Source organism: Solanum dulcamara, chromosome 7 (assembly GCF_947179165.1).
Source record: "Solanum dulcamara chromosome 7, daSolDulc1.2, whole genome shotgun sequence".
In the NCBI taxonomy this organism is placed as follows: domain Eukaryota; kingdom Viridiplantae; phylum Streptophyta; class Magnoliopsida; order Solanales; family Solanaceae; genus Solanum; species Solanum dulcamara.
Window position 1 is genome coordinate 40,071,942 of NC_077243.1, and position 144,179 is coordinate 40,216,120.

The 144,179-nt window shown below is 36.7% G+C and overlaps 2 long non-coding RNA genes across 5 annotated transcripts in view; both read left to right on the forward strand.

Annotated features, from left to right (window-relative positions):
* The window catches only part of LOC129896451 (uncharacterized), a 12,594-nt gene extending 3,842 nt beyond the window's left edge, over positions 1 to 8,752 (forward strand). For 2 of the 4 annotated variants that reach the window (XR_008767976.1, XR_008767977.1), the window contains exons 4-5: positions 889 to 2,054; positions 3,622 to 3,819. This is a non-coding gene — a long non-coding RNA (uncharacterized LOC129896451). Of the gene's footprint in view, positions 1 to 888; positions 2,055 to 3,621; positions 3,820 to 7,411 lie in introns of those variants that run through there. The other 2 variants (XR_008767979.1, XR_008767978.1) reach the window with 2 other exon arrangements.
* A 44,285-nt stretch (positions 8,753 to 53,037) lies between these two features.
* Positions 53,038 to 104,166, forward strand: LOC129893765 (uncharacterized). The gene is made up of 3 exons (XR_008767588.1): positions 53,038 to 53,094; positions 93,558 to 93,612; positions 103,895 to 104,166. It is a non-coding gene; the product is annotated as an uncharacterized LOC129893765 (long non-coding RNA).
* Positions 104,167 to 144,179: the final 40,013 nt, after the last annotated feature.

Below are 144,179 nucleotides of genomic sequence, written 5' to 3' on the forward strand. Positions count from 1 at the left end.
CTTGTCTGCTTTAGCAGATGGTAAAAGTATTACTGCACCTTGACTATTCTGTCTTAGTTGCTGCTAACAATTGTTGGTTCTGTTAGCTTACAAATGATTAGGCGTTGTTCTAGGGTCCTTAATTGTTTAGTTGTTGCCCTATTGATGTGTTTTATATGAAGTGTTCTATCATTCCTCTTGAAGTAATCTATCATTCGTAAAGCACATATATATAAGTTTTTTCTGATGAAGTAATGTGTTTCATAGAAAGGCATCAAGGAGATGCATAGTTAAAATGAAAGAGTAAAACAATTTTAAGATACATATAAAGATAAATTGTCTTATGATTGTAGGTCTTCCTTATGTGATGGATAGAGATTTTATTGACCAGTCATCTTATGTAGCTAGTTTATCAGTCACAAAAATGATGAATATTCATTGTACTTACAAAAGGATAGTGATGTATACCTCTTAAATCTCTTAGCTTTTTGTTAAATAAGTGCATCATCTAAGAATCACACTTGTCTTCACTGTACTTCTAAGAAACATACATTACTATTCAATATAGTATCCATATATATTTCAATCATCTATCTAAAAAATCTTCTATAATTGAAACATCATTCTAATGTTAAATGTCTCCAGATTATATTTTACTTCTCAATAAGACATAATAGTTAATAACTTCTATAAATATACATTAACAAAGTGTATAGTTATAATTAGAATAATCACCAAACAAATAACCAATTAAAAATCATTTTATGAACAAAATTAATTAGTTTGCTAAACTTACCTAGAATCTTTTCAGAAAGAGGTCTTCTTCATCTTCTAAATAATAAATGGTTAGTTCTTACTTCTGTTGGTTGTTATACAAAAATATTAATTGTGTCTTTTGCCTAAATGAAGATGAACCTAATAAGAAGTGGATGCAACTTGTTCAAGATAGACTTGATAATGCTTACATCATTGGGGTAGAGAACTTTTTGGATTATACTTTTACAAGATTGAGAGAAACACAAGAAATACGTTGTCCATGTGTCAAGTGTTGTAATGCATCTTCAAAAACTCATGAGATGGTTAGGTCACATCTATTAGTTTATGGAATAATCCAAAGTTATACTTTTTGGTATCATCATGGGGAGAGGTTAGGTGAGCCAGAGTCAGATTCTGAATTTGTAGAGGACAATGACATTGAAAAGGATGATGATGAGGATGAAATACGTGAGATCTTAAGAGATCTAAATCCCACTTTTAATGGAGACAATATGAACACTGGTGGTAATGATTTTGTTGAGGTGGAACCAAATCCTGAAGCAAAACGATTCTACAGCCTATTAAATGATTATGAACAACCATTATACGAAAGTTCAAAAGCAAGAAATTTTTTTACTTTGGTTAAGTTGCTTCATATTAAAAGTATTGACAAGTGGAGTAATGCTTCATTCACAATGTTTTTGAAGATGCTAAAGGAAGATTTATTGCCTGATGGATCAAACTTGCCAGTTTCATATTACGAGGCAAAGAAGATAATTCGAAACCTTGGGCTTTCTTACCAGAAGATAGATGCATGTAAGAATAATTGCATGTAATATTGGAAGGATGATAAGATTCTCGAGTTTTTCAGTGTGTGTGGCACATCTAAATTGAAAGAGAATAAATGCAACGGGGAAACACAAACTAAACGTGGTAAAAAAGTACCATGCAAGATTTTATGTTATTTTCCTCTAAAGCCAAGATTTCAGAGATTGTTTATGTCTTCAAAAACATCTTCTTTGATGAGATGGTATCATGATGAAAGAGTTGATGATGGAATAATGAGGCACCCTGTTGATTCAGTAGCATGGAAGACACTTGATGAAAGGTGGGAACTCTTCAAAGGCTGCGTTGTTAGATAAGTTGAATGCACGTAAAAAAGAAAATGAATCACTAAAGAGACGCATGGATGAGTTAGACAATAAATGTGAATGCATGGATGAGCTAGAGAGTAAATATGAACATCTTGCAAGAGTAGTGCTTGGTCAACCTCCAACACCAACGTCTTCAAGTGATCAATAGATGGTACCATTTAACAGGTTAGTAAATTGATTTTTGTTTCTCTTTGTGATGTACTCAAGAGACATGGAAGGACTTTGTCTGCTCAATTTATTTTCTTAGTTTTCTACTATAACCTGCTTGTTATTACCAAGTATAATTGATTGCAAGCATCAACATCCTAATTGCCTCTGGTTTAGAGCAGAATCAAGTGCCATTACTTGGTGAATGTTGTATTATTATTTTTTTAAGAAAGTAACAATTTGTATTTTATTTCCAAAAAATCAGAAAATGCCACAACAAGTTGCAGGTTTCCTATTTACAATTGAGGTAGAGTATCCTGAAGATCTTCAACCCTTTACCAAAAAATTACAAAGAGCTTAAGACATCTATCACTGATTCTAGATCTTTCATATACTCCTGTTTACACCAAGAATGAAACAACACTAAACAATTCATCTTCATCTTCTGGATGTTGTTGGTCTTTTTCCGGAAGCACCTAAGGTTTCTTTCTCTCCAAACTGACCACCAGATGCAAGCTGGTATAATTTTCCATCTATCCTTATGGTCAGAGATGTTAGCATAGCTGCTCCAGATCTTCAGGGTCTGAGCTATTCTTCTTAGCATCACCCAGCTAAGACTCTTCATATTTATGAAGATTTTCCACAGTAGATAGGTAATCCTGCAGTGTAGAAATAGGTGAGTAATTGTCTTAGCCTTTTCTTCACATAAGAAGCATCCAGGGCTTAGATGGATCCCCCTCTTCATGAGATTTTCTTGAGTTAACACAGCTTGTTTAGCCACAAGCCAAGTAAAACAGGATACTTTGTAAGGAATTTTAAGTTTCCATATAAGCTTCCAAGGCCAGTCATCAATCTGATTATCATAAAGATTAAGCTTGTTGTAGGCCCCTTCCACACTGAATCTGCCTTGACTGTGACCCTGCCATTCCAATCTATCTTGGTCGTTAGAAGTTCCTTTGAATTGATGCAACTTGCTGTAGAACTCATCTAAGCTCAAAATCTCCCAGTCATTAAAAGGTCTTCTAAAACTCAAGTTCCATCCCTGTTCAGACCAAATTTCAGCCGCAGTGGCCCGGTGTAATTTATTGATATTAATGCTAATAGAGCTCAAGTAGCTACAGGTTGGAATTCTATTATGAAGGCATTTCAAAAGGAAGAATTTTATTTTATTGGGGCATTTGAGATTCCATAATCAGTTGGAACTTTTTGTACAGTGGCTATCAAGCGTAGTTTTGTTTAGGATTTTATAAACTAGCTAGTTGTCAGGATGTCGTTTGAGCTTGGTTTCCATATAGCTGAGTCTATGCTATCATGAGTCTCCCCCTTGTCATCCAAAGTAGCAAAGAGTTATTAGTCTCATGTTAGAATCCTTTGCTTTTTGGCCTTATGAACTGATTGCTGATCATTGCAGAGAATCGTTAAATAGTTAATAGGTGTTGGGAAGAGACTATAAGTTATTGTTCACATGTCTTTTATTTTGAAACTTTAATGTTTTGCATCCTTTTTAGTATATGTTTGAGGTTTTATGGTTCTTCTTTAAGAGTTTATTTTTTGTTTCTAAATTGACGTAAAATTTTTCTTACAGCTCAAGAATTTGAATATGAAGAATATATCGTTCAAGAAAGTACGGAGCAAGTTGAAGTTCAAGCGAGATTTTACTTTAGTTATGGGGGGTTTTAATTAAAGACGATATCTTATTATTTATATATGTTGAATTTTTTTTCTTTTTAGGATTTGATAAAGATATTTTATGCAACTTGAATATGATATATCTTTCTTTAATCAGTTCTTTATATAACAATGAAGTTTTATATGAAGAATTTAATTATTTAGTATATTTTTGAGTGTTTCTGTATATTCAACAACTAATATTATTCACTGTATAATTTTTTGTATAATACCAAATGAAAATGGGGTCTTTGAAACTCTATTATGATTGGCTTCTTATAAAATATTGAAACAACCATTAGCGATGGAAAATGTGGTCGTTAATGGTATTGAAACTAACATACAATTAACGAAAGAAATTTTGGTCGTTAAAAGTACTAAAACTAAGGGAAAATCTGGTTGCTAAAAGGGGCATATAACGCCGGAATTTATGTTGTCGTTAAATATACTTTTAACGACCGAATTTGGGTTCGATCATTACTTTTAACATCAGAACGATCGATGACGATCAAATTTGTTATGGTCGTTACTGACATTTAGCGATCGAATTTAGACTTTTAACGATCTAATTTTTCTTCGCTAAAAACCATTTTTCTTGTAGTGCACTTTATGATGTCTTTTATTTCATGATTTCTAGTCTCAGATTGTTGGGTGAGCTTGGAATTTTCCTATGCACCCGTCTATGATAGTTAGAGACTATGTTAGACTAGAATAAAAGGCTTAAAATAGTCCACTATCTTTGAGTTTAGACTCAAAAATAATCCTATTTCTTTCTAGTGGAGCATTAATAATCCGGATTCTTTAATAAAATGGCGTTCTTTTAGTCTATATTCTGACCACCATGAGTTTTTTAACAGAGCAATTGGCTATGCACGTGACTTTTTCTTCCAAGCAAACTAACTCCTAAAATATCATTCTCTTCCCAATTTTCTCTCTCCTTAGACAAAACATATCTTTCTCTTCCCCATTTCTTTACCAAAGTAATTTTTTCTCTCTCTTTAAATAAACCATGTCATAGTGTTCCCAATTATTTTTCCCAAAGTTTCATAACCCTAATTTACAGATTGTTGTGGCCAAGTGAAATTTTAGGTGCTTCAGATTAGTTGTGTTGAAGAAAGATGAAAAATAGCTAATTTTGTGTCTAAAATTGTAACTATGGAGCATTAATTAAAAATTTTATTTTGCTCTATTACAACTTCCTATTTTGTGTTATAGTTTAAATATGGTTCATCTTCTATTGGACATGCCTAAAAGAAAGAACCTTTGGATTTTTTATTTTATTTTTGCTATTCATTAAAATTTTTAAATTTGTGGAGTGTGAAATACCTGCTAGCTTCACGATGAAGTACTCATGCTTTGTTGGTGAGGGTTTGATTTCCTACCTTATAATTCCCTCCCTCTCTATCTTTGAAGATCATGAGATAATGAATCACCCTTTTACAGTATCTAGTTCCTTTCATATGTAGAATAATTCCTACAGTTTAGATGTTGCATTTACTAAATGTCATGAGCCTTTTCATGGCTATTATATCTCTCTAGGATAAATTTATGTCAATGGGGAAGCAAGACTCTTATTTCCACCATTATATGTACATTTATAGGCAAATCTTAACTCCATAAATTGGAGGTGATTCTCTGCCATTGTTGCTCCTTAAAAGCATTGTAATTTCCAAACTTTGATTATGCTATTGAAGAAATTATGATGGAGATTTCAGTTTTTTTTTTTTTTTTTGGAGATCAAAGATAAAGAGGGGAAAAACTAAGAAAGAAGTCTCTAATGTTTCAAAAGGAGAAGCCCAAACATATTGCAGTAGCAAGTCTTTCAGTTTGGAGGGAAACATATGAGGAGCACGTGCATAACCTATTACTCTGTTAAAAATTCATAGTGGTTAGGATAGAGACTGAAAGTACATGACTTTATTAAAGAGTCTGGATTATTAATGCTCCAGTAGAAAGAAATAGGACTATTTTGAGTCTAAACTCAAAGATAGTAAAACTCTTAGACTAGTACAATTATTTTCATTTTAGGTCCTATTTTCAAATGGCCAAATTCATAGGTGGCCACCTAAAGTTGGCATCAATTTTCACTTAGACACCTCGAGAATGCTTTTTTCATTCTAAACACCTATAGTAAGGCTCTGTTGTGTCATTTTGACACTTTGTGTTGAGTTGGCATATTGTGTGTGTTGCACTCACTTTGAGCGCGTGAAAAATTTATATTTTACTACTTTTTTATTTAACTAAAAGAAATACTTAAAAATACACTCCCATCTTCTTTATCTTTCCAAGCAAAAATTGGTGAGCTTCATCACCACCAATCGCCGAAAAATTCTTTGCACCATTTTTTGCCACAAAATTTGACAACCTCTCCATTATCAACAATCAAAGCAAAAAAACACACAAAAAAACCTTTAATCATTACTTAGAAACACCAAATTCATAATCCAAACAACTCAACTCAACCAGAAAAAATCATTTCACAAAGAAGTATAAATCTTTAACATAAAAAGTTGACAAAATTATTAAAATCAAACTATTGGTGTTTTAAGCTAACAAAATTGGATAAAATGGAGCCTTTGACATTATCAAAGAATGAATTTGTCATCTTTCTTCTTTTTTACATCTTTTTCTCATTCCTACTTTAAATTTGTATTTTTTTCTTTTGAATTTTTTTTTTGTAATCGTTTCAGATCTATGATTTCGCCATTACTTTTCTTCACAATTTCAAACTCTATCCAATCACCTTTAACAACCTTTTTCTCTTTATATATGCCAACATTAATTTGAAAAAGGACATGGGGAAAAGGGTTGTGAGTGTGACAAAGAGAAAAGATAGGAAGGAGAGAGGTGGAGGCGTTTCAATAAAAACAAAGATGGATACGGGGATTGTTGCACTGGGAAATGAAGGCGATACCATTAATGGTGGTTAAGAGAGGAGGAGATGCGGAGATGGTGAGAAGAAATAGGAAATGGTTGCGGCAAACTTTTTTTTGTTTTCTTTCAATTATTGAAATGTATAGTTTTTTAAAGTAATTAATTAAATAGTTTTAAAAATAGGTTTTTAAAACTCACAATATTCTTTGAATGATTATTTTTGGTATATATGTCACATGTCTTCATTTGATTCGTTACTTTGACACATCATCGGTGAGTGTGTTACACTCTACTTAATATTTTTACTGATTATCAAAAGAGTATCAAAATGACACAGCGAAACTCTACTATAGGTGTTTAAAATGAACAAAGTTTAGGTAAAATGTCTAAATAAAAGTTGGTGCCAACTTTAGGGAGCCAATGATGGGTTTAGCCTTCTCAGATTCTTTTATTTGAGTTACTATAATAAGATTGTTTTTAAGACTTATCTTTCACATTTCTCTTATGTTAAATTCTTATGTTATCTTAAGTCATGCTATGTTATGCTAAGAGGCTTCTTTAGAGTCTCTTGAGAACCTATTTGTCGTGTCACATCTAGGGTCTAGCTTGGGTTATGACAAATTTGGTATCAGAGCATCTGGTTCAAGTGTCCTACGTTGTCTGACAAAGTCGCATTGAGTAGAGTCTTTTTCATAGGTATGAAGCGCGCCACAATTATGAATGAGAGGCTATGAGGCGTTTAAGAAACTTTACTTCTTTCATCACTCATAACTTGTGCGATAAAATTAAACTCTATAAGTTTTTCCTTCTAACTCTTCTTTTATGCATTGCAGAATCATGCCTCCATGAAAAGCTCCATTGTGAACCAATGTGGACCTTGATGAGAAGCATAAGAACCTTTGGATTCAATTAATCTTTTGGCCGAGCAAATTACTCAAGCTGAATTTAGGGTCACTTTTCAAGTGCTTGCTCAAGCTATGGTGTCACAAGCCAACCGAGATATGGTAGCTCCCATGAACTCAAATATGGGTATAATAGTGACAAGATTTCACGACTTCACAAGAATAAATCCACCAAAATTTTATGGTTCAAAGGTGGACGAAGATCCACGAGAGTTTATAGAGGGTATCCCAAAAATTATTAGTATCATGGGTGTGACTCCAGTAGAGAAGGTGGATTTGGATGCTTATCAATTGAAGGTAATGAATCAAGTTTGATTTAACCAATGGAAGAAGGAGAGAGCTATGTGAGGGTATCTTGTATTGGGGCAAGTTTAAGGATGATTTTCTAGACCACTTTTCTTCCCTAGAGTTGAGGGAGGCGAAAGTGCAAGAGTTGATAAATTTGAGACAAGACAACATAAGTGTGAGGGAGTATACTTTGAAGTTCACACAATTGTTTCAGGTATTTTGTACATGATTGTTAATGAATGTAAGACCGCAATTTTGATCATAGAGATGGATATATTGAGTTTGATGACTCATGCCAAAAACATCGAGAAGTAAAAGCTTAAGAAGAGGGCTTGAGAGTCCAAGATGGCTCTGATGGATAGTGGTGACTTCTCTCATTCGATGTCCGAAAATAGAGGTTGTTCACAATTTTGACAAAAGTACTTCGGTCAAAACTTTTCTAGTTCTCTAATTCAAAAGTCTAACAAAGATAGGGTATCTAACCCTAGGACTCAAAGTAAAGTTCCAAGTGGTCAGACTATCCTCGCATGCATGAAGTTAAGGAGACAATATAGACGTGATTGCTTAGCAGGTTCTGATGCATGTTTTGGCTGTGATAAGATAGGCACAAGGTGAGATATTGTCATTCGATTGCTCGCAAGGGTGGAGATGGTAGACGTCAGACTCAGAGTAGTTCTTCTGGTCATTCGGCTTGGCAAGGCATTTCATCTAGTTTTGGTGGTTAGTGTCAGAATAGGTTTTATGCTCTTTAGACTCGATAGGATTTGGAGGATTCCCCTGATGTGGTCACCGGTATGTATAAGTCCTTTAGTTTGATGTTTATGCTTTAGATCCTAGAGAGAATATTTTTTTGTGACTCCCTACCTTACGATGAAATTTGATGTAAATACTGAAGTCTTACTAGAACCTTTCTTAGTCTATACTCATGTTGGTGATTCAGTTTTAGCTAAATGGGTTAATAGAAATCTTTTGATCTCAATTCTTCATAAAATGACCTTAGTTGATCTTAAAGAGCTTGATATGACTGACTATGATATTTTTCTTGATATGGATAGATTTTATGTTTGTTATGCCACTGTTGACTATAGAACCTGATGAATCAGTCATATAGTGGAACAGTAGAAATTTTATATTTCAAGTTCAATTTATCTCGTGCCTTAAGCTCGAAAGATGATTTTCAAATTATGTGTCTATCATATGATATGGTTAGGGATACGAATTCTAAAACCCCTACTTTTGAGTCTGTCTCTATTATGAATGAGTTTCTGGAAGTATTTCCTGATGATCTTCCTAGTATTAGTCCACAAAGGGAATTTGACTTTGGAATCGGTCTTTTCGCAGATACCCAACCCATCTCTATTCCTCTTAATAAAATGGTTCTGGCAGAGCTTCAAGAGATCAATTAAATGACCTTTTGGATAAGAGTTTTAGTAGATCGAGTATCTCTCCATGGGGTGCCCTGGTTCTCTTTGTTTTAACGAAAGATGGTTTTCTCCATATGTACATTCACTATCGACAGTTGAACAAGGTCACAATTAAGAATAAGTATTCCATACCAAGGATTGATGACTTGAACGATAAGATTCAAGGTGCTAGCTACTTTTCCAAGATTGATCTTCAATCGGGTTATCATCAACTTATAGAGTGAGGGAATATGACATTCTGAAGATGGCCTACAGAACTTGGTATAGTCACTATAAATTTTTGGTTATATTTTTTTGGACTAATAAATTTTCCTAGAGGTTTTATGAGTTTGATGAGCAGGGTGTTCAAGCAATATTTGGATATGTTCATCGTTATGTTCATTGATGATATTTTGATCTATTCTCAGATTAAGGATGAGCATGCTAGTCATTTGAGGATTTCCTTGTAGATTCTTAAGGATCATCAATTGTTTACTAAGTTTAACAAGCGTATGTTTTAGTTGAGGTCGGTTGCGTTCCTTGGCCATATTGCTTTCAGTGATGCTATTTGAATTGATTCTAAGAAGACCGAGGCGGTTAAGAATTGGCCTAGACCTCGTTCTACCTCATATATTCGGAGTTTTTTGTGTTTAGTGGATTACTAAAGATGGTTTGTGAAAGGATATTCCTACATTGATTCACCTTTGACTACGTTTACTCGAAAAAAGATGTAATTCCAATGGTTTGAAGCATATGAGAAGAGTTTTCCAGAGTTGAAAGATAGAATTACTTCAGCCCCATTTTTGACTTTACCGGAAAGATCTGATAGTTTTATTGTGCATTGTAATGCCTCGAGGATTGGTGTTGGTTGTGCGTTGATGCAAAATAATAAGGTGATAGCCTATACTTCTAGGCAACTTAAGGCTCATAAAAATGACTACTCGACTCATGATTTGGAGTTAGCGGTGGTGGTATTTGCTTTGAATATTTGGAGGCACTATCTTTATGATGTTCATGTGGACGTATTCATTGATCATAAGAGTTTGTAATATGTGTTTAAGAAAAAGGATTTGAATTTTCTCCAAAGAAGGTGGCTGAGTTATTTAAGGATAATGATATTTTTGTGTTGTATCATCCGAGAAAGGCCAATATGGTTGCCGACACTCTTAGTAGATTGTCCATGAATATTTTTGCCCATGTTAAGGATGAGGAAAATGAGTTGGATCATGATGTGAATAGACTAGCTCATTTGGGTGTTCTTTTGATTGATTCGACTGATGGTGGTGTTACTGTACAAAATGCTTAAGAATCATCTCTTTTGTCGGATGTTTAGGTAAAATTAAGCTAGTGATCCAACTTTGGTTGAATTGAAGAAAGCGATTTTCGAAAAGGCCATTGAGGCTTTCTCCCAAGGGGAGATGGCGTGCTTCATTACCAAGATCAATTATGTGATCCCAATGTTGATGGTTTGAGGGAAATAATATTGTCTAAAGCCCATAGTTCTCGATATTCCATTGACTGAGATCCACCAAGATGTATAGTGATTTGAGAGAAGTGTATTGGTAGAAGTGAATGAAAATGGATATTGCAGAGTTTGTGGCTAAGTTTCTTAATTATCAACAAGAGAATGTTGAGCATAAAAAACTGAGAGGTTTATCTCAAGACATTGAGATTCCTACTTAGAAGTGGAAGGATTTGAATATGGACGTCATTACGGGTTTACCTCATCCACGTTGTCAACATGATTCGAATAGGTTGTTTTAGATAGAATGACTAAGTCTGTGCATTTTCTTCCCATTAAGACTTCTTATTCAGCAGAGGATTACGCTAAGCTTTACATGTGAGAGTTGGTTAAGTTGCATGGTATTCCATTGTCTATCATTTCAGACAGAGGTACTCAGTTCACTTTTCAATTTTGGAGATTGTTTCAAAAAGGTCTTGGTACTCAAGTTAAGCTTAGTACAATTTATCACCCTCAGACCGATGGTCTAGCTGAGCGAACGATTCAGACTTTGAAAGATATGTTGAGAGCTTTTGTGATTGACTTCAAGGGTAATTGGGATGACCATTTGCCTTTAATTGAATTTGCCTATAATAATAGCTATCATTTAAGTGTTAAAATGACTCAGTTTGAAGATCTTTATAGTAGGAGGTGTAGATATTCTATTAGGTGGTTCGAGGTTGGTGGGTCGCTTTGATAGGACTCGAGTTAATTTGTGAAGCTATTGAGAAAGTTAGACTCATTAGAGACCGATTGAGGACTTTCCAAAGTCGATAGAAATCATATTCGGATGTGAAAAGAAGAGAGTAAGTTTGAAGTTAATGGTTGAGTTTACTTGAACATATCACCTATGAAAGGTCTGATTGATACGGCCAAATTATACTTCCAAAAGAAATATAAAGCGGTCGTTGTGCAAATAAGGAACCTAGAAGACGTTAGGGTCGATCCCACGAGAAATGAGGTGTAGACTTAGATTAATTGTTCATTATTCGTACTCAGAGTCGTATTATTTCTGTAAAAAGGTTTTTTTATGTAAAAATAGTTAATGGCAATGATCGCAAGTAGAAAGTATCAAAGTAACAACTTAATGTGTTTGAATTAATAAAAGACGAAATTAGGTATATGTGTTCCCCATGAATCCACAACTCACTAGAAACTTATAGTAGCAATTCTTGTCTAGTGGATAATATGCAAGATCGGTAAGTTAATTTCACCTAAGTTGTTGGTCCCCTAAAAAGTGATTATCACCAAGGAACTTCGTTCGTCTACGGGTGTATTCTTTACTAACCCTTACCAGTGATCCCAAATTATCTATCCCTTGGTTAGTCCAAGCTATAAGATAAGGGTTGATAGCCTCAAATCTTTGTTCTATAATTTCTTTTTCCATTTGTACCTCCTTTGTTCGACAAGTAATAATAAAGTGAGTTCTAACATGTGCACTCGTTAAAAAATAATCAAAGTGAAAGGAATAACAATACATGCATGCACACTATTCAAGAATTATTATTTATTAGGTGTACATCAATAAATCTTCATGGTTACAACAACCCTAGTTATGGAATTAGCTACTCATAATTAGTTGATCACAACTCATAATAATTTGGTTAAAATAAATCATGCACTTACAATGATGAGTACGAAAATCCAAAAGCAACAATTGAATTTCAAAGTAAAAGTTGATGATAAAATTTCATGAATTTAAGAATTAAAGCCAAAAGTAGCTTACGCTTCAATCTCAAACTCAAAAACTTGAGTAACTTAATAAACAAAATCCAAAAATGTACTTATAGACTTCTAATCCTAAATTTTTTAAAAAGGAAAAAAGTAGGAAACGTAGGCTGGCAAGCGTTTATGACTCGTCACCTACGGATTGTAAGTCTTTGGATTGTTGTAAAGTTCCTTCATAGAAACAACTGTAAGTTATTATTCTATGTCTTTTCTATGGATGGGACCTATGGTCCATATACCAATGCACAATCAGTCTTATTCACTTGTAGGCCAAGTACTGAGATATTTTGCTTATTTTCTACAGCTTGTCCTATGATTTGTAGACATCCCTTGTAGCTCCAGACTTGTCCTCAGCAATTATCATTCAATTTATGAATGCCACCTGTGACTCATAGGTTAGCTCATATAAGGACAACTTTCAGCTACAACACTATCCTTTTCCTTCTCCGCTGCTAAACCTATTTTCCTACAAATAAAAGAAAAAATATAATTAAATCTACTAACAAATACCTAAAAGACATGCAAAATCTTAAGTTTAAAATAATACAAGTACCATAAATCCACGGTACTTCAACGCCCTCAACTTAAAATAGTTTCATGTCCTCAAGCGACACTACTATCACAAAATGACACTATGCAAAAAAATATCAAGAAACTATTGCAATCACATAATTTTTCAACTCACAATGCCCTCCAACTTTTCTTTCAAACATCAGTGCAATCATTATCTCTTAATCAAGCTAATTCACACGGATCAATTTATGATATCAGTATACCAATGGACACATTTACATACACAAACAACAATCACCAAAAAAAGTCCCATTTAAACACTGATATCAAGATATTTTTTAAGAATGAGGACTCGGTACACGCCCACTCTCACAAAAAAAATTAAACATTCATGCACAATATCATAACTTGCCCTTACTTTTAGTATTTAGACTCTCGAACAATTTAATTAGGATCACAATAGAACTTTCTCGGCTTGTAACATAGGCTCGGGGATGGGTGTGGTATATTTGGATTACAGTGACTTTTTGCCTTCCTTGACACTACATTAGCTTAATTCCACATTTTACAACCAATGACTTGTTTCACCCCTATTTTGTTTTTTAATGCTAGGCTGTGGCTTTCACCCATCTTTTCTAAATGATTTCTTCTATTTGGCAACTTCATTATTTTTACTCATTTACTCTATTCTTTATCGTGGCCACACCCTATTATTCTCTTTTTTCTCATTATATATTTCTTTTCATAACCCTACATTTGTTGCTTTCCTTTATAGTAGCCACTCCCAACTTAGGCTTTTAGCCTAATTTGAGGTACACATTTTCCATAGAAGGACCAGGGCAAAACCAAAGGTTTAACAGTCAATGACGGGAAAGGTGAATTGTGTATGTTCAATAAAAAGGTATATTTAAGGCTAAAGCTTTGGATCGAGGGGTACAATTTCATTTGGTTGGTTGTTTTTAGACTAAGTGGACTATTTTCAACAATGGCCTATGATCCTTTCCTAATCAATAGTTCAATTGTCATAGTACGACTAATGTGGAAAGTTCTGGATTGACATAATCAATAAGAATGAACATTAACCTCACCGCACCTATGACATCAAGTTTTTTTATCAATTATCAATCTCTGATTTATCTTTCATCTTAAGTCATGTATATCCTATCAGTTTATGTCATGTCCTACAAAGATCCCACACAAGTTAACATATCAAAGAAATATATACAACACTTCAATTTTTTTGGAAGGGTCTGTTTATCAATTAACATTATAAACATCATGCCATACTTCCTGTTATTCTTTCACATTTACATCCTAAACATGCCAGTTCAACATACACTAAAAAGTCCTCAAGGAAAGAACACAAGCAAGGAAACTCCAAGGACTCATCTGAGTATCTAGGCTACTCAGACTTTTGCTACATACTCACTATGATAATAACCATCCCACCCCCTTTTTAGAAGTTGTGCATTGTTCCCAATGCACTATATATAAGGGGAGAGAGGGTTTAAGGGAAACATCGTAATAAGAATCATAATAGTCAAGCTTCAAGTTACATATGTCCAACAATACCTCAAACTTTTAGATTTGGTGGGAGCTAAGATAAGTCCCCACCTCACCCACAATCAAAATAGAATGAAATGTAATAATAAATGTCTAAAGGTATCGACATATCATAAGATAGAAAGATAAATGAGTATTGTTCCCGAAATATTAGAACTCACCAAAAGTAGCCTTCAAGTGAAATCTCAACTAGCCACGAGGAGGAGAGCAAGGAAGAACGCCGATAGTTACATGGTGATAATATGTAGGCAAACGTATGCGTTAGTACTTTGAATGTACTAAGTATGTACGAATAAAATACAATGAAAAGAATTAAGAAATTATAAAATAAAGTACAGAGAGAGTGCATGCCAGAGTAATCAAGTGAAGAGCATTTGAAACATTCATTTGTGGAAAGATGACTGTAACCGACATTAAGACTATGTGAGCTATAACATGGAATCCAACGTAACCTCCTACATTGGAAGGGGAGACTACTTGCCAAGTAGAACTCCATCAATATTCATTACTTTAACATTAAATGACCATTTATGGATCTACTAGCCTAGCCTACAAGGGCTCCTATGTTAACACATAGTTAATGAAATAAGAGATTGCAACTAGGATTTCCTTATAGAACCAACCTCAAGCCTCCTTCGGTGCTATGTCAAATCCCATGGAGCAGTATATCATAATAACATAAACATAATATTTGAGACATCAATTCATCATTCGGTAAAATAGGTCCTTAAAACCATTAGTGATTCAAGTATGCAAGAATTGTCCTTTCACATAAAAAATCTTTTAGCTTACGTTTGAAAGCCTCTCACCAACATTCATTTTTTCATTTAAAAGACTCCCATAACCTTAATCATTAGATTTCACAAACATTGAGTTGGAGTCCATTACCTTTAAAATCATACTTTCATGAAATAGAGTGAAACTAGGTGGGTTCAATCAAATCAACTTTCCAACATATATGTAGTTAAAATAAATCATAAACACCATGAAATTCGCCCACCATAAATCTCAAGAACCTTTAAGGAACTAAGTATAGAAAATACTTTTAATCGATCAATTTAGGCATTTAAAACCACATTGCATCAAAATAGACAAATAACCAAAGGTTAAATCATGATTCAAGCTATTATATAGAAAGTAGAGTAAACCCTAAGAAATTCTTACTTGAAATCAAAGACTTAGTTTGAAAGTGGTTTTAGGATATATGGGATAAAGAATTCATGAATATAGACCCACATACCTTGATAAATTTCGACCTTGAGATTTGAAGAGGAGACTTGATCTTTCTTGAGGAAACTCTAGAATTTTGCTTGGGAATGAAAGAAACCTTGAGGAGGGAAGGAATTTGTGTGGGGCAGTTAATGTGAGAATGAGGGTTTGTGAAGGTTTAGGGTCATTAGATAGAGTAGATTCAGTCCCAAAATGACCACACTTTACTGATAAAATGTAGGAGAGAATAAAAATGCCCTTCTTAAAAATTTCTAGAACTTACCCTAGATCTACGATTTGTAGAAAGGAATCGTCCTGAAGGGTATGAGAAAGCCATGAGGACTGAGTCTCTGAAGTTTCTCTACGACTCAATCTTGTAAGTCATCAACTCTCTTATGAGTCATAGACTTGAGTCGTCCCGCAAGCTTGAGATTTCCTATAGACCGTGAGTAATGAAGTTCTTTGACGAGAGTTTTCTACGACTCGTCTTACCTTTTAAGAGTCGTAACCTGGACTCTGGACTCATTCCTCCACTTGATCAATTTTTCATCCTCAAAATAAGTCCTACAAGTCACTCCTATGAGTCGTATAACTCAAATCTAGCCAATTCTCCAAAGTTTTCCTTTATTTTGACTTTTTGACTTATGAGGTCTTACAATGTTTCCTCCTTGGGAGCATTCATCGTCGAATGAGATACAACTAGCATAGAAATAACATGGTACAAGGACTAGCAACTCAATCATGAAAGCAATGACACATAAAATGCATATACCAGAAGGTTCTCATACTTAACATAAAATGTGACTTTAAAACCAACTTTATGAATGTGCATGTATATGAAGACAAAGAAAAACTGAAACGTAGGAGACTTAAACAATTTGAGCATGAATAACTTAGTACCTTAGGATTGAGTAGAGTGAAAGAGATGAGGGTATTGCTTCATCATGTCTTTTTTCAGTTCCCATGTAACACATTATACTTGTTGATTCCTCCAAAGGACTTTGGTGGATGCAACCTCCTTTTCCCTCAATCTCTTGACCTGCCAGTCTAAAATTTCAACCGGGACCTCTTCATAAGTCAAGTTTTCTTCAACTTTCACTACTTCTAAAGGCATAATGGAACCTAGATCACCTACATACTTCCTTAACATAGACACATGGAATATAGGATGAACCATAGTCATTTCTGAAGGCAATTCCAACTCATAAGCAACCTTGCCAACCCATCTCAAGATCCTATAAGGACCCACATAACTAGGGCTCAACTTTATCCTTTTAGTAAATCGCAATACACCCTTCATGGGTGAAACCTTCAAGTATACCCAATCATCCACACTAAACTCAAGATCCCTTCTCCTAATATTGGAATAGGACTTTTGACGACTTTGAGCCATTCTTCAACCTTACCTTAATGACTCGCACCTTTTCAAAAGCATCAAGAACCAAATCGGAACCCAACAAGGTTATCTATCCCACTTCAAACCAACCAACCTGTCACGACCCAACCCCGTAGGCCGTGACTAGTGCCCGAACTGGACACTCACATATACCCTGGCCAATTATGCATAACCTGTCTCCTGTTTACACTCAACATATATTAAAAGGGAAAGTAACATACAGGCTGGCAAGGCTATAGTAAGACATAAGGACGTTTGTAGTACAAATACACGCGAGCCGACAAGGCCGCCACGACACCGGAAACGCCCTAAATTATAAGTCATACCGATACAGTCATACATACCCATATATACAGCTCATATGCCACTCATGCATAGCTTATATAAAGCTTAGATACTGTCCATATACAACTTATATACAGCTTATATACACATACGTTCTACACATATATAACCCACATTTATTTCCACAGACCTCTAAGAGTAAGAAGAACAGTAACATAAGGCGGGACAGGGCACCGCTGTACCCATGAACGAACTAATATATACATCAGAACTTAGTACCCAAAATTTAGCTCCAGCACAATGGAGCGCTCTTAGATCGCTGAGTGGGATCCCTACGCTAGCAGATCCTCAACCTGTGTACCTATACCTGCGGGCATGAAACGCAGCCCCCCTAAGAAAGGGGGGTCAGTACGACATATGTACTGAGTATGTAAAGTATAACATAGTATAACAGGAGGTATATCCGAAACAGAGGCATAAGAGAACAATTTGTCAAGTCAAAAACATGTATCAGTATTCTGTATATTATAAAGACATGCATGCTCAGATTTTCAATATAGCCGGCCCCATCAGGGGTCCGGTGAATCATATCTGCAGTATCAGTATCAGGCCCCGTGCCATCACCACCTTATTACAACACATCATCATCATATATATACATACGTACCCGGCCTTCTAGTGAAGGGCTCGGTGGACAATGCAGTGAATTGCACGAATCTGATAACCGGCCCGAGACTCGGAGAAGAAGTATTACAGTATACACGAGTAGAGTAGTGAGAAACCAAACACAGTTTAAATCATTATCCGAGACTCAACTATATAAGAGGACTAAGTTATTGTTTAAGAATCAGGATTGTAATGTAATCACCTTAAATGCCCTTTAAATGCCATTAGGGGCTATACTAGTTAGTGTTTCGGGGTTCTTAGACACGTACTAAGATAATGCTAACTGCTTAAGGACTCCAGAATACATGTTTTCATATAGTCCTTACAACTAGGAGCCCGTATATTCATTAAGTCCTTAGTATAGGTAAGACTCAAGGAAAGTAGCTTAACTGTTATAAAAGTTCATTACCCAGAAGTGAATAAAAGACACTTAGAAATGGAATTACTTCAGAGATCACATTATTGTCTACTTACCTCTACGACATGCCAAAAGAAGAGAAAGAATAGGCTTTACCTACCTCTTATGGATTCCCCGTAATCGTGTCCACGTCGTTGTCCTCGAAACCTATTTAACACAGAAGTAAGGCAAGTATTAACAACCTTAGACTTTTCAGAAACTTAGACTACCTACGAGTACTCATCGAGCTCGTCCCCTCGCTCGCATCCTCGACTAGTTCCTTAACCAGTTAAGAAGTTAACGAAAATCGGACAGCACCTCCCCTATAACGTGCCCTGTCCGAATACACAACCATGTCCTTAGCACCTGCAGCTAACCAAAAATACAACCATCAGCCCAAAAATATACATATTACGACAACATTACACAATATAAACCCTCAACAATTCACTCGAAACTAAGATACCAAAACTAGAGTTTTTAATCTTTCTTTCGCGAATTCTTTAATTGCAAAGCGGAGGGTCGTATGGCTACAACCAGCATCCAACCACGCCATTAGAAACACACATTCCATCACCCTAACAACTCACCACACGACCAGCAGTCACATACCACAAGCACGAGGCATTATTCGATTACAATTAACTATAGCGATTCCAATTTCGCTTATTTCGAACGTCGAACTTTTGAAGCCTTTTCCCCAACTTCTAGCAGCTCCTAAGGTGTATAATACACTCTAATTTAACATCATAAACTTCAAATTAGAGGGGAAGAACTTACCTTTCCCGAAATTGGCTAAAACTAGCCGAAATTGTGCCTCGGAACTTCTTCAACGTGCTGAAATTGAGCGGGCTGCTTGTGGTACTTCCTCGCTGCCCCAAATTGAATTTTTAGGTTATAAAACACCAATATACAACTTAGGAACACGTCAAATAATTAATTCACAGAACGAAACCCGAAAGCTTACTCACAAAGGGTCAAATCCGTAGCCCTCTCCCTTGCCCCTTTTTACGTTTTCTCTCCTTTTTCCCTTCCAAATTTCAGTTGCAACGCTGGAGTTTTAGTTCCATGAGCGTCTTAAAACACATATAGACGTATCCACGTACTTAATATACACCGTATATAATTAATTCACGGAAGAAAGTTAAGAAACTCACCTTTAATCTTCAAGAAACAAGGCTGCCTCTCTTTTCTCTCTTCTCACGTTTTTTTTCTCTAAGTTTAGCTACTGTTTTGGATAAATTAACAACTGAAGTATTACATATTCATATATATATGAGGTGACATGTGTCAATCCCTAAGGGTGACACGTGTCAGGCCCTCATTGGTCCACCTCAACCATGCGACCAATGGGGTGCTGCCACGTGGCAGCGGGGTCCACCTCCCCAAGCAGGTGGGTCACCTACTTGCCCCCAAGTAGGTGGGTCACCTGCTTCCTTAGGTCTGCCACATGTCACCCTCCTATTGGCTGCCCCGCGAAATTTTTTTCTCTTCCTCGTGGGTTCGTAATCTCGTCTTAGCTTAAGAGCCTATGTCATTCATGCTATGAAAGCTTGGTATGTACTCAAATAGCTTAGGTAAGTAAAACTTCTAAGTTAGAGGCGTACGTAATTAAATCAAGTCCTACGACTCATCACTTGGCCTCCAACTTCCTCCGACGTCTCTTGACCTTATCTCCAATCTTCCCTACTGTGGGGTGTCACACTCTCCCTTCTTGGAGTTGTTTAATAGCATCGTAACTTAGGCAGCTTACATAATAGCTTCTAAGTAACTGTAGGAACCTTTCGAGTTCAAGAATGTGGGGTGTAACACAACCGAAGACTTAGATCATCTTTCATACAAAGCCTCAAAAGGCACTATCCCAATACTTGAGTGGTAGCTATTATTGTAAGCGAACTCAATAAGCGGTAGATGGTTATCCCAACTCCCTTTGAACTCCAACACATAAGGCCTTAGCATATTCTCTAGTGTTTGAATTGCCCGTTTATCTTGCCCATTGGTATGAGGATAAAATGCCATAGTTAGCTTTACCTTAATGCCAAGTAGCCTTTGAAATAATTTCCAAAAAAGAGAAGTGAATTGGGTACCACAATCCAAAATAATAGATAAAGGCACACCATGCAACCTAACCAATTCTAGAATATATAATGTAGCATATTCTTGGATGCTATAAGATGTCTTGACGGATAGAAAGTGAGCCGACTTTGTCATTCTGTCAACAATCACCCAAATCGAGCCATGATGTTTCCGAGAATGAGGCAAACACACTACGAAGTCCATATTCACAACTTTCCACTTTCAAGTGGGGTTTTCAATGTCTTGTGCTAGGCCACCGACCTTTGGTGTTCAGAGTTAACTTGTTGGCAATTTGGGCATTCGGCCACAAACCTTGCTATAACACCCCCTAAATATATTGTATATGGTATTCCAATTCTCAACAAAAATAATACTGCTTCAATATTTTAGGAATAACATTTTATAAAATGGTCTAAATTAGGTGATTCAATTTTTTACATAACTCCAACATCATTACCTAGAACTTTTGTGAAGACCATAGCATATGAATCAGAGGCTAAGTAGGTTAATTAAATGAATCTTTGCAAGACCTGGTGCTGTGACAAAATAGAGTATTTGTAGAAGAAAAATCATATCTCGCTGTAGGATGATCCTATTTAGGTGATTCTTGAATTAAATAAAAGAAGAATTCTATAGATTCAATTCATATGAGACATTAAATCCTAATTAGGAAGTTATCTTGTTCAAACGTATCTCCGAAAAAAGGTATTCCATAAAAGAAGAAGACTCATCTCACCAACCATGGAAGATCTAGATCCATTTGACATCACCCATGACATCAATAGTACTCCTTTTGAAATCACCCATGATATCACAATCGTCCATTAAATGTTTAGATTTTTTTTATAATTATTTTAATTATTATTAGGTCCCTCCTTCAGACCTATTAATACTAACCTTATTTCATCATTTTGTTCATCATCTTTCTCAAGCAACTCTTTTCTCTATACACTTCTTTACTCATTCTCAAAATATAGTTTTAGTTCTTAGTAGTGTATAAATACTATTCTGGTGATTCATATACTCCGGGTAGTAAAAAAATGCTCGAACGAGGAAAAAAAGGCTAGGATTCAAGAGTGTTCATTAAGTCCTTCAATTTTGAGTATAACTTCAGATTTAGGTATGTAAGGCTTCAACGAGAGTATTCTTTCCACTCTCATGCCTAAAGTATTTTGATTATATGATAAATTATGTTTATTTACCCAATTCATTTTAAGCTTTACTTTAAGGTATGTGGGTGTTTATCCATGGATTTTTTCAACCCATGTAGTTCAAAATTCCTTCAACTAAATATCTTGATTTCAAGTAAGATTTTTTTATTGCTAATTATTATTTCTACTTAATAGCATGAATCATAGTTAAACTAATTATTATTGGTCTATTTTGATGCAAAATGATTTCATATGTATGAATTAATGGTTTGCAAGTAATTTCTCTATTTATCTCTTTAAAGGTTATTAAAATTCATGGTGGGTTGTTTAAAGTATGATTTTTAATTAATGGATTTTAAAGTATTTATGCATAATTTATTTTACATATATGTTTGAAAGTTGAAGTGATTTAAACCCACCTAGTTTTACTATATTTTCAATGAAGTTTGACTTTAAAGATTTGACTCCAAATAAATATAAGTGAAAGCAATGTTTATGATAAAAAGTAAGTCTTATAAAATAAAAGAATGATGAAATGCTATGAATGATAGATTCTTTATGATTTAAAGATAATTCTTGCATATTTGAATTACTAAAGATTTTAATGAGCTATTACACCGAATGTGATGTTTTGGATTCTCAAGCATATGCTGTGACTATTTTGAATTATTAAACTACAAAATGGGATTGACTTAGCACCGAATGGGGGCATTGAGATGGGATTCGGTAAGAGAATCTTATAGCAACCCCTTGTCTCAATAACTATGTGCCAATATAGGAGCCCTTGTAGGCTTAGACTAATGGATCCATGAAAGCCCTTAAAATTAAAGTTAAAAGAATAAATGTAAAGTTGATAGAGTTCTACCCTAGGCAAATATACTTCCTGGCCAATATAGGGAGTTATGTTGGATTCCATATAATAACTTATATGGTCTTAATATCGATTATAGTCAACTCCCCACGAATGATCATTTCAAATGCTATTTACATGATTAATCATGCATGTATATATCCACTTATGTATGATTTAAATGCTACCTACTTGATTTCTTATTCATGCACTCATTTACGTACTTTACCTAATAAATTTGCTAAATGTTTTACTTCTTAATGCATGCCTACATACTTAGTACATTCAAAGTACTAACATATACTCTTTTGCCTACATTATATCACCATGTAGGGACCGGTGTTCCTCCTCATTCTTCTCCATGTGTCTAGTTGAGATTTTATGTGAAGGCTACTTTTGGTGAGTTCTCCTGTTCAGAGAACAATACTCCTTTATCTTTCTAGCTTATAATATGTTGCAATCTTTAGACACTTGCTATGACATTTCTTTCTATTATGATTGAGCGTGAGCTTGGGATTTGTCTTATCCCCGTTAAATCTAAAAGTTAAAGGTATTGTTGGATGTATGTAAGCTGAAGATTTAGTATTATTATTTCCGCTTGCTTATTTATTATCATTACCAATGAAAGGCTAAAAGAAATGCTAAAAGGCTTGTTTGAGGTACTTTCAGGTTCCTCATTCTTCATTTCATGTCTAGGCCCTATGATTGGGTCGTGACAAACTTGGTATAGAGCCTAAGATTTTGAATGGTTCTCGGAGTTTAACATACCGCGTCAAATAGGAATTTTGTTCATGGTTGTGAAGCACGCCTTATTTATGAATATGAGATTATGGAACATTTAGGAAAGTTCACTTTTTTTAAAATTTATGTCGTGCCTTAGAGTCTCCTAAGATTTTCTCTAACTAACAACCTATTTTGTGTTCTCTAGATAATGATTCATAGAAGAGCTCCTCCAAGAGCAAGGGTTGACGATAAGGACTAAGCTCCTTCAGTTCTCGATGCCCCACATTATGAGAAAGGGGTAACACATGCCGAGTTTTGCAATATCATTACATTTTTGGGTTAAGTCATAGCCAACTAATGGCATCAAGGTGTTATTCTTCCCCAAATGCAAAGTCCATCCTCTAGGATTCAAGATTTCCAAAGGATGAATCTGCCCGAGTTCGATGGTTCTAAACTAGATAAGGACCCTATGGAATTCATTAATGAGGTGTACCAGATTATGACTATCATGGGTGTGACACCGAATGAGAAAGCTGAGCTAGTGTCCTATTAACTTAAAGGTGTGGGTTGAGTGTGGTACAAACAATGGGTTATTGAGAGGGATGAAGAAATGGGGCTGATAGGATGGGAAGAGCTCAAAGGTGCCTTCCTAGAATACTTCTTTCCATTGGATCTAAGAGAGGCCAAAATCCAAGAATTTATTAACCTCTGTCAAGGGAGCATGAGCATGAGTGAGTATGCCCTCAAATTCACTAAGTTATCAAAGTATGCTCTCTTTATGGTCTCTGACTCAAGAGCTAGGATGAGCAAGTTTATTTTCGGTGTCTCAAGCTTGGTGTTTAAGGAGTGAAAAACAATAATGTTGGTCAAGAAGATGGACATCTCTCAGTTAATGACTTACGCAGAACAAATTGAAGAAGAGAAGTTGAAAGAGAGATCAAGGGGGTTGAAAAAGGCTAGAGTGGATGGTGGAGGGTTTAACCCTCAAAGGTTTGATTATGGTAACAATCGCAAAAGCCAAGGTGGGAAACAGTTTGTGGTACAAGGTTACCAATACTCCTCCTACAAGTTTCAACAAGGACAAGGGTACTAACCCAATGGTTCCAAAAGAGAATGTTGGTGCTCAAACTTTCTCCACTCGTGAGAAGTGTGGAAGGACTCACAAAGAGGAATTCTTAGCCGACTCCAATGCATGCTTCAAGTGTGGCAAGTTGGGCCACCATTCTAGGAATTGTAGAGGTGGTGGTGGTAGGCCTCAAGGCCAAATTTCTCATGGTCAACAGGCCTAAGGAGGTGGCCAATGCACCAACTGCTTTTATGCCTTGCATGGGAGACAAGAGGTTGAAGACGTACCCAATTTTTTATCGGTATGTCAAAGGTATTTTTTTATGTGTATGTATTATAAGATCTGGGTATAAATTTATCATTTGTTACTCCATTCCTTTCTAATAGGTTTGATGTGTCACCCAAAATATTATTAGAGCCTTATTTGGTATCTACCCCCATTGCTGAGTCAGTTGTTGCTAGAAAGGTCTATAGGGGTTGTCCCATGTTGATTTTGCATAAAGTTATTCTTCATGATCTCATTGAGCTTGAAATGGTAGATTTCGATATCATTCTTGGGATGGATTGGTTACATGCACCTTATGCTTTCATAGATTGTAGGACTCGTCAAGTCAATTTCCAATTTCCAAATGAGTTTGTTATTGAATAGGAGGGTCATGATTCAGTAGTGAAGAGTAAGTTAATTTCTTGTATTAAGGCCCAAAAATTAATTTCTAAGGGTTGTATTTACTACATTGTGAGGGTTAGGGATGTCGAATCCAAAAGTCCTCCCCTTGAGTTAGTTTCCATAGTCAATTTCCCCGATATCTTTCCAAATGACCTTCTCGATGTCCCTCCAAAAAGGGAAGTTGATTTTGGTATCGATCTCCTTTTTGATACCCAACCTATCTCTATTCATCCTTATCAGATAGCTCCAACGGAATTAAAAGAGTTGAAGGAACAATTAAAGGACTTGTTAGAAAAGGGGTTCATAAGGTCAAGTATTTCGCCATGGGGTGCTCCCTGTGTTATTTGTGAGAAAGACGGATGGGTCGCTTCAAATGTGCATAGACTACCGGTAATTAAATAAGATGACTATTAAGAACAAGTACCCAATCCCTAGAATAGATGACTTGTTTGATCAATTGCAAAGAGTAAGTCACTTCTCCTAGATCAACCTTCGGTTCAGCTATTACCAACTAAGGGTAAGGGAGTGTGACATTCCCAAAATGGCTTTTTAAACAAGGTATGGTCAGTTCGAGTTTGTGGTGATTAGTTTTAGGTTGACAAATGCGCCAGCTGTGTTCATGGACTTAATGAATAGGGTGTTCAAATCTTACCTTGATACTTTTTTGGTGGTCTTTATTGGTGATATTTTGATTTACTCTCGGGCTGAGGAATAACATAAAAATCACTTGAGAGTTGTGTTTCAAACGTTGAGGGATAGGAAATTGTTTGCAAAATTTATCAAGTGTGAATTTTGGTTAAAGGAGGTGGCATTTGTTAGTCACGTAGTGTCCGGTGATGAGATCAAGGTTGATCCTAAGAAAATGGAGGTTGTCAAGAATTGTCCTAGACCATTGTCTCCTTCAGACATTAGGAGTTTCTTGGGTCTAGCCGGGTACTATAGAAGGTTCATTGAAGGGTTTTCTTCCATCTCATATCCTATGATGAAATTGACCCAAAAAAAGACAAATTCATATGGACAGATGAATGTGATAAGAGTTTCCAGACCTTGAAAGATCGACTTACCTCCACTCTTATTTTGACTCTACCGAAAGGATTAGAAGGGTTTGTCATTCATTGTGATGCTTCAAAGATTGTTTTAGGTTGTGTCTTAATTCAAAATGTAAAGGTTATAGCCTATGCTTCTAGGCAATTAAAAATGCATGAGCGTAACTACCCTACTCATGACCTTGAATTTGCCGTCGTTGTTTTTGCTTTGAAGATTTGACGACATTACCTCTATGGGGTGCATGTGGATATGTATACCGATCATAGAAGTATTCAATATATGTTCACCTAAAAGGATCTTAATCTAAGGCAAAGTAGGTTAGTAACCTTCTCAAGGACTATGACATGAGTGTGCACTATCATCCAAGTAAAGACGATGTGGTTACCGATGTGCTTAGTAAAGTTTCTATGGAAAGTGTGATCCATGTTGATGAAGGGAAGAGGGAGTTGGTGAAAGAAGTTCACCCATTAGCTAGATTAGGGGTAAAGTTGTGTGGTACTGATGATGGTGGTATGGTTGTTCAAAATGGTTCCGAATCCTTTTTGGTGGGATGTTAAGTCAAAGCAAGATCTTAATTTGACGTTTATTGAGTTAAAGAAGTTGGTGAAGGAAAATAAGGTAGAGGTCTTTTCCTAAGGGGGAGATGGGGTGCTATACTATCAAGGTCGGCTATGTATTTTGAATGTGGATGGTCTAAGGAGTTTGTTATTGATGGAGGCTCATAATTCTACATACTCTATTCATCCTAATTCGATGAATATGTACCGAGACTTAAAAGAGTTCTATTGGTGGGGTGGCATACAAAAGGACATAGCAAGGTTCATGTCCGAATGTTTGAATTGACAACAAGTGAAGGACGAACATTAAAGGCCGGGTGGCCTAGCCCAAGACATTGAAATCCCTACTTGAAAGTGGGAAGATATGAATATGGATTTTGTAGTGGGTTTGCCACATACCCGGAAGCGTCATGATTCTATTTGGGTAATTATTGATAGAATGACTAAGCCGGCTCAGTTTCTACTGGTTAAGACTTTTTATAGTTCCAAAGACTATGCCAAGTTATATATTCGGGAGTTGATGAGGTTTCATGGTGTGCCGTTATCCATTATTTCGGATCATGGTACCCAATTCACTTCTCACTTTTGGAGATCATTTCAAAAGGGCCTCCGTACTAAGGTAAAATTGAGTACTGCATTCCATCCTCAAACCGATTGGCAAGCCAAAAGGATGATTCAAACACTAGAGAATATGTTAAGGGCTTGTGTGTTTGATTTTAGGCAAAATTTGGATGATCATGTACTGCTCATCGAGTTTGCCTATAATAATAGTTACCACTCAAATACTGAGATGTCGCCATTTGAGGCTTTGTATGGGAGATGATGTAGATCCCCGGTTGGTTGGTTTGAAGTAGGTGAGATGACCTTTTTGGACCCTAATTTGGTACTTGATGCTTTAGAGTAGGTGAAGATCTTTAGAGAAAGGTTGAAGATGGCTCAAATTCATCAAAAGTCCTAATCTGACACTAGAAGAAGGGATCTTGAGTTTAATGTGGATGATTGGGTGTATCTGAAGGTTTCACCCATGAAGGGTATGGTTTGGTTTAATAAGAAAGGGAAATTGAGCCCTAGGTATGTAGGGCCTTATAGTATCGTGAGATGTGTTGGCAAGGTTGCGTATGAGTTGGAGTTGCCATTGGAAATGACCATGGTTCACCTGGTGTTCCATGTGTCTATGTTGAGAAAATATGTGGGTGATCCTAGTTCCATTATTCCTTTAGGAGTAGTGAATGTTGAAGAAAACTAGACCTATGAAGAAGTCCAGTTGAAATTTTGGATAGCAAGTTAAGAGATTGAGGAACAAAGAAGTTGCATCTGTTAAAGTTCTTTGGAGGAATTAACAAGTGTAAAGTTACATGGAAAGAGGAAGCAAATATGATTAAGTGATACCCTCATCTTTTTCCCTCTACCCAAACCTAAGGTATTAATTTGTCCTTGCTCAATTACTTGAAATCCTTGCATTTCAACTTATCTTGTCATATGGTTGCAAAATTATGAAATATGTTTCGAATGATGTTTTAAATTACATTATTGCATTAATGATGGGTTGTTGGTTTACACTCTACTCTACTCAAGATAAGTCTTACCTCATTCGAGGATGAATGTTCCCAAGGGGGAGATAATGTAACACCCCCTAAAAACGTATATAGTGTTCCAATTCTCGATGAAAATGATATTGTTTCTATATTTTGGGCATATCTTTTCATAGGATGGTCTAAATTAGGTGATTCAAATTTTTAATAACCCCAACATCATTAACTACAACTTTTGTAATGACCATATCTTAAGAATCAAAGGTTAAGTAGGTCAAATAAATTAATCATTGTAAGACCTGGTGCTATGGAAAAATGAAGTATTTGTAGAACAAAAATCATATATCACTGTAGGATGATCCTATTCAGTTGATTCTTGAATGACATAAAAGAAGAATTCTAGAGCTACAATTCATATAAAGACACCAAATCCTAATTAGGAAGTTATCTTCTTCAAACGTAGCTCCGTAAAAAGGTACTCAGTAAAAAAGAAGACTCATCTCACCAACCATGGAAGATCTAAATCCATTTGAAATGACCAACGCCATCAATAGTCCTCCATTTGACATCACCCATGACATCACAATCGTCCATTAAATTTTTAGATTTTTTTAATAATTATTTTAATTATTGTTAGGTTCTTCCTTCACACCTATAAATACCAACCTTATTTCATCATTTTGTTCATCAAGTTTTCTCAAGCAACTCTTCTCTCTATACACTTCTTTACTCATTCTCAAAATATAGTTTTAGTTCTTAGTTGTGTATAAATACTATTCCGGTGATTCATATACTCCAGGTAGTAAACAAAACACTCCAGTGAGGAGAAAAGGCTAGGATTCAAGAGTGTTCATTAAGTCCTTCGATCTGAGTAATTCTTTGAATTCCAGGTATTTAAAACTTTAATGAGAGTACTCCTTCCACTCCCATGCCTAAAGTATTTTGATTATATGATAAATTATGTTTATCTACCCAATTCTTGTCAAGCTTTACCCTAAGATATGTGGATGTTTATCCATTAGTTTTTTCAACCCATGTAGTTCAAAACTCTTTCACTTAAATCTCTTGATTTCAACTAAGAATTTCTTATGGGTAATTCTTATTTCTACTTATTAGCATGAATCATGGTTAAACTAATGATTATTGATCTATTTTGATGCAAAATGATTTCATATGTATGAACTGATGGTTTTCAAATAATTTCTCTGTTTATCTCTTTAAAGGTTCTTGAAATTTATGGTGGGTTATTTAAACCATGGTTTTTAATTATTGGATTTTAAAGTATTTATGCATAATTTAATTTACATATATGTTTGAAAGTTGAAGTGATTTAAACCTACCTAGTTTTACTATATTTTCAATGAAGTTTGACTTTAAAGATTTGACTCCAAATAAATATAAGTGAAAGCAATGTTTATGATAAAAAGTAAGTCTTATAAAATAAAAGAATGATGAAATGCTATGAATGATAGATTCTTTATGATTTAAAGATAATTCTTGCATATTTGAATCACTAAAGGTTTTAATGAGCTATTACACCAAATGTGATATTTTGAATTCTCAAGCTATATGCTATGACTATTTTGAAGTATTAAACAATTCCATGGGATTGACTTAGCACCGAATGGGGCATTGAGGTGGGATTCAGTAAGGGAATCCTAGTAGCAACCCCTTGTCTCATTAACTATGTGCCAACATAGGAGTACTTGTAGGCTTAGGCTAATAGATCCATGAAATCCCTTAAAGTTAAAGTTAAAGAATGAATGTAAAGTTGACAGAGTTCTACCCTAGGAAAGTACACTTTTTGGCAAACATATGGGGTTATGTTGGATTCCATGTAATAGCTTATATGGTCTTAATGTCGGTTATAGTCAACTCCCCACGAACGAATGTTTCAAATGGTAATTACATGATTAATCATGAATGTATATATCCACATATGTATGATTTAAATACTATCTACTTCATTTATGTACTTTACCTTATAAATGTCCTACATGTTTTACTTTGTAATGTATGCCTAGATACTTAGTACATTCAAAGTACTAACACATACTCTTTTGCCTATATGATATCAGCATGTAGGGACTAGTGTTCCTCCTCGTTCTCCTCTACGTGTCTAGTTAAGATTTCATTTGAAGGCTACTTTTGGTGAGTTCCCATGTTTCGGAAACAATACTCCTTTATCTTTCTAACTTATGATATGTTGAGATCTTTAGACACTTACTATGACATTTCTTTCTATTATGATTGAGGATGAGCTAGGGACTTGTCTTAGCCCTATTAAATCTAAAAGTTAGAGGTATTATTGGACATTTGTAAGATAAAGATTTACTATTATATTTTTGCTTGTTTATTTATTGTCATTACCTATGAAATGCGAAAAGAAATGCTAAGAGACTTGTTTGAGGTACTTTCAGGTTCCTCATTCTCTATGTCACGTCTAGGACCTAGTCTTGGGTCTTGACACTTGTTATGTACCTTTTCATGCCTCCCCACTAATAAATCTCTTTTAAGTCTTTGTACATTTTAGTCGAATCAGGGTGAATAGAATATGATGAATTATGTGCCTCCTTCAAGATTAAACCCCTTAGGCAATCCACATCTAGAACACATAGCTGACCATGGTAGTAAAGTACCCCATGTCCCCCTTATGAAAAGACTTCTACTTTCTTTTCTTTCACCAATTTCTTTAACTCCACCAATGACGGATCAAGGTCTTGTTTTGACCTAACATCTACCACTAAAGATGATTTAGACCCATTTTGCACTAATATGCCACCATCATTGGAACCACCAACTTCACCCCTAATCTAGAAAATCGGTGAACATCCTTTACCAACTCCATTTTCCCTTTGTCAACATGATCCACACTCCCCATAGACACCCTATTAAGTGCATCAACAAGAATAATGGCCTTACTCGGATGATAATACATACTCATGTCATAATATTTAAGGAGCTAAAGCCACCTTCTTTGCCTTAGGTTGAGGTCTTTTTGGGTGAACATATATTGGAGACTTTTATGATTGGTAAACACATCCACATGTACCCTATAGAGGTAATTTCGCCAAATCTTTAGAGAAAACACAACGACCTCCAACTCAAGATCATGGGTATGGTAGTTACGCTTATGCACCTTCGAATTCCTAGAAGCATAGGCTATAACCTTGTCATTTTTTATCAAGACACAACTCAAACCAAAACTTAAAGCATTAGAATACACCACGAACCCTTCTAGTCCTTTTGATAGAGTCAAAATAGGAGCGGAGGTAAGTCGATCCTTAAAGGTTTAGAAGCTACCTTCACACTCATCCCTCCATAGGAACTTTGCCTTCTTTTGGGTCAATTTTGTCATGGGAGATAAAATTGAGGAGAATACTTCGATCAACCTTCTATAATACCCGTCTAGACCCAAAGAGCTCCTAATATCTGAAGGAGACAATGGTTTAGGACAATTCCTCACCACTTCCGTCTTCTTAGGATCAACCTTGATCCTATCACCTAACACTATGTGACCAAGGAATGCCACTCTTTCAACCAAAACTCACATTTACTAAACTTGGAAAACAATTGCCTATATCTCAAGGTTTGAAGCACAAATATCAAATGACTCTTATGTTCTTCCTCACTATGAGAGTAGATCCAAATATCTTCAATGATGACCACAAAAAAGTATCTGTACGATGCGATAACTCAGAAATTGGAACCAAGGAGAAAAGTCTCAAAAGTTTGAACCTATCCAGGTGAACGAGTCCCTCTATAGCTTGTTAAGATCTATATGGCTCATAGATTTAAGTTATAGAGTGACCCTTTGAGAAAGGTTTGTTGTTTCCACTAGGAGAGGTTCTATGACTTGTCAGGATGAGTTGTCGTCAATTTAACGGGTCATAGAAACCACTCATCACAAAACTTTAGAGACTTGTATTTTATAGGTTTTTAAGACATATAGGACGAGCCAACATGACAACCTATATTCAAGAAGACAGGCCGTAAATTGTGCCCAATCCAAACTTCAGTGACTCGAATTTCAAACCTTTTCTTAGGCCTACAAGATGAGTCATCTACTACTCATCGTTAAAAAATAACTCATTGATAGGGGTCCATAAGGACAAATTTCCAAATTTTATAAAGGGCAATTGTGTCTTTTCTTAAATTCAGTTCAATGAATCTAGACACTTTTATGGCCCTGTTCAAAGTCTATAAGTATTCAATTCTTCAAATACCCTTCCTATTCAATTCATTCCTCTAAAATTTCTAAGGCAAGAGCTCTCAAATTCTCTCAAGGTTTCTACCCAAATTCAAGCTAGAGTTTCCATATTCTCACAAGGTTTCTCCCCAAATTCAAGTTAGAGTTTCCATATTTTTTCAAGGTTTCTTCTCAAGTCTAAGTGATTTTAAGAAACATATGTAGGTATTGATTCATAGAACCTTTTCACCCATGAAGTTCGAAAGATTTCTCAAGTTTTCATTCAACTTACAATTGATTATGAGCCCTAGTTTTGATGAATTGCATTAGGCTGATTTGATTTTATTTTTAGATGTTATCAATGATCTTTATATGCATGTTCTTATATGACTTGCATAATTTCAAGTTGAATTATAGATGCACATGCATAAAGCTTTATTTTTAAGCTATGATTATAAATTAAAGATGATTTTATCAGTTAATTATTAGTTAAATGATTTATAAAGATAGTTTTCAATGAGTTACAACTGAGATTATGATTTTAAAGTTAAAGATAGAGATGATGATTAGAGTTAAGATCATTAGATATTTTGAGATGGTGATAAGGACAATCCTCACTGAAGTTATGTATTCTTATGAATCACCAAATTAGATTAGCTAATCCTAATATATTTTAAAAAATGGATTGATAGGCAGTTACTATCTTTACCTACTATGTTATAATCATGATTATGCATTTTCATTGGGATATTGACTAAGCACCAAGAGGATTTCTAGGTGGGGTTTGGTTCGGTAATGCACTTAGTTACCCAAGAGAATCCTAGTAGCATCCTAAAGTCTCAAACTATGTTGCCCACGTAGGTTGCCTTCATGACCTAGCTAGTAGATCCACATAGCCCAGTTGAGTTGAGTTGAGTTATCTTGGAGTTTGCCCTCGCAAGGCAGCCTCCGCTATTTTATTGCAGGAGTCATTATCCTATCTCGATACAGGAGGCTTCAGATTTTGTGTAATATCTTGTATGGTCTTAGTTGTCGGTTAAAGGTCTTATCCCATACAAGTTCAAGTTTTAGTTAAGCTATCAGGTGTCAAGTTATGAGTTGAAAGTTGAAGTTTTATAATATGTATTGACCAAGAGTTTCTTATGTTTTAAATTGCTTTTAAGCTATACTCATGTTCACTATGATTGGTCATGCATCTTATGACATATTGATACGTTCTTTTACTTGTTCATTCATACCTCACCTACTTAGTACATTCAAACATACTAACACATATTTTGCCTACATAATCTCATAATATAGGAACTGACAACACTTATGACTACCCCGCTCGTGGCTAGAGTTTTTGTTAGATTTCAAAGAAGTTAGTGAGTCCTCATTCTACCAAGTCCAAGAATTTTATTCATATTACTATTGTTTTTACTTTATTCTATTATCAGGGTGAGCTAGGAGCTTATCCTAAGCCCTCGACAAAGATTAGACTAGAGGTATGTTTAGACGATATTCATTGGTGCAGGCCAAATTGGATGTTGATAAAGTTGATTTTCCTTGGTCCCATTCCCCACTTAATGATTACTTCTACTCACCTTTATTTTGTTCTTTACCTTACCAATGAGATATGTGCTAATATGGCTTATGGTTAGGTTCCCTCACATTTTTATCGTCGTGTTATGACTAGGCCCTAGGTCGGGTTGTGACAAATTTGATATCAAATTATAAGGTTTAGAAGATCCCTAGGGAGTCTAACATGCAGCGTAAAGTAGAATCTTATTCATTGGTGTGAAGTGTGCCATATCCATAAAAAAGAGGCTATAAAACATCTTAGGAAAAGTCTAACTTCTTTCATGATCTATGTCGTGCAGTAGAGTGGTTAAGTCTTTTCCCTCTAACACTTTTTCTTTGCAATTTTTAGAATATGCCTCCACGACTCTAGAAGGAATGTGGTTGTAGATGAGCAACATGATCTGAATGACCCTATGAATGATCTAGTTTCCATTGTCGAGTTCTGAGTGGCTTTCCAAATACTTGCTCAAGCCATTACAACTTAAGTAACTCATGAGGTGGCTGCTCTAGTGAATCCAAATTCTAGTACGAAGGCAACAAGAGTTTGTAACTTCATAAGGATGAATTCTCTAGAGTTTTGGGGTTCTAAAATTAATGAGGATCCCTAAGATTTTATCGATAGCATCTATTAGATTGTTGAGATCATGATGATTAGCCTTGTTGAAAGGGAGGAGTTGGCTACATACCAATTAATGGGTATTTCTCAAATTAAGTTTGATCAATGGAAAAGAGAGAGGCCTAGAGAGGTAGAGCCTGTGACTTGGGATGAGTTTAAAGGGCAAGGTGGTATGAGTGTAGGGGAGTATACCCTCAAGTTTTCTCAATTGTCAAAATATGATCCATTCATGGTTGCTGACTTAAGAGCTCGTATGAGCAAGTTTGTATCAGGTGTGTCAGACATGGTTGCAATAAAATCCAAAACAATGATGTTGATTTGTGAGATGGATATATCTAGACTCATGACCTATTCAGAGCAAGTGGAAAGTTAGAAGATAAAGGTGAAGAATAGGGAGTCTAAGAGGCCAAGGACAGGTGATAGTGAATTCTCTCATGCTAAGTCCAAAAATGATGGGTGTCCTCATTTTCGCCAAAAGTACTTCAGCCAAGGGTCTTCTAATTCTACTACTCCAAGGTTTGACAAAGATAGGGTGCCCAACCCTAAACCTCAAGGAGGTGCTCCTATATTCCAAGTTACTCCCGCGTGCAATAAGTGTGGTAGGAACTACAAGGGTGAATATCTAACTGGGTCCAATGTGTGCTACCAGTGTGGTAAGCCGGGTCATCATGCTAAGGAATTTAAGGTTAAAGATGGTCATCCTCAAGGTCAAGTTTCTCAAGGTGGCCAAGGGAAACCAAAGGATGGTCAATGCAATAATAGGTTTTATGCCCTCCATGATAGACAAGTGGTCGAGGAGACACCCTATGTTGGTACCGATATGTTAGGGTATTTCACTATGATGTTTATGCTTTGTTTGATCTAGGTGCAAATTTATCTTTTGTTTCCCCTTATATGGCCATGAGATTTGATGCTAGTCCCGATATATTGCTAGAACCTTTCTCCATTTATACTCCTATTGGTGAGTCAATTATAGCTAAAAGAGTCTATAGAAGTTGTCTGATTACGGTTTTTCATAAAGTTACCCTATGTGACCTAGTTGAGCTTGAGATGACTGATTTTAATATTATCCTTTGTATGGATTGGCTATATTCATGTTATGCTTCTATTGATTATAGAACCCGAGTGGTTAAGTTCCAATTCCCGAATAAGCCAGTCTTAGAATAGATGGGTAGTAGCTCCATGTTTAAAGGTTAATTTATTTCATGCCTTAAAGTTCGAAAGATGATTTTCAAGGGTTATATATATACCATCTTATGAGGGTTTGGGATAAGAATTCTGAAGTCCCTATCCTAAAGTCTGTTCCTATTGTAAACGAGTTTCTAGATGTGTTTCCCAATGATTTACCTGGTGTACCTCCCAAAAGAGAGATTGATTTCGGTATAAACCTTCTTCTGGATACTCAACCTATTTCTATTCCTCCTAACCGGATGGCTCTGGCAGAGTTAAATGAGTTGAAGGATAAATTGAAGGACTTGTTAGATAAGGGTTTCATTAGGCCAACTATTTCCCCATGGGGTGCTCCCATATTATTTGTTAGAAAGAAGGATAGTTCAGTACGTATGTGTATTGATTATCGAAAATTGAATAAGGTAACCATCAAGAACAAGTATCCAATTCTGAGGATATATGACTTGTTTGATCAATTGCAAGGGGAAAGTTACTTCTCCAAAACAGCCCTTTATTCTGGTCATCACCAATTAAGGGTGAGAGAGTGTGACATTTCCGAAATGACATTCTAGACAAGGTATGACCATTATGAATTTCTAGTCATGTCATTAGGTTTGACCAATCCTTCTGCGGCTTTCATGGACTTAATAAATAGGGTATTCAAGCAATACCTAGATATGTTTGTGATTGTATTCATCGACGACATTTTAGTTTACTCTCGGAATGAGGAGGAGCATGCAAGTCACTTGAGGATTGTGTTAAAAATTCTAAGAGATAAACAACTATTTGCAAAGTTCAACAAATGTGAGTTTTTGTTAGGGGAGGTGGCCTTCCTTGGTCATATTGTATCCGGTGAAGGAATTATGGTTGACCCTAAGAAAACCGAATCGGTTAAGAATTATTCTAGACCATTATTTTCTTTAGATATTAGGAGTTTCTTGGGCCTAGACGGATACTATAGAAGATTTGTGGAAGAGTTTTCATCAATTTCGTCACCTTTGACCAAGTTGACTCAAAATAAGGTAAAGTTTAAATAGTCGGAAGCATGTGAAAAAAGTTTTCAAAAATTGAAGAATCGTCTTACTACCGCTCCTATATTGACCTTGCCGGAAGGGTCTGATGGTTTCGTGGTATTTTGTGATGCCTCAAGGGTTGGTATTGGTTGTGTATTGATGTAACATGGTAAGTTAATATCCTATGCTTCTAGTAAACTTAAGGTGCATGAATGAAACTATCCAACTCATGATCTTAAACTAGTGGCGGTTGTGTTTGCCTTAAACATTTAGAGACACTATATTTCTAGTGTCCATGTGGATATGTTCACTGACCACAAGAGTTTACAATATGTGTTTAAGCAAAAAGTACTTGAAGTAAAAAAGATGGCTTGAATTGTTGAAGGATTATGATATGATTGTGTTGTGTCATTCGGGTAAGGCAAATATGGTTGCCGATGCACTAAGTAGATTGTCCATGAGTATCATGACATATGTCGATGAAGATAAGAAAGAATTGATTAAAGATGTTCATAGGTTGGCACATTTAGGTGTGCATTTGGTTGATTGCAATGATGGAGGTATTCTTGTTCATAATGGTTTGAAATCATCTCTTTTAGCGGATGTCAAGGATGAGCAAGACCAAGATCCAATGTTGGTTGAGTTAAACAAGTTTTCAAGAATTGAAGAATCGTCTTACTACCGCTCCTATATTGACCTTGCCGGAAGGGTCCGATGGTTTCATGGTATTTTGTGATGCCTCAAGGGTTGGTATTGGTTGTGTATTGATGTAACATGGTAAGTTAATATCCTATGCTTCTAGTCAACTTAAGGTGCATGAATGAAACTATCCAACTCATGATCTTAAACTAGTGGCGATTGTGTTTGCCTTAAAGATTTAGAGACACTATATTTCTAGTGTCCATGTGGATATGTTCACTGACCACAAGAGTTTACAATATATGTTTAAACAAAAAGTACTTGAACCTTCGGTAAAAAAGATGGCTTGAATTGTTGAAGGATTATGATATGATTGTGTTGTGTCATTCGGGTAAGGCAAATGTGGTTGCCAATGCACTAAGTAGATTGTCCATGAGTAGCATGACACATGTCGATGAAGATAAGAAAGAATTGATTAAAGATGTTCATAGGTTGGCACATTTAGGTGTGCATTTGGTTGATTGCAATGATGGAGGTATTCTTGTTCATAATGGTTTGAAATCATCTCTTTTAGCGGATGTCAAGGATGAGCAAGACCAAGATCCAATGTTGGTTGAGTTAAACAAGTTTTCAAGAATTGAAGAATCATCTTACTACCGCTCCTATATTGACCTTGCCGGAAGGGTCCGATGGTTTCATGGTATTTTGTGATGCCTCAAGGGTTGGTATTGGTTGTGTATTGATGTAACATGGTAAGTTAATATCCTATGCTTCTAGTCAACTTAAGGTGCATGAATGAAACTATCCAACTCATGATCTTAAACTAGTGGCGATTGTGTTTGCCTTAAAGATTTAGAGACACTATATTTCTAGTGTCCATGTGGATATGTTCACTGACCACAAGAGTTTACAATATATGTTTAAACAAAAAGTACTTGAACCTTCGGTAAAAAAGATGGCTTGAATTGTTGAAGGATTATGATATGATTGTGTTGTGTCATTCGGGTAAGGCAAATGTGGTTGCCAATGCACTAAGTAGATTGTCCATGAGTAGCATGACACATGTCGATGAAGATAAGAAAGAATTGATTAAAGATGTTCATAGGTTGGCACATTTAGGTGTGCATTTGGTTGATTGCAATGATGGAGGTATTCTTGTTCATAATGGTTTGAAATCATCTCTTTTAGCGGATGTCAAGGATGAGCAAGACCAAGATCCAATGTTGGTTGAGTTAAAGAAGTCGGTTTTTGAAAAAGCCATAAAGGCTTTCTCCCAAGAGGGAGATGGTGTGCTACATTACAAAGGCTGTTTGTGTGTACCTAACATTGATGGGTTGAGAGAGTTGATATTAAATTAGGCCCATAGTTTCCAATACTCGATTCATCTGGGTTCTACCAAGATGTATCGTGACTTGAGAGAAGTGTATTGGTGGAATGGTATGAAGAAGGACATAGCAGAGTTTGTAGCTACGTGTCTAAATTGCCAACAAGTTAAATTTGGGGCTCAAAGACCAGAAGGTATAGCCCAAGATATTGAAATTCTTACTTGGAAATAAGAAGATGTAAATGTTGATTTTGTAACGGCTTTACCTCATACTAAGAAGAAACATGATTCCATTTGGGTTGTTGTAGATCAGATGACTAGGTCAGCTTATTTTCTATTGGTTAAGATATCATAAGGTTATGAAGATTATGCTAAGTTGTATGTTCGTGAGTTAGTATGACTTGTGCCCTTGTTCATCATATCGAATTAAGATACATAATTCACTTCACACTTTTGGAGGTCATTTCAAAAGGGTCATAGTACAAAGGTCAATCTAAGTACTGATTTTCATTCTCAAACCGACGGTCAAGCTGAAAGAATGATCCAAACTTTAGAAGATATGTTAAGGGCATGTGTTATTGATTTCAAAGGAAGTTGGGATGAAAACTTTCCATTTATTGAGTTTGCCTATAATAAAAGCTATCATTATAACTTCCAAATGTCTCCTTTTGAAGCATTGTATAGGAGGAGATGTAGATCCCTAGTGGGATGGTTTGAAATTGGTGAGATGTACTTGATTGGTCCAGATTTGGTGATGGATGCTATAGAGAAGGTAAGATTCATTAGAAAGAGGATAAGGATAGCTCAAAGTCATCAAAAGTCCTATTCCAATGTTTGGAAAAGAGATCTTGAATTTGAGGTGGATGATTGAGTCTATTTGAAGGTTTTACCCATGAACGGTGTAATGCGTGTTGGTAAGATAGGGAAATTATGACCTAGATATTTTGGACCTTATAAGATATTGAGACGTATTGAAAAAGTGGCTTATGAGTTAGATTTTCCCCTTGAGTTAGATATGGTTCACTTAGTGTTTCATGTGTCTATATTTAGGAGGTTCGTGGGTGATCCAAACTCCATTATGCCATTAAAAGATTTAAGTGTTGAGGAAAATTTGACTTATGAAGAAGTTCCGATGAAAATGTTAGAACGACAAGTTAAGAAGTTGAGGAACAAAGAAGTTGTGTCCGTAAAGGTGCTATGGAGGAATTAATAAGTAGAATGTGCTACTTGGGAGGCAGAGGCGGATATGATGAAACGATACCCATACCTGTTTTCCGCTACTCAAGCCTAAAGTAGTAATTTGTTCTTATTTAAGCTAGTTGAACTCTTACGTATTTAGTTCCTCCTAAGTCATTCATATGCATGCATGTTCATGAAAAAAAGAAGTTGATTTTTAAAGTCCTGATTTTTGTGTTAAGTTGAAGTTTCCATGTTCCATGCATTTTAAGATGTCATCATGTTCATGTTGGGTTTCTAGTCCTCTTTCTATTTCCTTCCTATGATAAGTTAATCTCATTCGAGGATGAATATTTTTAAGGGAGAGATATTGTAAGAACCTGTAATTCAGAAAGTTAGAACCAAGGAGAAAAGTCTCAAAATTTTGAACCTATCTAGGTGAATGAGTCCCTCTACGGCTCGTAGAGTTGAGTCATAGAGTGACCCTTCGAGCAAAGTTTGATGTTTCCATGAGGAGAGGTTCTACAACTTGTTAGGATGAGTCGTCTCAAAATTAACGGGTCGTAGAAACCCCTTGTCACAAAACTTTAGAGACTTATATTTTGAAGGTTTTTGAGACCTGCAGGATGAGCCAATAGGACGACACGTAGAAAAGAAGACGAGTTGTAAACCTTGCCCATTCCCAAACTTCAGTGACTCAAATTTCAGACCTTTTCTCAGGCCTACAAGAGGAGTCATTTAGGTGACTCGTCCTTATTAAAAATACCCATAGAAAGTGGTCTGTAGGGCCAAATTCCAAATTTAATGAAGGAAAATTGTGTCTTTTTCCAAGTTTGGTTCAATGAATCTAGACACTTTTATGGACAAGTTCAAAGTCTATAAATATTTAATTATTCAAATTACCATCCTATTCAATTCATTCCTCCAAATTTCTAAGGCAAGAGCTCTCAAATTCTCTCAAGGTTTCTCCCCAAATTCAAGTTAGGGCTTCCAGAGTTCTTCAAGGTTTCTTCTCAATTCTAGCTGATTTCAAGCAAGGTATGTGGAGATTGATTCATGTTTCCTTTTTGACCCTTGAAGTTCCAAAGATTTCTCAAGTTTTCATTAAATTTACAATTGATTATGAATCCTAGTTTTGATGAATTGCATTGGGCTAATTTGATTTCATTTTTAGATGTTATCAATGATCTTTATATGCATGTTCTTATATGAATTTCATGATTTCAAGTAAAATTATAGATGCCCATGCATAAATCTATATTTTCAAGCTATGATTATGAAGTAAAGATGATTTTATGAGTTAATCATGAGTTAAATGATTTATAAAGATAGTTTTCAATGAGTTACAACTGAGATTATGATTTTAAAGATAAAGATTGAAATGATGATCAGAGTTAAGATCATTAGATGTTTTGAGATGGTTATCAGGACAATTCTCACTAAATTTATGGATTCTTATGAATTACTAGGTTAGATGAGCTATTCCTAAATGTTTTAAAGATTGAATGATAGGAAGTTTCTATCTTTCCCTACTATGTTATGATCATATTTTTATGAGTTTTCATTGGGATATGGACTAAGCCCCTAGAGTACTTTTAGGTGAGGTTCGGTCCGATAACGCATTTAGTTACCCAAGAGAATCCTACTAGCAACCTAAAATCCTAAACTACGTTGCCCACGTAGGTTCCCTTCATAGCCTAGCTAGTGGATCCCTGAGTTGAGTTGAGTTCTCTTGGGGTATTCCCTGGAAAGGTAGCCTCCCTATTTTGATGCAGGAATCATCAGATTCCATGTAATATGTCTTATGGTCTTAGTTGTCACTTAAAGGTCTTGTCCCATACAAGTTCAAGTTTAAGTTAATCTATGAGGTGTCAAGTTATGAGTTGAAAGTTGAAGTTTTATGATATGCATTGACGAAGAGTTTCTTATATTTTAAATTGGGTTTAAGATATACTCATGTTCACTATGATTGGTCATGCATCTTATGACATATTGGTATGATCTTTTACTTGTTCATGCATACCTCACATACTTAGTACATTCAAACATACTAATGCATATTTTGCCTACATTATCTCATAATGTAGGGTCGGACAACACTCACGACTACTCTGCTCGTGGCTAGAGTTTTTGTTAGATTCAAAAAAAGTTGGTGTGTCCTCATTCTACGGAGGACAAGAATTTTATTCATGTTGCTATTGTTTACACTTTCTTCTATTGTTAGGGTGAACTAGGACTTTATCCTAAGCCTCTGTCAAAGATTAGACTAGAGGCATGTTTAGACGATATTCATTGGTGTAGTCCGTATTGGACGTTGATAGAGTTGATTTTCCTTAGTCCCATTCCCCACTTAATGATTACTTCTGCTCTCCTTTATATTGTTCTTTACCTTACATATGCGATTTATGCTAAGATGGCTTATGGTTGTGGTCTCTCCCATCCCTATCGCCGTGTTACAACTAGGCCCTAAGTCGGGTCGTGATAGTATCAAGGTAGGATTTAAACATCCTTGTTCATTAGATCCATGAACACCACTGGTGCATTCTTCAATCCAAACAACATCACTAAAAACTCAAAGTGACCATACCTTGTTCAAAATGTCATCTTGGGAATGTTATATTCCCTTACTCTCAATTGGTGATAGCCAGATCGTAGATCAATCTTTGAGAAATGACTTACCCTTGAAATTGGTCAAATAGGTCATATATCCTAGGAATCAACTAATTGTTCTTAACGCTCACCTTGTACAATTGACGGTAGTCTATGCACATCTGAAGGAATCCATTCGTATTTCTCAAAAATAACACGGGAGCACCCCATGGTGAAATTCTTGGCCTTATACATCCCTTTTCCAGTAAGTCCTTTAATTATTCCTTCAACTCTTTTAATTTTGTCGGGGCCATTCGGTAGGGAGGAATAGAGATAGTTTGGGTATTTGGGAGGAGATCGATATGGAAACTACTTCCCTTTTGGGATGGACACCAGGGAGGTCATAGAGAAATACATCAGGAAACTCATTAACCATGGGAACCAACTTAAGAGAAGGACTTTCGGAGTTGACATCCCTAACCTTCACAATGTTATAGTTGCAACCCTTAGAAATAAAATTTCGAATCTTATGAAAAGAAATATATATACCCTTCACTAACGAATCATGACCCTTCCATTCAAGAATAGGCTCTCTTGAGAATTGGAACTTGACTCTACGAGTTCTACAATCTGTAGAAGCATAAGACACGTGAAACCAATCCATCCTAAGAATGACATTGAAATCTATCATATCAAGCTCAATAAGATCACAAGGAATAACTTTGTACAAGATAGACATGGGAAAACCCTTATCGACCTTTCTAGCAACAACTAACTCACCCCGGGAGTAGACACTAAATAGGGTTCTAATAACATTTCAGGGAACACATCAAACCTATTAGCAAGGAATGGAGTAACAAACAACAAATTGGTACTCGGGTCCAATAATGCGTACACATCAAAATAAAAGACCTTTAACATACCGGTAACAACATCAGGTGCTTCCTCTACTTCTTGTCTCCCATGCATGGCATAAAATTGCTTGGTGTGTTGGGCACCCCCTTGAGTTTGTTGACCATGAGAAATTTAGCCTTAAGGCCGACCACCACCACCTCTACAATCTCTAGCTTGATGAACTGGTTTACCCTACTTAAATCATGCATTAGAGCCAGCTAAGCATTCTCCTTTGTGAGTTTTCCCATATTTCTTACAAACGCAGGAATATTGGTCACCCACATTCTCCATTGGCGAGGGCTAAGATAAGTCCCTAGATCACCTTCAATAAAAATAGAATAAAATATCATAATAAATATCTAAAGGTCTCGACGTATCACAATATAAAAAGATAAAGGAGAATTGTTCTCAAAACATAGGAACTCTCCAAAAGTAACCTTCAAGAAAAATCTCAACTAGCCATATAGAGGAGAGCGAGGAGGAACACAGGTCCCTACATAGTGATAATATGTAGGCAAAAGTTTGCGTTAGTACTTTGAATGTACTAAGTATGTAGGCATGCAATACAATAAAAAACATTAAGTGATTATAAAGTAAAGTACATGAGAAAGTGCATGCTAGAGTAATCAAGTAAAGAGCATTTGAAACATTCATTTGTGGGAAGATGACTATAACCGATATTAGGACCATGTGAGCTATAACATGGATCCAATGTAACCCCCTACATTGGAATGAGAGACTACTTGCCAAGTAGAACTCAGTCGATATTTATTACTTTAATATTAAATGGCCATTTATGGATCTACTAGCCTAGTCTACAAGGGCTCCTATGTTGGCACATAATTAATGAAACAAGAGGTTGCTACTAGGATTTCCTTACCGAACCCCACCTCAAGCCTCATTCATTGCTAAGTCAAATCCCATAGAATAGTATATCATAATAACATAAACATTCGTAATATTTGAGACATCAATTCATCATTAGGTAGAATAGCTCCTTAAAACCATTAGTGATTCAAGTATGCAAAAACTTTCCTTTCGCATAAAGAATCTTTTAGCTTAGGTGAGAAAGACTCTCACCAACATTCATTCTTTCATTTAAAAGACTCCCATTACCTTAATCATTAGCTTTCACAAACATTGTGTTGGAGTCCATAACCTTTAAAACCACACTTTCATAAAAATAGAGTGAAACTAGGTGGGTTCAATCAAATCAAATTTCCAACATGTATGTATTTAAAATCATGCATAAACACCATGAAATTCATCAATTAAAATCATGCTCTAACAACCCACCTTAAATCTCAAGAACCTTTAAGGAACTAAGTAGGGAAAATACTTATAATCGATTAATCCATGCATTTGAAATCACTTTGCATAAAAATAGACAAATAATCAATGGTTAAATCACGATTCATGCTATTACATTGATAGAGTAAACCCTAAGAAATTCTTCCTTAAAATCAAAGAATTAGTTTGAAAGGGGTTTCAGGCTCCGTCAGTAGAAGAACCCATGAAAATAGACCTACATACCTTGATAAATTTAGACCTTGAGATTTGAAGAGGAGACTTGGTCTTTTTTGAGGAAACCCTAGAATTTTTCTTGGGAATGGAGGACACCTTGAAAGAATCCATGAGGAGGGAAGGGTTATGTGTGGGGGAGTTAATATGATAATGAAGGGTTTGGGAAGGTTTAGGGTCATTAGATAGAGTAAATTCAGTTCCAAAATGATCACACTTTATTGATAAAACATAGGAAAGGACAAAAACTCCCTTTTTGAATGAATCGTAGGCCCTTCTATGATTTGTAAAAAGGACTCGTCCTGTAGGGTCTGATAAAACCTTGAGGATAGAGTCCTTAAATTTTCTCTACAACTCGTTCTTACGAGTTGTCAACTCGCTTATGATTCATTAACTCTAGTTGTCCTGCAGGACCTGGGATTTCCTGTAGACCCTAAGTTCTGAAGTTCTTTGATGAGTCATTTCTATGACTCATCTTACTTTATATAAGTCATAACATCGACTCATGGAATCGTTCCTCTATTTAATCTATTTTCCAGCCTCAACATAAGTTTTAGGAATCACTCCTACAACTTGTAGGAACTTCTACGATTCATAGGTTGAGTCGTAGAACTCAAATCCAGCCTATTCTCCAAAGTTTTCCTTCATTTTGACTTTTCGACTTATGGGGTCTTACAACTAAACAAGAGATAACACAAAGTAGAATAGGAAATGAAATTGAAGAGATGAGATACATAGAGAAAAGAACCATAGTCAAGGAACATACGTGAAAGTGCAAGACAACAACCTATTTAAAACAATGAAGCACTATAGGAGTCAACTAATCAAAATTAGCATGTCGACTTGTACCCCTAATCATATAGCACCAACTAAGGACCAATCCAACTCAGCCTAGCAGGGAGTACCAATAATAAATCTAGACTAAGACTCCCCATTGACCAACTACAAATGCAACATAAGATAAGCAAAGTTATAATCAAACAATAATCGATCGGATACCCATACCCCCGAAAGGTACAAACAATAACAAGTTTACCCTTGGCCCCCACAAAACTGGGGGGACCAAATAATAAGCAAGTATACTGGTGATAGGCAATGTGTATTAATGATAGTTTGTAGTAAAAATAAGTAACATTATTGGTCGCTATCAGAAATCATCAATAACCAAGTGTATAGATCCACCCCGACCCTTAGCCTGCCAGGTAGAACCCATGTAGATCCCTCATCCAGTTTAGTGGTACACCAGCTAGAGGGGCCCAGAGGGGACGCAGGAAGTCCGTTTACACTAATTGGGCCAGAACCAAATCTTATACATAACACATAATATACCCTTCGTGGTACCAGAGAGTGAGAAACCAAGCAGATGCAGAAAAGGGCAATGCCGCCCTAAATTATCAAGTAAAATGCTATGTGCATCCTGGATTCAGCCAATATAGAAAAAGGGTGACGCCACGCCGAATATCAATAAAAATCTTAGCGTATCCTTAATGCCTCTAATACTGCAGTAGAAAAAGAGTACGTCCTCGATGTTTCATAAATCTCCAAAACCAGTATGTCTAAGTGATTCAGGTGTTCGTTTCCCATTAAAAATAGTTTAAAATAGTAAATATGGAAGAATGCATTCAAAAATAGTAGTGAAAACCCAATCAAAGAATGGGATCGTACCACAAAACATGTGAAAATTCTCAAACAATGCAAGCATGCAATCACCAGCATCCAAATAAGTTACACACAATCATAAATGTAATACCAAATCTTACCATACTACCAAGGTGAAGGAAAATAACCTAGGATCCAATTGCTCCTTGAACATAGCCTCAAACTTAACAATATAACAATAGTTAATAAGGAATCACAAGTCTATTGCTAAACATAAAGTGAAGTAATCGAGAAATGACTCAGAATCACATAGGGGAGAAATATCTCTAGGAATGACGCCTTACCCTAAATATACCACTCTAGCTCACAACCGAGGACCGCTAAGACAACCCTATGACTACGATGAGCAATTGAGGTCTCAGGCACTAGTATAATGTACGTTATAAAAACTAAGCCCTACATGAAGCTACACCTAGCTGTCAAGGATATAAAGCACATGCTAAAGTATCTAAGGCTCAACCCTAGCCTAAGGCCATCAATATCTATCCTATAAAGGATAATAATGCTAAGTCAATACCACAAACATGACCGATAGCCTAAACTAAGAATTCCAGTAGACTATGCTAGTTTGAGGCTCAACCAGGAACTAAAAAAGTGGAATGGAAAGAGGAAAAACCTATACTTGGCAAGTACCAACCTAAATCACATGAAATTTATAATAAACAAATTCTAATAAAGATATGTCAAATTGGGAGACCGTAGCTTACTTCGAAGCCGATCACGCGCACTTTGAATCTACAAAACTAAAGCTTTCCACCTCCAAATCACTTTCAAACTCAGCCACATTAACAAAATATCAATCACAACATTATTATGGACGTCAAGGCACAAAAATCGTTCAAACCAGAGACTGACCAATTTTGAAGTCTAAAGCGGGAATGCATTACCCACACCAGGAATCCAGAAATTGACTCCATAAAAAAGTTCATTTTATCTCCCCAAACTTGTGTCCCTAAATGGAACACAAGTCAGGTCTTGATATTATCACGACCTAAACTAGGTCCAAGCCGCGACATGGTAATCGAAATGCGAGAAACCCTAACCATAAACCATCTTAGCATACATCGCATAGATAGGTAAAGAATATGATAAAGAAGAGCGGAAATAATCATCTCAAATTGGATGGGACTAAGGGATGAAATCAATCAATTAATGTTCAAATGTACTACACCACATTATCGTCTAAACATTCCTCTAGTTTAACCCTTTACCGGGGCTTAGGACAAGCTCCTAGCTCACCAAAATAATAGAAGAAAGTCAAACAATAGTAACGTTAATCAAATTCATGTCCTAGATAGAATGAGGACTCACCAACTTCTTGAGAAATCTAGGGGAATCACTAGCCACAAATAGAATGATCGCGAGGGTCGACTGTCCCTACATTATGAGATAATGTAGGCAATAGTATATTTGAATGTACAAAGTATGTAAGGTTTGTATGAGCATGTAAAGGAACATAATCAATATGCCATAATATGCATGACTAATTATAATGAATATGAGTACAGCTTAAAAGCAATTTAAAACATAAAAAACTCTTGGTCAATGTATATCATAAAAACTTTATCATAATCCCATCACTTGATGTCTCATAACTCAACTCCAATTTGTGTGTGATAGGACCATTAAACGATATCTAATACCATGCGAGCTATTATATGAAATCCGATGACTTCTACATCAAGATTGACCGATGACTCTTGCATCGAAATAGGGAAGGCTACCTTTTCTGGGCATAATCCAAAAGTAATTCAACTGGTCTATATGGATCCACTAGATAGACCATGAAGGGAACCTACATGAGAAACATAGTTTAGGACTTTAGATTGCTACTAGGATTCCCTTGGGTAACTAACTGCGTTACCGGACAAAACCCCACCTAGAATTCCACTTGGTGCTTAGTCAATATCCCAATAGAAACTCATAAACATGATCATAAAATAGTAGGGAAAGATAGCAACTTCCTATTAGTCCATATTTAAAACATATTAGGAATAGCTCATCTAACTTAGTGATTCATAAGAATCTATAACTTCGGCAAGAATTGTCCTTATCACCATCTCAAAAAATGCTTGTATCAAAATTGGACTTATCATACTATAATCACATCTTTGATCTTAACTTTGATCATCATTATAACTTCAACTTTAAAATCATAATCTCAACTGTAAATCATTAAAAAATTTCATTGTAAATTATTTAATTTATGAGCAACTCATAAACTCATATTTAACTCATAATCATACCTTAAAAATAGCTTTATGCATGGGAATATATAACTCAACTTGAAATAATGCAATTCATAAGAGAATATGCATATAATGACCATTAATAACATCTAAAATCAGAATTAACTCAGCCCAATGTAATTTATCAAAACTAGGGTTCATAATCAATTATAATTTGAATGAAAACTTGAGAAATCTTTGGGACTTCATGGGTGAAAAGGACCCATGAATCAATCCCCACATACCTTGCTTGAATTCACTTAATAATATACTTACGCTACCTTCATCCTCCTTAGCTGATATATGCTCAATCCTGAAGTGGATGCAACCTTCCATTGGGACTTACCTGGTATGACAAGACTAAAAAGGGCAAAGATGAAAAGAATTTTCCCACCCCATGCGAGATAGAAGGTTCATATACTTGTTCTTCTTTCAATTTAGCTATGTATGGTACGTAGCATAGTTGAATAGGACTAGTGTAGGTTACTTTCTTATTTTCTCATGGAAGGGGAGAGTCTCCCTCATTTATGCTTTATTAGTCGAATTGTACCGGGAGGAGTCCTCTCATAGGTTTACTGCTTTCTAGTTATAGTTAGCCCTTTTTTGTTTCGGGGATGAGTTAGCCGACCTTAATAGGTTAGCTGACTTATGAACCACCATAGGATCGGAGGTAAGGTTTATGTCCCCCTTCTTGTATTTTTACTTTTGTTATTTATGTTAAGGCTTGGGGGTGTTGCTCAACCCCTGACTGCGCACGAGAGGTGGGAGCCTCGTGTAGGGTCTGTTCCCAAAAAAAAAAAAAAAAAAATTCACTTAATAATTGAAGAAAAACCATGAAGAAATATGAAAACCCAAGCTTGAATTTGGAGAGAAACCTTGAGAGACTTTTGTTCTTGCCTTAGTCAAATTTTTGGGAGAATGAATTAAATAGGAGGGAATTTGAAGAATTGGATATTTATATACTTTAAACTTAGCCATAAATGTGTCTAGGTTCATAGAACTGAACTTTGGAAAATACATAATTACCCTTTATTAAACTTTAGATTTTGAACCTACGAACTAACTCCTACGGGTCGTCTAAGGGATGAAAAGTCATCTAAATAACTCATTCTGCAGGCCTAAAAATCAATCTCTGAAGTTTGGGAATGGGTCAGGTTTATGACCCGTCAACTTGAAAATGAGTCATTCATGAGGCTCTCCTACAGGTCCCAAAATCTCCAAATTTTAAGGTCTTTGAAGTTTTGTGATGAGTGGTTCTTACGACCCGTAAGGTCTTCTAAAACCTATCCTTTCAAGTCGTCATCTTATCCTTGGGGAAACTTTGGATAAGGCCTCTAAACTTTGGTGGACGAGGGATTTCTACGACCCATCAATAAAACGACGACTCATCCTATTGTATCATAGAACCTCTCCTAAGGGCAACATTTATTTTAGCTCAAGGGGTCACTATACAACTCTACTTTATGTGCTGTAGAGAGCTCTACGAGCCATAAAGTGACTCAAATACTAGGGTCAGATCAAGATTTTGAGACTTTTCTCCTTGGTTCCAAATCTTCGACTTTCCACGTCTTATAATATCTCGCCCTTGGAAACATTCATCCTTGAATGAGATTAACTTATCATAGGAAGTACAAAAAAAGAGGGCTAGAAACCCAACATGAACATGATGACATCTTAAAATGCATAGATCATGAAAACTTCCACTTAACGTAAAATCATGACTTAAAAATCAACTTTTTCATGAACATGCATGCATATGACTAATATAAGAGGTACTGAATATGTAAGAGTTCAATTAGCTTGAATAAGAACAACTTACTACTTTAGACTTGAGTAGAGGGAAAGAGGTACGAGCATCGTCTCATCATATCCTCCTTCACCTCCCAAGTAGCACTTCCTACCTGTTGATTCCTCCATAACATTTTGATGGATACAATTTCTTTGATCCTTAACTTCTTAACTTGCCAGTCTAAGATTTCCACCTGAACTTCTTCATAAGTCAAATCCTCCACAACACTTACATCTTTCAATGGTACAATGGAGTTTGGATCACCCACGCACTTTCTCAACATAGACACATAAAATAACGAGTGAACCATAGCTAACTCAAGTGGCAAATTTAACTCATAAGCCATTTTTCCAACACGTCTCAATATCTTATAAGGTCCAACGTATCTAGGACACAATTTCCCTTTTTTACCAAAACATATTACACCCTTCATGGGTCAAACCTTCAAATAGACCCAATCAGCCACTTCAAATTCAAGATCTCTTTTCCTAATATCAGAATATGAGTTTTGACTACTTTGAGCCATCTTCAACCTTTCCCCTATGTATCTTACCTTCTCCATAGGATCTATCAACAAATTTGGACTAATGAAGGCCATCTTACCTACTTCAAACCATCCCACCGGGGATCTACATCTCCTCCCATACAATGCTTCGAAAGGCTCCATTTGAATACTAAAGTGATAACTATTATTATCGGCAAATTCAATTAATGGCAAATGTTCATCCTAAATCCCTTTAAAATCAATAACACACACCCTTAACATATCCTCTAAAGTTTGGATAGTTGTAACATCCCTCAAAATTTGAAAAAAAAATATAAATAAAATAATTATATATATATACCCTAGGAATGCCTTAAAAATAGGTCAATGTATTATCCTTAATCTTTTTGGAAAATTTGAGTACAGAATATCGATCAGTGGGTCAAAATCTGTGGGAAAATAGTCTCGGTGGATTTTTAAGACCCGTAGAATGGAAGAAAGATTTTTGAATAAACCATAAAACAGTATGGTCCACGATAGGACCGCGTCGCAGACCTGGGAAACCGCACAAGATAGAGTAGTCCATGATAGGACTGCATTGCGGACCTAGGGACAGTCTTCTGGCCGAGTTGGTCACGACAGGTCCGTGTTGTGAACCTGGGAAGGTGTCCTGGCCAAATTTAGTTTTTTTAGGCCATTTTAGACTTTTTCCAAATTATTAGTTAATGAACCTAGACGTTTTAGGACCTAATTCAACTCTATAAATTAATCTAAACCTCTAATTTAATTCATTCTTCTACAATTCATCTATCAAATATTTCTCTCTACAAAAAGACTCTCAAGGGTTTTCATTGAACACTTCAATCAAATTCACTCAATTTATCCATCAAAACTCTCAATTTCTTCCAAATTAATTTGTGTTCTCACTCAAGGTATGTGGGTATCGATTCATGGATCCTTTCTTCCATGAAGCCCAATCAATTTCTCAAGTTTTCTATCAAATTAAAGTATAATATTTTATGGGTTTTGTGATCTCTATTCCAATTACATGAATTTTGATTTAAAGCATGATCATGAGTCTATGTAGATATAATTTGATGGTTATTGAATTAAATTGAAGAGTTTTTCCATGAATTCTCTTATTTTGATTTCTAGGGTTCATGATGTAAAATATGAATATTTTCAATTATACTTCTACATGATATTATCTATATAAATTATGTATGGGCTGATATAAAGTTTATGATCATGCATGTTTTCAAGTTAATTTCATGATTTTTAAGTCAATTGATCATGCATTCATGTCATATCCAAACTTCAAGTTCAAGCTATGGCCATGAATTTTCAATGTATGAATTATGACTATATATTTCTATTATGATCATGAATTGTAAGTATATTTCAACTTATAGTTTTTCATGCAAGTTATGAATTAAGGAGACCTAAGGCCTAACAATATGAATTATACAAATATGATTATAATGATGAAAGGACAATTCTCACATTATAAGTATGTTATGGAAATTAGCTATTCTATGATTTCAAGCCTATGATTATGAATATAATATATGAAATTATGATCTGATGTTATGTATGTATTCTGTGGGATTTGACTTAGCACCAAATGTGGACTTGAGGTGGGGGCTCGAAGGAAAAGGGTCCTTATATAAAGTCTCTTGTCTCATAACTTCGTGCCATCGTAGGATTTGCCTTTATGTCCTAGCTAGTGGATCCACAAATAGCACATGTTGATGATTAGGAGTCTACCTTGGCAAAGTAGCCTCCTCTTTCTCGATGTGGGGATCATATGATTCCATGTTATAACTCGCATGATCTTATTGTCGGTTATGATTGCTATCTCGCATATGTATGATTTCTTAAATATGTTATGATTTTGAACTTATGTTTTTAAATGCTTTGGTCAATATGATTTTATCATGACTTTATGTACTACATCTTATCATGTGATTTACTTTTCCCTTGTATTTCCATAATTTACGTTGCATGTCACGCCCTCATGCTTAGTACATTCCAACGTACTAATGCATACTTTTTGCCTACATTGTCTCATATTGTAGGAGTTGAGGTTGAAGATCCTTATCTTCCATGTAACTAGTAGGCGTTCCTATCCCAAGTTATTGTGGTGAGTCCTCATTGACCGGGGGCTAGTTTCAAGTTGATTACTATTTTCTTCCAAAAGACTTTTGTTTACGTCATATATTGAGGGCTAGCTAGGGACATGTCTTAGCCCCCACCTATACTCATATTTCGAGGCATCTAGTTGGACATATGTTTGAGTCTATGTTGTCATAAAACATTTTTGTCAGATTTTTATTAATAGTTTAGACTCTCTTATGATGTTTCCGCTTTTATATTTTACCTTATGTATGCTTATGATATGTATAAGAGGCTTGGTTGGAGACCTTCGGGGTTTCAATTGCCATGTTATGACTAGGCTCTAGGTCGGATCATGACAAACTTGGTATCAGAGCATAAGGTTTTCTAAGTTTCCTAGGGTGTCCAACTTGCCACGTCAAGTAGAGTCTTATTCATGGGTGTGAAGCACTCCACACTTATGAGTAGGAGCCTATGAGACATTTTAGGAATTCTCACTTTTTTCATTATCCATGTCGTGCTATAAAGTTTACATTAAGATTTCTTCTCCCTAATAGTCTTTCTTTGTGATTTTCAGATAAAATGGCTCCAAGAATACCACCATTACTAAAAGGAGAGAATTAATGAAGCCCAAGCTCCCCCAGCTCCTCAAGACAATGGTCCTCTATCAGACCAAGTGACTAATATGGAGTTCCGAACTGCTATCACTATGCTAGCCAGAGTAGTGACCAACCAAGGTGTCATGGCTCCTCCTAATGTTCCTACTCCATCCTCAAGAGTTAGGGACTTTGCACGAATAAATCCTCCGAAATTTCATGACTCAAAGGTCGATAAAGATTCTTAAGAGTTCATTGATAAGGTCTACAAAATGGTGAGTATTATGGGGGTGACAAAGGAAGAAAAAGCAGAGTTGGCAGCTTACCAACTCAAAGGTGTTGCTCAACTATGGTATACTCAATGAAAGTTTGAGAGGGTGGATGAATGTCCTGTCTAATGCGAAGCTTTGAAACTTGCTTTCCTTGATCACTTTTTCCCTCTTGAGTTAAGGAAGGCTAAAGTGTTGGAGTTTATAAATCTTCGATAAGGCAACATGGGGATGAGGAATTATGCCCTCAAGTTTACTAAGCTATCTAAGTATGCTCCTTCAATAGTTGCCGATCCACGTGTATGAATGAGTAAATTTATATCAGGGGTGTTCGACTTGGTTTCTAAGGAATGTCGCACAACTATGCTTGTTAAAGAGATGGACATATCTCGGCTCATGACTTTTGCCAAACAAATTGAAGGAGAAAAGCTCAAAGAAATAAGGATGAGGGATTCTAAGAGGGCATGGTATGAAGGTGGGTTCTCCAATTCTAGGACCATTGGTAGCAATGGACGCACTCATCAAGACCAAATCTCGGGGAAAAAGTTTGCTAAGGATAGGGTTCCATACCCTAAAGTTCAAAGTGAAGGAGGTATAAATACTAGTAACCCTTTTATTCCAAGGTGTGCAAAGTATGGAAAGCCTCTTGGAGGAAGGTACCTAATAGGAATGGATGCTTGCTATGGATGTGGCAAGATGGGCCATAAGTGATCTGAGTTCCCTTTTGTAGCCAACAAGGGTGGATATGGTCGTACAATAGGAGGCCAAGTATAACAAGCTCCCAAGCTCAACCTAAGGATGGCCAATGCAACAACCGGTTCTATGCTCTTCATGCTAGGCAAGAGGTCGATGAGGGTCCCGATGTGGTCACGGGTATGTTACTAGTCTTTAACTTTGATGTATATACATTGCTTGATCCGTGTGCCAACTTGTCTTTTGTTACTCCTTACATTGCTATGAGGTTTAATGTGTGCCCCGAAGTGTGAATAGAACCTTTCTCGGTTTATACTCCCGTTGGTGGTTTGGTATTAGCCAAGAGAGCTTATAGAAATTATCCCGTATGGGTCTTGCACAAATTCATTCCATGTGACCTTGTTGAACTTGATATGACTGACTTTGACATCTTTCTTGGTATAGATTGGTTACATGCCGCTTACACATCTATATGTTGTAGAACTCGTGTGGTTAAGTTTTACTTCCTTAATGAGCCTATTCTTGAATGGAAGGGAAATAATTCAGTGGTTAAGGGTCGATTCATCTCATGTATTAAGGCTCGAAGAATGATTTCCAAAGGGTGCATTTATCATATTGTGCGAGTTTGGGACATTGACTCCAAAACTCCTACTCTTGAGTCGGTCCCTATAGTCAATAAATTCTTCGATATGTTTCCTGATGATTTGCCCGGTGTTCCTCCCAAAAGGGAGATTGACTTTGGCATAGATCTCCTTCCCGATACCCAACCTATCTCTATTCCTCCTTACCTTATGTCTCCGGTGGAACTTAAGGAGTTGAAAGAACAATTGAAGGATTTATTGGATAAGGGTTTTATAAGACCAAGTATTTCACCATGGGGTGCTCCCATGTTATTTGTTAGGAAGAAAGATGGGTCACTCCGAATGTGTATAGACTACCGGCAATTGAATAAGGTCACCATAAATAACAAATATCCAATCCCAAGGATAGATGACTTGTTTGATCAATTACAAGGAGCAAGCTATTTTTCCAACATTAACCTCCATTTCAGTTATCATCAATTGAGGGTAAGGGAGTGTGATATTCCCAAGACATCCTTTCAGATAAGGTATGGTCATTTTACATTTGTAGTAATGTCATTCGGGTTGAAAAATTCTCCTGCTATATTCATGGATTTGATGAATCGCATTTTCAAGCCATATTTGGACATGTTTGTAGTGGTGTTTATTGATGATATCATGATTTACTCTCGAAATGAGGAAGATCATGTGGGTCACTTGAGGATTGTGTTGCAAACGTTGAGGGAAAAGGAACTATTTGCTAAATTTAGTAAATGCGAATTTTGGCTAAGAGAGGTTGCATTTCTTGGCCATATGGTATCCGGTGATGGGATTAAAGTAGATCCAAAGAAAATGGAGGCAGTTAAAAATTGGCCTATACCATTATCTCCTTTAGATATTATGAGGTTTTTGGGCTTAGCCGGATACTACCAAAGGTCTGTTGAAGGGTTCTCAGCTATTGCTTCGCTTTTAAACAATTTGACATAAAAGAAGGTAAAATTTCAATGGTCGGAAGAATGTAAGAAAAGCTTCCAAATATTAAAAGATCGTCTTACGTCGGCTTCTATTTTGACATTGCCCGAAGGTTGAGATGGGTTTGTTGTTTATTATGATTCTTCATGTGTTGGTTTGGGTTTTGTCTTGATGCAACATGGTAAGGTTATAGCGTATGCCTCTAGGCAACTTAAAGTACATGAAAGAAATTACCCAACCCACGATCTTGAACTTGTGGTGGTTGTGTTTGCATTAAAAATTTGGCACCACTATCTTTATGGGGTGCATGTTGATGTGTTTACGGACCAAAAAATCTTGCAATATATGTTTGGTCAAAAGGACTTAAACCTTAGGCAAACATGGTGGCTTGAACTCCTAAAATACTATAACATGAGCGTATTTTATCATCCTGGTAAGGCAACTGTTGTAGCCGATGCTCTTATCGATTGTCTATGGGTAGTGTTGCACATATTGAAGAAGGTAAAAGGGAATTGGTCAAAGAAGTCCATAGATTGGCACATTTAGGTGTGCGTTTGGCTGATTCCAATAATGTAGGCGTCCTTATACATAATGGTTCAGAATCATCTCTTGCGGCAGATGTCAAGTCCAAACAAGACAATGATCCAATTTTGGTTGAATTAAAGAAGTCGGTTGCCAAAAAGTCCATTGAGGCTTTCCCCCTAAGAGAAGATGGGGTATTATGTTACCAAGGTCGGTTATGCATTCCAAATGTTGATGGAATAAGAGAGTTGATATTGAATGAGGCCCATAGTTCTCGGTATTCAATTCATCTGGGTACACCAAGATGTATCGTGACTTGAGGGAAGTGTATTGGTGGAATGGCATAAAGAAGGACATAGCAGAATTTGTGGCTAAGTGTCCTAATTGCCAACAAGTGAAAGTTTAACATCAAAGTCCGAGAGGTTTAGCTCAAGAAATAGAAATTCCTACATGGAAGTGGAAATATGTGAACATGGACTTTATCATGGGTTTTCCTCGTACTAGAAGACAACATGATTCTATTTGGGTCATTGTGGACCGAATGACTAAATCAGCGCATTTTCTAAGGGTCAAAACTTCTTTGGTGCCGAAGACTATGCTAAGTTGTACATTCGTAAACATGTGAAACTTCATGGTGTTCCTTGTTGATTATATCGGATAGAGGTACACAATTTAGTTCACACTTTTGGAAGTTATTTCAAAAAGGTCTTGGCACTAAAGTCAAGTTAAGTACTGCTTTTCATTCTCAAACCGATGGGCAAGCCGAGAGAACAATTCAAACCTTGGAGGATATGTTAAGGGCATGTGTGATAGACCTTAGAGAAAGTTGGGATGACCATTTACTATTGATTGAGTTCGCTTACAATAATAGTTATCACTCTAGCATCCAAATGACTCCTTTTGAAGCCTTGTATGGGAGAAGATGTAGGTCTCCGGTTGGGTGGTTTGAAGTTGGTGAGATGGTGTTGATTGGTCCAGATTTTGTAATTGATGTAATGGAGAAAGTAAGGCTCATAAGGAAAAGATTGAAAATGGCTCAAAGTCATCAAAAGTCCTATTCGGACACTAGGAGGAGAAAGCTTGAATTTGATGTGGACAATATGGTGTATTTGAAAATTTCACCTATGAAAGGGGTAATGTGGTTTGGTAAGAAAGGTAAGTTAAGCCCTAGATATATAGGACCGTATAGGATATTGAAGCATATTGGCAAGGTAGCATATGAGTTAGACTTTCCACTTGAGTTGGCTTTGGTTCATCCGGTATTTCATGTGTCGATGTTGAGAAAGTTTTTGGGTGATCCAAATTCAATTGTACCAAGGGAAAACATGAGTATTGAGGACAATTTGGCTTATGAGGAGGTACCGATTGATATTTTAGACCGGTAAGTGAAGAGGCTGAGAAATAAAGACATTGCATCTGTCAAAGTGTTGTGGAGGAATCAACAAGTAAAGAGTACTACGTGGGAAGCGGAATCGGAAATGATGAAGCGATATCCTTATCTCTTTCCTTTCACTCAAGCCTAAAGGTACTAAGTTGCTTATGATCAAATCAATTAAACTTCTACGCTTCAGTTCTATATACCATTCATATGCATGCATGATTCATGAAAATGATTTTTCTCAAGGACTATGTTTCATTTTAAGTATGAAGTTTACACGTCATATGCATTTTTCAAAGTGTCCTCATGTCCATGTTGGGTTTCTAAATCCTTTTTCCATGTCTTTCCTATATTAGTTGAATCTCATTCGGGATGAATGTTCTCAAGGGGGAGATATTGTAACATCCCTCAAAATTTGAAAAAAAATTAAAAATTAACATATAAATAAAATAATTATATATATATATATATATATATATATATATATATATATATATATATATATATATATATATATATATATATATATATATATCCTAAGAATGCCTTATAAATAGGCCGCTCATGTAACGTATTATCCTTAATCTTTTTGAAAAATCCGAGTTCAGAATATCGATCAGGGGGTCAAATTTGATCTGCGGGAAAATGGTCTCGGTGGATTTTTAGGACCCGTAGAATGGAAGAAAGATTTTCGAAGAAATCACAGAACAGTGTGGTCCACGAAAACACCACATCGTGGACTTGGGAAGACGCACAAGACAGAGTAGTCCACGACAGGACCGCGTCACGGACCTGGGGACAGTCTTCTGGCTGAGTTGGTCGCGACAGGTCCGCGTCGCGGACCTGGGAAGGTGTCCTGGCCGAATTTAGTTTTTTTAGGGCGTTTTAGAATTTTCTCAAATTATTAGTTAATGAACCTAGACGTTTTTAGAACCTAATTCAACACTATAAATTAACCTAAACCTCTAATTCAATTCATTCTTCTACAATTCATCTATCAAATATTTCTCTCTCTACAAAAAGGCTCTCAAGGGTTTCCATTGAAGATTTCAAGCAAATTCACTCAATTTCTCAATCAAAACTCTCAAGTTATTCCAAATTAATTTGTGTTCTCACTCAAGGTATGTGGGTATTGATTCATGGATCCTTTCTTCCATGAAGCCCAATCAATTTTTCAAGTTTTTTATCAAATTAAAGTATGATATTTTACGAGTTTTGTGATCTCTATTCTAATTGTATGAATTTTAATTTAAAGCATGATCATGAGTCTATTTAGGTATAATTTGATGGTTATTGAATTAAATTGAAGAGTTTTTCCATGAATTCTCTTATTTTGATTTCTAGGGTTCATGATGTAAAATATGAATATTTTTAATTATACTTCTAAATGATATTATCTATATGAATTATGTATGGGCTGATATAAAGTTTATGATCATGTATATTTTTAAGTTAATTTCATGATTTTTAAGTCAATTGATCATACATTCATGTCATATCCAAATTTCAAGTTCAAGCTATGGTCATGAATTTTTAAAGTATGAATTATGACTATGTATTTTCATTATGATCATAAGTTGTAAGTATGTTTCAAATTATGGTTTTTCATGCAAGTTATGAAGTAAGGCGACCTAAGGCCTAATGATATGAATTATGAAAATATGATTGTAATGATGAAACGATAATTCTCACATTACAAGTATGTTATAAAAATAATCTATTCTATGATTTCAAGCCTATGATCATGAATATGATATATAAAATTATGATCTTATGTTATGTATGTATTCCGTGGGATTTGACTTAGAACCGAATATGGACTTGAGTTGGAGGCTCGAAGCAAGGGGTCCTTATATAAAGTCTCTTGTCTCATAACTACGTGCCACCATAGGATTTGCCTTTATGGCCTAGCTAGTGGATCCACAAATAGCACATGTTCATGATTAGGAGTCTACCTTGAAAAAGTAGCCTCTCTCTTCTCGATGTGAGGATCATCGTATTCTATGTTATAGGTCGCATGGTCATATTTTCGGTTATGGTTCCTATCCCACATATGTATGATTTCTTAAGTATGTTATGATTTTGAACTTATGCTTTTAAATGCTTTGGTCAATATAATTTTATCATGACTCCATCTTATCATATGATTTACTTGACCCTTGCATTTCCATGATTTACGTTGCATATCACACCCTCATACTTAGTATATTCCAACATACTAATGCATACCTTTTGCCTATATTGTCTCACAATGTAAGAGTTGAGGTTAAAGATCCTTATCGTCCACGTAACTAGTAGGCGTTCCTATCCCAAGGTGTTGTGGTGAGTCCTCATTGACTGGGGGTTAGTTTTAAGTTGATTGTTGTTTTCTTCCAAAAGACTTTTGTTTACGTCGTATATTGAGGGTGAGCTAGGGACATGTCTTATCCCCCTCCCATACTCATGTTTTGAGGAATGTAGTTTGACATATGTTTGAGTCTATGTTGTCATAAAACATTTTTTTCCAGATTTCTATTAATAATTTAGACTCTCTTATGATGTTTCCGCTTTTATATTTTACCTTATGTTTGCTTATGATATATACAAGAGGATTATTGGAGGCCTTCGGTGTTTCAATCGCCATTTTGTGATTAGGCCCTAGGTCGGGTCGTGAAAATAGTTCTTTCAGCTTGACCTTTGGTTTGAGGATGGAAAGCGGTACTTAGCCTAATATTTGTACTGAGACCCTTTTGAAATAACTTCCAAAAGTGTGAATTAAATTGTGTACCTTGATATGATATAATCAAACAGGTCACATTGTGAAGTCTCACCAATTCACGAACATAGAACTTTGCATAATCTTTGGCACTGTAAGAAGTTATGAGTTGAAAGTTGAAGTTTTATGATATGCATTGACCAAGAGTTTCTTATGTTTTAAATTGCTTTTAAGTTATAATCATGTTCACTATGATTGGTCATGCATCTTATGGCATATTGATACATCCTTTTACTTATTCATACACACCTCACATACTTAGTATATTCAAATGTACTAACACATATTTTGCCTACATTATCTCATAATGTAGGGACGAATGATACTCACGACTACCCTGCTCATGGCTAAAGTTTTCATTAGATTTCAAAGAAGTTGATGTGTCCTCATTCTACTGAGTACAAGACTTTTGTTCATGTTACTATTGTTTACACTTTCTTCTATTGTTAGGATGATCTAGGAGCTTGTCCTAAGCCCCCATCAAATATTAGACTATAGGCATGTTTAGACTATATTCATTGGTGTAGTCCGTATTAGACGTTGATAGAGTTGATTTCCCTTATTACCATTCCCCACTTAATGATTACTTCCTCTCACATTTATATTGTTATTTACCTTACGTATGCGATGTACGCTAAGATGGCTTATGGTTGGGGTCCCTTGCATCTTGATCACCATATTACGACTTGGCCCTAGGTTGGGTTGTGGCAGTATAAAGGTAGGATTTGAACACTCTTATTCATTAGATCCATGAACACCGCCGGTGCATTCATCAATCCAAATAACATCACCAAAATCTCAAAGTGACCATATTTGAAATGTCATCTTGGAAATGTCATACTCCCTTGCTCTCAAATGGTGATAGCCAGACCGGAGATCAATCTTTGAGAAATGACTTACCCTTGAAATTGGTCAAATAGTTCATCTATCCTAGGAATTAAATATTTGTTCTTAATGGTCACCTTTTTCAATTGATGGTAGTCTATGCATATCCAAAGCGATCCATCCTTCTTTATCATAAATAACACAGGAGCGCCCCATGGTGAAATGCTTGGCCTTATACATCCTTTTTCCAATAAGTTCTTTAATTTTTCCAGGGCCATTCAGTAGGGAGGAATAGTGATAGGTTGGGTATCGGAGAGGAGATCAATATCGAAATCAACTTTCCTTTTGGGAGGGATACAGGGGAGTTCATAGAAAAAGACATCGAGAAAATCATTAACCACAGGAACCAACTTAAGAGAAGTACTTTCGGAGTTGACATCCCTAACCTTCACAATGTTTTAGTTGCAACCCTTAGCAATCAACTTTCGGACCTTAAGGAAAGAAATCAATCTACCCTTAACTTCCAAATCATGACCCTTCCATTCAAGAATAGTCTCAATTGGGAATTGAAACTTGACTCTACGAGTTCTACAATCTATACAAGCATAAGACACATACAACCAATCCATCCTAAGAATGACATCAAAATCTACCATGTCAAGCTCAATGAGATCATAAGGAACAACTTTTTGCAAGATAGACACAGAAAAACCCTTATAGACTGTTCTAGAAAAAACCAACTCACCCATGGGAGTAGACACCAAATAGGGTTCTAATAGCATTTCCGACAAAATATTAAACCTATTAACAAGGAATGGAGTGCCAAAAAATAAATATGCACCCGGATCTAATAATATATACACATCAAAATCAAAGATCTTTAATATATCGGTAACAACTTCGAGTGCTTCCTCAACTTCTTATCTCCCATGCAAGGAATAAATCGCTTGGTTCGTTGTCTATCCCCTTGAGCTTGTTGACCATGAGAAATTTGGCCTTGAGGTACACCACCATCACCTCTATAATCTCTAGATTGATAACCTGGTTTACCACACTTGAAAAATGCATTGGAGATGGCTAAGCATTCTTCTTTGTGAGTTTTCCCACATTTCTTGCAAGAGGGGAAAGCTTGAGCACCCACGTTCTCCGTTGGATTAGAAAATTTGTCCTTTTTGAACCTTGGAGGAGGAGTGTTGGTAGGACCTTTCCCCAAGAATTATTGCCCACTTTGGCCCTTTTCATTACCATAATAATTGGAACTTTGGTGTGTGAACTCTCCACTATCAATTCTAGCCTTCTTAAGGCCTCTTGACATCTCCCTCAACTTCTCATCCTTTATTTGTTTCGCATATGTCATAAGTCGGGAGATGTCCTTCTTTTTGACCAACATGGTCGTCTTGTATTCTTGGATGCCAAACTAGAAACACCATAAATGAATTTGGTCATCCTTGCACTTGGATCGGAGATCATGAAAGGAGCATACTTAGACAATTTAGTGAATTTGAGGGCATACTCCCTCACACTCATGCTCCCTTGGCCAATATTGATGAACTATTGAATCTTTGCCTCCCTTAGCTCCTAAGAAAAGAAGCGATCTATGAAGGCACCCTTGAACTCTTCCCATTGTATGGGTTCTATATCTTCACCCCTATCCACAACCCATTTCTCATACCAAAACCTTGCTACGCCCTTGAGTTGATAGGCCACTAGATCAGCCTTTTTATTTGGAGGCACTCCCATGATAGATACAATCCGATAAACTTCCTCAATAAACTCCATAGGGTTCTTATCTACCTTGGACCCATGAAATTTGGGTGGATTCATTCTCTTGAAGTACCGAATACTAGAAGCCGGAGTAGACACTTGAGGAGGAGGAGGAGCAACAACTTGATTAGTTTGGTTGGGTACGACTTGAGCCATTAAGGTGATGATATTCCGAAACTCCGTATGTGTAACTCCTTCCTTATAGTGAGGAGCCTCGGGAATAAGATGAACTTGGTCTGTGTTAGCATTCATGGCTTAAGGTGGAGGTTCCCTTCTTGGAGGCATTATCTAGAGAAAACAAAATGATTTATTAGCTAGAGGAAGTCTTAGGACAAGTCTAGGGCATGACATGAATCATGAAAGAAGGGAAAACTTTCCTAAACTCCTTATAGTCTCCTATTCATGATTGTGGAACACTTTACAACCATGAATAAGACCTTATTTGACGTGATATGTTGGACTTTGATGACTATTTGAAACCAAAATCTCTGATACCAAGTGTGTCACTACCCAAGCCTAGGGCATAGACGTGACATGATGAATGAAGAGCCTGGAGGTATCACACCTAAGCCTCTTAGTATTCATTTAGCCTTTCATAGGTAATGACAATAGATAAACAAGCAGAAAATAAGAAGAGAGAGGGTCTAAGGGAAACATCATAATAAGAATCATAATAGTCAAGATTTAACTTACATATGTCCAATAATACTTTAAAATTTTAGATTTGGTGGGGGCTAAGACAAGTCCCTAGCTCACCTTCAATCAAAATAGAATGAAATATCTAAAGGTCTCAACATATCATAATCTAGAAAGATAAAGAAGAATTGTTCTCGAAACATATGAACTCTCCAAAAGTATCCTTCAAGCAAAATCTCAACTAGCCATATGGAGGAGAGCGAGGAGGAACACTGGTCTCCAAGATTTAACTTACATATGTCCAATAATACTTTAAAATTTTAGATTTGGTGGGGGCTAAGACAAGTCCCTAGCTCACCTTCAATCAAAATAGAATGAAATATCTAAAGGTCTCAACATATCATAATCTAGAAAGATAAAGAAGAATTGTTCTCGAAACATATGAACTCTCCAAAAGTATCCTTCAAGCAAAATCTCAACTAGCCATATGGAGGAGAGCGAGGAGGAACACTGGTCCCTACATGGTGATAACATATAGGAAAAGTATGCGCTAGTACTTTAAATGTACTAAGTATGTAGGCATGCAATATAATAAAAAGCATTAAGTCATTATAAAGTAAAGTACATGAGAAAGTGAATGCCAGAGTAATCAAGTAAAGAGCATTTGAAAATTCATTTGTGGGAAGATGACTATAACCGACATTAAGACCATGCAAGCTATAAAATGATATACAATGTAACCCCCTATATTGGAATGGAAGACTATTTTCAAAGAAGAATTCCATCAGCATTCGTTACTTTAATATTAAATGGACATTTGTGGATCCACTAGCCTAGGCTACAAGGGCTCCTATGTTGGCACATAGTTAATGAAATAAGAGGTTGCTACTAGGATTCCCTTAACGAATCCCACCTCAAGCCTCATTCAGTGTTAAGTCAAATCCCACGGAATAGTATATCATAATAACATAAACATTCATAATATTTAATATATCAATTCATCATTCGGCAGAATAGATCCTTAAAGCCATTAGTCATTTAAGTATGCAAGAATTTTTCTTTCGCATAAAGAATCTTTTAGCTTAGGTGAAAAAGACTCTCACCAACATTCATTCTTTCATTTAAAAGACTCTCATTACCTTAATTATTATCTTTCACAAACATTGTGTTAGAGTCCATAACCTTTAAAATCATACTTTCATGAAAATAGATTGAAACTAGGTGGGTTCATTCAAATCAAGTTTCCAATATGCATATATTTAAAATCATGCATAAACACCATGAAATCCGTCAATTGAAATCATGCTCTAAACAACCCACCATAAATCTTAAGAACCTTTAAGGAACCAATTAGAGAAAATACTTATAATCGATCAATCCATGCATTTGAAATCACATTGCATCAAAATAGGAAAATAATCAATGGTTAAATCATGATTCATGATATTACGTAGAAAGTAGAGTAAACCCTAAGAAATTCTTTCTTGAAATTAAAGACTTAGTTTGAAGGAGTTTTAGGCTCTGTGGGTTGAAGAACTCATGAATATAGACCCATATACCTTGATAAATTTCGACCTTGTGATTTGAAAAGGAGACTTGATATTTTTTGTGGAAACCCTAGAATTTTTCTTGGGAATGGAGGACAGCTTGAAAGGAGCCATGAGGAGGAAAGGGTTTTGTGTGGGGGAGTTAATGTGAGAATGAAGCGTTTGGGAAGGTTTAGGGTCATTAGATAGAGTATATTCAGTCCCAAAATAACCACACTTTACTAATAAAATATAGGAAAGGACAAAAATGCCCTTTTTAAAACTTGCCAAAACTGACCCTACGAATAGTCCTTACGAATCGTAGGCCCTTCTATGATTTGTAAAAAGGACTCATCCTCTAGGGTCTGATAAAACCTTAAGGAGAGAGTCTCTAAAGTTTTTCTACAACTCATTCTTATGAGTCATATCAACTTGCTTACGAGTCGTAGACCCGAGTTGTCTCCCAGGACTTGAGATTTCCTGCATACCCTAAGTTTTGAAGTTCTTTAATGAGTCATTTCTATGATTCATCTTACCTTTTATGAGTCATTACCTAAACTCATGGATTTTTTCCTCCACTTGATCAATTTTCCAGCATCAACATAAGTCCATCGAGTCACTCCTACGACTCGTAGGATCTTCTACGATTCGTAGGTTGAGTCATAGAACAAAAATCCGGCCCATTCTCCAAAGGTTTCCTTCATTTTGACTTTTCGACTTATGAGGTCTTACAACTAAACAAGAGATAACACAAAGTAGAATGGGAAATAAAAGTGAAGAGATAGGATACATAGAGAAAAAAAACATAGTCAAGAAACATACATGAAAGTGCAAGCCAACAACCTATTAAAAACAACGAAGAACTATAGGAGTCAACTAATCAAGAGCGGTATGTCGAAGTGTACCCCTAATTAAATAGCCAACTAAAGACCAATTCAACTCAGCCTAGTAGGGAGTACCAACAATAAATCCAGACTAAGACCCCCCATTGACCAACTACAAATGCAATATAAGATAAGCATAATTATAATCAAATAATATCCGATCGGACACCCATACCCCCGAAAGGTACAAATAATAACAAGCTTACCTTCGGCCCTCATAAAACTGAGGGACTAAACAATAAACATATATACTGGTGATAGGCGATGTGTATGAATGCAATTTTGTAATAAAAACATGAAACATCATTAGTGGCTATCAGAAATCCTCAATAACCAAGTGTATAGATCCACCTCGGTCCTCGAGCTGCCAAGTAGAACCCATGTAGCTCCCTCATCCAGTTCAGTGGTACACCATCCAGAGAGGCCTAAAGGGGATGCAGGAAATCCATTTACACTGCATGGGCCTGAACCAGTCTTATACATAACACATAATATACCCATTATGGTACCAAAAAGTAAGCCGACTTAGCATAATCTTCGGCACCGTAGGAAGTCTTAACTAATAGAAAATGAGCCGACTTGGTCATGTGTTCTACAACAACCCAAACGGAATCATGTTGTTTATTTGTATGAGGCAAACCTTTACAAAATCCATATTTACATCTTCCCATTTCGATGTAGGGATTTCAATATTTTTGGCTAGACCTCCTGGTCTTTGATTCTCAACTTTAACTTGTTGAAAATTTGGACACATAGCTACAAACTTTGCTATGTCCTTCTTCATGCCATTTCACCAATACACTTTTCTCAAGTCATGATACATCTTGGTGGAACCGAGATAAATCGAATATTGGGAACTGTGGGCCTCATTCAATATTGACTCTCTTAACCCATAGACATTGGGTATACACAATCGACCTTGGCAATGTAGCACACCATCTCCCTCTTGGGAGAAAGACTCAATATCTCTTTTGGCAACTGACTTCTTTAACTCAACCAGCATTGGATCTTAGTCTTGCTTGGCCTTAACATCCGCTATAAGAGATGATTCTGAATGATTATGAATAAGAACACCTCCATCATTAGAATCAACCAAATACACACCTAAATATGCCAATCTATGAACATATTTAATTAATTCCTTCTTATCTTCTTCAATATATGCAACACTACTCATAGATAACCTACTTATTGCATCGGCAACCACATTTTCCTTGCTCGGATTGTACAACACACTCATAACATAATCCTTCAACAATTCAAGCCATCTCCTTTTCCAAAGGTTCAAATCCTTTTGCTTAAACACGTAGTGTAAGCTCTTATGGTTGGTGAATACATCCACATGGATACCATAAACATAGTATCTCCAAATCTTCAAAGCAAACACAACCGCCGCTAGTTCAAGATCATATATTGGATAATTTCGATCATGCACTTTAAGTTGCCTAGAAGCATAGGCTTTACCTTACCATGTTGCATCAAAACACAACCAAGACCACTTGAAGCATCATAATATACCACGAAACCATTGGACCCTTCCAACAAGGTTAAAATAGGAGCGGTAGTGACACGATCTTTAAACTCTTGAAAACTATTTTCACATGTTTTCTACCATTGAAATTTCAAATTTTTTTGAGTCAACTTGGTCAAAGGTGAAGAGATCGATGAAAATCCTTCCACAAATCTCCTATAGTATCCATCTAGGCCCAAGAAATTCCTAATATCCGAAGGAGATAATGGTCTAGGCCAATTCTTAACCGCCTCTATTTTCTTAGGATCAACCATATTCACTTCATCGAACACAATGTGACCAAGGAAAGCCACCTCCCTTAACCAAAACTCACATTTGTTGGACTTTTCAAAATAGTTGCTTGTCTTTTTGAGTTTGCAATACAATCCTCAAGTGATTAGAGTGCTCCTCTTCATTTTGAGAGTAATCCAAAATGTCATAAATGAATAGAGTCACAAACATACCTAATTCATTAAGTTCATAAAAGCCACAGGAGCATTGGTCATACCAAACGACATGAATAAAAACTCATAAAGGCTATACCTCGTCCGAAATGCCATTTTAGGAATGTTACACTCCCTCACCCTCAATTGGTGATAACTGAAATGAAGGTCTATTTTAGAAAAGTAACTCGTCCCTTGAAATTGATCAAACAAGTCATCTATCCTCAGAATTGGATAATTATTCTTGATGGTTACCTTATTCAATTGCTAGTTGTCAATGCACATACGCAATAAACTATTCTTCTTTCTAACAAACAATACGGGGGAACCCCATGGGGATATACTTGGCCTAATAAAACTATTGTCTAACAAGTCTCTCAATTGATCCTTCAACTCTTTTAACTCCACTGGAGCCATCCGGTAAGAAGGAATATAAATAGATTGGGTATCCAAAAGAATATCTATGCAAAAGTCAATTTCCCTTGAGAGAGGAACACCGGGTAAATCATTGAAAAACACATCCGAAAATACATTTACAATAAAGACCGACTCTAAGATAGGGGCTTCATAAATTTCATCCCTAACCTACACAAGATGGTAAATACAACCCTTTGAAATCATCTTCTAAGCTTTAAGGAATGAAATGAATTGACCTTTAAACACGAAATTACTACCCTTACATTCTAGGACCGGCTCATTTGGAAATTGGAACTTAACCACTTGGGTTCTACAATCAATAGAAACATAACATGCATATAGACAATACATACCAAGGATAACATTAAACTTAGTCATCTCAAGCTCAACTAGATCACATAGGGTAAGACCGTAACCAAGCAACTTCTATTGACTCTTTTAGCCACAATCGACTCACCTACAGGAGTATAACCGGAGAAAGTCGCTAACAATGTCTCAGGACTAACATCAAATCTCATGGCCACATAAGGAGAAACTAAATATAAGTTGGAACATGGATCAAGCAAAGCATAAACAACATAGTGAAAGACCTGTAACATACTAGTGACAACATCGGGAGTCTCCTCCACCTCTTACCTACCAAGGAGAGCATAAAATCTATTGTTGCATTGAACACCCTTTGGTTATACTTGATCACCTTAATTAACTTGGCCTCCATGTGCAACTTGGCCTTGAGGATAACCATCTTTGACCTTGCATTGCTTAGCTTGATGACCTAGCTTACCACACCAGTAGCACATATTTAACCCACCTAGACATTCACCCTTGTGGTTCCTATCTTACTTCTTACTAACAGGATTAACTTTGCCTATAGGAGCACCTCCTTGAGGTTTAGGGTTGGGTACCCTATCCTTGTCAAATCCTGGAGTAGTGGCATTATAAGACCCTTGGCTGGAGTACTGTTGGCAAAAATAAGGACATCCACAACTTTCGAACTTGGCATGTGAGAATTCACTATCATCGGTCCTTGTCCTCTTGGACTCTCTATTCTTCACCTTTAGCTTCTCACTCTCTATTTTCTTTGCATAGGTCATGATTCTAGATATATCCATCTACTAAATCAACATAGCCATTTTGCACTCTATTTTTACCATAGCTGACACCCCCATTACAAACTTGCACATATGAGGTCTTGAGTGAGAAACTATGAATGGAGAATACTTTGACAATTAAGCAAAAGGAATACTTTCTCACACTCATGCCACCTTGCTTAAGGTTGATAAACCCTTGTACTTTAGCCTTCCTTAATTCTAATAGGAAAAAGCGATCAAGAAACACTCTTTTGAACTCATTCTAAGTCATAGGCTCCTCCTCTCTAGGCCTCTCACTTTTCCATTGATCAAACAAAATTTGGGCAATACACCTTAATTGGTATGTAGCCAACTCCGCCCTCTCAACTGGGCTAATCCCCATGATCTAAACAATATTATGGATGCTATAAACAAAATCTTATGGATCTTCATCAACCTTAGAGCCCTAAAACTCCGAAGGATTTATCCTTATGAAACCACGAACTCTTGTCACCACCGTACCAATATTAGGGTTTACTGGAGCAACCACCTCACAGTTAACTTGAGCCGTAACGGCTTAAGCAAGTACTTGAAAGGCTGCTCGAAACTCGATATTGGAAACTTGATCATTTATATGGTTATTCAGAGATTGTTGCTCCTCTTCAACTATGTTCCTTCTAACAGGGTATCTTATGAAGGCATATTCTGGAAATCGCAAAGAACAAGTGTTAGAGGGAAAATGCTTAACCACTCTACCGCACGACACATATCACGAAAGAAGTGAGACTTTTCCTAAGATGTTTTATAGCCTCGTATTCATAGATGTGGTGCGCTTCACACCAATGAATAATACTCTACTTAATGCGGCATGTTAGACTCCCTAGGTCTCTTGTAAACCTTGTACTCTGATACTAAGTTTGTTATGACCCAAACTTGGGCCAAGCCATAACATGGCATATAAGACCATGCGAGCTATTACATGGAATCTGATGACTCCTTCATTGGGATAGGATGATGACTCTAGTATCGAAACAAGGGAGGCTACCTTGCCAGGGCATACTCCAAAAGTAACTATTCAATTGGGCTATGTGGATCCATAGAAAGGCCATAAAGGCAACCTACGTGTACAATGTAGTTTGGGACTTTAGGTTGCTACTAGGATTCCCTAGGGTAACTAGCTGAGTTACCGGACATAACCCCACCTATGAGGCCTCTCGGTGCTTAGTCAATATCCCAATGGAAACTCATAAAAATATGATCATAACATAATAGGGAAATATAGTAACTGTCCATCAATCCATGTTTAAAACTATTAGGAATATCTCATCTTAACTTAGTGATTCATAAGAATCTATAACTTTGGTGATAATTATCCTTATCACCATCTTAAACATGCTTGTGTGAGAATTGGACTTATTATACTATAATAACATCTTCGATCTTAACTTTGATCGTCATCATAACTTTAACTTTAAAATCATAATCTCAAATGTAAATCATTGAAAACTTACATTGTAAATCATTTAACTCATGATCAACTCATAAACTCATCTTTAACTCATAATCATAGCTTGAAAATAGCTTTATGCACGGGCATTTATAACTCAACTTGAAATCATGAAATTCATTTGAAAACATGCGTATAGTGATAATTAATAACATATAAAATTAGAATTAACTCAGCCCAATCTAATTCATTAAAACTAGGGTTCATAATCAATTACAATTTGAATGAAAAATTGAGAAATCTTTGGGATTTCATGGGTGAAAAGGACCAATCAATCAATCCCCACATACCTTGTTTGAATTCACTTAAGAATTGAATAAGAACCTTGAAGAAATCTAGAAACTCTAGCTTGAATTTGGAGAGAAACCTTGAGAGACTTTTATTCTTGCCTTAGTCAAATATTAAGGAGAATGAATTGAATAGGAGGGAATTTGAAAAATTGAATATTTATAGACTTTGACTTGGCCCTAAAAGTTTCTAGGTTCATTGAACGGAACTTTGGAAAAGACATAATTATCCCTCATTAAACTTCAGATATTGAACCTATGAACCAACTCCTACGAGTTGTCAAAGGGATGACGAGTCATCTATATGACTTGTCATGCAGGTTTGAGAAAATTTCTGAAAATTGAGTCTTTGATGTTTTGGATTGGGTCAAGTTAATGACCCGTCAACTTGAAAACAAGTTATTCCTGAGGCTTGTCCTGTAGGTCCCAAAACCTGCATATTTTAGGGTCTCCAAAGTTTTGCGACGGGTGGTTCTTACGACTCATAAGGTCTTCTACGACCTATCTTGTCAAGTCGTCTTCTTGGCCTTGGGGAAACTTTGAACAAGGCCTGTGAACTCTGGTTGACAAGGGGTTTTTATGACCCGTCAACAGGATGATGACTCATCCAATTGAGTTATACAACCTCTATTGAGGGCAACATCTATTTTTGCTCGAGGGGTCACTCTACGACTCAACATTATGAGCTTTAGAGAGCTCTACGAGTCATAAAATGACTCGCATACTAGGTTTCAGTTCAATATTTTGAGACTTTTCTCCTTGATTCCAACTTTCTGACTTCTAATGTCTTACAGATATAGCCCAAAAAAATTCATGCAAGAAACCCTAACATTAAAGCTTCAAATAAAGCTTATGCAGCCCCTTTAGGAAATATATACCTTGAATGATGAGTCCTCGATGATCCTCGAGCACGTCAAAGCATAGCCACAAACCTTTCAAATACACTAGACTTCGAATCACCAAAACGGAGTTCTATATCTCAAGATATTCAATTTTGAAAATTAGAAAAAACAAAACTGAAAACATGCTTGACTTATATGGATGAGAGCGCGCGTGAATGTGGTTGATGACGTGTGCGAATGCGTAGGCCAGTGAGGCCGGCGTCGCATGCGAATTCTTATGCCAGCGTGCATAGATTTATGCAAACAAAGTCGGTGCCATGCGACCACGAAGTCCAATGACTTGGCGCACCAAATCAGCACACCAACCAATTTTTTTCATTTTTAAAGTATCCGATGAGGTATTCAGGATTTGTTCCGAACCCTGTGCGGGCAAACAAACTATGCTACCCTACTAAATTTTACGTTCTGCACTTAACATCCAAGTCAGAGTTTCCAACCAAGCTCATTTTGACAAGAAATGGGCCCATGCCCAAAAGCCATTTTTAGTTAAATTCTACAAGGAGGCTTGGAATGAGACTGAAAGCCTCGAGAATCGCATAAAAGGTTATCCTAGACAAAAATTGACATACCAAGGCCAACCGTACTGATGAAATTTTCATCTGAGCGCGTGTTCCATAAATGTTGACCAAAGTCAAACTTAGGTCAAAGCTTAAAGGCTAAAACGCCTAAAGGTCAAACTCGCGCTGAAAGCATCGAGGATAGAGCCAAATATGCCACTAGCCTAAAATGACCCTTTCGAAGATAATAGAACCGTCAAAATTTCATTCTGAGGCTTTTTTCCTAGAGTTTTGACGGAAGTCACCATTTAAACTCCAAGATCTCGAAAATCTAGAAACTAGCATAAAACCCAAATGAATGACCAGGAGACCAAACTGTCAGTCCCAACAAGTCATAAATGACTTAGGATTTTTACAAGAAAGTTCAAAACACTAAAAAGATCGAAAAATGGAAGAAATGAACCAAAGGATTATTACAATATCTATTACTAAGAGGACTTTCGTCCTCGAAAATCAATGGACAGATTAAGCCTAAAAGAAAGAAAAAATGAGGGTACCGAGCCCACATGCTCTGCTAGACCCTCAGATAACCTCTTAGATCAGATAATGTACATAACTCAGGCTGAGAGAAAAATCCTCAAATTCACTTAAAAACTCCAAAAGCTTCAACCAAATCATCTTTAGGCTCCAAATCTCGCTCAACTAATCTGAACCTCACCAAAAGCACAAGATTCATCTGATAAAACCAATACCACACCAAAACCATCAAAAAGAGAGAAACCATATCACACTGAAAGAGGTAGCTCAACTCCCAAATCAAATTACTCACCTTATCCTCAAAATCCAACTTCTTCTACTCACCAAGAGCATTCTGTCGGTCCTTAGCTATCCTGAACGTCTCCAACTCCATCTGAAACCTACTTACCGAACCATGCCACACAAACCTCAAAAAAGTTATGTACTCTATCTAAGCATTGGGGAGCAACACCCGCCAAAATAAGAAATTCAACCCAGGGTAAGGCCCAAAGAGTCAAACTCAACTTCAAAACCTAATAATCCAAGTTGAAGCTCAACCTTCTGAAACTAAACACTCCACTCTAAAGGATGATTATCCCATAAATAATAAGGTTGTACTAAGCCCAGTTCTAGTGACCTTTATCTACTATAAGAACTTTTGAAAATTAGACACCATATGCCCACAACTACTTTACGAGCGCAAATCTAATCCAACCATCCTAGCCTAAGAAAAACCAAGATGGTAGGTGGCGTATAAAAATAGACAACTAATCGGTAATGTTCCAAGGGTACCAAATCATATCAACAAATACCACAAGCTACTGAATATGGTGAAAGTAGACTTTTCATCTGAAAAACAACCAAGTCATAGCGTCTACAAATTTCTTTGATCCATCAATCTTGAAAATGAACCTTCTAAGCAACTTCCAACCTCCAGCTTAGGCTATATCTTGAGCCACCAACAAACACCATTTCTCTAACTCTAAATGATAAACAGGCCTCGATAGTTACCATTACAACTGCAGAGAACTAATAACAATAGTAACAAGGCACAACGAGAGATCACACATTCCAAATTCCCAACTAGTCATCGTCTGCACCAAATCCCTTAAAAGAAACGGTTTCAAAGGATTGAATGAGTAGTAAACTACTTCACAACTAAGAATAAGACTAAGACAAAGGAACTAGATGACCTACTAGGATTCCCACAATATCACAAAAGGATATACTACCTTTCTCACAACTCTAACAACCATAAATCTCCCAACTACCACTAAACTAATTCACTAAGACTGCCATAAAGGAACTAACCAGGTAGGTAAAAGAGTAATCAACTTCACAACCTTGGGAATGTAGATACTAATAAGGCATAGGAAATAATTTACAAGCAAGATATACTACAACCCACAAAAGGCTATACCTCCATTCATAGTGCCTCAACAACAAACCTCTCAATTAAGAACCAAAAATTACCAAGAATCAAAAATTACCATCTAAGACAAGAAAACCAGAATAGTAGAAGGGAAATACTAATCAAAGCAAAGCTAGTTATGCACAATAGTAGGAAGGGCTACTTAACAACTAATCAAATGGGATAATAGGCAACTAAGGTGACTTGCTAAGCCAAATGGATCAACCAGTACCACAATTCCTAGAACTAATAGAGTTGGTCTAGCCACCTATCTAACAGGGGTTGGCTTCATAACATAACAAATGGTAAGGGAGGAAAAAGGAAAAGATAACTAGCCCAGCTGCAAACTCACAACATAACCATCAAGGCAAAGGTGATAGTCAACTACAGGCTTAGACTTAGGCTACGTGTCGTTTAGTTCATTAGAGTGCTACTATGGGTGCCAGTGGAAGTCAGCGCTAAAACTGATTCTATTCTCTTCAGACTAGGTAGGATTTGGAGGTTTCTCTTAAAGTTGTGACAGGTGTGTTGAAAGTCTTTGACTTGGATATTTATGATTTATTTGATCTGGGTGCTACTTTTTTTGTTACTCCTTATCTTTCCATGCGATTTGTTGTTGATCCCAAGATATTAATTAAGCCTTTGTTTATACTGTGGTTGGTGATTCAGTTATGGCTAAAAGATTCTATAGAAATTGCCCGAGCTCAAATTTTCATAAAGTTACCTCATGCGATCTTGTAGAACTTGATATGATTGATTTTGATTTTATCCTTGGTATGGATTGGCTTAATGCATGTTATGCTTTCATATGTTATAGAACCCATGTTATCAAAGTTCAATTTCCTAATAATCCAATCCTAGAATGGAAGCATAGTAGTTTTGTGTTTAAGGGTCAATTCATATCTTGCCTCAAATCTTGAAAAATAATTTCCAAGGGATGGATCTGTCATCTAGTTTGAGTTAGGGATACAAATTCTAAAGATCCTACTCTTAAGTCAGTTCCAGTTTTTAATGAGTTTTTGGAAGGTTTCCCTAATGATCTCCCAAGTATCTCTCATGAAAGGAAAATATACTTTAGTATTGATTTTCTCCCTAATACCCAACCTATCTCTATTCCTCCTTAATGTATGGCCTCAATAGAACTAAAGGAGTTAAAGGATAAGTTAAAGGACTTGTTGGATTAGGGTTTCATCAGACCGAGTATTTCTTCATAGGGTGCTCTAGTTCTCTTTGTTAACAAGAAGGATGGTTCTTTATGAATGTCCATTGACTATTGGCAATTAAATAACGTAACTATTAAAAATAAGTATCCCATTTCGAGGATTGATGACTCATTCAATCAGCTTCAAGAAGCGAGTTACCTTTTAAATATTGATCTTCGATCGGGTTATCTTCAACTTAGAGTAAGGGAATGTGACATTCTGGAGATAGTATTTGGAATTCGGTATGGTCATTTTTAATTCTTGGTTATGTCTTTCGTAGTAATGAATGCTCTTGTTGCCTTTATGGATTTGATGAATACGGTATTCAAGCAATATTTAGACATGTTTGTTATCGTGTTTATTGATGATATTTTGGTATATTATCAGAGTATAGAGGAGCATATCAATCACTTGAGGATTATATTGCAAGTCCTCAAAGACCGCCAATTATGTTGCTAAGTTTATCAGATGCAAGTTTTGGTTGAGGTTGACTACTTTTCTTGGCCATATTATGTTTGGTGAAGGTATTATCGTTGATCCTAAGAAGATGAAAATGGTTAAGAATTGTTCTAGACCCTTATCTCCTTTTGATATTCGAAGTTTCTTAGGCTTAGTAAGTTATTATAAATAGTTTGTGGAAGTCTTCTCTTCCATTGCATTACCCTTGACTATCTTGACTCGAAAGAAGGTGAAATTCCAATGGTTCGAGGCATGTGAGAAAATTTTCAAGAGCTAAAGGATAGACTTACTTCTGTTCCGATGTTGAGCTTATGATAAGGCTCTGATGGGTTTGTTGTGTATTGCGATACTTCAAGGGTTAGTCTTGGTTTTATTTTGATGTAAAATGGTAAAGTGATTTTCTATGCTTCTGGATAACTTATGGTACATGAAAGGAACTACCCTACTCATGATTTGGAATTGGTGGCAGTTGTGTTTCACTTGAAAATTTGGAGACACTAACTTTATAGTATCCATGTTGATGTATTCATCGATTATAAGAGCTTGCAATATGTGTTCAACCAAAAGGATTTGAACCTTCGATAAAGGAGGTGGCTTGAATTATTGAAAGACTATGATATGAGTGTGTTGTACTATATGGGTAACGCAAATATGGTTGCCGACGCTCTTAGTAGATTGTCTATGAATAGTGTTTCCCATTTTGAAGATGGTAAGAAGGAGTTGGTTCGTGATGCTCATAGACTAACTTGTTTGGATTTTTGATTAGTTGATTCTAAAAATAGTGGTGTTATTGTTCAAAATGGTTTTGAATAATCATTTGTGGTGGATGCTAAGGTAAAATAAGATAATGATCCAACCTTGGTTGAGTTGAAGAAAGCAGTTGTGGAAAAAGCTATTGAGGCTTTCTCCCAAGTGGGAAATGGTGTATTGAGGTATTAAGGCCATTTGTCAGTCCCCGATGTTAATGGGTTGAGGGAAACGATATTGTCTAAAGCTCATAGTTTGCAGTATTCTATTCATTCGAGCTCCACAAAGATGTATAGATATTTGAAGGAAGTATATTGGTGGAGGGCATGAAGAATGATATAGCGGAGTTTGCGTCCAAATGTCCTAATTATCAATAAGTGAATATTGAGCATCAAAACCTAGGAGGTCTAACTCAAGATATTGAGATTCCTACTTGCAAGTGTGAAGCTATGAATATTTGACTGAGGATTTTATGAGAATATATATTCGTGAGTTGGTTAAGCTTCATGATGTTCCTTTGTGTATCATTTCAGATCTAGGAACACAATTTGCATCCCAGTTTTGGAGGACTTTCCAAAAAGGTCTTTGTACTAAAGTTAAGCTAAGTACCACTTTCCACCCTCAAAGCAATGGTCAAGCCTAAAGGACAATTCAAACTTTAGAAGACATGTTGAGGGAGTGATTATTAACTTCAAGGGAAATTGGGATAAGTATCTACCATTGATTGAGTTTTTCTAAAATAATAACTACCATTCTTGCATCCAAATGGCTCCATTTGAAGCCTTGTACTGTAGGAGATGTATGCCTCATATTGAATGGTTTGAAGCCGGTGAGGTCTTTTTGATTGGTCCCGAGTTGGTATATGAGGCTATGGAAAATGTTAGACTCAATAGAGAGATATTGATGACCACTCAAAGTCGACAAAAGTCCTATTTAAATATAAGAAGAAGGGAATTCGAGTTTGAGGTTAATGATTGGGTTTATTTGAAGATTTCTCCTATGAAGGGTGTGATGCATTTTTGAAAGAAGGGAAAACTTAGCCCCCAGTATGTAGGCCTACACAAAATTTTAAGGAGATTTGACAAGGTGGCATATCAGCTGGACTTGCTTTTGGAATTGAAATCGGTATATCCGATATTTCATGTGTCTTTATTGAAGAAGTGTGTTGGTGATCCTTGCTCAATTATGTATTTTGATAGTGTGGGGGTGAAAGAGATTTTTTCTTACGAGGAGGTTCTGATAATGCTCAAGCTACACTTCTTACAATTCAGAGAGTAGGAGATCATTAGAAAAATAAACTCAGCGTATAATGTCGGGGTCGAATCCCACAAGAAATGGTTAGAAATAGAATTCGATCATGAAATATGAAGAGTTCTAGACTTTTGTAGCGTAAAAGTAAGTCAATTGTAACATGAATTAAATCTATAGTTTTGAGATACTGATTTTGAAGAGTTAACTAGATTCAATATCAACATTATGAACAGTAATTAGGTTGTAACAAGGTAGAAGAGGCTTCTAGGGTAGGTGCGTAGTTAATCACGTTGTTTAGATAAGGGTAAATGCACAATTCAATTTCATTAATGATCAATGGATAGGCAAAAATTAATCAATTGTATGAAAACATCTCTCAATCACTATTCATCTATCCATGCTAGGTCTTTTGATCCTAGATAAGGGTATCAAGACAACTAACCCGATCCTTAGGAAAACTTCCTCTCTCAAGCTAGATTACAATTGATAAGATGAAATCAATGGCTATTTGTTAATTTAACCACTTCACATCACCCTCTAGGGCTAATATAATAATCTAATAAAGAAATATGTTTTCAACCATAAATCATAACTGAATACATGCCAAATTAACAAAACCCATATCAAATTAATGATTCTTGAGCTGAATACAAAAAATCAAATCCTAAAACAACATATTAATTACATAAGCACTCCCTTGAAATATGGGGTACAACTACACATTGAGAAATTTAAGACAGTTTTACCAAAATAGATGTCCTCTATTTAATTCAACAAAATATCAACTTCAAATTCCAATTCCCAAATCCACATTCCCCCAAAACAAAGTTAAAACCCCAAGCTAACTGAAAGGTTCTTTTCTCTAATTCTTATCAGTGAAAAACGTGCTCTCTTTTGCCTATGAAAATCAATTTATACTTCTGCAAATCATAAGCCAAAAATCTTTGTGCGAACCAGTTTGGATAAGTTAGTTGTGCTCGCCGAAGTGGTCGGCGATTCGCCATTTGTTCCCACTTCTCACCTTCCAACTGCTTTCTTCTTCAGTTCATGTACTGATCATCAACGATGACAATCGGGCTCGCGTATTGATTTAGAGAGTCACTGTTTTAACCTTTTGCCTCAATCTTCAGTCGCCCACTTTCCCTAAAGTTTTGATCAATTGGGTGAGCTCAGTCGATATTGACTTACTAATCGGCGACTTTCCATTTGTATCTCTTTCTCGTGTTTTTGGTCTTCAGTTGAAACATTTCCCAATCAATTTTAAGTAGTCATGACGTGGCTAGCCCTTTTCTACTTGATGATTGCCTGAGTGTCCTTTATCTCGTTGAGTCACTTTGGATATTGGTGTTTATTTCAAACCTCTTAGGCGAGCTCCAAATTCCTGTTGGCGATTCTCCAAAGGTCTTTGCGAGATTCAAAGTATATTTTGCCCATTTTTTTAACTCTTTTCTTCAACATTATGCTCTTTCCTTGTCCTTAACTCCTCACATTTACAAATGATTACTTTAAAGTCAATATTAGACATACTATAGGAAAAGAGGAAACTAATTCATTTAGTTTTGAGCTATAAATGAGTCCAAATTCTCGACTCATCAACACCCCTAACTTAATTTTTTGCTTTTCCTCAAGTAAATCAAGAAACTAATTAGTTCAAAACCAATGACTATAAGTAATGCTCCTTGAAACTCAACAGATAAGTGTGAACAAGGTTCAAATTAGCACGTAATGTTCAATTATGCACTCAAGGCTTCAAATGATGACTAATCAATCTCAATGCAAGTTCATGTTCACAAATGCTCACTCTAAAGTGCAAATTTATTCCCAACACACACACTAGAATGCCCTGACATCAACAAAGTAATTCCATACTCTCAAGAAGACATTCCAAGATTATAACAAAGGAATCACGCACAACTCTCACACTCACAAAGACAAAAACATGCATAACTTTACCTATAGGCTTGCCCTTATTTTCCAACCAATATATCAATTGGATCATACAAGATGAAAAGGGTCTTTTAAGCCTTATAATGGGGCTGTGTGCAATGTATGATCATTTAGGGTTAGTGACTCTTCTTCCTTAGAGCATGGATCAATTATAATTATTTTCCTTTTATTTCATTTATCAAGCACATGGATCACCCTTTTCATTTATAGCACTCTACGATCTTCGACTTATTGCTTTGGACTCCCTATCATGACCCAACCCCATAGGCCATGACTGGGGTCCGACCTGGACCTCCCGTACATATATCTATTAGCTGTGGTCACATTGAACCTAAATAAGATAATATCATGTAACAGAGCCCCACTGGGCGATAATATTTTCATAAACCTGTATCCCTTTTCATTTGTATCACAATATAAAAGGGCACGCAAGACGACAAGGCTGCCATAGCGTAATAACATATATCATATATCATGTAGACACAGCTGAGTCAAACTGACATACACAACCCACATATACATGTCTGCAGACCTCTAATAATATTAACGACAACATATGGTAGGACAGGGCCCTCGTCGTACCCCTGAATAGACAAAATAATTTTATAAATCAATGGTTCGTATCCAAAACTAGGCTCCGATACAATGGAATCTCTTCCAACTGAGCTTGAATGGAATCCTAAGCTGACGAACTCCTAAACCTGTACCTGTACCTGCGGGCATGAAACGCAGCCCCCCGAAGAAAGGGGGTCAGTATGACATATATACTGAGTATGTAAAACATAACATAATACAACTGGAATCATATCCGAAGTAGAGAAGCAGGGGATAAAATATCAAAATTGGAAACCTGTACCTGTACTCTGTGAATCATGAAAGCATGCATGCTCAAATTATACAATATAGCCAGCCCTTTCAGGGGTCCGATGAATTATATATGTGGGATCATCATAGGCCCGATGCCATCACCACTTTATTGCAACACATCATCATCATATATATATACATACGTACCCGACCCTCTAGTGAAGGGCTCGGTGGATAATGCAGTGAGTTGTGCACGAACGGACCCGGCTCGGGACTCGGTGAAAGAAGTGTTACAGTATACACGAGTAGAGTAGTGAGTAATATATGCAATTTAAATCATTATCAGAGACCCGATAGAATAAGAAAGTTGATCTTTTGTTTGATGACTCGAGTAACGAAGTAGTCATCTCGAGCGTCCTCTAAATGCCATTATGGGCTATCTCAAAAGTAATCTCGAGGACCCTAGACATGTATTAATGTAGGGACAAATAATTTATGAAATCAAAACACATAGTCTCGTATAGTCTTTACGACTCAGAGCTTGTACATTTGGTATATCTTTAACATATAAAAGTTTCCAGGAAAATAGTTCAACTACTATTAGAGTTTGATATTCAAAAGTAAACAGGAGATGCTAAGAATGGAGTTACCCCAGAGCTCAGATCATATTCCACTTACAACTAAGACAAAGACATGCCCAAAAAAAGAAAGAGAATAAGCCCTATATAGTGTGTACTTTCCCTCAGTGATCTGCATATACATATTTTGTACCCGGCCCATCATGGGGCTCGGTGAACCACTATGGCATTGTAATCTCATTTTCGCATCAAATACATCTCAATGGAAAGGAGAGATAGCTTCTCACACACTACATTCTAACACATAGAGGCCCTACTAGGTAATACTTAATCTTTACAAGAACTCTAATACTGAACAGTGGATAGGGGTTATGAGACGTACTTGGAGTTCTGGGAATGGAACTATCCCCACATTCCACACACAATTCACTTAAGGCTAAAACATGCCAAAAGGAAAGAAAGATAGCTGTACGAACTTATACCAAAATATGCCAAGAGAAAGCTTTACATACCTCTTGTGAGTTACTCTTTATTCCGTTCTCCTTATCGTCCTTTGAACTTATTCAACATGAAATTAATATGAATATCAACCACTCTTAGCTTTCCAGCATCTTAGGTTGCACCTTAGCATTCATGGAATCTATTTCCTTGTTCGTCTCTTTGACTAGTTCTTTAATTAGTTAAGGCGTTAACGAAAATTGAGCAGCACCTCCCCTATAATGTGTCCTATCCAAATTTCCAATTAGGTCCCTAAACACTAAATCCAAACAACAACAACAACCTTCAACATATGTTTACGTAATTCATACAAAAAATTTACAACATAACTCCAAACGACTCGCTCAAAAATACGATATCAAAATAGGGTTTCTAGTTTCCATTTTGCAAAACCTTTAACCGTACGAAGCGGGGTCATGTGGCTGAAACCATAATCTCCCCCACCTCATTTAGAGCATATTTTTACCACCCTTGCAGCATCACCTCAGAACAACAACACTTTACTTTGACGACAATTCAACTTTAGCGACTCCAATTTAGTTTATTCTGAACGTCAAGTGTTTCTATGCCATTTTAACATTTACAGCCACCTATAGGGAGTTTAAAACACTCCATAACAACACCATTAATTCCAAATTAAAATGAGAAACCTTACCTTATCCGAAATTGGCCAAACTTATCAAATCGCAACTCGGAACTTCTCCAAACGCGCTAAAATTGAGCGGGCTGTTTGTATGACTTCCTCGCTGCCCAAAATTGGATTTTCTCGTTATTAAACATTTCTATATAACCATGAGATACCATAATTAATTAATTTATGGAACGAAACTTGGAGGCTTACCTCCAATAGGCCTAACCCGTAGCCTCTCTCTCTTGTCTCCAACGTTTTTCTCTTTTTCTTTCTTCTAAGTTTCCAATTGTAAAGCTGAAGTTTTGATTCTGTAAACATTGTAAAATACATATATACATATCCACGTACTTAAGGAACACTGTATATAATTAATTCACGGAGAACAATTTAAGAAATTACCTTTGATCCTTAGAAACCAAGGCTTCCTTGTGCTTTGTTTATCACGTTGTTCCTCTTCTTTTGGTTGCTGGAGTTTCAGATCCAAATAGAATGAGAATGAGTTAGTATTCATCCAAATCCACATATATACACTTCTTTAAAAGGTGCCACATGTCATCCCCTTAGGGGTGACAAATGGCAGCCCCCTAGGATGCCACCTCGGTTCATGCAGCTTATCACACGCCACCACATGGCAGCTGGGTCCACCCCCAAGAAGGAAGGTGAGTCACCTTCTTGCTTGTCATATGCTTGCTTCAGGTGCTTTCTTGTCACCTTCTTTCTTGAGGTTCTTTCTTGTCACCTGCTTGCTTCACTTTCGTAAGTTTGGAAACTAGTTTTTTCTCCCTCTCGTAGGTTCGTAATCTCGTCTTATTTTAAGAGCCTATTTAATCCGTGCTACGCAATCTTGGTACGTATTCCAATAGCTTAAGTATGTAAGACTTCTAAGTTAGTAGCTTATGTAGGTAAATCGAGTCCTACGACTCATTACTTGGCCTCCAATTCCTTTCGGATTCTTATGACTCCATTTCCAACCTTATTTACTATGAGGTATCACATTCTCCCTTCCTTAGAGTCGTTTGATAGTATCGTAGCTTATTCGGCTCACATGATAATGTCTAAGGAACTTATGAGACATTCCGTGTTTTAAAAGCGTGGGGTGTAACATCCTTCCCCCTTTAGAACATTCATCCTTGAATATTAGACAAAACTTCTCTTAGCACCTTATACAAATCGTAGAGAGATTCTTTATTGTTTCCATAACACATACTTCTATCCAAGCACTTAATATACAAGTTTCAAGAGTTGGGGTTACCTGCTGATGTTGGGAATAGGTGAGAATACTTGTGTTTCATACTCTCTTCAGTTTCCCCGGTCACTCTCTTTCTAGTTTTGGTTTTTCCACCGTATCATGATGGAAGGCATGTCTTTAGTCTAATCTTCTAGCTTGTCGATCTAAGATGGCGATAGGTTATTCCTCACAGGATTCCATCTTCTAGACACCATCTATAGAATATACCCTAGGTGGCTCATCAGTACCTTTTCGAAGCATCTCTATCTGATGGACTGGGCGTATAGTTTCCAAATGAGGTGGTAAGCTCAACTTACCAGCCACGTTTCCCACCTTATGATCAACTTGATATAGTCTAATATATTTTGGGTTAAGTTCCCTTTTCTGGGTGACTCCATTATGAACATCCAATCATCAATTTGAACTCTGAATATCGATGTCGATTATCTGTATATCATTTCTGCTGACTCTGGGTTATTATGTTGTTTAGGGTCTCATCACAAACTTCTTAACGCTGCCTTATGTAGCATTTTGGCTTCTATCCAATTATTGGTAGCTTCCGAACCTTTCTAACTTGGTTCAGTAAGATATCTTATCGAAGTTTAGATGTCTATCTCACATATATTGCTATATCAATTGCCTCCTCCTACCTTTGCCATTTTCTCATTAACTTTCCCCCTTTAGAGGGTACTCGTACTTTCATCTGCTTGTACCTTGCTCTATGTCTCTTTATCCAATCTCAATTTCGCCCAATCTCTTCCTCCAATCTACTTGGTACTGCATCATGTCTCCATCTATCTTCATATTTTATAATTGGACTATCCGCGTACGGAGCCGTGGCTAAATTACGAAGCGACGAGAACCTTTCCATATTTAATGTGATGTCCTGTCTACTAATTGGTACTTGAATAATGTTACCCAAGGAACAACTCATCCAAGGCCACCTTCTACGTTTCCTTTTCCCAGAATTACTTCGCACTTGTAGTCGTACCAATCCCAATTAGGCAGTGCTAATATTCTGACGATAACTATTCCAGGTTTTCTTGAAGTAGTGGCTTTCCCAACCTATACCCTTTGTTTCTTGGGATGAATGGAAGTTGTGCCATTTATTCCTTAAGTTTGCCATATTTGTCTTTTAAGAGTTCCACTATTTTTAGGGCGACGTTGTGCACACGCGTTATACCTTTATATCTTAAGCTTCATACCCTTACTGCGTACTCAACGCAGGCTTTTAACTTAGTTAGCCTCTACCAAGGGTGCCTTATTAGCGGTCTCACTTTATCCCTATATAATTGTATCACACGGTTCAATTCATATTTAAATATCCCCTTTTTAGTTCGTACATATATTCAATTCCTGACATCTCTTTGAGGTGCTTCTGTTAGAAGTTCTTTCCCAATTAGTTGGTGGAAAATTATAAACTGTTATCGTAAACTATTTTTCAACCATTGTTGGAAGAAACTAGAATCTCTAAAATATCACAGTACTTCCCTTTTAATACTTTCCCGACCTGGTTTCCTTCGGGGTTTATCCTCGAGTTATGAACAACCTATCTAATTTATAATTAGAAGTTGGGGGCTTGGTACTTTCTAAATGAGTGAAGCTCAATTACTGGACATCTTACCTTTCAACCTGAGCTTTTTTTTTTCCTACAGCACCATTATGGCTGGAGATATTGTGGTCTGAACTATACCGCTCAGACAGAATTTTATTTCTCCATAATAAACTTCCCCGAGTGAAAAGGGTACCCCTTATTTATGACATAAAGATTACCCCTTACAGCTTTAATTTAGCATAATATGGGTACTCGATATCAATTTCCAAGACATGTTATAAAGCTATGTTTTATCCCCTTTTCTTGACCTGGGAAAATTTTAGCAGAGTTTCCTTTATATTTCTTACTTATCCCCAACCCTGCACGCAGAAAATACCAATAAAGCCTCACAAGGCCAACACATATATATTCTTATCATATCACAGCCGCACAGGGCTTTCAATATCATCTCATATTGCAGCCATACCGGGCTTTCAATATCAACAATAGTATAAAAATAATGGACTTACCTCATATGTCCAACCTCAAACTGCATTTGTTGCACTTCCTGTTTGCTTTCCATTCAGGTTTCAACTTTACATTTCAATAGTACTTCAATACCTTACCCGACGGATATCTTCTGTGGCTTTACTTTAATTACCTGCATGTTTCATAATGTCCCATATCGTCAATTACTTCTTTCGGTTGATGCCATCCTTCTGTTAAGATCTAAGGTTAGTATAGGGAATTTTCCTATGATTCAGATCAATAGCACGATCTTAGATGTAGAAGAAAGGTAACACCCTAAATGTCATATAGCTTCATGTTTATAGATGTGGCGCACAATACATTGATAACTAAGACTCTACTAGACACGATCTGCAGACATTCCAAGGGCGAACTGCTCTGATACCACTTCTGTTATGACCCAATCCCGTAGGCCACAACTAGGGTCTGACCTGGACCCCCCATACATATATCTATTAGCTTTGGTCACATTGAATCGTAAATAAGACAATATCATATAACAGAGCCCCACTGGGCGATAACATTTTCATAAACCTGTAGCCATTTTCGTTTGTATCACAACATGAAAGGGCATGTAAGCCAACAAGGCTGCCATAGCGTAATAACATATATCATATATCATGTAGACCCAGCTGAGTCAAACTGACATACACAACCCACATATACATGTCTGCATATCTCTAAAAATATTAACGACAACATATAGCGGGACAGGGCCCCCACCGTACCTTTGAATAGACAAAATAATTTTATACATCAATGGTTCGTATCCAAAACTAGGCTCCAATACAATGGAGTCTCTTCCAATTGAGCTTGAATGGAATCCTAAGTTGACGGACTCCAAAACCTGTACTTGTACCTGCGAAAATGAAATGCAGCCCCCTGAAGAAAGGGGGTCAGTACAACATATGTACTGAGTATGTAAAACATAACATAATACAACAGGAATTGTATCCAAAGTAGAGAAGCAGGGGATAAAATATCAAAATTGGAAACCTGTACATGTACTTTGTGAATCATGAAAGCATGCATGCTCAAATTATACAATATAGCCGGCCCTTTTAGGGGTCCGGTGAATTATATATGTGGGATCATCATAGGCCCGATGCCATCACCACTTTATTGCAACACATCATCATCATATATATATACATACGTACCCGACCCTCTAGTGAAGGGCTCAGTGGACAATGCAGTGAGTTGTGCACGAACGGACCTGGCTCGGTGAAAGAAGTGTTACAGTATACACGAGTAGAGTAGTGAGTAATATATGCAATTTAAATCATTATCAGAGACCCGATAGAATAAGAAAGTTGATCTTTTGTTTGATGACTCGAGTAACGAAGTAGTCATCTCGAGCGTCCTCTAAATGCCATTATGGGCTATCTCAAAAGTAATCTCGGGGACCCTAGACATGTATTAACGTAGGGACAAATAATTTATGAAATCAAAACACATAGTCTCGTATAGTCTTTACGACTCAGAGCTTGTATATTTGGTATATCTTTAACATATAAAAGTTTCCAGGAAAATAGTTCAACTACTATTAGAGTTTGATATTCAAAAGTAAACAGGAGATGCTAAGAATGGAGTTACCCCGGAGCTCAGATCATATTCCACTTACAACTAAGACAAAGACATGCCCAAAAGAAGAAAGAGAATAAGCCCTATATAGTGTGTACTTTCCCTCAGGTGATCTGCATATACATATTTTGTACCCGGCCCATCATGGGGCTTGGTGAACCACTATGGCATCGTAATCTCATTTTCGCATCAAATATATCTCAATGGAAAGGAGAGAGAGCTTCTCACACACTATATTCTAACACATAGAAGCCCTACTAGGCAATACTTAATCTTTATAGAAACTCTAATATTGAACAGTGGATAGGGGTTATGAGGCGTACTTGGAGTTCTGGGAATGGAACTATCCCCACATTCCACACATATTTCACTTAAGGCTAAAACTTTCCAAAAGGAAAGAAAGATAGCTGTATGAACTTATACCAAAACATGCAAAGAGAAAGACTTACATACCTCTTGTGAGTTACTCTTTATTCCGTTCGCCTCATCGTCCTTTGAACCTATTCAATATAAAATTAATACGAATATCAACCACTCTTAGCTTTCCAGCATCTTAGGTTGCACCTTAGCATTCATGGAATCTATTTCCTTGTTCGTCTCTTCGACTAGTTCTTTAATTAGTTAAGGCATTAACGAAAATTGGGCAGCACCTCCCCTATAATGTGCCCTATCCAAATTTCCAATTAGGTCCCTAAACACTATCGCCAACCAAAAACAACAACCTGCAACATATGTTTACGTAATTCATACCAACAATATACAACATAACTCCAAATGACTCGCTCAAAAATACGATATCAAAATAGGGTTTCTAGTTTCCATTTTGCAAAACCTTTAACCGTACGAAGCGGGGATCGTATGGCTGAAACCAGAAGCTCCCCCACCTCATTTAGAGAATATTTATACCTGCAACAACCATCCACACCCCTTCAGCAGCACCTCACAAGAACAACACTTTACTTTGACGACAATTCAACTATAGCGACTCCAATTTTGTTTATTCCGAAAGTCAAGTGTTTCTATACCATTTTCACATTTACAGCCACATATAGGGAGTATAAAACACTCCATAAAAACACCATAAAGTCCAAATTAAAAGGAGAAACCTTACCTTATCCGAAATTGGCCAAAATTATCAAATCGCAACTCGGAACTTCTCCAAACGCGCTGAAATTGAGCGGGCTATTTGTATGACTTCCTCGCTGCCTCAAATTGGATTTTCTCATTATTAAACATCACTATATAACCACTAGATATAATAATTAATTAATTCGCGGAATGAAACTCGGAGGCTTACCTCCAATAGGCCTAACCCGTAGCCCCTCTCTCTTGTCTCCAATGTTTTTCTCTTCTTCTTTCTTCTAAGTTTCCAATTGTAAAGCTGAAGTTTTGATTCCGTAGACATCGTAAAATACATATATACATATTCACGTACTTAAGGAACACCGTATATAATTAATTCACGAAGAATAATTTAAGAAATTACCTTTGATCCTTAGAAACCAAGGCTGCCTTGTGCTTTATTTCTCACGTTGTTCCTCTTCTTTTGGTTGCTGGAGTTTCAGCTCCAAATAGAATGAGAATGAGTTAGTAGTCATCCAAATCCACATATATACACTTCTTTAAAAGGTTCCACGTGGCATCCCCTTAGGGGTGACACGTGGCAGCCCCCTAGGACGCCACCTAGGTTCATGCAACCTATCACATGCCGCCACATTCTTGTAACCTTCTTGCTTGAGGTGCTTGCTTGTCACCTGATTGCTTCACTTTCGTATGTTCGGAAACTAGTTTTTGCTCCCTCTCATAGGTTCGTAATATTATCTTATTTTAAGAGCCTATGTAATATGTGCTACGCAAGCTTGGTACGTACTCCAATAGCTTAAGTATGTAAGACTTCCAAGTTAGTAGCTTATGTATGTAAATCGAGTCCTACGACTCATTACTTGGCCTCCAATTCCTTCTAGATTTTAATGACTCCATTTCCAACCTTCTCTACTATGGGGTATCACATTCTCCCTTCCTTAGAGTCGTTTGATAGTATCGTAGCATATCCGACTTACATGATAATGTCTAAGGATCTTATGAGACATTCCGCATTTTAAAAGCGTGGGGTGTAACACTTCCCTCCCCTTTTTATTTGTAACTGAAACATCATAACAACTTGCCTCATTTTCTTTCCTTTTTCAAGTCTTTTCTTCTCTTTTCTTTTATGTGGAGGGGGTTCCAAGGTTGATCCTTCACGAACCATCTCTCCAACTTCTTTCCTAACTTTACCACACCATCAACTTAGGATTTTGGCCTAAGTTGGCTATTCAAAATATCCAATGCTCCAAGGAATTTATAGGTAGGTAGAATAATGGAGTTTCAAGAACCGGTTCAATAATTTGGGTTTAAGTTTCATCCAAAGAAAAGGTTAGGCTCAAATGGTGGCAAATTAGGTTCACTCGCTAACAAGTGAATCACAAGAGGTTAAGGAGATTTAAGGGTCACTCATAAAAATCATGCCTAAGATCATTTCTTTCAATCACCAATTCTAACTGATCAGACCAACATGGTAAGTTCTAGGTGACCTCATGCATATCTTTTAAGTAAGCCTCAACACACATTACATTCTAGCATGAATGTCAAACACAAATCTACATTTTAAGCTCGAATGCAATGATCATTGTAAGACTCACACTTGACATTCGATTAGTCACAATGATATGCCAAGAGTTCATACAAGACTTATGCGACCTCTTTTTCCTTCTTGGAATCACACAAAATATGTCATTCATCAAGAGAACTATTTAAGTCATCAATATTGATCAAGACTGGTTCTCAAATGTACAAATAAACATTAGACACGACCATAATATATTAAGTAGATGAGTAAATGACAATTTTTGAAAACTAAATATATACAAACAATCCAACAAAATACTATTTACAACCCAAAATGGAAAAGTATCCAAAACAAAATGTAAATGGTTTAGGTACCTAAGGTACCCTCACCCTACAAAAAAAAGAAAAGGAGTGATCTCAATGTGAAAATAAAAACAGAAAGTAAAAGAGATAGATATAAGGATCCCCCTGCCAGGATAAGCCTAACGAGATCTCTGGACTACAGGTGCGCCCTCAACTAGGGCATCAGTGCCTGATGTCTCACTAGTAGGTGCAGGAGGTGGTGCCACAGGGAATGGATCAGCTAGTGAACGCTCTATAGCTACCTAAAGCAGCACATCTTCAAAATCAGCAAGGCCCTCTTACTTGTCCTCGACCTACTGCTTAGTCAAACCCCAGTCCTCCTCATTCGTCTTAGGAGGATTCTCATCACCATCACCAACATCTGAATCAACTCCGATAATAGAAGTTGGAGGAACTGCTACACCAACTCCCTAATCTGGTGGGACCTTAGAACTCAGACCCTCGGGGTATCAACACCACTCTACAACATAGTGATATCTGTGGACCTAAGCTCATCCATATCCTTCCTTAAACCTATAATGTTTGTCCGTATGGACTCCAAATCAGTAGAATATACCCTATTCTTTTATCGCACCTCAACTCAAGTAGTGAGAGTATCTAGCTTTTGGCAATATTAGTCAAATTGGAATGCAGTCCCTCTACCTCAACCCATAAAGGAGCAAGGGCAGCCTGAATAGCCATGGAAATCATGGAGGGAACAAAAGGCTTAAGTATCAAGGCCCTATGTAAGACCCCAAAAGTTGGAAATTTGAAACCGAGGAGAAAAATCTCAAAATTTTAAACTGACTCATGTTCACAAGTCACTCTACAACTCATAAAGGTGAGTCGTAGAGTGACCTCTCGAGCAATGTAAGGTGTTTCCCTTAGGAGAGGTTCTACTACTCAGTAGGATGAGTCATCATCTTGTTGATGGGTTGTTAAAACCCCTCGTAAACCAAGTTCAGATACCTTATTTTAGAGGTCCCTCAAGGACAAGTCTACTACATGATAGGGCGGTCCGTAGAAGTTGTTAAGAATAATAGAAATGACTCATAACAAAAGAATAGAGACTCTCAAAGTTGCAGGTTTTGGGACCTACATAATGGAGTAATTCTACAGCTCGTAGACGACTCTACGGGGTCATAATAATGACTCATTCCAAAAATTCAGAGGCTCAATTTTTAGCCCATTTCTTGGACCTGCAAGATGAGTCGTCTTGATGACTCGTCCTCTCTTCTATGACTCGTAGAGTTGATCCATAAGGTTAAAAGTTTAGATTTAATGAAGGGCATTTGTGTCTATTCTCAAGGTTCAGTTTAAGGTATCTAGATACTTTTTTGGCCAAGTTCAAAGTCTCTCTCTCTATATATCTAATTCTTAAAATTTCTTCTATTCTAATTCAGTCACCTAAATTATCCTAAGGCAAGATCACAAACCCTCTCAAGCTCTTCTCCAAAATTTTAAGCTAGGGTTTCACATTACTCCAAGGTTATTCTTCATTTTTTTAGTTGATTTTACCAAGGTATGTAGGGATTGATTCGTGGTTCCTTTCACCCATGAAGTCCTAAAGTTTCCTCAAAAGTTTCTTTCTATTTCAATTGATTATAAACCCTAGTTTTGATGAATTGCATTGGACTGATTTAATTCTATTTTTAGATATTATCAATGATCATTGTATGCATGCTTTCATTTGAATTACATGGCTTTAAGTTGAATTATGAATGTTCATTCATAAAGCTATTTTCAAGTCGTGATTATGAAAGTTAAAGATGATTTTATGATTGATTATTAGTTTAATGATTTTTAATAAAGTTTCTATGATTTAAAGTTGAGATTATGATTTTATGATGAAAGTTATGATGATGATCAAAGTTAAGATCAAAGAAGTTATTATGATGTGATAATTCCAATTCTCACACAATCATGTTAACGATGGCGATAAGTATAATTGTCACTGAAGATATGAATTTGTATGAATCACTAAAGTTAATGAGCTATTCTTAATATATTTTATAAAGATAGATTGATAGGCAGTTAATATATTTCCCTACTATGTTATGATCATGTTTTATGAGATTCTGTTAGGATATTGACTAAGAACTGAGAGGGATTCTAGGTGAGGTTCGGTCTGATAACGCAGCTAGTTACCCAAGGAAATCCTAGTAGCAACCAAAATTCCCAAACTATGTTGCCCACGTAGGTTGCCTTTATGGCCTAGCTAGTAGATCCATATATAACACAATTGACTTCAGTTGAGATGAGTAACATGACGGATATACCCTTGCATGGTAGCCTCCTCCTTCTCGATGAGGGTTCCACCAGATTCCATGTAATAGATCACATGGTATTCTATATCGGTTAAAGGTCCTATCTTATACTAGTTAAATGTCAAGTTATGATTCTTCTGATGAAGTTTTATGATATGCATTGACCATGAGTTTCATATATTTTCAAATACTTTTAAGCCTTACTCATATTCATTATGATTGGTCATGCATCTTATGGCATATTGTTTACGTTCCTTTACTTGTTTATGCATAACTCACATACTTAGTATATTCAAACATACTAATGCATATTTTGACTATATTGTCTCATAATTTTGGGGCAGACGACACTCACGACCATCCTATTCGTGGCTAGAGTTGATTAGATATCAAGAGTTGGTGAGTCCTTATCTTATCGAGGGCACTGACATTGTTTCTTGTTTCTATCTTTTGACTTCTTATTATTGCTTGGGTAAGCTAGGAGCTTGTCGTAAGACCCCTCAAAGACTAGATTAGAGGCATGTTTAGATGTTATATGATATAGTCCGGGCTGGATATCTACTTAGTCCAATTCTGTTGAGTTGATTACTTCCTCTTATTTCATTATGTTTCTTTACCTTATGAATGAAATGTATGCTAAGATGGCTTGGTTAGGGTCCTTCGTATCCCGATCTCCATGTTGTGGCTTGGCCCTAGTTTGGGTCGTGACACCCTCAAATCCACTAAGTGGGTAAAATTGCATATTCGGTATAGCGTGGCCTGTGTCAAAGGAGGCCAAGATGTGGAACTTGTTAGAGGAACTACGGAAGTAGACGGGGTAGAAGATGTTCCCAGTATAGTAGGAGCGATAGTTGTAGTACCTGCCTCTAGAGACTCTATATCTACAACTGGCATAGTATCAACCGATGGTGTTCTCCTCTGTGCCTAAATGATAACATTCAATTACACCTCTCGAAAGAGATATAGATGATCCTTAGTAGTATATTTTACCCAACTAAGAGTCAGATTCGAACCCATAGGGAATAGGTGGAAACAAGTTCTATTAGCTATCAATATTCAGTTGTAGTAGCTATTTCCTGAAAAAAGTACATAAAGTTAAATGGGAGGTTTGGTTATTTAATTTAGTAACAGAATGATGTTTTAGCAAAGTAACTTACAATTAAGTTGTAAACAATATGAGAATTTAGCTAGGATTGTATTCCCCATGACATGTAACTTAATAGACAATTTCTATTCATGATATCGTTCAATGTATTCCATGCAAAATCTAGTGAGTTAGGTAGCATATAATTCACCTCTCGGTCCTTCTTAGATGTATCTTATTCATCTCCTCCCCGATCTCAGAATGTATGCTTTACTATGCCTTGCTCTAGATCTCAAAGTACTATTTCCTCCCAGTCTCAAGTAACTTAGACGAAGTTTATCCCTTCCTTCGAAGTCAGACTATTTGAATTACTATTGTGATATTCTTTTCCCAATCACTACTTCTCCCTAGGAAAGCAATGAATACGGGCAAGTTCTTAATGCGTGCACTCACTAAGAAAGACTTTTAAATAAAGAAATCACTATACTTGTAAAAACAAATCACGAATATCAATTTTAGATTTGCCTATCCAATTAAGTTGTCATGGTTCGCACAACTCTAGTTATGGGCTTACCTACTCATTTTAAGTAAAAGAACAAGAATTTATGTAGAATTCATGAATCAATACCTATGCGAATGAAGAAGTAAACCTTCAATCAAGCACACGAACCACAAATCAAGAATGAAAATGGAATGATATTACAAGAATCAATCTCCAAAAATAGTAGAGTGTATATTCAATATTTTCACAAAATACTCAAAAAACCAATAAAATGCAGAACCCTAAAAAGAAAATAAATTCGGGTATTTATAGAAATACAAAACCAAATCCTAAACCAACTAGAAAAACATAAGTCGGCACTTTACACGCTGGGTCATTATAGACCGTTCTGAAGTTAACGGTCTAAGGTCCTGCTTTCATGATATTTAACTTGGCCTCTTCACCTATGTAAACCTTGATCTCTTCACGGGCAATTATCACTCCCCATTGTACTAAATACGGTCCGTACTGGAGTCTGTGGTGATAGCCTTTGTCAACTCTCCAACTTCTCCCCTCAGCCTTTATGATCAAACAATATGGTCCATAGTGAGGTCCATGGCCCATGATGGGTTCCATGCAGTTACACTTGGCCAAAATTACAACAACAATATATTCACAAGGTTAGTAATACGATACCTACCATGGCCTGTGCAAGACACTGCGGTCCGTGGTGGGTTCTGTGGAGTTATATTTCATCAAATTCTTTGGCACAACTTCCTTCTCTTATCATCACTACGCCAACCACCACAACCCATGCAAGGAATTATGGTTTGTGGTGAGGCTTGTATTCCTCAGTCATCAGCCAAAAAGCACTCAGACCCACAAAATTATCAAAACTTGTGTGATACTTAGTTTTTCTGGAACATAAAAAAAACATACATCATATCTACAAAACATGGTTGCAACACACATTAATTCACTTTTTTGAGCATCGAAAAGGTTGTAAATATGTGACACATCACTCAACAACGCTTAGATAATCTATCTCAATCCTACGAATGTCCCTAGAATAACCCTTAAGAAAATCTCAGGGACGATGATCGCACTCAAGTTCGATCTCTCCCTACCAATAATGCAACCTAATAGAGCTGCCTTAGGATGCTAAAAAATTGACTCTTTCTATGAAGGCATCAGAGTGCTACTAGTAAAACCAAATTAATACCACCTAGAAATGTTGAGGTCCTTCTTTTCTATCATAGCCCCCTCCTAAATCCACAGTGGGGAGGAGGGGGGAGGGGGTTAATATAAGAAATAAGGGGTTCCAACCAACCCTTTAGATAATCCAACATGCTGATTTTTATCATATCTGCCAAGAAATGATGGTACCTCTATGTGCACCCCAATGCCTCATTAATATCTATTTGATTGCACTTAACATCCTTCCCTCAGATAGTAATAATCTCAAGAGGACCTGTTGCACTTCCTTCTTCTTTTCCTTTGTAAGCTTATTGGCATAAGCCTCACGAAACTCACAAACCCAAGCCGAGACATATGGAGTTCGACTCTAGTGAAATGCTCAAACTGGTGAAACTGAATGGTTCTCCAGATCTTTGGGTACCCTTCGACTACTCCATTAGTTGAGAGTCATTTCTACACTTTCTTATAAAAACATTAGTGTCTTGATACAAGTAGGGCCAATAGTAGCCGCTTTGAAGAACCTTTTCTGTAGTTCAGACCCTACTATGGTGACCACCGACTGACGATGAATAATAAGAAGTAAGGATTGGTTTAACCTCTATTTTCGAGTCACATCTCCAGATCATATGGATGGCACATTCTCTAAACAAATAGGGTTCATCCTAATAGTATTTCTTTCCATTAAAAAGGAACCTTTGCATTGGTAAAAATTCAAACTATCTGGGAGAATCCCACATGCTATAAAGTTGGCAAAATCTACATACCATGGGAGTGAACTATGAGATATCTCCATCACTGATTCACCAGGAAAGGCTTCATCAATCTTTTTTTATCTGGATACCACCACATCAGATTCAAGTCTTGATAAATGATCGGCTCCCAAATTTTGCAACCCTTACTGTCACGACCCAACCTCATGAGCCGCGACTGTGGTCCGACCTGTACCCCCATATATGTATCTATCAGATATAAGAACTATACACATGAACCCAGTGGGTGATAAAATATTCATACACGTATAGCCTCTTTCATGCATCATGTCATGAAAGGGAAAGCCAGTCGACAGGACTGCCATAGCATAGTAACATTTACAACTCATCGAACAACTATAATCGCACAAAACTCACACATTACCCATATACACATGTTTACAGACCTCTAAGAATAGTAACGATAACATATGGCGGGACAGGGCCTCCGCCGTACCCCTGAATAAAAAAACATATATACATCAAATGACCAGTATCAAAGGTTAGTCTCCGGAATAATGGAGCACTTCCAACATCACTGAGTGGAAACCCTAAGCTGGCGGATTCCCAATATGAATATCTGTACCTGCGGGCATAAAACACAGCACCCCAAAAAAAAAGGGGTCAGTATGATATATGTACTGAGTATGTAAAGCATAACACATCATAACTGAGACCATAACTGAAATAGGGATGCAGGGGACAAGTATAACAATTAACAAATTACTGTACCTACACCTTAAGACACGTAATCATATACATCATAATATACTGTGCCCAGCCCTCTAGTGAACTCGGTGTCATAACTATTTCATCACATTTATATGTCATCGTATCATCATGTATTACTTCATCATATCATCCTATACAGCATTACATCATCGTATATGGTATAATTTTATCGTATATATCATTGTATTACATCTGGTTCATTATGAGGCTCGGGGTCACAAATGTATCACACTATTCTTATATGCATGCCTACATAAAATATCCGACCCTTTAGTGAGGGACTCGGTGAATGGAGTGGTGTACGTCTATAGCGTACTATCATAATATACATACCGTATCTGGCCCTCTAGGGAGGGACTCGGTGTTCCTTCCTTATTTCGCCACATATATCATGACATTACAGCCGGCCTGAGACTCGGTGAATAATCATATCGTTATAATATATAATATATATCACACCTCACGTATGAAATCGTCTCTTCATGTATGGAACTATACACATCCAGCCCGGGACATGGTGAAAGAAGTAGTAAAACTATGCACGATAACGTTCTCAGCCCATTGTGGGACTCAAGGAAGGATAGGTTACAGTATGCATGAGTAGAGTAGTGAAAAACCATATGCAACTAAGTCATTATTTAAGACTTAATAAAACCGTCAAGCGAACTATCATGTGAAGACCAGGGGAGTAATTATCCAAGGTACCCCTTTAGATGTCATTAGGTTTTACAACAGTTGGGGCCGCAGGGATCACAAACATGCATCAAAATAATGCCACACACTTTATGAAATCAGAAGTATAGTTTATGCAATTAGAAACACAACTCATATAGTCAGAGACTCACTCATGCAATCAGAGATCATTATCACTGTAGAGCCTTTAAAAAAGAGGAGCTGGTACCTCCACTTACTATTCATTATATAATAGGCTCGAGGACAGTAGTTTAACTACCTTCAGACCGTTAATGTTCATAAGTGACTACAAGTCACGAGTTATACCTAGAACTTATAAATGGAGTCACCTCTAAACCCATGTTGTATACTACTTATAGTAAAGTCATTCCAGGAGAAAGGAGAAATAAGTTTTACATGTATTACTTTTCACTACATAGAGAGCTTATAAGGTAACGACTCAATCATTATAGGAGTCCTAACATCAAGAAGCTAACGAGAGTTTTGATTTATACTCAGGGCTTTATGAATGGATTGAATCCCAAATATCATAGACATATCATTCATAACTTACATCTAATACATGCCAAAAGAAAAGAAGGACAGCTCTACATACCTGTTATGGGTTAGTCTTTGTCCCGGTCGCCTTGTCATCTCGTGAACCTAGGTAACATAAAATCAATATGAACATCAAAATTTTTAGATCTTTCAGTATCTTACATTACTTACGAGTATTCATAAACCCCATTTCCTAGCTCGCCTTCTCGACTAGTTCCTTAACTAGTTAAGGCGTGAACAAAAATCGGACAGCACCTCCCCTACAATGTTCCCTATTAAAATTCTAAATCACGTCATACCTACATCAAACCAAAAACATAAACAGCAGCTCATATATATAGAAAAATTGGCAACATTATACATTACAACCTCCGAATGACTCGCTCTAAATTATGATATCCAAAATAGGGTTTCTAGTTTCTATTTTGTGAAACCTTTAACCGTACGAAGTGGGGAGGGGGTCATGTGGCTACAACTAGAAGCTCCCCCACCAATTTTAGGACACATTTAGGCCTGAAACATACACCACACAGCCAGAAGCAGCCTCCACACACACAACGCCTCATTTCGACTACAATTTAACTACGACGACTTCAATTTTAATTGTTTCTATCGTCGAGCATTTCCACGACCTTTTTTTATACTTCCAGAAGTATAAAAGGTATATAATACACTACATATCAACCCCATAAATTTCAAATTTAAAGGAGAAACCTTACCTTACCCAAAATTGGCCAAAACTAGCCAAAATTGCGCCTCGGAAACCTTTAGTCGCGCTGAAAGTGTGTGGACTGTTTGCTGTCCATTTTGGCTGCACCAAGCTATGATTTTATAATTATAATACCTCCATATCATTTTAATATATTCTATATAATTAATTTACAGAATGAAATCGGGACTTACCTATTTTTTCCTCCAAGCCGTCACGTTTTTCTCTCTTATTGTAGGATTTGCTTTTCTTTTTGCTTGCTGAAGTTTAAGAAGGCTTTCCGAAGTTCAGAAGTACGGGGCATAACACTTACGATCCTTGACCTCAAAGTCAAATTTTTGCAATAATAGCACCCAACTGATCAATGTAGGTTTAGCATCTTTCTTTTCCATCAAATAATGGATTGTGGTGTCATCTGTATGAACCACTACCTTCGTACCTAAGATATAGGCAAGAAACTTTTCAAATGCATAAACAACCGCCAACAACTCTTGCTCTGTAACTGTGTAGTTCTTTTGGGCTACGTTCAGTGTCTTCCTAGCATAGTAGACCAGGTGGAATAAGATTCCCTATCTCTAGCCAAGATCAGCCCCATAAGCTACACCACTTGACCAGAGTCGATATGAGTTTCTCTTTAAGACACAAAAATGCATTGACACAAGCTTTATCAAAATCAAACACACATTCTTTCTTGAGAAACTTTCATAACGGATAGGCCACCTTAAATAAGTCTTTAGTGAACCTTCGATAAAACCCGTCATCTCCAAAGAAACTCCGGACACTCTTTACCGAAATCGGAGGAGGTAACCGAGCAATTACTTCAACTTTTGCTTGATCCACTTGAGTACCATCTTCTGAAATTTTGTTAACCAATGCGATACCCTCTTTCACCATGAAGTGGCATTTATCCCAAGTAAGAACAAGGTTAGTTTTAACACATCTTTGCACATGCATCAAATGTAACATCCATAACTAAAAAACCATCGATAAAGACCTCTATCATGCCATCTACCATGTTGGGGAAAATAAAGAACATACATCTTTGAAAATTTGTGGGCGCATTGCATAACCCAAAAGGCATCCGCTTGAAAGTAAAAATGTCATATAGGCACATGAAAGTAGTTTTCTCTTCGTCCTCAAGAGAAATAAAAATCTTCTTATACCCAGAATACCCATCAGAAAATCAATACCAACTACGACACGCAAGAGGACCTTATATTTGGTCCATGAAAAGGCATAAGAAAGTGAATTTTTTTTGGGTAAGCATTCAGTTCTCGATAATCCATGCATACCCTCCAAATGATCACCAGGCGCATCGATACAAGCTCATTCTTTTTATTTGGCACAAATGCCATACAATTTTTCTTAGGAACACATTGTACTAGGCTCACCCATTTACTATCGATAATAGGGTATACAACACCTGTATCGAGCCACTTGATGACTTTGTTCTTCATAACCTCTTGCATAGGAGGATTTAACCTCCACTGGTGCTCAATGCTTGGTTTGATATCAACATCGAACTGTATTTTATATGTGTACAAACTGAGGGGAATCCCTATAATATCATCAACTATCCACCCGATGGCCTTGATGAATTTCCTCAACAAGCTCACAAGAGCCTTTACTTGTTCATCAACTAAATCAATAGCTATAATAATAGGCAATGTATCATTGTCCCCCAAGAAAACATATTTAAGATGATATGGAAGTACCTTGATTTCAAGCTTGGGTGGTTCATGTATAGATGGTTTAGCGGGTGGCGTGTCTCTATTTTTTAAGTCAATCTCCAGCCTTACGGATTTCGTGGGGTAGGACCTAATGTCCAAATATGAATCCCCCACTTCATCATAGTCGAGTATTTCTTCACCATAAAGGTTCAATAGAACAGCCGCGAAGGATTCCCTAACACTAGAGACTTTTTTCACACTTTCAACTACTTTGTCAACAACATCTATAACTGATATGACATGAAGATCATCCAGTTGCTTCATCGATTTGCACACATTAAAATTCACTTCCTCACCATTCACCCTTTTATTTCACCACTACCCACATAAACAATGCTCTTCCGATAGTCAAGAATGATCTACCAAGATTAATAGGCACCTCTGCATTAATTTCACCGTCAAGAATAACAAAATCCACTAGAAATATGAATTTATCAACCTTTACCAAGATGTCATAGAGAATGTCAATAGGGAATTTGATAGATTGATTGGCCATGAGAAATCACATAGTAGTTGGCTTGTGTTCACCTAAACTGAGTTATTTAAAGATGGCATAGGGCATCAATTTTATACTTGCACCTTGATCTCAAAGTTCCTTGATGAATTGGTACAACCTTATAGTACATGGAATCATAAATGCCCCGGGGTTGTCTTTCTTTACCACAATAATACTCGACATAATTTTGCTACTGTTGTGAGATACTTCAATAGTTTTGAAGTCCATACTATGCTTTTTCGTCACTAAATCCTTCATAAACTTGGCATACAAATCATCTACAATAATTCTTCAACCAATGGCAAGTTGATGGAAAGAGTCTTGAAAATTGAGAGAAAGTTTTAGAACTTGATATCCTCAACTTTTTTTTCAAATGTTGAGGGAAAGGAGGCTTCACTTTAGGAAATGTCTTTGTAGAAACCACCAGTGGGATAACACCCACATTGGAATTTTGAGACATACTAAAATCAATATCCTTTGATGCATCATTCACTTCATTTGATTGGTCATTATTGAGCTCTTCAACTAGCTCATCACAATCGAATACCATGGTCTTTCCTTTGCTCGAACTCACAGCTTCATCATTTGGTATAACATCCCTCAAAATGCTCACAAGTGCCTTAAGATTGCCTTGGGAATATACTGCTCATGTAATGAATTATTCTTAACCCTTTTGGAAAATCTGATTTTGGAATATCGATCAGGAGGTCAAAACCTGTGGAAAAATAGTCTCAGTGGCTTTTTAGGAACCGTATATCAAAAGATAGATTTTTGAAATAATTGCACAAAATAGTAAGGTGTGCGGCAAGTCCGCATCGCGGACCTGGCAATGTATTTTTTACCGAATTTAGTTTTTAGTAAGGGCACTTTAGAATTTTTTCTAAATTATTAGCTAATGAACCTAGATGTTTTTAAGACCTAATTCAAATTTATAAATTTACCTAAACCTCTAATTCTATTCATTCTTCTACAATTCACCTACTCAAATATTTTCTCTCTCTACAAAAGACACTCAAGGGATCTATTGAAGACTCCAAGTAAATTCACTCAAGATCTCCATCAAAACTCTCAAGTTCTTCTAAATTATTTAGTGTTCTCACTTAAAGTATATGGGTATTGATTCATGGATCCTTTCATCCATGAAGCCCCATTAATTTTTCAAGATTTTCTATCAAATTAAAGTATGGTATTTTATGAGTTTTATGATCTCTCTTTCAATTGCATGAATTATGATTCAAATTATGATCATGAGTCTATTTTTATATAAATTGATGGTTATTGCATTGAATTGAAGAGTTTTCCATGAATTTTCCTAGTTTAATTTCTAGGGTTCATGATGTAAAATATGAGTATTTTCAATTATACTTCGTAATGATATTATCTATATGAATTATATATGGGATGAAAGAACGTTTATGATCATGCATGTTTTCAAGTCAATTTCATGATTTTCAAGTCAATTGATCATGCATTCATTTCTTACCCTAATTTCAAGTATAAGCTATGATTATGATTTTCCAAGTATGAATTATGTCTATGTATGTATGATTTGTATTATGGAAGGACAATGTCCGCATTGCACTTATGTTATGAAAAAGATCTACTCTATGATTTTCAAACCTATGATCATGACTATGATATATGCAATTATGATTTCTATGCTACTCATGTATTTCGTGGGATTTGACTTAGCACCAAGTGGACTTGAGGTGGGGGGGCCTACCAAAAGCCCTAGTAGCAACCTCATCTCCTATAAACTATGTGTCACCGTAGGTACAAAGGGATTAGAGGCGAATACCCAAATCTCTAAGAGGTGAGTACCTAAAATATCAAGGCTTGAAGGTGAGTACCCGAGTCTAAGAACTAGGGGTGAGCACCCGGTTCACACAACCGCTTAGTGGATCCACTTAGGCATGTAGGAGTCTACCTTGGCAAGTAGTCTCCCCCTTTTCTCCGATGTAGGGGTAACATTGGGATTCTATGGTATAGCTCGCATGGCCATATTGTCGGTTATGGTTCCTATCCCATATATGTATGGTCTTTTTCATATTCTAAATGACTAATACTATCTTTTACTTTATATGATACTCTTATGGTTTATTATGCATTGATCCTTCTTAAAGACTACTTATGATTTTTACTACTTCTCCTATCATGCTATTTAAAATGGTCATTTGTACAAACATGGATTTCTATGCATTGCATTGCCTACATACTTAGTACATTCCAATTTACTAATACATATTTTTTCCCTACATTGTCTCATAATGTAGGGGTAGAGGTTGAAGATCATATTCGTCCACGTGGCTAGTTAAGCTTTTCTATCCGGCAGTGTTTGTGGTGAGTCCTTATTTATTGGGGACTAGTCATCGAGTTGGTTATTATTTCAAAGAATTTTTTTTATGTTTCATATTGAGGGTTAGCTAGGGACATGTCTTAGCCCCTGCCCATACTCATGTATAGAGGCATCTAGTTGGACAAATGCTTCGAGTCTATGTTGTCATGTGACATTCTTCATTTACTATTCATGGTTTAAACTCTCTTATGATATTTCTGCTTTTACTTTACCTTATGTATGCTTATGATATGTATAAGAGGCTTGGTTAGAGCCCTTCGGGGTTTCGATCACCGTGTTACGACTAGGCTCTAGGTCAGGTCGTGACATTTGGCCCTTCATTACTGATAATTTTTCCACTATTTTTCAAAATAACCATACATTGTGCATTTTTTCATTTTTAGGATTTGCGATGGTATCACTTGGAAGACCACCTTTTGGCGTTGGATTTAGATGATATGAAATCTGACCCATTTGAGCTTCTAGTTGATTGATTGAAACCGAATGTGAAGTAACTGTTTAGTTTAAGGAGGAAAAATATGGTTTCATCTTCTTCAACACCTTGTTAGACCCCTCAACCTTGTTTAATATTCTAGAAATCATATCTTCCGTTCAAAAATTTTCAGGATCAACATTCTCCACCTTGGGATTTTTATGAGGAGGGACATATCTATCACGATCACTATGACCTTATCTCCAAGTATTATCTCTATCACACCGATCTCTATATCTCCAACCACTTTCTCATTCCTCTTTCCAACCTTGGTTCCCACCCAGATTATTTACTGGAAATTTCACTTCCTCATTGTACATGGCATGAACTTGGCATCTTTCGTGTTCAACCCAAAATTTTACTCTACTGTATTCACCACTTTGTATCCTCCACCCATAACAGTTTTAGAGAGAAAATCAAGTTTAGTCATTATTTTTGTCATATTCTCATCCCGTTCATAGTTCTTCTCAAATTGTTCCTTAGTCAGCCCAACATGAAGAGGAGACACATGGTCATATCGAGTGTGCCAAGCATGATTAAATATGGCATAGGGCATCAAATTTATACTTTCACCTAGATCTCAAAGTTCCTTGATGAATTGGTACATCCCTATAGTACATGGAATGGTAAATTCCCCAGGGTCATCTTTCTTCACCACAATATTACTCAACATAATTGTGCTACTGTTGTGAGACACTTCAATAGTTTCAAAGTCCATGCTATGATTTTTTGTCACTAACTTCTTCATAAACTTGGCATACCTAGTCATCTCAAATAATGCTTCAACCAATGGCAACTTAATGGAAAGAGTCTTGAGAATTGAGAGGAACTTTTGGAACTTGATATCCTCAACCTTCTTTTTCAAACATTGAAGGAAATGAGGCTTCACTTTAGGAAGTGGCTTTGTAGAAACCACAGGTGGGACAACATCCGCATTGGACTTTTGAGACATACCAAAATCAATCTCCATCGGTGCATTATTCACTTCATCGGATTAGTCATTCTTGAGATCTTCGGCTAGCTCATCACTTTTGAATACCATGGTCTTCCATGTGCTTGAACTCATCGTGTAAGACCCCGTAAAATAAAATATCAAGAAAGGTTGACTGACCCGAAGCCTACGAGTGGGTCTACGACTCATAGGGATCTTTATGGGTTGTAGAAGTAAGTTGTAGACAAGGGTTCAGGGATGGAAAAATTGGCATAGGAAAGAGTTGGGTTAACGAGTCTATGTATGACCCATAGAAAAATCTACGAGTCATAAAGCAAGGTATAATGACCCCCCAAATTTCACCCTCAGAACTTCATCTATGACTCAATAGGACAATTCGTAGAGGATTTTACGATTCATAGAAATGAGTCGTACGAAAACTTAAGAGACTCCTCAACTTGGAGGTTTTTCAGACCTTTTAGATGGATCCCTTTGATGACCCGTAAGCTCTACGAAGAGTCGCAAATATGACTTATATCTAAAGTACTGAGGCTCAAATTTTAGGCCTTTCTCAGAACTTGTAGGTCGAGTCATAACAATGACCCTTCATCATGTCTACGACCCGTAGACTCAAGTCGTAGGGTTTCCCAATTGGATTTTAATGAGGGGTACTTTGGTATTTTCTCAACATCCTAATAATATATGTGGACATTTTAAGGGATAGATTCATTACAAATTAGATTCTAAATACACCTAAAATCTCTTTTATCCCCTCATTATTCCCTAAACAAATTTTAGATTTCTCTCCCAAGGTTCCTCAAGAGTTCTTCAAGTATTTACTAGGTTTTCTTCAAAATTAAGTCTCCTTTCTCAAATTCAAGTCCAATTTCAATCAAGGTATGTGTGTATTTATTCATGAGTCCCTTCCACTTATGGACTCCAAGGTTTAACCCTCAAAATCTCATGAAATCTCATTAATTTTGAACTTCAATTTTGATGAATTATGTTGGGTTGTTTCAATTTCATTTTAAATCATTGTTTATGATCATCATGAGTATGTTTTACATAAATTACATAATTTCAAGGTGAATTATGAAATCGCATGTATGAATCTATTTTCTATGATGATTTATGCATTATGTTCATGAAGTTCAATGCTTTCAAGGTATTTGTATGGTTTTCAATTAAATTAATTATGTATATGAGTTTTATCCTAAGCTCAAGTATGAATTATGATCAATAATAACAAGTACATTTAAGTTATGATTTTCATGCAAGTATGAAGATAGGTGACTTAGGGCCCTGTGTGGCGACATAAGGCCTAATAATATGAATTATGTATGTATGAATTATAATGTGGAAAGATAATCATCACATTATACTTATGTTATGAAGTTAACTACTCTATGAATTTCAAACCTATGATCATGGCTATGATATGTTAACTATAATTACTTCGCTATATATGTATTCCATGGGATTTGACTCAGAACTGAGTGGACTTCTGGTGGGGGCCCAACCAAAAGCCTTAGTAGATGCCTCATGTCCCATAAACTACATTCCACTATAGGTGGCCTTCATGGCCTGCGTATGTACATGACCCTCCTAGCGGGGTAGAGTCTATCTTGGAAATTAGATTCCCCTTTTCTTCGTTGTATGGGGAGACAATGAGATTCCATGTTATAACTCGCATGGTTTTATTGTCGGTTATAGTTCCTATCCCACATATGTATATGAGTATCATGCTATTTTATGATCTTCATCTATGCCATTTAAATGCTTTGATCATCATGGTATTTCTCATGACTTTACTTATCATTTTATTATGTATAATATTAATCATTGCATCGTATGATTTATGTTGCATATCATGCCTATATACTTAGTACATTCAAATATACCAACGCATATTATTGCCTACATTGTCTCATAATATAGGAGTTGGGGTTGAGGATCATATCCACCTACGTGACTAGAGAGCTTTCTTATTTCGGTAAAGTCTTGGTGCGTCCTCATCTATCAAGGACAAGTTATGAGTTGTCACCTTTCTTATTTTCCAAACACTTTTGTTATGTTTTGATATTGAGGGTGATCTGGGGAAAATTCTTAGCCTCCGCCCATGTTCATGACTAAAGGCATCTAGTTGGATAAATGCTACGAGTCTATGTTGTCATGTGACTTTCTTTGTTTACTATTAATGCTCTACACTCCCTTGTGATGTGTTTTGCTTTTATTTACCTTATATATGTTTATGATATGAGCAAGAGGCTTGGTTGGAGCCCTTCGGAGTTTTTATCACTGTGTTAATGCCTCTCAAAGCTTCAAACTGAGCAAAAACGGTGGAATGTGAAAAATGGAAAAAATTCCCAAAGTTGGATACTATTCAGGCGATATTTGTGCATCGTGATTGCGAGCCATTAACTCTCACAATCACGAATCATTAGATATACCCCCATCTCGATCATAGATACCCTCCCACGTGATCATGAAGAACACAGGACACCTGTAATATCCCGCATAGTTTAAAGGTTGGAATGTGTCATTTAAGGTAAAGTAGGGAAAAATGGCTTCGGAAGATCTTTTTGTCTCAAAATCGATGACTTGTAATTTTATATATAATTTAAGATAAATACCTAAGTATTTGAAGTGTATTATATGTGTTTTAGGGTCATAAGGCATCTCTAACACTAAGCCAAGTCCAAAATTTTCTATCGGCTAAGTTTTTGTATGAGTCCATAATAGGGTCAACTTCAAATGACTATATCTCCTAGTACATAAGTAATTAGGTGTCTCGTAACCTATCAAATTAAAGGTCTTTGAGTTTTCATTCCAACGCCACCAAGTTTTCCTCACTCCTATTTGGAATAAAAAGTTCTTACCCATTTACTACAGACTATCGCTACAGTAATTTTGGGGTCTGATGCGGCGCGCCAGTAACGCTCCCAAAATCAGCTGCAGTAGTTTTGGCTCTAGCGCAGCATGCCACTATTGCGCCTGCAGGGTTCTAAACCTATTTTTCAGATATTTTTGTTGAAGAGAATCTTGGGCAATTGCTTATACAAATATATACATACTTGGACGTGTTTTGAGAGTCATTTTTCAGTCTTTTCCCTCCTTAAAACCTAAAACTTCATCTTTCTCTCTCTCAAATCATTTCCTCCAATTCTTCTCTCAAACTTAAATGATTCAAGGCTCCTCATTGAAGACCAAAAATCAAGATTTCTTAAGGTTTTACTCTAAGGTATGTGGGTTTCATCCATAGGTTCTTCCACCAATGGAACTCAAATATTTTCTCAACTTGATATTTCAATTTTTAAATGGTGAATTCTTATGGGCTTTTACTTGATAATTCCAAATGCATAGATTATTGTATATTTTAAGTATATTTACTTATATTGATATATGTTGACTCTCAACTTCATGAAATGAATGATTTTTTTAGGGTTGTTATATGAAGATTTGAAAGGTAGTTTTAAAGTGTACATGGTGGATTGTTTTAAGATTTTTCATATGATGCATTTCAATCACTCTCAGGCATTAAATGTATTTGAAAGTTATATGAAATGAAACCACCTAGTCTTCTTATGTTGAAATGAAGTTGAATTGAAAGTTTTAACTCCTAATGAAAGTTTTTGAAGCAAATGTCTATGTTTAAGGGAGTCTTGTAAAATCATTGAATGATGATGAAAGGAATTTTTAGCCAAAGAAAGGATTCAATGTGAAAAGGTAATTCTCACATAGTTGAATCAAATAAAATATTTTAATGAGCTATTCAACCAACAATGAATTGATTTCTAAAGTTATACAATGCTTATTATGATATTTAAATGTTATTCCATGGGATTGACCTAGCATCAAAAGTTGCATGTAGATGGAGACTCGACCTAAGAGGTCCTTAAGTAAAGTCTCATATTGCATTAACTATGCACCAACATAAGAGACTTTGTAGGTTATTTAGGCTCGTGGATCCACGATTAACCATTAAAGTTAAAGTTAAAGGATGTAAAAGTTAACAGAGCTCTACCTGCCATGTAGTTTTCCCGTGCCAACATAGGGGTTATGTTGGATTCCATGTAATATGTTGGATGGTCTTTAATTTCGGTTAAGATCACTTTCCCACTTAATAAATGTTTTAAGAATTTTTATGATGTTGCTCATGCATTCATTCATTAAGCATATTGCCTATATATATATATATATATAATACTTGTTGTTCTTCATTTTAGCATGCTCTCATACTTAGTACATTCAAAGTACTAACGTATACTTTTTCCTACATGATATCACAATGTACAAACTGGCGTTGCTCCACACTCTCCCCCTCCCTTGTGGATAGATCGATCGTTGAAGGCTACTACTAGTAATGAGTTCCCATGATTCGTGAATGATACTCCTACCTTTCTAGCCTACGTTGTAGTTAGACTCTTGAATTACTTGGGTATCTTTTGACTTATATCTTGAAGGTGAGCTAGAGACATGTCTTAGCTCCCGCCAAGTCTTTGATGTATAGGTATTGTTGGACATAGTAAATGATGTTATGTTGACCTTGACTCTTTTGAATGTAAATTACCTTAGTCCTGATTATCCCCGCTATTTCTCTGCTTGTTGTTTATCATTACCGATGAATTCCTTAATGAGTCTTATGACACTTGGGTGAGGTGCATCTGGGTGCTTCATTCTCCATGTCACATCTAAGACCTAGGATTAAGTCATGAAGAGCTTGGTATCAGAGCAAGAGGTTTTGAAATGATCCTCAAAGTCCAACATAGCGCATGAAATAGGGTCTTGTTCATGGTTATGAAGCATGCCACAACTATGAATAGGAGACTATGGGATGTTTAGGAAAGTTTTTCACTAGTTTCAAATTTATGTCCTGCCTTAGATTTTCCTAAGTTTCCACTAATTAATAACCCATTTTATGTTCTCTAGATAATGCCTCATGGAAGAGCACCTCGAAAAGTAAGGGTTGACAATGAGGACCAAGCTCCTCCAAATATTTCATATCATGTGGAAAGGGTAACCCATGCCAAGTTTTGCAATATCATTATGTTATTAGCTCAAGTCATAGCCAACCAAGGTGTTCCTTCTCCCCAAATGCAAAATCTGGCCTCTAGGATTTAGGATTTCTAAAGGATAAATCCACCCGGGTTTAATGGTTCTAAACTAGAAAAGGACCATGTGGAGTTCATTGATGAGGTTTACCAAATTGTTGCTGTCATAGGTGTGCCACCGAATGAGAAGGCTGAGATAGTGGCCTATCAACTCAAAGGTGTGGCTCTAGTGCGGTACGAATAATGGCTTGTTGAGAGGGATAAAGATATAGGGTCAATAGGATGGAAAGAGTTCAAAGGTGCCTTATTAGACCTCTTCTTCCCATTGGAGCTTAGGGAGACCAAAATCTAAGAGTTCATCAACCTTCGTCAAGGGAGTATGAGCGTGAGGGAGTATTCTCTCAAATTCACTAAGTTGTCAAAGTATGCTCCCTTTATGGTCTCCGACACTCAACAAGGATGAGTAAGCTTATTTTTGGTGTTTCAAGCTTTATGTACAAAGAGTGGAAAATGGCCATATTGCTCAAGGAGATGTACATCTCCTGGTTAATGACTTATACCGAACAAATCAAAGAAGAAAAGTTGAGGGAAAGGTCTAGAGGGTTCAAAAAGGCTAGAGTGGATGGTGGAGGGTTCAACCTTCAGAGGTCCGGTTATGGTAACAATGGCAAAGGATAAGGAGGGGAATGATTTGTGGTATAAGGTTCCACCAATAATCCTCTTCCCAAGTTCAACAAGGACAAGGGTGCTAACCCAATGGTTTCAAGAGAGAATGTTGGTGTTCAAACTTTCCTCTCTTGCAAGAAGTGTGGAAGGACTCATAAAAGGGAATATTTAGCCGAATCCAATCCATGCTTCAAGTGTGGCAAGCCAGGTCATCATGCTCGGGATTGTAGAAGTGGTAGTGGTGGTAGGCCTCAAGGCCAAGTTGTTCATGGCCAATAAGTTCAAGGAGGTGTCCAATGCACCAACCATTTCTATGGATTGCTTGGGAGGCAAGGGGTTGAGGAAGCACCGAATATTGTTACTGATATGTTAAAGGTATTTACTTTTGATGTATATGCATTATTGGATCCAGATGCAAACTTGCCATTTATTACTCTTTTCTTAGCAAATGGGTTTGATATGTTTCCCAAAATGTTAGTAGAGCCTTATTTAATGTCTACTCTCGTGGGTGAGTTGGTTGTGCCTAGGAAAGTTTATAAGGGTTGTTCCGTGTCTATCCTGCATAAAGTTGTCCCTTGTGATCTAATAGAGTTTGACATGGTAGACTTCAATGTCACTCTTGGGATGGATTGGTTACATATATCTTATGATTCTATTGATTGTAGGACACATCAAGTCAAGTTCTAATTTCTAAATGAGTTCATTCTTGAATAGGAGGATCGTGATTCGGTAGTGAAAGGTAAGTTCATTTCTTATCTTAAGGCCTAAAAATTGATTTCTAAGGGTTGTATTTACCACATTGTGAGTGTTAGGGATGTCGACTCCGAAAGAACTCCTCTTGAACCAGTTCCCATAGTCAATGAGTTCCCCGATATCTTTCTCGATAACGTTTTTGGTGTCCCTCTTGAAAGGGAAGTTGATTTTGGTATCGATCTCCTCCCCGATACCTAACCTATCTATATTCCTGCTTACCAGATGGCCTCGGCAGAATTGAATGAGTTGAAAGAATAATTAAGGGATTTGTTAGAAAAGGGTTTTATAGAGCTAAGTATTTCACCGTAGGGTGCTTCCATGCTATTTGTACGGAAGAAGGATGGATCGCTTTGAATGTGAATACACTACAGTCAATTGAATAAGGTGACCATTAAGAACAAGTACCTAATCCCTTGAATAGATGACTTGTTTGATCAATTTTAAGGGGTAAAACACTTCTCTAAGATCGATCTTCGGTTCGTCTATCACCAACTAAGGGTGAGGGATTATGACATTCCCAAAATGGATTTCCAAATAATGTATGATCACTTTAAGTTTATAGTGATGAGTTTTTCATTGACGAATGCGCTAGTGGTGTTCACGGACCTAATGAATAGGGTGTTCAAACCCTACCTTGATACCTTTGTTGTGATCTTCATTGATGATGTTTTGATCTACTCTCGGGGTGAGGCAGAACATAAGGATCACTTAAAGGTTGTTCTTCAAACATAGAGGTATATAGCAAGTGTGAGTTTTTGTTAAAGAAGGTGGCATTTCTTGGTCACATAATGTACGGCGATGGGATTAAGGTTGATCCTAATAAAATGGAGGTGGTAAAGAATTGGCCTAGACCATTGCCTTCTTCAGAAATTAGGAGCTTCTTAGGTCTAGCAGTTAATATAGAAGATTCGTTGAAGGGTTTTCTTCCATCTCATCTCCTATGATGAAGTTGACTCAACAAAAGCAAAATTCATATGGACAAATGAGTGTGGTTTATTGTGATTCTTTGAAGATTGGTTTGACTTGTGTCTTAATGCAAAATGGAAAGATCATAGCCTATGCTTCTAGGCAATTGAAGGTACACGAATGTAACTACCCTATCCATGTTCTTAAGTTGGTGGCTGTTGTCTTTTCTTTGAAGATTTGATGGCATTACCTCTATGGGGTGCATGTGGATGTGTTTAACGATCATAAAAGTCTTCAATATATGTTCACCTAAAATGACCTTAATCTAAGGCAAAGGAGGTGTCTAGAACTCCTCAATGACTATGATATGAGTGTGCACTATCATCTAGGTAAAGCCAATGTGGTTGCCGATATACTTAGTAGAGTGTCTATGGGGAGTATGGCCCATGTTGATGAAGGGAAGAGAGAGTTAGTGAATGATGTTCACCGGTTTACTAGACTAGGGGTAAAGTTGTGTGGTACAAATAATGGTGATATGGTTGTCCAAAATGGTTCCAAATCTTCTTTGGTGGTGGATGTCAAGTCAAAACAAGACCTTGACATGACATTTGTTGAGTTAAAGAAGTTATTGAAGGAAAAGAAGGAATAAGTGTTTTCTCAAGGGAGAGATAGGATGCTATACTACCAAGGTCGGTTATGTATTCCGGATGTGGGTGACCTAAGGAATTTTGTCTTGATGGAGACTCATAATTCTTCATACTCCATTCATCCTAGATCGATGAAAATGTACTGAGACTTAATGGAGTTCTACTGGTGACGTGGCATGAAGAAGAACATTGCAAGGTTCGTGTCCGAATGTCCAAATTGTCAACAAGTAAAGGCCGAACATCAAAGGCTAGGTGGCCTAGTGCAAAATATCGAAATACATACTTGGAAGTGGGAAGAGGTGAATATGGATTTTGTACTGGGTTTTTCTCATACCCGGAAATGTCACAATTTGATATGGGTAATTATGGATAGAAATACTACGTCAGTTCACTTTCTACCAGTTAATACTTCATATTATGCTGAATATTATGCTAAGTTGTATATTCGAGAACTAGTAAGGTTACATGGTATGCCATTGTCTATTACTTCAGTCATGGTACCTAATTCACCTCTCACTTTTGGAGATCATTTTAAAAGGTCTTCGGTACTAAGGTGAAGTTAAGCAACGTATTCCATCCTTAAACCGATGGGAAAGGCAAAAGGACTATTTAGACACTAGAGGATATATTAAGGGCTTGTGTGTTGGAGTTCAAGGTAAATTGGAATGATCACCTACCATTCATTGAGTTTGCCTATAATAATAGCTACCACTCGAGATTAGGATAGTGCCATTCGAGACTTTGTATGGGAGATGATTTAGATCTCCAATTGGCTGGTTCAAAGTTGGTGAGATGACATTGTTAGGTATCGATGTGGTATTTGATGCTTTATAGAAAGTAAAAGTCATTAGAGAGAGGTTGAAGATGGACCAAAGTCATCAGAAGTCCTATTCCAATATTAGCAGAAGGGATCATGAGTTTAATGTTGACGATTGGATATATTTGAATGTTTCACCCATGAAGGGTGTGGTTATGTTTTGAAACAGTGGTACATTGAGCCCTAGTTATGTGGGGGCTTAGATAATCTTAAAGCGGGTTGGCAAAGTAGCTTATGAGTTGGAATTACCTTTGGAAATGACTATGATTTATCTGGTATTCCATGTGTCTATGTTGATGAAATGTGTGGGATATCCTAGTTCCATTGTGCCTTTGGATGTAATAAATGTTGAAGAGGACTTGACCTATGAAGAGGTCCTGATTGAAATTTTAGATCGGCAAGTCCAGAGATTGAGGAACAAAAAGGTTGCATCCGCTAAAGTTCTTTGGAGGAATCAACAAGTTAAAGGTGCCAAATGGGAAGTGAAAGGTGACATGATAAAATGTTACCCTCATATTTTTCATTCTACTCAAGCCTAAGGTAATAAGTCCTCCATGCTCAAGTATTTAAGACTCTTATGTTTCAGTTTTCCAAGTCTTCATATGCATGCATATTCATGAAGTTGAATTTTAAAGTTATGTTATATGAAAAAGATTAAAGGTTTCATGTTTGATGTATTTCAAATGTCATTGTATATGTTGGGTTGCTAGTCCTGGTGCTATGTCCTCTTCTATGTCAATGGTTCTTATTTGAGGATGAATGTTCCAGGGGGAAGATATTGTACGACTAGGAAATTTGAAAGGTCCTAAACAAAGGAACCAAGGATGAATTGTTAGAGAGGGTGCAAAAACTACCACCTGATGTTAACCACAGAAGTGGTCATGGACTGTGGTAAGGACCACAGTCCATGGTGAACCACTGTGGTGAGATTCAGAGACTCCGACTATAGGGGATGAGCCATCCGTGGTGATCCTTTCCCTAGGACCCTCAGGAAATTTCTTAAGGAAGGGTCCACGGATGCCTCACATAGGTCGTGGAACTCTTCACAGAACATGGTGAGTCCTCATGGTGGACACTCTGCAGCTCCACTTACAGACCTGCACCACAGCCATATTTCACTGCCCATAGTGATCTTCACGGACCGTAATGCTGTCCTATGGTAAAACTTTAGAGACTACCCCTGCAGGACCTTTTCCAAGTTTTTCTAAGTCCCTCATCGCAGGACCCCACTAGGGAATGTGATGAGAATTACGGACCATGAGGGGTCCTTGTGAAGTCCTTTTCGTCAATATTTTTAAGGCGGCATTTTAGTCGTGTCCTGTGTATTAATTCAAAATGATTTCATTACAATGTTACGATGCTATTTCTCAGGTCATGATGACACCTACTCCAACCCACCTGTAGGTAAGTGTAACCCATAGCCTGATGCCTTAAGACTATCATGAAAAAGAGAAACAAATGAAGCAGAAAACAATAGTAATGAGAAGAAAGAGGAACCAACATAGGTACATATCTAAAGTCCTGATATCAGTCAATATTCGAGCATCTAATCAAAATAAGAGTACAAGGCTTTTACAATACAAAAATTAAAGTAAAGACTTGTCCTAGCCAAGTAGATGGAAACTAAAAAATTAAAAGGCCAGGAGCTCACCAAATATCTGAATCAAAAGCTGCTCTACACAAGTCCAAATCACTAGTGATAACCCATACTATGAACTATAGGATGCAAAAGTGTAGTATGAGTACAAAAAAATGGTACTCAATAGGCATAAGCCGACTTAGTTCTATAGATAAAGAAAGTATAAAAAATATAAAAAAAGGTAAAAACAACACAGGTAACGAAGGTCACGACCCAAGCCTAGGGTCTAGATATGACACGACAAATGAGGAAGCTATAGGCACCACACCCAAGCCTCTTAGCATTCATTTAGCCTTTCATAGGTAATGACAATAGATAAACAAGCCAAAGATACTCCGGCCAAGGGTCTTCAAATGCTGTTACTTCAAGGTTTGACAAAGATAGGAGGCCCAACCCTAAGCTTCAAGGAGATGCTCCTATTGGCCAAGCTACTCCTATATGCAAAAAGTGTCGTAAGAACCACAGGGGTGAGTGTTTAGTGGTCTTGAATATATGCTACTAATGTGGTAAGTCGGGTCATCATGCTAAGGAATGCAAGGTCAAAAATGGTCGTCCTTAAGGCCAAGTTGCTCATGGGGGAAAAATTGCTCAAGGTGCTCAAGTGCAACCAAAGGGTGGTCAACAAACAATTGGTTTTATGCTCTTCATGGTATACAAGAAGTGGATGAGACTCCAAATATTGTTACCGGTATATTACAGGTCTTCCACTATGATGTTTATGCTTACTTGATCTGGGTGTAATTTTGTTTCTTGTTTCCCCTTATGTGGCCATGAGATTTAATGTTAGCCTCTAAATGTTGTTAGAACCTTTCTCCATATATACTCCCATAGGTGAGTCGGTTGTAGCTAAAAGAGTATATAGAAGATGTCCAGTTTTGGTTTTCCATGTAATTACCTAATGTAATCTACTTGAGCTTGAAATGACTGATTTTGATGTTATTCTTGGTATGCATTAGCTATATGCATGTTATTCTTCTATTGATTGTAGGACCCTTGTGGTTAAGTTTCGATTCCCAACTGAGTCGATCCTAGAATGGAAGGGTAGTAATTCCATGTTCAATTCATTTCGTGCCTTAAAGCTTGGAAAATAATTTCCAAGGGTTGTATTTATCATCTTGTAAGGGTTAGGGATAAAAATTCTGAAGCCCCTACTCTAGAGTCGGTCCCCATTGTTAATAAATTTCCATATGTGTTTTTTGATGATCTACCTGGTGTTTCTCCCAAAAAGGAAGATTGAATTTGGCATAGATCTTCTTATGGGTACTCAATCCATTTCTATTCCTCCTTACCGAATGGCTCCAGTGGAATTAAAGGAGTTAAAGGATCAATTGAAAGACTTGTTAGATAAAGGTTTTATTAGACCAAGTATATCCCTATTGGGTGCCTCCATTTTGTTTGTTAGGAAGAAGGATGGTTCGCTACGCATATGCATTGACTACCGATAATTGAATAAAGTAACCATCAAGAACAAATACCCAATTCCATGGATAGACGATTTGTTTGACCAATTGCAAGGGGAAAGTTTTTTCTCTAAGATTGATCTCCATTCCGATTATCACCAATTAAGGGTGAGGGAGAGTGATATTCCCAAAATAACATTTCGTACAAGGTATGGCAATTATGAGTTCTTATTTATGTCATTTGGTTTGACCAATGGCCCCACGATATTTATGGATTTGATGAATAGAGTGTTCAAGCAATATTTGGACATGTTTATGATTGTTTTTATTGATAACATATTGGTTTACTCTCGGGATGAGGAAGAGCATGCTAACTACTAGAGAATTGTGTTGCAAATACTAAGGGACAAGCAATTATTTGCCAAGTTCAATAAATGTGAGTTTTGGCTAAAAAGGTGGCTTTTCTTGGTCACATCGTATCTGGTGAAGGGATTATGATAAAACCTAAAAAAATTGAGGCGATTAGGAATTGGCCTAGACCATTGTCCCCTTCGGATATTAGAAGTTTCTTGGGCCTAATCGGATATTATAGAAGCTTTGTAGAAGGGTTTTCATTAATCTCATCACCTTTGACCAAGTTGACTCAAAAGAAAGTAAAGTTTCAATAGTCAGAAGCTTGTGAGAGGAGTTTCCAAGAGTTGAAAGATCATTTCACTACCGCTCCTATTTTGACCTTGCCGGAAGGGTTCAATGGTTTCAATATCTATTGCAATGCATCAAGGGTTGGACTTGGTTGTGTTTTGATGCAACATGGTAAGGTAATAGCCTATGCCTCTAGGCAACTTAAGGTGCATGAATGGAATTATCCAACCCATGACTTAGAACTAGCGGCGGTTGTGTTTGCTTTAAATATTTGGAGAAACTGTCTTTATAGTGTCCATGTAGATGTGTTCACCGACCATAAAAGTTTTCAATATGTGTTTAAGCAAAAGGACTTGAACCTTCGGCAAAGAAGATGGCTCAAATTGTTGAAGGATTATGACATGAGTGTGTTGTACCACCAGGGTAAAGCTAACGTGGTTGCCGATGCACTAAGTAGATTATCTATAAGTACTGTTGCACATGTTGAAGAAGGTAAGAAAGAATTGGTTAAGGATGTTCATAGATTGACACGTTTAGGTGTGCGGTTGGTTGACTCCGATGGTGGAGGTATTCTTGTTCACAATGGTTCAGAATTGTCTCTAGTGGTGGATTAAGGCTAAACAAGACCATGATCTGGTGTTGGTTGAGCTAAAGAAGTCAGTTGTCGAAAAAGCCATTAAGGCTTTCTCCCGAGGGGAGGGGGGAGATGGTGTGCTTCGTTATCAAGGTCGGTTGTGTGTGCATAATGTTGATGGTTTAAGAGAGTTGATATTAAACAAGGCCCATAGTTCCTATATTCTATTCATCCGGGTTCCACCAAGATGTATCGTGATTTGAGGGAAGTGTATTGGTGGAATGGCATGAAGAAGGACATAGCTGAATTTGTTATTAAGTGTCCTAATTGCCAACAAGTTAAAGTTGAGCATCAAAGACTGGGAGGTCTAGCCCAAGACATTAAAATTCCTACTTGAAAGTGGGAAGATATGAATATGGAATTTATAATGAGTTTGCCTAAGAAACAATATGATTCCATTTGGGTTGTTGTTGATCGGATGACTAAGTCAATTTATTTTCTATCGGTTAAGACTTCTTATGGTGATAAAGACTATGCTAAATTATATATTCGTAAGATTGTAAGGCTTCTTGGTGTTCTCTTGTCCATTATATTGGATCGAGGTACTCAATTCACTTCGCACTAGTTGTTTCAAAAGGATCTCAGTACAAAGGTTAAGTTAAGTATTGCTTTCCATCCTCAAATCGATGGTCAAGCCAAAAGAACGATTCAAACTTTAGAAGATATGTTGCGGGCATGTGTTATTGATTTTAAAGGAGGTTGAGATGAGAATTTGCCATTGATTGAGTTTGCCTATAATAATAGTTATCACTCTCGCATCCAAATGGCTCCTTTTGAAGCCTTATATGGCCAAAGATGTAGGTCCCTGGTGGGATGGTTTGAAGTAGGTAAAATGGCCTTAATTGGTCTAGATTTGGTAATAGATTCTATGGAGAAGGTGAGCCTCATAAGAGAGAGATTGAAAATGGATCAAAGTTGTCAAAAGTCCTATTCGGATGTTAGGAAGAGGGCGCTTTAATTTGAAGTAGATGATTGGGTTTATTTGAAGGTTTCAGCTATGAAGGGTGTAATGCGTTTTGGCAAGAAAGGGAATTGAGTCCTAGGTATGTTGGACCTTATAAGATATTGAGACGTTGTTGGTAAAGTGGCGTATGAATTAGAGTTGCTATTTGAATTAGCTATGGTTCATTGGTATTTCATGTGTCTATGTTGAGAAGGTTTGTGGGTAATCCAAATTTAGTTGTGCCATCAAAAGATGTAAGTGTTGAAGAGAATTTGACTTATGAGGAGGTTCCGGTGGAAATTTTAGACCGGTAAGTTAAGAAGTTAAGAAATAAAGAAGTTGTATCCATCAAAGTATTATGGAGGAATCAATAAGTAGAGAGTGCTACTTAGGAATCGAAGGCGGATATGATGAAATGATACTCGTACCTCTTTCCCTCTACTCAAGCCTAAAGTTGTAAGTTGCTATTATTCAAGTTAATTGAACTCTTATGTTTTCAATTCCTTCTATGGCATTCATATCCATGCATGTTCATGAAAGTTGATTTTAAAGTCAAGATTTATGTTAAGTTTAAAGTTTTATGTTCCATGCATTTTAAGGTGTCATGACTATCATGCTAGGTTGCTATTCCTCTTTCCGTGTCTCTCTTATTATAGTTAAATATCGTTCGAGGATGAATATTCCTAAGGGAAAATATTGCAAGACCCCAAAAGTCGGAAACGTAGAACAAAGGAGAAAATTCTCAAAATTTCAAACAACTCATGTTTACAAGCCACTCTACGACTCGTAGGGATTTCCACAACTTATAAGTCATAGAGTAAGTCTGAAGTGTTCATCCAGAACAAACCTCACATCACACCCTACGACTCAATAGGATGAGTCATAGGAGTGTCTACAATTCGTAATACTAGTCGTAACGCAACTTCAGAGACCAAAGTTTCAGAGTTCCTCAAGGTCGAGTCTACGACTTGACAAGATGATCCATAGAAGATTATGACTCATAACCAAAGATTAGAACCCTCTAACTTGTAGGTTTTTAAGCCTGCAAGACAAGTCAAGTTGACGACTCATCATTGTGAGGACGAGTCGTAGAAACGACTAATTTTCAGGCCTTTTCCAAAGCCTACAGGATGATTCATCTTAAGGACTAGTTATCCCCTCTACGACTCGTAGAGTCGATCCGTAGGGTCAAAATCCTAGTTATGATAAAGGGCAGTTATGTCATTTCATAATTTTGGTTCAATGAACCTAGACATAATTATGGCTACCCTCAACCCTATATCTATGCAATTCTTTCAAAATTCCCCCATTCTAAATCACTTTCCCAAATTCTCTAAGGCAAGAAAAAAAGTCTCTCAAGGTTTCTTCTCCAAGCTACAAGCTAGGGTTTTAGATTTCTTCAAGGGTTCTTCTCAATTCTAAAGTAATTTCAATCAAGGTATGTGGGGAATAATTCATGGTTCCTTTCACCCATGGAGTTCCAAATTTTTCTCAAGTTCCCTTAAAATTTCCAAATTGATTATGAACCCTAGTTTGATGAATTGCATTGGGCTGTTTAAATTTTATTTTGATTTGTTATCAATGGTTATTCTAAGCATGTTTATACATCAATTTCATGATTTTAAGTTGAATTATGAATGTCCATGCATAAAGCTAATTTCAAGTTATGATTATGAAGTTAAAGATGATTTTTATGAGTTGATTATGAGTTCAATGATTTTCAAGCAAAGTTTTTGTGATGTAAAGTTGAGATGATGATTTTGAAGTGATGAAGCTATGATGATGATCAAGTTATGATCAAATAAATTTATTATGGTGTGGTAAGTCAAATTCTCACACAGTCATGTTAAAGATGATGATAAGTACAATTCTCACCGCATTTATGGATTCTTATGAATCATTAAAGTTAATGAGCTACTACTAATATGTTTTATAAAGATGGATTGATAGGTAGTTACTATCTTTACCTATTATGTTATGATCATGTTTTTATGAGTTTTTTGTTGGGCTATTGACTAAGCACCAAGAGGACTTTTGGGTAGGGTTTGGTCCGGTAACGTAGTTAGTTATCCAAGGGAATCCTAGTAGCAACCTAAAGTCCCAAGTTCTGTTGCCCATGTAGGTTACCTTTATGGCCTAGATAGTGGATCCACATGTAGCACAGTTGAGTTGAGTTGAATACCATGACAGAGTATACCCTTACAAGGTAGCCCACGCTTTCTTGATGAGGGTTTCATCAAATTCTATGTTATAGCTCTCATGGTCTAAGATATTGGTTAAAGGTCTTATCCAACATAAATTGAAAGTTAAACTATGAGTTTTATATAAAGTTTATGATATGCATTGACCATGAGTTTTCATATGTTTCAAATGCTTTAAGCCTTATTCATGTTCATAGTGATTGGTCATGCATCTTATGGCATATTGTTGACGTTCTTTTAATTATTCATGCATCTCTCACATACTTAGTACCTTCTATGTACTAACCTATATTTTGTCTATATTGTATCATAATGTAGGGACGGATGACACTCACAACCATCCTCTTCGTGGTTAGAGTTTTCTTTAGATTTCAAGGAGTTGTGAGTCTTTATTCTACCGAGGACATGACTTTCATTCTCATTGTTTACTCAACTTTTCCTTACTTATTTCAAGTGATCTAGGAGCTTGTACTAATCCCCCATCAAATACTAAACTAAAGGCATGTTTTGATGCGATTTGATATAGTTCGGTTCGACATCTATTGAGATTCCCTTAGACCTATTCCTTGACCTTTTACTTCCGCTTATCTTTATCATGTTTCTTTACCTTATGTATGCGATGTATGCTAAGATGGATTAGTTGGGGTCCCTCGAATCCCAATCGTCGTATCGTGACTTGACCCTAGTTTGGATCGTGACAAAGATGCAATGTTGAAGTTAGAAGATGGGGTTGAGATGGATGATAATTTCCCATATAATCAAGTTTTAGCAGCATAACATTATTTGATTCATGGTTTATAGATATTGCTAATTACTTAGTAGTGATGTAGTGCCTTTCGATTGGTTTTTTCACTAATACCAGAAGTTTATGTCTTTGCAATGAAGTTTTTCTAAGAAGAACCATATTTTTTCCTTGTTTATGCTGATGGGATTTTCGTTGCTGCATAATTGAGGTCGAGATGATGAGTATTTTGGAAGCATGTCATTCGTCACCTGTTAGAGGTTATAATTTTGGTATCTGCACACCCTCTAATATATTACAATGTGGGTACTACTGGCCTACCATTCATCAATATACTCATGATTTCTCTAAATCATGCGAATCTTTGGCAAAGAAAAGGAGGTATTTTGAGGAAACATAACTCCTAGTCATTTCTATTCTGGTGATTGAATTGTTTGATGTATATGATATTGATTTTATGGGACCTTTTCTGTATATAGTTATTGTTGTTGACTATGTGTCTAAATGGGTAGAAGCTACAATATTTTCTAACAATGAAGAAAACTGTGTTATCGAGTTCCTCAAATGAGATATCTTCTCCAGATTTGGTACACCAAGGGAAATAATCAACAATGAAGGTTCCCTATTTTGCAATAGTTTGTTCAAAGCTTTTATCGAAAAGTATAGGGTTCAACATAGTGTGGAGACTCCTCACCATCCACATACTATTGAGAAAGTCGAAGTCTCAAATTGTGAGATCAACAAAATCCTGGCAAAGACAGTAAATACAAATAGAACGAATTGGTTGAGAAAGCTTGATGGCGCCTTATAGGCATATCACACTACATTCAAGACTCCCATAGATATGTCACCTTACCAACTTGCATTTGGGAAGTCTTGTCATCTGCCTATAGAGTTGGAGCACAAAGCCATATGGGCGCTCAAAAATTTTAATCTTGATTGGGACACTGCATCAAAAAAAGATTGAATTAACTTAATGAGCTTGTTTAATTTAACCTAAACGCATATGAAAGTTTAGCCTTGTACAAGGAGAGAATAAAGAAGTATCATGACAAAAAGATTGAAAAACGTGCATTTGCACCCAGAGATTTGATCCTGTTCAACTCAAGGGTTGTGCTTGTTACATGGAAAATTCAAATCAAAGTAGGTAGGACCATTTTGAGTGGTTCAAGTCTTGTCACATGGTGTGGTCAAATTAGAAAATAGTGGTGGAATGAGATTAAGAGTAAACAGGAAAAGAATAAAAAGCCTACATGGAGCCCAATGAAAAGATAAAGGTCGTGGAAATATGGGCTCTTTTTGAAGTCTAAGTAACCAAAGAGCCTGTGTCGTGCCATGATGTTAAATCAAGCATTATTTGAGAGGCAACCCAAGATGTTCTTAATTTCTATTTTCTTATTTCTTTTAATTTTTCACTTTTTAGTCTTCATTTTTAGGATAGTATAGATTAAATTAGGGTCCGTGTCAAAATAGAGTCAAGAAAAAGAAAAAGGTAGGCCTAATAGTTGTAACATGTGCAGTCATCAATAGCAAAAAAGCTGAAATTTAAGTACATAAGGCTCTACAGATTGTTTCTACGGGTTGTAGCCTGTCCTATGGCTCGTAGACATGGTCCGTAGAACCCTAGGAAACTTGAAATCACGAAGGAATTGTCCCATGAACCCATTCTATAAGTCATGCATATATTGACGGGCCATAGTTATAGTTCCTAGAAGCCAGAGTCCAAGACCTACTACAACTTTAAGTCTACGAGTGCACACTACGGATTGTATAAAACACTACAATCCGTAGCCTGTGCTCGTAGACCCTAGGTATGTTTCTCAATTTTTCAAAGTATTTATTCAACATAAGAGACCTATTTATATCATATAAATAAATAGGGTCTGTAGATGGGCTTCGTAAATCCCATTAACCTTAATATCACTGACCCAACCCACGATCCCTTCCTACATAAAAAGCACATGATTTAAAACTTTTTTCCCCAAATTTATTTTGTCCCCAAAACCCATTCCCTCTAAAACCATTACTCCACTTCAAAATTTCACCAGCGTCTTCATTCTCATATCTGTAGCACCCCTCAAAATGCTCACAAGTGCTTTAAGAATTTCCTGGGATTAGGCCGCTCAAGTAATGCATTATCCTTAATTTTTTTGGAAAATCCGAGTTCGGAATATCGACCAGGGGGTCAAAACCTGCAGGAAAATAGTCTCAGTGGATTTTTAGGACCTTTAGATCGAAAGATAGAATTCTTAAGGAAATGTATGAACCAGAAAGGTCTGCGACAAGTCCGCATCGCGGACTTACTTGCCTCCGCATCGCGGACCTGGCAATGCATTTTTGGCCGAATTTAGTTTTTAGTAAGGGCACTTAAGACTTTTTCCTAAATTATTAGTTAATAAACCTAGACATTTTTAAGACCTAATTCAACTCTGTAAATTAACCTAAACTCCTAATTCTATTTATTCTTCTACAATTCACCTACTTAGATATTTTTCTCTCCACAAAAGACTCTCAAGGACTTCATTGAAGACTTCAAGTAAATTCACTTAAGATCTCCATCAAAACACTCAAGTTCTTCCAAATTAATTGGTGTTCTCACTTAAGATATGTGGGTATTGATTCATGGATTCTTTCATCCATGAAGCCCAATCAATTTCTCAAGTTTTCTATCAAATTAAAATATGGTATTTTATGGGTTTTATGATCTCTACTCCTATTGCATGAATTATGATTCAAAGTACGATCATGAGTCTATTTTGATATAAATTAATGGTTATTGCATTAAATTAAAGAATGTTTCCATGAATTCTCCTATTTTGATTTTTAGGGTTCATGATGAAAATTATGAGTATTTTCAATTATACTTCCTAATGATACTATCTATATAAATTATGTATGGGCTGATATAAAGTTTATGATCATGTATGTTTTTAAGTTAATTTTATGATTCTCAAGTCAATTGATCATGCATTCATGTCTTACCCTAATTTCAAGTATAAGCTATGATCATAAATTTCTAAGTATGAATTATGTCTATGTATGTATGATTGTAATGATGAAATGACAATTCTCATATTACAAGTATGTTATGAAAATGAGCTACTATATGATTTCAAACCTATGATAATGACTATGATATATGAAATTATAATTTCTATGTTATGTATGTATTCCGTGGGATTTGACTTAGCACCGAATATGGACTTGAGGTGGGGGATCGAAATACGAGGTCCTTATATAAAGTCTCTTATCTCATAACTACATGCCACTTTAGGATTGCCTTTTTGGCCTAACTAGTGGATCCACATATAGCATATGCATGATCCGCCTAGTGGGGTAGAGTCTACCTTGACAAGTAGATTCTCCTTTCCTCCAATGTAGGGACAATATTGGGATTTTATGTTATAGATAGCATGGTCTTATTTTCGGTTATGGTTCCTATCCTACATATATATGGTCCTTTTCATATTTTAAATGACTAATCCTACCTTTTACTTTACATGATACTCTTATGGTTTATTATGCATTGATCCTTCTTAAAGACTACTTATGATTTTTACTACTTCTCCTACCATACTATTTAAAATGGTCATTTGTACAAACATGGTTTTTTATGCATTGCCTTGCCTACATACTTAGTACATTCCAATGTACGAATGCATACTTTTTGCCTACATTATCTCATAATGTAGGGGTTGAGGTTGAAGATCATATTCCTCTACATGGCTAGTGAAGCCTTTCTATCAGCGGTGTTTATGGTGAGTCCTCATCTATCGGGGACTAGTCATCGAGTTGGTTATTGTTTCAAAGATTTTTGTTATGTTTCATATTGAGGGTGAGCTAGGGACATGTCTTAGCCCCCACCCATGTTCATGAGTAGAGGCATCTAGTTGGACAAATATTTTGAGTCTATGTTATCATGTGACATTCTTAAATTTCTATTCATAGTTTAGACTCTCTTATGATGTTTCCGCTTTTATTTTACCTTGTGTATGCTTATGATATATACAAGAGACTTGTTGGAGTCCTTTGGGGTTTCGATCGCCGTATTACGACTAGGCCCCAGTTCGGGTCATGACAATCTCACAATAATTACCATCATCCTAAATTCCCACCATCCAATTACCAAGTGTCCCCAATGAACCACCAATAAATCGCTACAGTTAGTACAAGGAAATCATGGGTCAGTGAATAGAAATTAAAAAGGTTGTCATCCTCTAATCATCACAATGCTCACACAACCCTCGTTTACACATTAAGGTATGGTTTTCAAGCCTTACATACCATTTTGTCTGAATTGGGATGACTAAACATTAACTTAGAACAGTTAAAATCACAAGTATTTGAATATGTCAAACTGAACCCTAGGAATAATGCGTTGTGAGTGTATGTGTATAATAATGATAATACTTAGAATGGTCTATTGATATCGTTATAAATTGTAAGGCTCAGGTTTTTGATTTTTGGACACTAAGTTGGGTATTTTGCATACGTAGGTTTTCTATGCGTCGTAATTCATCCTACAACCCATAGTTACCCTTCGTAGCTAAACCCCTAAGGTTAGTGACTATAATATATATACCAACAACATGAGTTCTATCTACGAGTTATAGACCCTTCTACATCTTGTAGATAGGACTCATGCATATTGAGTCCTAAAATGAGTAGGCACAAGTACTTTCTATATGTTGTAGAATCTTTTACAACTCGTAGATAGGACTCATGCAACTTAACCCTGAAAACCAATAGCTCAAGTTATGAGATACGAACTAACTTATGGTCCGTAAAAATCTTGACAGGCCATAATGTCGGTCCGTAGCTCCTATTACAAAAACTAAAACTTTAAAGTGAGGCTTGCTTTCTACGAAAGGGGTCTATGGCTCATAATACCTTCTATGGTTCGTAGACACCCCCTCGTAGGACCAAAACTAGAAGTTTCAATTTCCAATATTTTATATTGTTGTGTATTTCTTTGTTTTACTTCTTATTACTTAGTTACTAATACTTGTTCCACATGTACTATGTGCTAAAATTGTATCCAAAATGCAGGAGAGGGATGGCCACACCATCCTAAAAGGTCATAGTTTAGATATTGAAATCTCAACTACAAAATGAGCCCACTGATTATGAAGCTAGTTGCTCTAAGTATGAGTACTGATCAGGCTCGATTCACCCACCGAGCTTCGGGTGTCTGGAAACTGAAGAAAACAGATTGAACCGGCACTGGAGTGAGTTGGAATAATCCTCCCCACCATAGAAGTACATACTTCCCCTAGTCTAAAGAGGGAAACAATCTTCGTGAGAGGATAGTGGCAATGAAAAGTTGGGATACCAATACGGCTCTCAGTCCAAATTTGATTATGCCTCGCAAAGAAAACCAAAAACACCACAACAGCCTTCAAAACTTGTACGAGTAATAAGAAAACCAAAACTATTAGTGTGTTGAAGGGATGTTTGAGATCTACCAACATGGACAAGAGAGAAATGACAAGCATATTACAATTTGGGCATTAGTGAGGAGACTTACGTCTTTAACATCCAGCCTAGATGTAGTCCTCAAGATTTGGGAGTTATTTCATCGGTATCGATGTGAGTGGATGGCATCCCATCGGGAAAATACAGTCTATCAATGGTCATGGAGTTTTATGCATCCTATGCAGCCACAGTAAAAAAACAAATGTCGACTAAAGCGACCTCTTTTGACTACTCTATTCCATGAGATTATGGTCGAATTATCAAAAGGAGACTATTCGATAGGTTCTTTACAGATAAACTTATCAATTGGCTGTCCCAACTGATGATAATGATCATTGGATGCAGACTATCCAGGATCAAAATATGATGAAATACCCGATAGAGAGAGAGGAGTTGATGATATGGATTGCAGGTCATATCGCTGAGTAGGGTGTTTCTACAGAGTGGGTATTCCATTTCATCCTGATTAAAAAGGCCACAAAAAATTACGGTGAAGTTTTGGTGGGCTATTAGCTAAACCATCTATGCCTGACCATGGCTGATAACCACTTCACTTTGAATTGTGTGTGGATGGTAGCATGTCTTATGGCCAGCTACGAGATTTACTTCGTTCGAAGTATTGATAATGTTAAAGTATACCTCTTGAAAGAAATATAAATGATCGTTAGAAGTATATTTTACCAACTAAAAGTCGGGAAAGATTCCATAGGGAATAGGTTGAAGCAAATCTATTAGCTATCACTAGCAGTTATAGTTTTTTTTATCGAAAATAAATATGCATAAAGTAAAAGTGGGGGGTTTTGGTTTGATTTAAGAACAAATGACAATGTAAGAATGAGTAAAAAAAATTAAGTTTGTAGACAATATGAAGACTAGACTAGGATTATGATCCCCATGACTTTTAACCCAATAAACAACTCATATCCACAATATCCATTCAATGCATTGCATGCAAAATCTAGAAGGTTAGATAATATCTAATTCACCTCCTGGTCCTTTTTAGACGTATCTCATTCATCTTCTCCCGATCTTAGAATGTATGCTTTACTAACCCTCTCCCTAGATCCTAAAGTACTATCTCCTCCCGGTCTCAAGTAACTTAAACGAAGTTTATCCCTTCTTTCAAAGCCAAACTCTTCAAATTTCTATTGTGATATTTTTTTCCTAATCACCAATGTATAACCAACTTACGACAATTACATCCCTCAAAAAAAGGAGTTATTGTAAGTTCTCAAGCGCATTTTGTTAGTTTGATATGTTTTTTTAGTTAGTTTTCAGGAAAATTGAAGCACGCTTGGGTTGATGGTATTTGGCAAGGTTTATGTGGAAATTTGATTGATCTTGAAGGATGTTGGTAGCTTGGAATTGAGGTGAGATCAAAAGGAAAGCACAATAAGGAAGAAGTTCTAGGTTGACTTGAGTTTGGAAAGGTTTCACGACAACCTAAAAGGAGAACTCAAAGAACGAACTTCACCGGGCCTTGAGGGACATTGTACTAGACATGTGGAGGTGGAAAAACCATGTGTTGACCATGTATGAAAACCAAGACAGCCACCACGGACCGTAAAGAAGGCTCCTAAGAAAGCTGCTAAGAAATTGACCAAGGCTCACACCAAGGAAGCCTCACCACGAGCCGTGGTCTTCACCACTGGACATGGTAGGCACCACAGTGGTGTGGCCAGCCGTCAAAATTCTAAGGTAAGAAGTGGAAAGGAAAGCACCAAGAGTCAAATCATGGAGCAACATGGCCAAGGCAACCACCAATAGCCTCACCACGATCTGTGGTCCTTACCACTGGCCATGGTGGGTGCCGTGGTGGGATGGCCAGACATAAAAGGCTAAGTAAATGACCAAGGAAGGCCAACACAAGCCGTGGTACCCACCACTGGCCTTGGTACCCACCACAGGCCGTGGTAGCCCCCGTCCAGCACCATCCAAGTCCAAAACCAAGTTGGTTTCCTAGTTCATTTAGGATTAGTTTTAGGTTTCTATAAATATTCTCTTGTGTTATATTTTTAGGGTACACTTTTCCTATTCTTTTCCTACATTTTTCCTACTGTTTGAAGTCTAGAATAAATGATCAAAAACTATAATTTAGAGTTGGATTCGTTGATCAAAATCTGCTTGAGAGATTTGGGAGCAAGAACACACAACTTGGATTCTTTGAGTTCTAGTTTTGTGATTTGAATCTAAGTCTTCTTATTATATTGTGAGTTTGATTCATTGTTATTTTTAAACCTTTTAATACATGTTTCATTTATCTTTTACTGAGTTATTCATTCTAATCATACAAGGCTAATCCCACAACTAGGGTTGAACCATGACGACTTAACTAGAATAGGCAAAAGTGGGATCGTGATTTGTTTTTGCATATATTATAATTTCTTCATTCAAAAGTCTTTCTTAGTGAGAGAACGCATTAAAAACTTACCCGTATTTATTACTTGCCCCAGAGGGAGGTAGTGATTAGGAAAAGACTACCACATTAGTAATTCAAAGAGTCTGGCTTCGTAAGAATGGATAAATTCATCTAAGTTACTTAATACTGGGAGGAGATAGTACTCTAAGATCTAGAGAGAGGTTTAGTAAAGCATACATTCTAAGACCAGGAAGAGATGAATGAGATACGTCTGAGAAGGACTGGGAGGTGAAATAGATGTTACAACAACTCACTAGATTTTGCATGCAATTAATTGAACAATATCATGAATACAAGTCGTCTATTAAGTCATATTTCATGGGGATCATAACCCTAGTCTAGTCTTCATATTTTTACAACTTTAATCTTATTTACTTTTCATTGTATTGTTAGTTGTTCTAAACTAAAACCAAAATCCCCACTTTTACTTTATCCAAGTTTATTTTCGGGAAGTAGTAACTACGACTAAATAGTGATGGTTAATAAATGTTTTCAACCTATTCCCTATGGATTCGACCCCAAATCTTAGTTGGATAAAATATACTTCTAATGATCGTCTATGTCTCTTTCGAGAGGTATAATTGAGCGCTTTCTAATTATTGAAAAAACATTTTGACATATTTATTTATTTTATTATTATGATAATCAATCCTACTACTTATGGTTAATGGCGTTGTTGCCAGGGAATATGGCTTTGAAATAGTCTACTGGGTTCTAGTTCAATTTGTAGTTCTATTTCCTAATTTTACTTTTTGTTTCTTGTTTTTTTATTTGAAGGGAACATATAGTTCAAGCCAAACACTCGCAGTATGGGTGAACCACTCCTTCCCTATAATCTGGAACTACAAAAATCCATTCGAAAGATAAATGTGCAATATCATAAGGAGCAAAGGCTGAGAGAGCTTGCTGAAAATCAAGTCAGAGATAATGCTGACAATAGAGATGAACTCAATGTAGCATTGAGGGGAAGAAATCAGCGACCTATGAACTTTGACTTAGTTAATAATGATGCTGACACAGATGGCACAGAAGCTACTGGAGCTATAGTCCACCTACCACTACCTCAAGGTGTTAAGTTCATTGTCACTAGCACCATGTTGCAAATGTTGAACCTGAAAGAATCATTTAATGGAGAAGCAAGTGATGATGCCAACACTTGATGAACTTTATCGCCACCTGCAAGTCATCTGAAATCCCTGGGGTTAGCTAATCAGCCGTACAACTACATTTGTTTCCATTATCTCTGTCTGGGGGAGTATTGAAGTGGTTGAACAACCTTTCACATGACTCAATCATAACTTGGAAGGAGCTAAGGGAAGCATTTCTTGAGAGGTTTTCCCCACCGTCTAAGAAGTTGTAAATCAAGGACGAGATTGGTGCCCACAAGTAGCTACCTACTGAAGCAGTGCATGAGACTTGGGAGTGATTCAGGCAGAAGCTCAAGAAGTGTCTAAACCACAACTTGACTGACGAGCACTTAAAAGAGTTATTTTATAGGTCTTGCAACTTTGTGACCAAGCCAGTCATAGATGCAACTTGTGGAGGATCATTTATGGCCAAGTCATTTCAGGAAGCCACAATATTTTTTGATCAGCTCGCAAAGAATAACAGAGCTTGCTATACTAGAGGCAATGATATGGGAGGTTTTGGCTTCCCACTTGAGATGTCAGCAGAGCAGAAAAAAGAGAAGAGGAATGTGATCGAGACATGACTCACATGCAGAATCAGATGAATTTGCTGACCAACGACTGCTAGGTGTAGGATAGAAAAGGTAAATATTGTGGATGTTGCAAATCTCTATGATGACCCACCCGGTGATAAAGAGGTGAATAATCAGAAGGGTTTCTAAATGTATAATTCTGGGAACAAAGGTCGGAACTTTCAATGGGATGGATAATATGATAGGGCTGACCACCGCGATCAAGGTAACTAGCATAAAAAGGATCAACACAAAAATGATTAGAGTGGCCTTTATGTGCATCCCAGAAATAGAGATAGAGGTGGATCAAGCAACTCAAGGATAGAGGAGATCTTGACTAAAGTGCTGCAAAAGACAGAATTTGTGGTCAAGGAGCTAAAAGGTGATATGTCCAAAATGACTCAAGTGGTAGAGTCACACTCAACCTCTATCAAGCAGTTGGAGCAAGGAATGGGGCAATTTTCCACCACGGTGAATCAAAGGAAGAATGGTGCACTACCTAGTGACACTGTTCAAAATCCAAGAATGGAGAAATAATATAGTTTGAGAATGTTGTGCTGTGACACTAAATCAATCACTTCATGGAAGGAAACCCATGTGGATACTTGATGAAGTCTGAGTAGTCAGGTAACCAACTACTAATACCTATGGCATTGCAGGTATGATCACTTTCCTTATTTAAAATTTTGGAGTTTTTAAGTGCATTGGGGACAATGCACAAATTTTAGTGGGGACTGGGGCATCTTGAAACCCTTTGGAGTTTTTCTTGCCATGTTTCTTTTCTCTGAAGATGTATTATCTAGTAGAACTGGCATGTCTAGATTGTTTGTATGAATACAAGTGTCTATAGAAGTTTGTACTAAGCCCGTCAAAGTAAAGAAAAAAAAGCCCCCCATTTAAAAAATTGTGAATAATTGTGTGATTGCATCTCGAATGTGATAACTGATTTGCTAGGATCTTTGTAACATTGTACATGGTGATTTAATAGTTATGACAGAACTTGTCTAGTTAGTCCTACTAAACAACTAGATAGCTGAATTAGGACAGGATCATAAGCCTTTGCTGATAATGAGTCACTTAGCCTAAATTTAACCAACCAAATAAAACTGTACCCTTTGAACCAAAAGTTTGAGATTTAATGAACCTTTTCTTTGATTAACCAAAATTCACATTCCCGTACTGTCTGTGAATTTGTATTTTGGCCATGGTCCCTCCAAGGACAATGTATACCTTAACTCAAGATAAAATCCTAAGTTGAGGGTGGCTACTATAAGGAGAATCAGTTTTGAGAACCTTTATCTTGGCCTTGGTCCATACTAGATGATTATATACTTCAAGTCAGACCAAAAGCCTAAGTTGAGAGTTGCTTCCATATGGAAAGTAGAAAATTTAGGGTATGAAAGAATACTGAGAAGGGAAGAAAAGAAAAGCATAGGTTGTGAACGCAAATGAAAAAGAAAATAAGTGCAAAAGTGAGTCATAAAGAAAGAAAAAGATTGAACAAAAGTGAAAACCACACTCGAGAAGAAAGAATGAAGGAATAAGGGAACAACAAAATTTTAGGGGGTCGAAGACAAGTAGCTAAGTTAAATTAGTGTTTGAAAGGGCAAAGTAGTCACTTTTACCCTAAATATACCCTACCTGAGCCCCAACCTATGTTACAAGCCTAAAAAGTTCTATTGTGATCCTAAAAAGGTTATTCAAGAGTTGAAGTGTTGAAAATAAGAGCAAGCCTATGGTCCTTACTTGTGCATTGTTGAACTTCTTTTGAGAGTGCGAGTAATCTTGTTTCAGTCTCTATTTTACTTATATACACTGTGTGAGAGACTTCTTTGTAGTGGGGGTACTGTGATTGTGTTGTTTGGTTGCTACATTGACTGGTCTATGACTATTTGCATTGATTTGGTTAAGCTATGAATAGTACAATGTCATGAAGTAATCCTTGCGATTTGGCTAGAGCATGAGTGCATTGCAAAAGTGTAGTTGGGCATGAGTTTTATGTTGCAGGGCTATTAAATATTTCCTATGAGTTGCATGTATTTTTGCGTCGTTTGGTTTGTATTTTGTTATTTCTTGAGAAAAAGAAACAATTCTAAGTTGAGGGTGTTGATGTGTCACCAAAATATGACATTTAAGTTCTCAAGCGCATTTTATTAGTTTGATATGTGTTTTTAGTTAGTTTTCAGGAAAATTGAAGCACGCTTGGGTTGATGGTATTTAGCATGGTTCATGTGGAAATTTGATTGATATTGAAGGATGTTGGTAGCTTGATATTGAGGTGAGATCAAAAGGAAAGCACAATATGGAAGAAATTTGAGGTTGACTTGAGTTTGGCAAGGTTTCACGACAACTTGAAAGGAGAACTCAAAGAACGAACTTCACCGTGCCTTGAGGGACATTATACTGGATATGTGAAGGTGGAACAACCATGTTTTAACTAAGTACGCATATGAATACAGCTACCACGGACCATGGTGTGCAATACTGGCCATGAATAAGCTCCTCCATCTGGAAGAAGGCTCCTAAGAAGGGAGCCCCCTTGATCACCTGAAGATATTTTTAGGCAGAATTGGCATAATTATTACCGTGAGGATTGAGCTGCCAAATAAGAACTTTGACTTCTAAGAAATTATCTAAGGCTCACACAAGGAAGCCTCACCACAAGCTGTGGTACTCACACTAGCCTTGGTGGGCATCGTGGTGGTGTGGCCAACCATAAAAATGCCAAGGAAAGAATTAGCAAGGACAAGGAAAGAACCAAGAGCCAAAGCAAGGAGCAACATGGCCAAAGAAACCACCAATGGCCTCACCACGAGCCGTGGTCCTCACCACTGGCCGTGGTGGGATGGTCAGCCATAAAAGGCTAAGGAAATGACCAAGGAAGTCCACCACGAGCCGTGGTTCCCACCCCTAGCCGTGGTGGCTCCTTTCCAGCACCATCTGAGTCCAAAACCTAGTTGGTTTCCTAGTTCGTTTAGGATTAGTTTTAGGTTTCTATAAATACCCTCTTGTGTTATATTTTTAGGGTACATTTTTCCTATTATTTTCCTACATTTTTCCTACTATTTGAAGTCTAGAATAAACGACAAAAAACTAGAATTTAGAGTTGGATTTGGTGATCAAAATCTGCTAGACAGATTTGAGAGCAAGAACACACAACTCAAATTCTTTGAGTTCTAGTTTTGTGATATGAATCTTAAGTCTTCTTATTAAATTGTGAGTTTGATTCATTGTTATTTGTAAACCTTCTAATACATGTTTCATTCATCTTTTATTGAGTTATTAATTCTAATCATGCAAGGTTAATCCTATAACTAGGATTGAACTATGATGACTTAACTAGAATAGGCAAAAGTAGGACTGATATTCGTGATTTATTTTTTCATGTATTGTGATTTCTTCATTCTAAAGTCTTTCTTAGTGAGTGCACGCATTAAGAACTTACCCGTATTCATTGCTTTCCCTGGAGGGAGGTAGTGATTAGGAAAAGACTATCATATCAGTAATTTGAAGAGTCTGGCTTCGTGAGAACAGTTAAATTCATCTAAGTTACTTGAGACTGGAATGAGATAGTACTCTGAGATCTAGAGCGGGGTTTAGTAAAGCATACATTCTTAGACCGGGAGGAGATGAATGAGAAACGTCTAAGAAGGACCAGGAGGTAAATTAATTGTTACAGTAACTCGCTAGATTTTGCATGCAATACATTGAATGATATCATGAATACAAATCGTTTATTAAGTCATATGTCATTGGATCATAACCCTAGTCTAGTCTTCATATTTTTACAACTTTAATCTTATTTACTTGTCATTGTATTGTTAGTTGTTCTAAACTAAAACCAAAACTCCCACTTTTACTTTATGCAAGTTTATTTTTGGGAAGTAGTAACTACGACTGAATAGTGATAGTTCTCGCTACTAAAGCACACTCAACTGTACGCGGTCTCACAAGTAATATAGTGGATATTTTCAGAATTGGATTGTCGAACCACAGGGACTTGTCAATTAACTATATTTACTAAATTATATTAAATTTAATTATTTATTTAATCAAAATAAAAAGAATTCTATTAATATTTTTATACTATAAATTGCAAGAATTAAATATGAATAAAAATACTAACTTACAATGATTGGGAATAATTTCAGGGCTGCAACATACTAAAAATTCATGTTTCATATCTTTTTCATGAATTTCAGAAGGTTATCAAATTACTGATTTACAGGGTTGATTTTACAATCATGGTCTCTCGACCTCTAATTGCCTACCTTTGTTGATAGCCTAACTACATTCTTAAGTGGGGATAAGCATGAACCAACAAAGATGCATTAATCTTATCATCCTTTCTAGTAACCAAACATGGTTGTAGAGGTATGTGTCATGGTCATCCTACACACGAATTATCCTAAGCAATTCTAGAACGAATATGTTCCCAATATTCTATTATTTTATCTCCTTTTGATCTCTCGAGTTCCGGGTAGACAACAAATTTATTCTAATGGTGATCAAATATTAAAATAGAAAAAGAAAATATAGGAGTAATCATATACAAGAACCCATCTTCAACCAAAGCAAAATAATATTATATCATCACCTATAGCTACAATCCTAGAATATGGAAAATTAGCTATTAATGTCTTTAGAAAAGAAGAACAAGAAACGAACCCTAGGTCAAAAGTTCAAAGTTTTTTTTCCAAAACTAATTTTATGGAATATTTATAGATATAGGAAAAAATCCCAGATAAAATAACTGAGTCCAAAACTAATTGGGTAACCAAAATTCAAAAAGAATTTGGTTACTACGTGTGTGTCTCTTCAATTTACTGTTGCTGCTCTGATGACTGCCACATGGCGGTAACTCAAAATTCACATCTTTTTTTTTGTTTTCGCTTTGCATCATACATATATAAATAATAATATAATATTTAATTTAATCTATTAAAGTGTCTGCTTGATTTTCTTCTTCAGTCTTTCATTTTTAATTTGTTTTGACTCTAAATTTCTTCATTTTCGCTTCAAATTAATCCTACAAATAATACACTATTTAGTACAATCCATAAAATTTATGCTCAAAAAGGACAAATAAAAATATTAAATATGAGATAAATAATTTATTAAAAATATATATTTTTGGCCTCAAATCACCATCCCACACTTAAACTTTTGTTCATCCTCGAGCAATTATTAAAGCTCATCAAAAAATTAAACTAGTAATTCCACACCTCTGATTGATACAAACAAATAGGCCATACACAAATTTTAAAACATCAAGTACTATTACCGATCATTATGCAAGATATACAATAAAACAACAAACTTCTAACTTCCTAGCTCAATGAAGGACTCTAACTCATCAAATTTAAGTTTTCTCACCTACACCATCAAAGAAAGCTAATCAGATCACCTTTCTATCATGAAACAAGTGCCCTAACAAGAAAAAATAGTCCACACACACTCAATTTAAGAATTGAATATAAATTAAGGACTTAGCATCAAAGAGCAACTCCCACACTCATAAAAGAATTCACATGTATGCACAAAGAACCATAGGCTTCCCATGATGTACATCTCCCTAATTAAACATGCTCAAATAGAATTAAATAGGACTTTTAAACAAGTTGTAATGTAGGCTAAATGACGGGTAGAAAAATTATATAATAGTGACTTACACTTCCGTAAGCACTTTGCACTTTAAGACTATCACCCATTAATTTCTTCTCTTTATTTTCAACTCTCTCTTCAACAATTATTTCACTAATAATTTCATCTTATCAAGAACGCTTCAATCATATTTTTTTCAAGTAATTATTTTTTCTCTCTCTCTTTTTTTTTCTTTTGATATCACATTCCGTCAATGAGGGCTTTTTCATCACTTTATAACCATCATTGATTACCTTTTTCACCCAACCATCCCTTTTCTTCAGATTTAACATTTATAATAAGTCTATGCTACAGTGCTCCATTAAGCTGTCTGCTTGATTTCCTTCTTCAATTTTCTATTTTTAATTCGTTTTGGCTCTAATTTTTTTCATTTTTGCTTCAGATTAATTCTACAAATAAAATACACTATTTAGCACAATCCATAAAATGTATGCTCAAAAAAATACTAAATATGAGGTAAATAATTACTAAAAATATGTATTTTTGGCCTCACATCAATAGCTAATAGATTTATTTCAACATATTCCTTGTGGGTTCGACCCCGGCTCTTAGTTGGATAAAATATACTATTAACTATCATCTATATCTCTTTTGAGAAGTGTAATTGAGCATTATCAATCACTATCTCCCTTCCGGGTAAGTTCTTAATGCATGCACTCACTAAGAAAGACTTTTGAATGAAAAAATCACAATACATGCAAAAATAAATCATGAAAATAAATCCTATGTTTGCCTATCTAGTTATGTCATCATGGTTTTCACAATCCTAGTTGTGGGATTAAATATGCATAATTATGATAAATAACTCAATAAAAGATGAACAAATCATGTATTAGACGCCTTACAAATATCCACAAATCAAACTCATACTTGAAGAATAAATTTTGTTTCAAAACACCAACACAAAGATCAAATGAAACTAAGTTGTTGTTGTCTTTAGTTCAAAGCTGTCAAGCGTGTATTTGATGATGAAAACAATCCTTCAACGTAGATTTTAGGTCATGTATTATAGCCTATAAACAGTAGGACAAACATGTGAAAAAATGTAGGAAAAGTGTACCCTAAAAATATAACAAAGGTGGGTATTCATAAAAGTCTAAAACTATTCTTAAACCAACTAGGGAACGAAGACTTGCTGGGCTTCGGATTGCAATGGATGGGCACCCACCATGGCTAGAGGTGAGCAATATGGCTCGTGGTGGCACTCCGCGGTCCTTGCCTTAGAATTTTGTGGCAGGGTACCCCACCACGTCACCCTCCACGGCTCGTGGTAGTGCTCCTTGGCATGAGCCTTAGCCAATTTCTTGGCAGCTTTCCCAGGAACCTTCTTCACAGATGGAGGACCCTTCTTCACAGGGCGTACTGCACACCATGACCAGTAATGGCTGTCGTGGTATGCACACTTGGTCAAGGTGAGGTTCATTTATTGCTTTCTCCTTTCAAGTTGTCGCAAAACCAAGTGTGCATACCACAACAAATGAACCTCACCATGATATGAAGTACCACGATAGCCAAGTGTGCGTTCCACGACAGCCATTACTGCCGTGCACATTTGTCGCTTTCTCCTTTCAAGTTATCGCAAAACCTCAACGAACTCACATACTTGAACACTTATTGGGAATTTTTCTTTCCTTATGCTCTCTTCTCAACACCATCATTCCACCTTAGTCCAAACTAAGTCAAGTTTCCACATAAACCAATCCAAACATCCTCAACTCAAGTGCACTTCAATTTTCCTAAAAACTAAACAAAAATGCATTTCAAACAAACATAACGCACTTGAGAACTTACAATAACTCTATCTTTTAGGTATTGTAAATGTCATCTTTTGGAGACACATCAAATATTACAGTCGAAATCCATGAGAGGGCACTCAAGAAGACCACTACTATTCCATTTCCTTGCTTGAACTTTTGATTGTGCCGGGAATCCACCGTGCCATTATTTGTTGGGGTAGGAAACCTCAAAGATGTGACTCAGACTCAGGAAGTTTGGCTGATAAAAGATGATACTAATTTGGTTGCCCAGCGACTAGTTCCATCACCGGAGGTCAGGCTGCTCGAGATGTTTGAGGGCCCAGCCATAGATTAGGGTAGTAACAGAGCTGCCCCATAGGATGAGCCTACTACTTTACAGTCGAGTGGGGCTGACACTATGACTGGACCACCTATTATAAATGCTCCTACTAGCACACCGCGCCCATATTAGATTGGCTTGGTCACTAGTTTGGGCTAATAACTTCATAGTCTAGTTCAAAGTTAGACGAAAAATAAGAACCAGTTAGCCCAGTTAGTCCATCATCTCAAGCCATGGGTTCGGAAGGCCATAGAGGAGTCTAAGGAGAGGAAGTGGCAAACTTAAAGGTTGCATTATATGAGATAGATCGTCTCATACATGAATGTATTAATACTTTTGAGCATCGGGTGACTGAGTGTTTTAGGACCTCATTGAGTTCGAATTTGACTAGTATTCAGCTAGACATAAAGTGGCTCTGATCCAAGGCTACTACATTGGCCACAACACCGACACCTCCTCTCCCCTCTTTTCCTACCATCCCTGCTTTTACTTTTGATCTATTTACTGAGGGGGATCTTCCACGAGCATCTAAGAAGTATCTACATGATGAGACTATACTGAGTTAGAGACTAAGGCACTGGCTACGAAAAATGAAAACCAATAGCTTAAGGTTGCTCGATGAGCTTTCATCCCTGATAAGATGACGCGATGAGAGAGAGAAAGGCAGAGGATGGTTGGAGCCTTATGCTCTAGGGATGCTACTGATGGTGCCTTGCATGTTAATTTGGAGACGTCTACCGACACACCGGGTTCCACATTGATAGAACCGAGCCTCTCTATAGTACTTTGGCGCATAGGTACCACATGTTTGACTTCACCATGAGGACGTCCACCACCTTTGGACTTATCATGAGAGAAATCACCACCACCGATTCTTGGCCTCTTAGAATTCCTAGTTTTCTCCTTTAGCTTCTCACTCTCTATTTGCTCCGCATATGTCATAAGTCTAGATATGTCCATTTCCAAAATCAACATAGCCATCTTACACTTCTTTGAGACACAAACTTGCTTATACAAGCTCTTGAGTTGGCAACCATGAATGAATCATATTTCGACAATTGGGTGAACTTGAGGGCATACTCCCTCACATTCATACTACCTTGCTTAAGGTTGATGAACTCTTGTACTTTGGCCTCCTTCAACTCCAATGGAAAGAAGCGATCAAGGAACACTCTTTTGAACTCATCCCAAGTCACAGGATCTGTCTCTCTAGGCCTCTCACTCTTTCATTGATCAAACCAAATTTGGGAAACACCCTTCAATTGATATGTAGCCAATTGTTCCCTCTCAACCGGGCTAACCCCCATGATGTCCACCATCTTGTGGATACTATTAATGAACTTTTATGGATCCTCTTCCATCTTAGAACCCCAAAACTCCAGAGGATTCATACTCATAAAATCACGAACTCTTCTCGCCATCGTACCCATATTTGGGTTCATAGGAGCAACCACTTCACGATTAACTTAGGCCATAATGGCTTAAGTAAGTACTTGAAAAGTAGCTTGGAACTCAACATTAGAGACTTGGTCATTCAAGGGATCATTTGGAGCTTGTTTCTTCTCTTTAACCACATTTATTCTAGTAGATTATCTTCGTAGAGGCATATTCTGAAAATCGTAAAGAACAAGCGTTAGAGGAAAAGACTTAACCACTCTACCGCACGACATAGATCATAAAAGAAGTGAGATTTTTCCTAAGACATTTTGTAGCCTCTTATTCATGGATGTGGCATGCTTCACATCAATGAATAATACTCTACTTAACGCGGTATGTTAGACTCCCTAGGACTTTTCTAAATCTTGTTCTCTGATACCAAGTTTGTCAAGACCCAAACTAGGGCCAAGATGCGACACGACGATTGGGATGTGGGGACCCCAACCAATCCATCTTAGAATACATAGCATACATAAGGTGAAAAAACATGATAAAGATAAGCGGAAGTAAAGCTTAAGGGAATGAGTCTAAGGGAATCTTAATAAATGTCCAACCAAACTATACCAAATCGCTCTAAACATGCCTCTGGTTTAGTCTTTGATGGGGGCTTAGAACAAGTAAGGAAAATTTGAGTGAATAATGAGAAAGAAAATCATTTCCTCGATAGAATAAAGACTCACCAACTCTTTGAAATCTAAAAAAACTCTAGCCACGAAGAGGATGATCGTGAGTGTCGTCCGTCCCTAAATTATTATACAATGTAGGCAAAATATAGGTTAGTACATGAAGGTACTAAGTATGTGAGAGAAGCATGAACAAGTTAAGGAACGTGAATAATATGCCATAAGATGTTGCATGACCAATCAATATAAACATGAGTAAGTCTTAAAGCATTTGAAACATATGAAAACTCATGGTCAATGCATATCATAAACTTCATCTAAAAAACTCATAGTTTAACTTTCAACTTGTGTGGGATAAGACCTTTAACCGACATCTTAGACCATGCAAGCTATAACATGGAAACTAATGGAATTCTCACAGAGAAAGGGGAGGCTACCTTGCCAGGGTATACTCTATCATGGTACTCAACTCAATTGTTCTTTATGTGGATCCACTAGCTAGGCCTTGAAGGTAACCTATATGGGCAACGTAGTTTAGGACTTTAAGTTGCTACTAGGATTCCCTTGGGTAACTAACTATGTTACCGGATCGAACCCCACCTAGAAGTCGTCTCGGTGCTTAGTCAATATCCCAATGAAAACTCAAAAAAACATGATCATAACATAATAGGGAAATATAGTAACTAATTACCAATCCATCTTTATAAAACATATTAGGAGTAGCTCATTAACTTTAATGATTCATAAGAATTCATAACTTCGGTAAGAATTATACTTATCACCATATTTAACATGATTGTGTGAGAATTGGACTTATCACACCATAATAACTTTCTTTGATCATAACTTGATCATCATCTGAAAATGTGGAAGGTCCTAAACCGAGGAACAAAGGAGGAAATCTCAAAAAGTTATAGAAACTGGCACCAGAAGTTGACCAAGAAAGCCATCACAAGTTGTGGTAAGTACCACGGACCATGGTGAGCAATCATGGTAGAGATTCAGAGAGTCATACTTGTAGGGAAGGAACCATGATGGAGGACCACGGACCGTGGTGAGCACCACGGACCGTAAAGCCCTCTGTGGTGACACCTCCCCAAGACCCTCAGAAAACTTCCCAAGGTAAGGGCCATGGACAACCACCACGGATCATGGAGCCCTCTACGGACCGTGGTATGTTTTTGTGGTCGTCACTCTGCAGGCCTCCTGCAGGACCTGCACCATAGCCACGTTCCATGGGCCGTGATACTCTTCATGGACCATGAAGGGTCTCCGTGGAGAAAGTTCAGAGACCTACCCTTCAGGCTTTCCAAAATATTTCCCAAATTTCTTTACCACGGGACCCCACTACGGCCATGGTGAGTATCACGGACCTTGAAGGGTCCCCATGAAGCAAATTCCGATAAGATTTTTAAAAAGGGATATTTTGGTCTTTTCCTACGTTTTAATTCAAAATGAAGTCGCTTTATTGGATTTCATGTAATAGCTCGCATGGTCTTAAATGTCTCTGTTACAATCATCTTCTCACAAAATAAATATTTTAAGGTCACACATGATGATTTCTCATGCATGCATTCACTTATGCATTTTTCTTATTAATGTCTTAATGTTCTTCATTGTATAACATGCTCACATACTTAGTACATTCAAAGTACTAACATATACTTTTGCCTATATGATATCACCATGTAGGGACCGGCATTTCTCCACACTCTCCTCCCCGTGGCTAAGTTTGATCGTTGAAGTCTACTACTATTTGGTGAGTTCCCATGTTTCGGGAACAACACTCCTATCTTTTCTAGCTTATGTTATGTACAGACTATGGGGTTACTTTTTGGTACTTTTGATTTCTATCTTAAGAGTGAGCTAGGGATGTGTCTTAGCCCCCGCCAAGTCTTTAATGTAGAGGTACTGTTGGACATAATATATGATGTTTAAGTCAACTTTAACTCCTATTCTATGTTGAATCCCTTAGTCCAATTACCCCTCTTATTTTCGCTTGTTTGAATGACAATACAGATGAAAAGCTTAATGAATGTTAAGAGGCTTGGGTGAGGTACCTCCGGGTATCTCATTCGCTGTGTCACGTCTAAGCCCTAGACTTGGGTCATGATAGTTCATTGAATCAAACTTGTGAAATGACATAATTGCCCTTCATTAAAACTAGGATTTTCACACTATGGATCGACTCTATGAGTTGTAGAGGGGATGACGAGTCGTCAAGATGACTCGTCCTACAGGCTTCGAAAAAGGCTTGAAAATTAGGTCTCTAAAGTTTAACTATGAGTCATTTCTATGGATCGTCCTCACAACGATGAGTCGTTAACTTGACTCTTCTTGCAAGCTTAAAAACCTGCAAGTTGGA